Consider the following 144,179-nt stretch of genomic DNA (forward strand, 5'->3'; position numbering starts at 1 on the left):
TGGGGCACTACGTCTTTTACCAACATTAATCGTTTGCACCTTCTTCAAAAAAAAGCTGTTCGTAGCATTGTGAATGCTCCGCGACTAGAGCATAGTGGCCCGATATTTCAGGCACTCGGCATCACCCCCCTTCCCCAGTTGTATGAAACGTTGCTCTTAAGACGGTATGAAACAAGTGTTGTTAAAAACAATTGCTTTATGTTACAGCTGTCTGGACTGAAATACAAAGAGTCTAAATACTCTACTCGAATAGTTTTGAATTGGTTTGTACCTAAGACCCGCACAAATTACGGGTATCAAATGTTGAACTTCACTCTCCCACATTTATTAAATAAGAAATCCTTATAAATATATAGCTAAATAATGCCAAAAACTGTTATATGTCCTGTATGTTTTCTGAAAGTGCCCTCGTATTGTTTCTTTCGTTTGTTTTATTAACGTGAACAAGTATATCACTGCCAAGCTTCTGTAGGGTGCGCCGGCCTCGTCAAGCCTTGCCACTGGCTTTTTGCCGGTGCACCCAACATCGCCATGATGTTAAATAAATATATTCTGATTCTGATTCTGATCCCCTTAAAAATTTTTAATGGCATTTCTTATCCACTGGAACTGCCGTGAAATTTTAAAAAAACTATGGTGATGCAACAGATCTCTTACATACACTGTCTCCTGCGGCACTGTGCCTTCAGGAGACCAATTAAGGGACCTTCACACAAAAAATATTTTTAAAAAGTATAAACTCTTTCGCCATGACCGTGATCAGGCGAATCGGCTCTCTGGAGGTGTTGCTGTCGTTGTTCAGAGCGGTGTTGCAACGCATGAAACCAAGCTCCAGACGAATTATGAAGCCGTTGCAGTCACTGTCATTAGCTTTAAAACAATTACCATATGCACAGTGTATCTTCAACCACACATCACAGTAACACTCCTTGACCTAGAAGCACTTTTTAATCAGTTACCGGAGCCATATCTGGTAGATATTTTAATGTGCACTCCCCATTTTGGGGAAGTGAACAGACAGACACTAGAGGTCAGGTTTTAGAAGATTTTATTCTGTGCAACAACGTCTGCTTGCTCAATACAGGCAAATCGACATATTGCTCTTCCTCCTCAGGTAAAATGAGTTGCATAGACTTGTCTTTTAGCACTCCATTCATTTTTACCAATTTTAAGTGGGATATTCTTGATAACCTGTACGGAAGTGATCACTTTCCAGTGATAATTAACTTTTCATCAACACCACCAATAATTCCAACTAAACCACGCCGTTGGAGACTGCACTTAGCAGACTGGCCACTATTTCAAGAAAAGGCCTGTCTGCAGAAAATATTTTCAGATGATCTTAGCATTGACGAAATAAATGAAATTTTTACATGTATAATTTCGGCTGCACGTCTAGCTATTCCGCAGTCGTCAGGAGTAGTACGCCGGAACCACAAGGTTTGGTATAACCAAGATTGCAGAGAAGCAAAAAAGAATCAAAACAAAGCCTGGAGAACTTTCCAAAGATACCCAACACACGACAACCTCATAAATTTTAAAAAGGCGAGAGCAAAAGCACGACATATTTTTGCAATGGCGACAAAACCTGGTGGCAAAACTACGTATCGTCAATAAATAGTTCAGTTACATCAAAAAAATGTGGGAACAAGTCCACAAACTAAATGGCAGCTTTTCTCCCTCCACAATTCCTTTCCTAACATCTCCGGATAGACAAACAAGCATTAGCGAACAGGCCGACAAACTAGGGGAACACTTCGCCACAGTTTAAAGCTCCTCACACTACACACAATCAGCTTTAAGATTCAAGAACACAACTGAAAAACAACGACTGCCGACCAGTGGCAGTGCAAATGAGCATTACAATAAATTAATTACACTAGAAGAAATCCGTACAGTACTTCCGGCCGGCAAACAGAGAGCACCAGGCCCAGATGAATTCCAGTATGAAATACTTGCACACCTCTCTGAAGATGCTGTAGAAACTCTTCTGAAATTTTTCAATAAAATATGGAAGTCTGGAAAAATGCCAGAGGCATGGAAAAACGCCGTGGTTGTGCCATTCCTGAAATCGGGAAAACCGCCATCCTCGGCTGGAAGTTACAGGCCAATAGCATTTACGAGTTGTCTTGCTAAATGATTTGAAAGTGTGTTAAATATTAGGTTAATGTTCACCCTAGAATCGCGAAAACTTCTTGATATACACCAATGTGGATTTAGAAAAGCATGCTGTACAATCGACCATCTTGTCCGCCTTCAAAACACAGTCCGTGAAGCATTCATACACAAACAGCATTGTCTGGCAATATTTTTTGACTTGGAAAAAGCTTATGATACCACCTGAAGGTTTGGGATTCTTCGTGACCTCGCGGATCTAGGTATCCGTGGCAGGATGTTAAACTGTCTGAAGGACTTCCTCTCTGACCGTTCCTTTCGTGTACGTCTGGGCTGCACGCTTTCGAAAAAATTCATCCAGGAAAACGGCGTACTGCAGGGGTGTATTCTAAGTACCACACTCTTTATTGTAAAAATGAACTCAATATCGCGAATAATTCCAAAGACCATCAAGTATTCCGTATATGTTGACGACCTTCAAATTTCATGCACATCTTCCAGTTTATCAACATGCGAAAGACAGATACAGCTTACACTGAACAAACTAGAGACTTGGGCAGACCAAATTGGATTTAAGTTCTCTCCACAAAAAAAAACAGTTGCCGTCCTTTTCTAACTGAAAAGAGGCGTGCAGATTGATCCCACCCTGTACATGAACGAAACTGTTCTACAAGTAAAACAAGAACATAAATTTCTAGGCATAACTTTTGATAGAAAGCTCACATTCCTACCTCACATAAACACCCTTAAAAAGAAAGCTTCCCGATCGCTAAATATACTGAAGATACTCTCACGGAAACATCGGGGGTCAGATAGGTTGTGCCTTTTACAGATCTACCGCTCCGTAGTACGGTCCACTTTGGACTATGGATGCATTGTGTATGGGTCTGGAAGACCATCATACCTCAAAAAACGATCATATACAAAACCTGGGTCTCCGTTTATCAACTGGTGCATACAGAACATCCCCAATAAAGTCTATATGTAGAAACAAATGAACAATATCTTGCAAACAGAAGAGCAATGCTTACCTGTGCGTATATACTAAAAATAAGATCCGTACCAAAACACCTTTGTTACCCCATAGTTACCGAGTGCACATCTAGAAGACTGTTCAATAATAAACCACAATCAATCAGACCTTTGCTATTACGCTTTGAAGACGCATGTCATGAACTGGGAATACTAGATGCTGTACCTAAAATTGCCCAGAGACACGATCCATTGCCACCATGGCACTGCCCTCACACTGCATGTGACTTCACGCTTGCACAGTTTTGTAAAAAGCAAATACCACATAAACACCTACTACAAGAATACTTGGCTTTGAAAGAGAAATATTCAAGCTACATGGAGTTTTACACAGATGGCTCTAAAACAGCGATGCATTTTGGAAGTGCCGTAGTACAGGGGAAATGGGAGAAAATAGTAAGATTGCCAAGTTATGTATCAATCTTTACTGCCGAATGTTATGCAGTGTGTATGGCTGTGGACAAAATAATACATGAGAACATCAAAAACAGCATAATATACACCGATTCTCTGAGCCTACTCATAGTGCTGCAGTAAAGAAATGCAATTGAACCCTTAGTGGACAGCATCATACACAAAATAGAAAATTTCACAACACAAGGACACACGATAAGATTCTGCTGGGTCCTGAGCCACGTCGGCATAGAGGGCAACGAGAGAGTAGACGCAGCAGCCGTACGAGCTGAAAATGGTGAAATAAAAAATGTGGACATACCTTTATAGACTGCATGAAGTTGATACATAACACATTAAAGAACAAATGGCAGAAAGAGTGGGATAATGAACTCAACCACAAACTACACTTCAAAAAGCCACTCTTGGGGGAATGGAAGTCATGCAGACACCAGGACCGTTTCACTGAAGTAATCTTATGTCGTCTTCGCATAGAATACACACACCTGACACACAACTACTTACAAAAGAAGACAAACCCGTTTGTGAAGGATGCGGAGACGAGCTCGCACTAAACCATATTTTATTCGTGTGTTCAAAGCTAGAAAAACTAAGGAAAAAGTATTTTAGTCAGTTTTATAATCAATGCATTCCATTTCACCCAGCACTACTCTTGAGTGATAATGCAACTGTTGACATTTCTTATGTTTTTAACTTTTTACGAGAGGTTGGTTGTCTTAAGGAACTTTAAATGCCCCACCTTTATGTGATACGCTTCAGCCACTTTCTCATACGTGAGAAGATGCTGAGGTGTGCATTTCATTGGTTGGGGGCCTCGACATCCTTCCTCTGCAAAGTATGGCCGCTGAGGTTACCTGACCTTTTAAAAGCTTTTACCATTGGCCGTTTCTAAAAATTCTGCCTTTTACCTTCACTAGATGGTTAGAAATAACATTTTAGGCCCTTTACACCACCGCTTCATTTCTGTCATATAAAATCCGGCACAAGACAATTTTCTATACCTTGCGTTTGGCGCATGATGGCCTTAGCCGCCTATGTGCCATAAAACCCAACACAACACAACACGCATACGAACTGCGCCCTCGTCTGCTCCTAGAGCGAGAGGCACTGGGCCTCTAGTTGGGCCTCCCTAAATACGCGGCAACGTAGATGAGTTCTACAGTATTAACGAGAGAGTAGCAGGTATTGTAATTATGCTCCATGGGAGGTACAACTTGAAAGTGGTGCAGGCCTTCGCGTCTACGTTCAGCCGTGATGACCAGACCGTTGAAAGCTTCTATGAAGACGTGGAATCGGCAATGAATAAAGTGAAACCACACTACACTGTTCTGATGGGAGACTTCAATCCAGAGGTAGACAAAAAGCAGGCTGGTGACCACGCGGTAGGCGACTATGGGATAGGTTCTAAATTTAGCAGGGAAGAGTTATTAGTCAAATTCGCAGGTAGAAATAATTTACGGATCATGAATACCTTCTTCCGCAAACGAGAGAACAGGAAGTGGACCTGGAAGAGCCCCAATGGTGAGACTAAAAATGAAATCGGCTTCATAGTATGCGTTCAACCTGGAATCGTTCAGGATGCAGCTGTCCTCGGAAAGGTGCGCTGTAGCAACGACAGAATGGTAAGGTCTCGAATTAGCTTAGACTTGAAGAGGGAACGGAAGAAGCTAGTGACGAGGAAGTCCATTAACAAGTTAGCGGTAAGAGGGAAAGGACAGGATTTCAGGATATCGCTGCACAACAGATATTCGGATTTAACTGAGGAGGACGATCTTGATGTTCATACATTGAATGACAATCGGACAGCTACAATTACGGAGTAGTGCGCAGTAGAAGTAGGCGGTAGGGCGGTTTGACAGGATACCAGCAAGCGATCTCAGGAGACAAAATATCTGATTCAGAAACGCCAAATCATGAGGGCGCCTAGCCCTACCGACAAAATAGAACCGTCAGAGCTATCGAAGTTAATAAATAAGCACAAATAGGGGGGGGGGGGGGTAGAAGCAATAAGGAAGTTTAATATGGAGAGAATGGATCATGCTATAAAGAACGGAGATAGCCTAAAAGCAGTGAATAGGAAACTGGGCATAAAAAAACCCAGATGTATGCGTTAAGAGGCAAGGAGGGCAATATGTGTAAGATAGTTAAAGTGGCCGAAGAGTTCTACACAAATCTGTATAGTAGCCAATGTAAACAGAACGTTAATGAGAGATACAGTAGTGCACAGCAATGCTCCATCCCACAATTAACGAAAGAGGAAGTAAAGAAAGCCTGAGGAGCAATGGAAAGGCGAAAAGCATATGGGGAGGATCAGTAACAGCAGATCTGTTGAAGGGCGGAGGGGAGATCGTGCTAGAAAAACTAGACACCCTGTATATGCAATGCCTTATGACCTCGACCATAACAGAAGCTTGCGAGAATGCAAACATCTTAATTCATAATAAAGGAGATACCAAGGACCTGAAAAATTACAGACCGATCAGCTTACTCTCCGTTGCCTACAAGGTATTTACTAAGGTAATCGCTGATAGAGTCGGGGCAACCTTAGACTTTAATCAACCAATTGATCAGACAGGCTTTCGTAAAGGATATTGCACAATAGATCATATTCGCACTATAAATCAGGTGATAAAGAAATGTGCAGAATGTAACCAACCTCTACATATAGCCTTCCTTGATTACGAGAAAGCATTCGACTGAGTGGAAACCTCAGCAGTCATACAGGCATTGCGGAATCATGGTGTAGATAATCCATATGTCAAAATAACGGAATATATATATATATATATATATATATATATATATATATATATATATATATATATATATATATATATATATAGCAACTGTACAGTTACCATAGTCCTCCATAAAGTCAGCAATAAAATTCCAATAAGGAAGGACGTCACGCAAGGAGACACGATCTCGCCAATGCAACTCACAGCCTGTTTACAGGAGGTATTCTGAGGCCTGAATTGGGAACAGCTGGGGATAAGCGTTAATGGAAAATTCCTAAATAATCTGCGATTCACTGATGACATTGCCTTGTTAAGTAACTCAGGAGATGAACTGCAAATCATGATGAATGTGTTAGACAGACAGAGCAGTACGGTGGGTCTAAATATTAACATGCAGAAAACCAATGTAATGTTCAACAGTCTAGCAAGGGAACAGCAGTTCACAATTGGCAGCGAGGGGGTGGAAGTGGTAAAGAAATACAGCTACTTAGGGCAGGTAGTGCCAGCTGATACGGATCATGAGAGGGAAATAACTGGAAGGACAAGAATGGGGTAGAGCGCAGATGGCAGGTTCTCTCAGATCATGAATGGCAGTTTACCAATATCCGTGAAGAGAAAAGTGTACAATAGCCGTATCTTACTGGTAATCACCAACGGGGCAGAAACGTGGAGGCTAACGAAAAGGGCTCGGCTTAAGTTAAGGGCAATGCAGCGAGCCATGGAAAAGAAAATGTTAGGTGTAATGTTAAGAGACCGGAAGCGGGCAGAGTGGGTCAGGGAACAAACGTGGGTTAATGACATCCTAGTCGAAATCAAGAGGAATGGGTTGGGCAGGACATTTAATGCGAAGGCAAGATAACCGCTGGTCCTTAAGGGTAATGAAGTGGATTCCAAGAGAAGGGAAGCGTATCAGGGGGCGGCAGAAGGTATTGGGGGCGCATGAGGTTAAGAAGTTGCAGGCAAAGGGTTAATGCAGCTGCAAAAGGACAGGGTTAATTAGACATTGGAGAGGCCTTTGCCCTGCAGTGGGTGTAGTCAGGCTGATGATGATGAAATACGTGGCCAACAATGTTTTGTATCTTGAAACGCTGGTGACATCTCTTACTGAAAGGTTTGGCCTGCTGGCGATACAAACGTTCTTAAAATGAAATTTTGATCAGCATGTGTCCCAGTTGATTCTTCTTGTCAGCCAACGTAGTTCTTGCGTGCTGGATGGTCTCGTTTTCAAACTCACTAAATTTGTTTGAATCCTTGCTTGGGGCCACTTAATGTAGGAATACCTGAAATTATTCCAGTGCGGCCTCTCACCTCATTTGTAGGCATCATCTTCGATTACATTTATCCAGGTAATGCCATATCAATGCCTTTCCTCTTGTTAAATAGTATGCAGCAAGGCTGCTTGATGGCATTGCGCTTACATGTCGCAATTGCGACTAATGCCTCGGTGTGAAGAAAACGCAGGTGTAAGCATTTTCTCCCAATCCCTTGAATGGCCGTTTTCTCGGTCTTTAAGATTTGACGCCTACTCATTTGGCCGAGTTTGTAGCGGTGGTTCTCTCTCTGCGCAAGATACCGAACTCTTTTTCCGCGGTAATAATAGTTACAGACTCATTATCCTTATGCACTTCCCTGTCCGCGTCTACTGAATCGCAGCCATTTAGAATGCTCAAATTTTTTATCCCTCCACATGTCCAATCCGATTTCTTTGGGTTCCTGGGCACGGGTGTCTTCTATTAAATGAATCAACTGATGTTTTAGCGAAGGCAGCCCTGAGTGGTCCGATCGCTGACCCCCTTTCAACCTGTTCGTTCATTACGGCGGCACGGCTTAGTGTGTAAACTTAATGAGAGAATTTGGCGTGTCAGCGCTTACATCCTTGGACGATTTTCAGCACCTCCTGTTCGCTTGGAGAACTAAAGCTTGTGGATCTCGCAAACTTGAAATTTCCTTCACGCTACTACGTTGCAGTGTGCCGCAATTGAACTTTTACCTCTACAAGCCTGGTCTTGCAATTTCCCCATTGTGTCCGTATTGTGGTGAGCCGGAAGCAGTAGAGCGCTTTCTTCTCTATTGCCGTCGCTACTCATCGCTCAGGAGGCGACTGTTAGAAGTTCCCTTACAGAAACTCAGTTTACGTCTGTCTTCTGTGGTTGTTCTATCTCTTGGCGCTTCTATGCTTGGACACACCAGTGGGAATGTTTGCTCTGCCGTTCAAAATTTTCTTCTAGAATTAAAACGCCTACCATCGTAACCTCTCGTAATGCCCCTCTTACCGATTATTTTGGCATTTCCTTTTTGCTATTCTTTTGTTTCTTTCTTTTACTCTTAACCTCTCATTAATTTAAGCTTAGTAGGCCCCCTTACCACCCTCAATCACCTCTGTTACGGAAACTGAGTTGCCCAAATTTTTGAGTTCATCCCATCGCACGGCACCCGTGTGCTGTGCGATGTCAGTGCACGTTAAAGATCCCCAGGTGGTAGAAATTATTCCGGAGCCCTCCACTACGGCACCTATTCCTTTCTTCTTTCACTCCCTCCTTTATTCCTTCCCTTACGGCGCGGTTCAGGTGTCCACCGATATATGAGACAGATACTGCGCCATTTCCTTTCCCCAAAAAAACCAATTATTATTATTATCCCATGTTTGCTGCATGCAATTTTAAATACAGGTGGTCACTGACCGCCTGGTTAGGTGGTCAGCGGCTGACTAGTTATGGCCAGTCCCCCTTGTGGGTATGTGCAATTTTATGAGGCCAACAACAACTGTCATGGCCCGCGTGTTTCCGAGGAAGCATTCTAAGTAGCGTTTGTTGGACTGAGAACCCTCTGGTCCCACGCCCTTTCTTCTAAAAGGCGAGAACCTGCATGTCTGCGATCGCAACTCTACATGCGGGTGCCGCCTGGCGAAGCACTCTTGGTGTCGAGGACTGCGTAGCGAGCGAGCATGGCGACTGATAAATATAGGCCGCACTTGCGTTCTGCGCCATTCTCGACGGGAGTGCATCGGCCTTTACTTCCTTGTCCTACACTTTCGCACTTTCAGGAACTCCACAGTCATCATACTTTCCTTGGGCATGTGTGAGCGCTCGCCGTAGCCGCCGCCGCGCCTTTTTTCTTTTTTTTGGGAGGGGGGGGATCAAAAAACTGCTCTGGCGCAGAGTCACGTGGGAGACGCGAAGGCCCGCCCACACTGGTTTGCTGGAGTCCGGCCCTCTTTCTCTTCAAATTGTAGTGAACTACCTATAATGCACTAGAAATAATTCACTACAGTTCAAACAGCCGTGCTCCGATGCCCTTTTGTTTTTTTGCCGCCGCTGATGCAGTGACGGAGCAGATACCGCCTGTGAGAATGAGCCCTAGGATACCGTCGACGTCGCCACTACTTACCTATTGCGCGCAGAAATCCCGGCACCTCGCCCTGCTACACATCGAAGACCAGCAATGTACGGACGCCAGACACAATCCCCGACGCCATAACGATCGGCATCGTGTGTGGTGTGGGCACCTATGTCGAGCCGTCCGCTATTTTTTGACATTTGTATATTGTCAGTTTTACAAAGCCTTGTCTTGAAAGCTTGACGTCAAATTGAGCCTATTTCAAACGGCCATTGCTAATCAGGCATCCGTCAAGCGCATTTGCTGTTTCTGCCACAGTTATGTTGTTTTCAGTTGCGTAAGCCCAGATTCGCCCAATAAATCGTTTGATATCATTGCTAGCATGATAAAATGCTTGTCGTGGCAGCCACGTGACAGTATCTATCGCTCGACAAGAAATATAGAAGACTCTTAGGAAATTCTATAAAGCCTGCAGATATCACTACCAGACCCGTGGAAACCCCTATCACTATTGTAGCGATAGCTGAATTACGGTAGCAGTTCGAGCCTTCAGCGTGGCGGCGGCTTCGCCGTCACGTAGCGCAGTGCGGCGCCGTGGCTGATCACGTGACCAAACCACGTGACGGTGAAGCCACGGCATGGCGCCGCCGCCACGCTGAAGGCGCCGTGGCTGATCACGTGACCAGTCACGTGGTGCGGAGCAGCTGCTGCTGGCGGTGCGCCGGCGAAACCGAGCTGCAACAGCTGTGCGCATGCGCCGTGTCTATTGGGACGATGATGAAGGAACGCCCGGCGAAACGCAGCGGCGAAAGACTGACTTTGCAGTTCAACTGAGCAAGTTCCACCGGGCCAGCTGTAGCTATCGCGTCACTCCAGGTTTAACCAGAGCTAAACAAAGCCGCGCATTAAGGTCAAAATTTTCAGGTGCAAAGTAAAGCGTGACCTGCGGCGGACATTGACGGCAACCTTCCTATAAAAGGCATGATGAAGCAAGCAGCCGAAGGAAGTAAAATTAAGCATATGGGCTGTGAAAAACCGACTGAATTTTCAGGCGGATTAGCTGGCTGAAAAGCCTGGAGGCGTGACGCAACATGCGTATCCATGATCCGATATGTCAGAGTACCGAGATATCGAATCAGCATCCATGACTACACCAGGATATTGATATCAATCTCAAGAATGTCTATGTATGATTAAAAAGGCTACGCACCAGTACGCCTCCACGTCACCACGCTGCTGTTGCGATTTCGACGTGTAAGTAGACATAATCCCTCAATTCTAAGCCATACAGTACTTACGCGGCGAAGAAAGACGTGCCAGAATTTTTTGGTGTGACTTTGCCTGCTGGCAGACATTTAATTTCGAATAGAACGTAACCCAAAAGAAATAAATTTCGGGACAAATTCGCGGCGCCTAGATGCGAAAGTCGATATATGTTTCTTGCGGAGGAAACATTTTTTCCAGCGGTGGCTTGCACCCGAACGCCGCTGCGTAAGACCGCAGCCGCATCGCGGGACCGTCGCACATATTGCGCGCTGTGTGCCCGATGTCCTCAGTGTCGCAAACTGCGTAGCACGACGCCATGAAGAACAGTTCGTCCACGGCAGTAGTGTTCGGGAGTGCAGCAGCGCGTCCGTCAGGCGTCTCGGGGCTCTCATGCAGTGCGCGTAAGGCCGCAGCGACTGCCTTTTCTTCGATCTCCTGGGCCGAGACATTGGCAGGGGAAAGGCTGAGCAAGGCCCGCGCCAGAAGCCTCCCGGCGCCCGCGAAGTTCACGGCCGGATGCAGTTGGGTGTGGAAGAACGGGTAGGAGAATATCAGCGGCTCCACCGTCCAGTTCTGCCCCCGTTGCCAGGATCGATCTTCCACTCGATCGATCCTCAGGATGTCGTAGATGCCAGACGACTCCAGGTCACGCTTCGCCTCTCTGTACGCGACCCAATTGGCAAAGAATGACGGCTGGAAAGGCGGCAGTACGTCGGCGGGCACCGAAGCACCATATGGGCCACCAATGTTGCCTGCTGAAGCATTGATGAACTGCACCAAGGTCAGCACGTCACGTTGCGGCCGTTCTCTGGGCAGCGCGGGAAACAGGCTGTACCAGGCGCGGCCCGCCATCTTTTCCACCGCACGCAGGCAACGAGTCTCCAAGTTCTCAGGGCTAAGCTGAAATGGACGCATAGTGGAGTTGCGCTCGTCGACCATCCAGCCAATTTCTACAAAGGTGCGGTAGGCAATGTGTTCCGCCAGGTGTTCTTGCCTGTTCTTCCCGAATTCAAAAAGGCTGTTAAGCGCGCGAAGGACCCTTGAACTTTTTACGTGCACAAAGGTCTCCTCTGAGATGTTCGCCAGTGAAGACACGACTGCGCGGAGCGCACCGAGCCATGCAGTCGCGGGAACTGCGGGGGTCAGAGTCGCTGCAATTTGTCCGATATTCAGTGCGAGTGGCCCACTGTCGGGCGCTCGCCTGGCACTTCTGAGGACTGCACTGACAAGCGTATTCATTATTGAAGCGCGATGCAACGCTGCAGTCAGATGCTCATTTCGCAGACCCAGAAGCCGGAAGGTGTTTTCGAGGTTCCTTTTGTATTTTTCAGTTCTTCCCATTTTCTTGAACACCTTGATCCATTCCTCAAACGCTGCGCTGGTGCGAATGTGCACAATGGGCGTCGCGGTGTCTTGCACGGCAATGCTTAAGTCAAACCATACATGGATGTCCCAGTTTACAGACAAGTCTACAAGGTTTTTCAGTACGCCGTAGGGGCCACGCCACTTGTACGGCAGGATGCCGCGCCTACTAAGAAAACCCACTAGTTCAGATGGGTCTCCTCTTGCGTGCAAACAGGAGCGCACCAGTCCCGTAACCGTCTCTGAAACGACGTCTGGTGCTCTGTCCGAGCTGTTCGCGGTGACCACAGAAAGCATTGCTTGTGTGAGCAGCCTGTTTTCAGCGGACTCGCGGACTGATGGGGCGGTGGCTGCCCGACGCCAGCGACCGCACACGAAGTCGTACAGGCTGTGACAGGGGTTCCGAGACACGTCAAGAGAAGCCTGCAGTTCCCAAGAGTACCTCTGGCAGACGTGGCTATCGCATACAGCGCGGAGCGTCGACAGCAGCTGACTGTCGCGCACGAAGACGTGGGTGTGGCGAGAGGCGAGGGTTTCGTCAGCAAACGTCATGAACTTGATCAACATGGCGGCGCCGAGGAGTATGGCGACGAAGGTGGCTGCCTTGCGAACGCCAATGAGCAGCGAAGTTCTGGGCATCATTAATCGGTCCAGCTGCTGCACACGTGACTGCGAGCCAAGAGGGAAACGAAGAACGTTTAGAGTACGGCAATACCGCGCGGCAGTCTGCTTGTACGATACTCCATAGCCAGTAAGTTTTCCTCATTTACTGTAATTACATAGGGGCAGTCTGCATGCTTTAGGCACGAGCTGGAAAATCTGTCGCATTACAAAAGCCATGGACGAGGCAAGTCGCTCTGCCATCTTTTCTAAACGTGGAAATTAGACCACAACTACAAAACACTTGTCTACTGGGACGAAATAGCTGTGCAGAGCTGCCAAGTTCGACCAAGGCATGCGATAGAAAGCGTTCCTTCTTTAACTGCCTTCGCAAGGTTAACGTATTTCAATTGCCTTTCCTCTCCATCGTGTTTTGTGCCGGAGCTTCGTGGCCCTGCCATCCGTTTCAACCCAGCTGCAGGAACTTGCCATGAGTGAAGCTCAAGCGGGACTCACCGGTGCCTGTCCCGCCGGGACGCGTTCCCTGTTCTGCATGCGGCGCTGCGAGGCAGGCACGAACACCCGCGGCGGCTGGCGGTCGCCGTCGCCCCGGCCTCGGTCGGTGAGTGCATCCGTCGACATGGCGTCACGACGCAATTTGTGCCACTTCCTCTTTCTCCCAACAAACCGGTGCGTCCAGCGACGCACGTCGGGAGCAGTGGTCAAGAAAGCACCCACGTATTAGTAATGTTACAAGTTGCAGGCTTTCTTTCACACGTAGACAGCCGATCCATTCCTTGCAAAGCCAATTGTGCTTTCCACAAAAACTGACGCAGGTTCTTCGCAACTCTCCCTAACCTTAATGCAGAGCGAAAGCTGCTTTTCTGCAATTCTTTTACATATTTCGTTCTGGAATTCTTTCTGCATTTAACTTTTATTTGGATTTGGGGCGTATCCCTTTATAACGGGCGGATCTTACACCAAAGTCTTATCCAACTTTGAAACGCTTCGGCGGAGTCTGTCCCGCCGTGTCGTCACCACCGCCTATCATTTGGTGGTGGTGGTAGTGGTTTTATTAAAAATAATAGTAAAAAGGAAGAAAAAGATGGTTTGCTAGCCCCAGCATCTGCCATCGATACTGAAGCACCTGAGCTGGGGCAGCGGAAATAAATGATAGCAGGCAGAATGGAGAAATGAAATGAAAGAGGTGAGGGGACAGGAAGAGAGGATAGGGGGAGAAGTAATATGTACAAACTATTTACACAATAAGAAATGTGTCCAGGCTGTGCGCGTGATTAGTTCATTTTAGAGGAATTAAATCACACACGCCCACAGCACTGTGTTGGTCCTATCATTTGAGCCCATTCCAATTTTGAAGGCGGTGTTTGGTCGTTTCGACCGCCCTGGTCTTGGAAATGGTTTCTTGCTCGTTCACCTCGCTGTCGGTCGCACTGCCCTCTGTCGGCTGACTTGAATCGAAACCCAGCGCTTGCGGAAGGGTACATCCACTCGGTTGGCAGGGGTGGAGTGATCGACATATCAGAACAACATGTTCGATCGTATCCTCTTCCAGCCCACACATTGTGCACATGATGTCTGCATAGCCCTGGCCGACAACCCAGGCTTGCCACTTCTTCGTGCGCAGCACCCCCGCTCGAGCCCCGAAGAGTAGGGCACTGCCAAGGGAGTTGTAGAAACGTTCGTGCACAATCTCTCGCTTGAGCGTGGTGTACAGTCCGAGAGCTAGCTTGGCCTTCGCGCTGGTCTTCCACAGCTAGCTCTGTCTCCGTCGCCACCACACGCTGCCTCACCTTCCCTTTTCTCCAGTAGGTGCCTTCGATGTACGTGATCGTAGGCAGTGGCACACCGTATTTGCGCCCCAACGCTCGCACTCTCCTCTTCCAGCGCGTACATATACCAGAGCATAGCAGACAACGCTGTACTTTATGGGCCCAGCGTTCTTCCCCAAGAGTCCACGAGCGCATCTCGAAATGCAGCTTCTACGTTGCCTCCCATGCGTCGAAGGAGGACCACCCCTCGTCTCCCTGCACAGCCTCGTTCGGAGTAGTACGGTGGGCACCAGAGCCCGCCGTCCCATCTTTTTTTGTTGACGCTCCAAAAATTCACGGGTCCCCGACGAGACACACAGCACAGCGTTCGCTTAGGTGAGCCCCGGCACCATTACCGCCTTCCAAATGGTACGCAGTATTTCCAACCTGTAGAACGCCCATAGCGCCTTAGCTTTCAGGACCCAATGGTTTCGTAGCGCCTTCGTACGGAGGCCACTTTCGTAGACTTCCAGGTATGGCCGCTGTGTCGTGAGCTCTATTCTAAAGTACCTGTAGCTGTGCGCCCGCGGTAGTTCACGTCCCTGTAGCAGCAGTTTCGGCTCCACGTCCGTCGGGGCACGGGACCAGCACAACACTGCGCTCTTCTGTGCGCTGAGTCGCAGACCCAACTGCTCTGCATGCGCGGCGCAAACATCCAGAAGCTTTTGGAGTTCTGGCTCCGAGCCCACCACAAGTACGATGTCGTTAGTGTGCAACAGGCCTGGGAGGACCTGTCGCACCCACCGTCCATGTATGTTAGGTCGAACCCTGAACCGCACCGCTCCAGTTCGCCTTCCAGGTCGCTCAGCAGCAGCATGAACAGCAATGGGGAGAGTGGGCATCTTTGACGAAGACCCCGCTGCACCTCGATCGGACGAGACCGGAGGCCCTGCCACCCGACAATTATTGTGTCCGTGTAGAGCACCCGAAGCCGGGCGACTACCTTTTCGGACATCCCTTGAGGTGTAGCCGATTCCACAGGACTCGATGGTCTACGCAGTCATAGGCCTTCTCCAAAGGCCGCCCACAACTCTTTGCCCTGACCTGTCGCGAGCTCAATGCACTGGGTCCGGATGAACAGGTTGTCCTCCGAAAGCCCTGCTGCAACTCGCCCAGCACCCTTTCCCGCTCCGCCCATGCTTGTATCCGTCTGCGCAGTACTTGAGCGAACAGCCTGTACTGAACCGGATTCACCGTGATTGGTTTATAGGGCGCATATAGCTGCTGCGGTCGCAGGAGCATTTCTACAAGAACATCATTCTTCCAACTTTCCAGCCAGCAGGTATTTCCCCTGACTCCAGATAGGTACTGAGGATCTCTTTCAATGCCTGTCGCTGTACCGTGCCTAACTTCTTGAGAAGTGACGCTGGGACGTCATCCGTGCCGGGTGCGAAATCGGTCGAAAGTCGCCCGATAACAATTTTCAGCTCCTGATCCCCGACTTGTCCCAACCATTCTCGTACGCCTGGCCTCGGTCCAATTTCCGGATCCGGCCCCTCCTCGGTATTCCACTGCTGCTGCTGAACTTCGCTCTGACCTGCGCTGCCACCACTTCTACGCTGTCCTCGGGTGAGAGCAGTTGAAGTGGTTGGGGGTCACGTAACTGCTGTTTCGGTGTTGTGCGGCCGTACAACTTTCTCACATGCCGCCGGAACGTACGAGGCGCGTTCCACCCGCTTTTCCTTAATTCCTCCAAAAACTTCGTGTCCGATGTGCGCATCTTCTGCTGCATTAGACAAGCCGCTTTCCCCTTCTATGTTAAGATTCATTTACAAGTTTATAAGTGATCGCGCGGTTCGTGTACAGTTAGAGAGTACGTTAAGCACCGAAAGGGTCCTATCACGAGGTGTGCCTCAAGGGAGTGTTCTTTCCCCCGCGCTCTTTAACGTCGTAATGGCTGGCCTTCCCGATTCATTGAAAAAAAGTTGCAAGCAAATGCGTATGTCAATATATGCTGACGACATCTGTATTTCGATTACTGGCTACCAACACAAGCGATTAGCCCTGATAGCTCGACAGGCTCTACTTTCGGCACAAGCTTACCTTTAAGGCGTGGGATTGTCTCTGTCAGTGGACAAATCCGGCTTTATTCTGTTTCCAGGTGTAGGAAGACGTCAAGCGCGGTTGAAGATAGACCTCGGTCACTCTTGCATCCATCAATTCAACCACACGCGTTTCCTGGGCGTCATTATTGACTCCCGTCTACAGTGGCGAAAAGCTGTAGACGCGATTGTTTCATCTATATCTTCGCGTCTCAATGTGATCCGTAGAATTGCACGTGAGCAATGGGAAACCATCCTTTTTCAATGGTCAAACTTCATGAAGCGCTGGTGGTCAGTCGCATAATGTATCAATTACGTTTAATTTTACTCTAGGCATCACAACTTGAACTTCTCGAAGTTGTCCGCAGAAAGGGCCTAAGAAGAGCCATTGGAGTTCCTCTGGCGGCTGCGAATAAGGCAGTACTTCATGAGTCTCCATCGAAACCTCTTAGCCATGTCGCTTCTCAGAGACTACTAATGCATCTTGGCCGCCTAGGAGAGACGGCAGCTGGGCAACCCCTTCTCCAGCGGCTCTGCAAGAGATATGAGTCGAAGGCTTACTTGGCACTCAGTACTCTTTGTTCCTTAGGCCTTAATGTCCGAAGGCAAAGAAAACGGTTGAAACCCTCCTGGTATTTTCCGACCCTCTACTGTAAGGTCATAATTCCCTATGTGAGCGCAAAGCGCAGCTCTCCTTTGGCAGCAACGCGTTCGCTTGTATTTGAACATTTGGAAACAGAGTATGCCCGCCATCTTCAAATTTTCACGGATTGTTCTGTGGACAAGGTCAAACAAGCTAGCGCAGCGGCTTTTTACATTCCTTCTTTGGACTGTAAGTGGTCCGTACGCTTTACTGCTGTCGTATCCTCCACAACGGCTGAGACTGTTGCTATTGAGGCGGCTTTACGGAAACTAGGGTCTTGTCTGGCTCAACCGGTTGTCATCCTGATTCAAAATCTGCCCTTCAGAGGTTAGAGCGCGGATTCCCGAATGATGCCTTGTCTATAAGTTATCTGCGCTTGGTGCATAATTTGCACAGCAGAGGCTTTGCTTTATATTTTCAATGGGTGCCCTCTCACATAGGAGTCAACGGTAATGAGGTGGCAGACAATCTCGCCCATAAAACTCTCTCAAGGGTTCCATCAAAAAACGTATCTCAAGATGGGAAAAGTCTCTACCGGAAAACTGTGCTCGATCATTTCAGTACCCTGTGGAGTGCGCCCCACGAGCTATGTGTGACGAAGGGACTGAGAAGATCCCAGACGACTCTACTACATCGAATTCACATGGCCTCTGCTCGCACTCCTGCCTGGATGCATAAGACGGGCATAGCATCGTCTCTGCTCTGCTATTTATGTGGTGTGTGCGGGGATATCGAACATTATATTATATACTGTCCAGAGTACAACGCGGAAAGGCATCTTATGTCCGCTTCCTTCAAGAAGACAGGAACCCGTCACAGTACAGTTCAGGACGTTGTCTACCCGAGTGGAAACCAGACATGCATAAGGGAGGCTGCCCGCCTTATTTTAACATTTATGCAGGACACGGATCTTGTTTCTAAATGATGACAGCAGGAACGGACTATGGCCTACTGTGATTGAATGTGTGCGTAGATGGTGTCTTCCGGAGTGGACTACGTTATACTGTGAGTGAATGTGTGTATGGATCGTGGCACTGCAATTGACTATGTTCTACTGTGACTGAATATATGCATAGATGGGGACTTCTGGAGTGGGCTGTGATGTGAACTGTGTGGATTGATTGTGTGCATAGATGGTGAGTGCGGGAGAGAATATGTGCTATTACAAGAGACTGTGCGCATAGCTGGGTAGGTGCGGCAGGCTTTAGGACATTATTAACATAGAAGGGACGCTATGGTGGAGCAATTGCCGGCAGATAAAGCAAGGCTAACCCCACCTGTGGCATTCAACACCTCAACTCAACTCGTCCACGAAATACCACTGACTTGTGGGGAAACGTACGTAGGCCAGACTGGACGCTACGTGAACGTTCGTGCACGGAAACATGGATTATCGTTAACAAAGGGGCATCACTCTAATTTGGTAAGCATTGCTTGTCGTCCAATGATTTGTCGGCCATGGCAGAATGAGATTAGAATTCTGGGCAAGAGTCGCAATTCAATAGCACGTGAAGTGATGGAAGCCTATTTTATAAAGAAGTGAGGACATGCCTGTATCAGTGATTCTTCGGTTGTACTGTACAATAGTGAGGTAGTCTTCCTTGATAAAATGATATAAGTTCCAGCCTTTATCTTCTACAGTTCGTCTCATGCTGTACCTTTTCGCTGCGCATGCTCGAAATGTATTCTCTTCCCTCAACTATGTGCTGTGTTCGTTGAATACAATCAATTGTCAATTTGCGTTCGTCCCGTACCCTGTCGTGTGTGTGTGTGTGTGTGTGTGTGTGTATTTCGTGCAACTACCATGTCTGAAGTCCGAGTTAGGTGACAGCTAACAGGAGAATGGTATGCTCCGGCAGCTAAAAAGTGTTCTGTAATAAGAACACAGCACAGTAATAAGAGCACAACACAGTAATAAGCACAGCGTCACGAAGAACCAGCTGTACCGTCTAGGCACAGATCAGAGACCGCGTTCCATCCAGAGCACGCACGTACGAGCGACCGAGCGTTCGGCGCTCGAGCTTCGGAGTGTTCGGCGCTCGAGCTTCGCAGTGTTCGGCACTTCTCGTCTTCTTCATTGAGCGCCAGCCTCTGAAGATTCTAAAGCCCGTGGCCAGTCTTACAATTCCCCCGGGCGAAAGGGCGCCATTCTGGCGGCCTAGGGCGATGTGACGACGGCGGGGTCGTAGTAAGGTTTGAGGCGGGTCGTGTGGACAATTTTGCGGCCTCGGCGGCGATGATCAGGGGATGGCGTAAGGGTTTCGATGAGATAATTGACGGGGGATGTCTGCTCAAGAATACGGTAGGGTTCCTGGTACTTGCTAACAAGTTTGGAGGAAAGGCCGGGACCTGAGGAGGGTACCCAGAGCCAGACCAAAGAGTCAGGAAGGTAAGCAGGAGGAAGTGCAGGGGGTAACGGGTGCTTTTCTGCTGCTGCTGCTGGGCGTGAGAAGTGAAGGACCGGGCAAGCTGTCGGCATTCTTCGGCATAGTTGCGGCTTGAGAAAGAGTTGTAAATTCGGGAGCATCAGGGCGGTAAGTTAGAATAGTGTCCATTGTGCAAGAAGGCTCATGACCGTATAGGAAAAAGTACGGAGAGAATCCGGTGGTGGCTTGAGCAGCGGAGTTATAAGCGTATGTGACAAAAGGGAGAACGTGGTCCCAGTTACAATGGTCGGAAGCAACATACATGGCCAGCATGTCACCGACGGTGCGATTAAAACACTCAACCATGCCATTTGTCTGGGGATGGTAGGCGGAGCTGGTGCGGTGAACAACGTTGCATGCTTGAAGGAGAGCTTCTACAACTTCTGAGAGGAAGGCCGGACCTCTATCACTGAGCAGCTGTTTGGGCGCACCATGGCGAAGAATGAATGATGCGATAGAGAATGAAGGATAGAATGTCGTGAGCTGTAGCGGATGGTAAAGGCGATGTTTCAGCGTAACGTGCAAGGTGGTCGATGGCAACGATGATCCAGCGGTTCCCGGTTGATGTGCTGGGAAGAGGGCCGTAGAGGCCGATGCCAGCACGCTCGAAGGGCTGTACTTGGCAAGGCAGCGGCTGCATAGGAGAGGCGGGTCGGCAAGGTGGATGTTTTCGTCGCTGGCATGTGGTGCAGGACTGAACGAACTGGCGGACGTAACGGGCCATCCCACGCCAATAGTACCGCTGTCGTAGACGGGTGAAAGTCTTCAAGAATCCGGCATGGGCACACTGAGGATCATCGTGGTAGGAAGAGCAAATGAAAAAGCGCAGATGTGTCGGAATGACGAGAAGCCACTTGCCACCATCCGGGAGATAGTTGCGGCGGTAAAGAAGCTCGTCTCGGATGGCGAAATGGTGGGACTGACGACTGAGAGCACGGGAAGGAGGTCGAGACGATTGGCCAGTTAGGAAATCAAAAAGGCAAGTTATCCACGGGTCTTTGCATTGCTCGGAAGCCATATCAGCGAACTCAAACTTCAAAGAAGGCAGGGCGGATATACAAGGCGCTGCCTCAGATGGTACAGGGGAACGTGAGAGGGCATCAGCATCGGCATGTTTGCGGCCGGAACGATAGATAATGCGAATGTCGTACTCTTGGAGTCGCAGAGCCCATCGCGCCAGTCGACCAGAGGGATCTTTCAAAGAGGACAGCCAGCAGAGGGCGTGGTGATCGGTGACAACGTCAAAAGGGCGCCCATACAGGTAGGGGCGAAATTTGACGATCGCCCAAAGGATAGCTAAACACTCCTTCTCGGTGACAGAGTAGTTGGCTTCAGCTTTTGTGAATGCCGGCTAGCGTAAGCGACAACGTATTCGTCAAAGCCTCGCTTGCGTTGAGCGAGTACTGCACCGAGGCCGACGCCGCTGGCATCGGTGTGGAGTTCCGTCGGAGAACGAGGGTCGAAGTGACGTAGAATTGGTGGAGTGGTGAGGAGGCGACGGAGTGTCGTAAACGCTTCATCACAGGCTGGCGACCAGGCCGAACGGTCGTGGCTGGAAAGGAACTTATTCAGGGGGTCGACGATAGTGGAAAAATTGCGGACAAAGCGGCGGAAGTAGGAGCAGAGGCCGACGAAGCTGCGGAGGTCTTTTACAGAAGTGGGCTTTGGAAATTCTGCCACAGCTCGCAACTTGGCCGGGTCCAGGAGAACGCCATCCTTCGACACATGTCCGAGAATGGTGAGCTGCCGAGCTCCGAAGCGGCACTTTTTCAAATTAAGTTGGAGGCCAGCGTCGGCCAGGCAGCGAAGAACAGTCTCGAGGAGCTGGAGGTGAGACGGAAAGTCCGGAGAAAAGATTACAACGTCGTCTAGGTATTAGACGCAAGTGTGCCATTTGAGCCCCCAGAGTATGTTGTCCATCATGCGCTCGAATGTGGCGGGTGTATTGCAGAGGCCGATGGGCATGACATTAAATTCATAGAGCCCGTCGGGTGTGACGAATGCAGGTTTTGGGCGATCGGCCTCCGCCATCGGCACCGGCCAGTAACCAGAGCGCAAGTCCAATGAAAAAAAGAACTCAGAGCCCTGCAGGCAGTCAAGCGCATCGTCGATACGGGGGAGAGGGTAAACGTCCTTGCGTGTAATTTTATTCAGACGGCGGTAGTAGTCCATGCAGAAACGGATGGAACCGTCTTTTTTCTTGACCAGAACCATTGGCGACGCCCACGGGCTGTGCGACGGCTGTATCACGTGACGCTGAATCATGTCGGTTACCTGGGCGTCAATGATGACACTAATACAGCGCACACAGCACAGTAATAAGAGCACAACACAGTAATAAGCACAGCGTCACGAAGAACCAGCGGTACCGTCTAGGCACAGATCAGAGACCGCGTTCCATCCAGAGCACGCACGAGCGACCGAGCGTTCGGCGCTCGAGCTTCGGAGTGTTGTTGTTGTTGTTAGCCTATCAAAAGATGGCACATACCCACACTGGGGAATCGGCCAAGAATCGGGTGGCTATTCACCTGAACGCAGTTAACAAAAAGGAAAAGCACGTGGGAGCATAACGCCGGTGAATTTTTCGTCATTAACAGAAAAGGGATGAGTGTTTTGATTTTAAAATTTTAAGAATAATAATAAAGAGAGTGAATAAATATTATAGATTTAGTCAAAATGTAATAATTGATAGAAAAGAAAAGGTTGAAACACTTAGCAAGGCAGTCGGTGAGATTCTATCAGGAAATTTTGAACAGCGGTGCAAACAGATCTGTGGCTGAACCGAAATGTGGTGGCTCCAAATGATAGCAAGAGCGGGCTGCTCAAACTAAGGCCAAGATGCTGCAAGGGCTCCTCCAGCAACCTTTTTCTCAGTGAGTTGAATCGGCGACAATACAGCCAAAAATGTTCAATAGATTCTGGCTCACGGCAAAATGCACAAAGGGGAGAGAGCGCCAAACCCGACTTCTGTAAATAGAAATTTAGAGGGGGGATGCGGCAGCGTAGCCTCGTCAGTGATACTTCAAGCTGCCGAGAGCAACAAATTTTCCTGTTCCAATAATATTTAAGGTGCTCATAATCCGCCGATGTTAAAAGTGATGTGTCTTGCGTGCTTAAAAACCCACGTCGCCGAAATCTAGATGCTGTAATGTAGGCTGTAGCCGGGATGATTGGCAACACGGGGCCGCTGAGGGAAGCCTTTGCGAGATTATCAGCAATCTCATTTACTGTCACACTGCTGTGGCCGGGAACCCATACTAAATGAACAAGGCTCAAATGCGGAGGAAGTAGGGATAAGAAAGTTGATAAAATGGGACCGCCAACCTGTGCAGCGAGGGACGAACACAAAGATAAAGAATCAGTAATTACTGCAACTGCTGTAATAGAGGGGTCTAGCTTGCGTAGAGCAAGTACAACTGCTAGAAACTCTGCTTGAAAAATAGGGGTGAAATCTGGAAGGCGCAGAGAAAAGGACCAGTCTAAATGGGAGCAAAATATTCCCACACCTGCTTTTTCATTGCATTGCAATGCATCAGTGGCTATTGCTATATCGGTTGGTAGGGTCCTCAGATGATCTTCTAGAAGGCCATTTAGAATACTCGGTGGCAAAAGTTTTGCATTTTTTGGGAATATGTCGTCGAAAACAATGTGTATAGTGGGCCCATTCCGAAGCGCAATAAGGATATCATAAATGTTTACATCTAAAGGCTGAAGTAATCTTTGCACAAACACTACCTGAGGGGAATTGAAACGAGACCAGGGGACACCAAAAAAGGAGGTCGGCTGAGAACAGAAAATGCTTTGGGAACGGTGGAAATGGGATTCATAGATCCTGAGGTAAGTTTGCACAGTTAAAAATTGAAGTCGTGATAAGAGAGACGGAATGCGGGCTTCAAGGTACAGCACATTGATAGCCACAAATTTTGGAAGGCCGAGGCACATGCGAAGTGCTTCCCTCTCTAAAAGGACGAGAGGGCGAAGTTTATATGTAGCCGAGCCTGAAAACAATACTGATCCAAATTCTATAATTGGCCTGACATACATTATGTAGATCATTAATAGCGCATCTCTGCGCATGCCGTACCGGTGATGACATAATCTCCGTAACATGCCCACGGCACGAGCCCCTTTCGCCGCGACATGGTCAATGTGAGGTCGCCAGGTGAGTTTGTTGTCATAAAGGACCCATAGGTATTTTAGGGATTGAACCTGCGGTATTATTTTTAACTGGCAAGTGAGAGAGACCACTACAGGAGTGAATAGAGGGAAAACAAGAGTAGCGCACTTGCCAACATTTAACTTCAGGTGTAATGAGCTCAACCAGTGCTCAAGTGTATTCAGATATGACTGCAACAGACCATACAGAGAATGTATATCCGGCGCAGCAGCAAAAAACGCAATGTCGTCCGCATAGACGTAAGTGCGTACATGGCGGTGGAGAGGAATTGAGCTTAACAGAAAATTAAAGAGCACAGGAGAAAGAACAGCTCCTTGCGGTACACCTCGCGTTTGTCTATACCTCTCTGAATGAACACCATTATGGACGCAAAAGAATTCCCTGTTATGAAGAAATGCAGATATCCATGCAACTATATAATGTGGAAATTGAAGAGACTGTAGCCTATGTATCAGGATGGAGTGTTCTACACTGTCGTAAGCTTTGGCGACATCTAACGTAACCAAAGCCACGACCAGGCGTTGACGACGAGCAAGGAGAATTCTGCTCTCAAGATCAGCATGTACATTCCATATCGAACACCGTGGCCGGAAACCGAGTTGGCACGGGCTGAGTATACTTTTGCGGTCCACAATGGCTGACACCTGAATTAGTAACAACCTTTCTATCAACTTTACCACGTTTGATGTTAAAGAAATTGGCCTAATACTATCCAATTCATAGCCTCCACCCTGATTTTTAAGTAAAGGGATCACCTTGGACAGCTTCCACTCAGAAGGTATCCAAGCGTGTTTGAGAGAGTAGTTTATTAGGTGCAATAAGGAGTTGGGAGACTCTTCAAATAGAATCTTGAGCATCTTTGTGGTAACACCATCAGGGCCAGGAGCAGCAGCTGGCAATCTCTGGACAACTTGTGAAAGCTCTGATAGATTTACTTGTGAGGCATTATCATTTGGTACGACTGGTGCAAACAACAATGGTCGCATAGGTAGTAAAGACGAGAACCGCTTTTGCAGGCCTGTGGCTATTAATTCAACCGCCTGGATAGCTTCTACAGGTGACATAACTAATGACTGAAAATTATGAGAGGACATGAGCTGTTTCCTAGACCGTGGAAAACCGAATAGTGCACGTCGGTTGCCCGCCTTTGAAAGATAATCAAAGTGTTCTGAGTCATATTTTTCCTTTGCGCGAGAAACTGTGCGTTTAAAGGTGGCTGCAATAAATTTATAATCACTCCAGTTATTCGGACATTGGTTATGAAGAAGCTTTTTCCATGCTGCCTTCCTCCGCCTGTAATCTCTTGTACAGTCCGCATTCCACCAGTTGAAGAATTCCCTTTTATTGGCCTCACCAGGAACTCCGACTTTTTACGGCTTTCCTCAATAGCCAGACATATGCTTGCTGACTGGTGGACCTCGGCGATGTTAGACACTGGAGCAAGGGCAGAGCGCAACGCCGTCTGAAATCTGTCATAATTTACATGTGACCGCAACTGAGAAGACGCCGGAGTAACACGACATATGATATCAAAATGAATAGGTATATGATCACTTGAAGTGCCGCTATCAACTGTCGACCAATTCGTTACGCCAATTCCAGGACTAATGAACGTGAGATCTAAGACAGATTGAGTGTGTGAGCGAAGATAAGTGGCCGATCCTGAATTTAAGCACATCAGGTTGTGATCAGAAACCCAGTCCCAAAGGCGCTTGCCGCATGAATTAGTCCTAAAACCCCAAGACACATGGTGAGAATTGAAGTCCCCAGCCACGAGAACTGGGTTTTTACAGTTTACGAGTAAAAAATCCAGAGGTCTAACATCCTGGACTCTATTGGGGAAATAACAATTTGCTATTGAAAATGGAGAGCACCCAGGAAGTACAAAGTCTATTGCCAAAATCTCACAGTCAGGAGACATTTGCTGAAAAGATACCACAGCCCTGTGGCAAAATTTTGAAGAGACTAAAGTTAGTAAACCCCCGCCTCTTGACTGGCGGTCTAGGCGAAATGACCGATAATTTTTGATATGAAAATGTTTGTCGGTTGAAAGCCACGTTTCTTGCAGAATTATGACATCCGGATTAAGCTGAGTAGAAAGGCAGTGTAAATCTGTGGAAGCGGAAAGAATAGAGCGACAGTTCCACTGCAGAACTCGCAACGACGCTATGGTTGCGAAAGTCTAGCAGCAGCAACTGCCTGCTCCAAAATGGTATCCTTGGGTTTAGTGCCAAGCTGCTTCTTCTTTGATTTGGGCTGGGTGCCCTGAGAAGACAACGAATGAGACATGGGGGACCCACTGCGCTTAAGAAGCCACGCATCAGGCTCCACCATCTCGGAATCATACATTATATCAACATCCCTCGAAGTACCCGAGGTAGGTACAGCGGAAGTGACAGAAGTTTGTTCCTGGGGTTGTGATGCTACTGGAATTTGAGACCGGATAAGAGGAGAGGGAATTGTTGTCGAAAGAGGTGCCAAACTAGCCTGCACGGCATGTGTAATCTGAGTCGCTAGAACATTTGTAAAGCACTCCGACACACTTGCGACAATCTTTTCCACCATTTTAGACATCGAAGCCTCCACAGCAGCCGCAATTGCCTGGGACAGCGTTGAGTCTAGCATCACACCTTGCCGAGCGGTCACACCGGCATAACCGTGGGCACGTTCTTTGACCTCTGAAATAGCGTCACGGCGCGAACAGCGTTTCCTGTCAATTATTTCCAGAATTTGAATTTCCTGAGCTTGAGAGGGACAATTTGAGTAGTTTGCAGAGTGCGCACCACCGCAAAGGCAACACTTCTCATTCTTCTCAGTACAGGTGCTTGTTGCATGACCATCCGCACAGTTGCAACACCTCAAGTTGGATTTGCAACCGCCAGCGCTATGTCCATAACGCCAGCAGTTGTTACACTGCAGAGGCCGAGATGATAATGGGTCTACCCGAAAAATTAGAGGCCATGCCTTGATTTCAGAGGGGCAGGAAGTGCCGGCAAAGGTAGCAATCACTGATTCGGAGTGTTCGGCGTTCGAGCTTCGCAGTGTTCGGCACGTCTTGTCTTCTTCGTTGAGCGCCAGCCTCTGAAGATTCTAAAGCCCGTGGCCAGTCTTACAGTTCATTTAATATATTGGCTAGGGGGACTCCGGCATAATTCACCCTATTGATATTTAGCTCTGACGGAAGATCATTTCTCCTTCTCCCTACGGTAGCGTTAATACCTTGCTACAGTAATTTAGGGTTGTGTAGTGGAGACGAAAATTTATTAACACAAAAAAGAGATTTTGCCTTCATTATATCTGCGTTTAATTTCTTATGAAACTTCATAAACTTTAATAATTCTTCCAGGCATCGCGTCTCCAAAAAACGAGATAACATTTTATTCTATTGTTTAATTTGTTTCAAAAGCGCTCCTGTCACCCATTCTTTTCTTGCCTGAGTTTTTTTATATAGTTTCGGTTGAGAACGCAACGTCGTAACATTCAAGCAGTTTCTTAATAAATACATCATAGGCACGGGCGAGTCATCTTCACCGTATAGATCCACCCAATTAATTGTAGACATCAAGTAACAAAATCCGGATATGCTCTTTTCATCATAAATTCTCCGCGCGCGTGAGGGAGTATTCGATTTTGTCGTCTCTGGGAACAGTGAAAAAAAAAGGCGAGTGGTTACTAATCCCAGAAAAAAAAGACTTATATACAGCTATCGGGTGGTTAAACACAAACCAATCAATCTTTCTGAGTGCAGTGATTTAAGAGTAGGCAAATCAATAACATTGTCACAACCATTACACAACATTATTTCATTTAAACTGATCTTCAAAGGGTTGTCCTCCAAGAAGTTAATATTGTGAACCAAAAAAGTTAATATTAATAATAATTGGTTTTTGGTGAAAGGAAATGGCGCAGTATCTGTCTCATATATCGTTGGACACATGAACCGCGCCGTAAGGGAAGGGATAAAGGAGGGAGTGAAAGAAGAAAGGAAGAAGAGGTGCTGTAGTGGAGGGCTCTGAATTACTTTGAGGAGGGGGCATACACAACCATTACAGTGACTATGAGAAGCAATGCAGACAGTTTCAAAATCAGTAAAAACAGGTGAATAATTCGGCAAGATCTCAAAGAACAAACGATTTTGGACATAAATGTACACCACCACCATGCCTTCCATCTCGGAATACTGAAATGGGTTCGTAACCAGCAAACTCTAACATATGCTTTTGCTAAACCATGTTTCAGTGAAAGGAATAAGGTCGAAATTAAAATTAAGTTCAAGTAGCTCTGCTTCTCCTTCTTCCGATTTATTTTTTAGGCTCTGACAGTTCAAGTGGTTAAGAGGCAGTGTGTTTCGATGATTATAAGCACACATTTTAATATGTCAGTAAATTGTTCGAAAGTAAACTACGCCATTATTGAGCAGGTGTACTGCGCAGCCTCGCAGCTACAGCACTTAAACAATCTTATCAATGTCCTCATCGCTAGAGATTCTGATGGCTCGTGCCCCTGGTTGCTTTCGCGCATAAATCTTTTCTTTCTTAGACCAGACGAAGGCGCATTTCATTTCCTTAACCTTCATTTTAGCGAGCCACAGTAAATTCTTGCCGGAAGTAGTCAAGTTACAACCTTTGTCCATAAAGTTTCGAGACTGGCTTATTTTCTTGTCTAGAAATGATTACCCAAAACAAATGTTGGTGCGTAGATGTGTAGCGCCATCGTTTCGGACTAAACTGAGATATTTATGTTAATTGCTTTGGCAGGCGCTAGATGGCACTACATGTAGATAAATACGTTGTCAATTGTCGTCTGCGCATTATACTGTGAGTGAATGTGGAGAGATGAACGTCCACCTCGAGCGGCGTGTAAACATAAAATCGTAAGTGAAGCTTGGCAACACAGCCGCACAGACGTATGAGCTCCTTCGTGACGCTGACGGCAACCATACATTATCGCGGGCGCGAGTTTTCGAGTGGCGCATGAGGTTCGTTTAGGGGAGAATGTCGGTGGAAGACGACACAAGGCAGGGGGGCCCTTCAACCTCACGGAATGAAAATAACGTGGCTGGGATCAGGGAACACGTACAGCAAGACCGCGCTATTACAATCTGCATGCTACGAGATGCTTTCGACATTAGTAAGACAACATGCCACCAAATTTTGGGTAAGAACTTTGGGAAACGAAAGCTGAATGCCAGACTTGTGCCGCACTCCCTCACACAGGACCAGAAAGACACGCGGGCATCAGTGAGCACTGATTTGCTCACCGAGGCAGAGGATGCTGCATTCGTCGACAGCATCATTGCTGAAAACGAAATCTCGTGTTTTCAATACGATCCTCAAACAAAGAGGCAGAGCGCCAAATGGCGGTCCACAAGCTCTCCGGCGTCGAGAAAGGTGCTGCGACAGAATACCAAAACAAAGACGATGCTGATAGTTTTTTTCTTCGATGCCAGAGGTGTCATACACCACGAGTTCGTCCCACAAGGGCAGATGGTGAATCAGGAGTTTTATATCCGCGTGCTCCAACTCATGCGTGATGCACTGCGACGCCGTCGCCCTGACTTAAGGGCATCTGGACATCGGAGCCTTCTCCACGATAACGCAAGGCCGCACACTGCTCTCAGCGTGACAAATTTCTCGCCAAGCACAGCATTACTGTACTTCCCCATCCGCCGTACTCGCCTGATCTCTCCACATGCGATTTTTTCCTTTTTCCTCGTGTGAAGAGAGCCCTAAAAGGTCGCTGGATGGGGGGCGTGGAGGCCATTCAAAACGCGACGACAAAGGAGCTGACAGTCCTGCCAAAAGATGCGTTGTCCAACTGTTTCCAAGACCTCAAGAAGTTGTGGAAGCTATGTATAGACTCCAATAAAGAGTATTTCGAAGAGGTGCTGCATAAGTGATTTAAATGTTAAACGCATTTTTAATGGTCTGTCTCAGAACTTTACGGACAAGGGTTGTATCAAAGAATCGAATGTCATCTTTGCCGAATTTATGGCGCAAAAAGACGAGGACACAAGAACAGTGAACAGGACACAGCATTCATTCCGCTTTGAAGTTCAGTCTGCTTTTGCGGATCGGTTGGCAAAACGGATCAAGACCAAAGACACCTTGTCGGTTTCAGAACAAAGGCGGTGTAAACCTTCAATGACCCTTAAGCTTAAGCTTCAAGTTAAGCTTCATCGCAAGGCTGTTCACTTCGTTCAGCAAATTCTCGCCATCAGTCACAGGCATTCCATGAATTTCCATGTTTAGCTATCTACTGTACTGGCTTAGTTCTTTTAATTCCTGACGCAACTTTCGAATTGGTTGCCCGTCTTGATTTTTGCAATTTCAATACTCACTCACGTAGGAGCTCAATTTCCTTGTCATTGCTATTGGATACTTCTAGCAATTTGTCGTACGTGTCAAACATACGCTGAACGGACACTTCAATATTTGAAGCAGTGTCTTTCAAAGATGACAGATCATCAATTCTGGCTTTGACGTTTGCTAAAGATTTACTAATCACAGCAAGCTCTTTGCATAAGGCGGTAGAAGTCACAATACCGCTGCTATCATGATTGCGAGATGTATAAGACCGGCATGGCATGCATTTCAGGGCTCTTCTTAATCAGCAGTTTTTGCTTTCAAACTCCGCTCCTCGACTCCTGCAAACTTCCCAGTATGAATCCGCACAGGTAAAAAATTCTTCCCCATCTACACCGTCTTCATGGCATGCAACGTCTTCATGGAATTTTCAGACGACATTTCAAAAAAGACAGTCGATCATGGGCAGCAGTGGCAGCGACGGGCTAACAACAATAAGAAAAATACACACTAACCTGCTACGCTTGGCTTCTCTTGGAATCCGCTCCGTTACCCTTAAGGACCAGCGGTTATTTAGCCTTCGCAGTACATGCCCTGCCCAAGCCCATTTCTTCCTCTTGACTTCGACTAGCATTTTATTAACACACATTTGTTCCCACCCCCACTCTTCCGGCTTCCGGTCTCTTAACGCTACACCTATCATTTTTCTTTCTATAACTCGCTGCGTTGTCCTTAACTTAAGCTGTGCCCTTTTTGTTAGCCTCCACGTTTCTGCCCCGTACGTAAGTACCGGCAAAATACAGCTGTTTTACACTTTTCTCTTTATGGGTATTGCTAAACTGGCACTCATGAAGTGAGAGAGCCTGCCATATGCGCTCTACTCCTTTCTTATCCTTCTAGTTATTTCCCTCTCATGATCCGCATCAGCTGTCACTACCTGCCCTAAGTAGACATTTTTTTGCCACTTCCAGGCCCTTGCTGTCAATTGTGAACTGCTGTTCCCTTGCTAGACTGTTGATTATTACCTTGGTTTTTTGCATGCTAATTTTTAGACCCAGCGTTCTGCTCTCTCTCTGCCTGTCTAACTCATTCACCATGCTTTGCAGTTCATCTCCTGAGTGACTCAGCAAGGCAATGTCCTCCGCGAATCGTAGATTATTTAAGTATTCTCCATTAACTCTTATCGCAAACTGTTCCCAATTCAGGCCTCGGAATACCTCCTGCAAACAGGCGGTGAATAACATTGACGACATCGTGTCTCCTTGCCTGACGCCCTTCCTTATTGGAATTTTATTGCTGACTTTATGGAGGACTATAGTAGCTCTGCAGTTGCTATATATATCTTCTAGGATTTTGACATAAGGTTCTCCTACACCCTGATTACGCAATGCCTGTATGACTGCATGCTGAGGTTTGCACTGAGTCGAATGCTTTCTCGTAATCAATGAAGGCTATATGTAGGGGTTGGTTATATTCTGCGTATTTCTCTATCACCTGATTGATAGTGTTAATATGATGTATTGTGGAATATCCTTTAAGAAAGCCTGCCTTATAATTTGGTTGATTAAAGTCTAAGGTTGCCCTGACTCTATTAGCGATTACCCTAGCGAATACCTTGTAGGCAACGGACAGTAAGCTGATAGGTCTGTAATTTTTCAAGCCTTTGGTGTCTCCTTATGAATTCTGATAATTTTTGCGTTCTTCCAAGCTTCTGGTACGGTCGAGGTCATACGGCATTGCATATACAGGGTGGCTAATTTTTCTAGCACAATCTCCCCTCCGTCCTTCAACAGATCTGCTTTTACCTGGTCCTCAAACGATTAATACGCCGTAAATGCACCATCAACCGGCATGAACGAATTGAAGGAATTGGCGCTACCCTCTGTTATCCTTGGCGTCTGGGAGGTATATACGGAGTTTTACCCCCTTAGAAAAAAAACATTTATTATCAATTCAAAATAAAAACTAAGTCTTCTGCTGCTGGTGGTGTCCCTATTTCAGGGCTCCACTGGCCATGGCTGTTTCTCTTGCCTGGTTACGCTAGATCGTCAAGCCAGAGCTGGACAGAGGGCCTCCCATTTCTCGTTTGTGTAGTGTGTTTGTAGGCTTTCTGGCTTTCTGCCCCCACAGCCCCACGTGACGTAGTATGCTGTGGGTCTCTCGTCGCACCACGGGCATCCATGTGCATTTGCTTGCAGAGTTGATTTTCAGTCGTCTAGGCGCAAGTTCACTCAAGAAATGGTTTGAGTTCATCGCCAACCCGACTGTCGTCTACGGCTGTGTCTGTCATCACACTCACGTTACACTGTGTTACAGCCTTGAACAAAAAAAAACGCGTCAAGATTACTGCCCCATTCTCAGAGCGTGCTGATTGATTTTGCATAAAATAGAAAAAGATCTCAGTGCCCTTTCACTGCGCTGAAAAGAGGAAGATGATCCTTGCGCTCACGATACTTTTTTTTCGCACATTATTTTCCTTTTTCGTTCTATTCTCTTACGTTCTCTATTTTTTCATTGTGAAAGACCAATTTTGTCGGCTTTTAATGATGTTTCCCATGTAAACCTGTGCTGCAGGTTCACCCAGGGTGAAGCCGATTGGGTGGCTTAGTGGTTATGGTGTCCGCTGCTGACCCGAAAGATGCGGGTTCGATCGCGACCGCGGCGGTCGTATTTGATGGAGGCGAATGCGGGAGTCCCGTGTAATGTTCTAAGTCAGTGCACATTAATAACCCCAGATGGTCGAAATTTTCCGGAGCCTTAGACTACGGCGTCTCTCATAGCCTTAGTCGTCGCTTTGGGGCGTTAAACTAAAATAAAATGACTCATCCAGCGTGCATGCGACGAGGATTGCCAGTACAGGGACATGCGCTTTCAAAATCACACCGTGTGACTTTCACAGGAACGTCCGTGCACAAGAAGGAACCATGACTCAAGATTTGGGAGTGAGCTGGAGAAGTTGGACCCTGAGAATCACACAAACGGATTTCCCCTAGGGCTTAGCGATGGCTTCATTTATGCACAACAAGCTCTGTAACATTTCGCATTTGATGCTTCATAGGGTGACAACGTTAAAAATAGGAATTTCTTTAGGCAGTTTTAATCAGGTACACAGCGCATAATTCCGGAAAAACAATTGGCCCTTTCGTTTTATAGCATGACGCTTTGCGAAAGACAGCACGACATACGGTGATCTTCTGCATCACTTATTTCTTTCTGCTGCCAACATTCAGCATTGAGAACAAGCACAGGATAACGCCAATGGCATACTTACCGTTCGGAGCAGTCCCCACTGAGCTAAGGGTGGCGCAATACACATCTCCAGGCTTAACTTAGCACTCAGCCAAAGGTTGCAAGCGCTCGCTCGCTTGTGCACCAATTTAATGACTTTTTCTCCGGTTCACCTGCTCGCTGATTAGCCCGCTTGCGCTAGGAGTGTCTGCGGAGAGTTTAATAGGTAGGATGGGCGCTATCAGTTGATCGGCTTCGCACCTCCTGGCCTAGGCTCTTCCACTGCAGCAAGAAGCCGGGTCCCTCTCACCCTTTAGGTGCGCAGCAGGCGGCGTGCCTACTTCTACGATTGACATTCAGGAGTTGCCTTACGGGTAAAGGTACACCCCGCTGCAGGTTGCGGGAATTTTGATCGCAAAACATTTATTTCGTCAGGAGGCAAAATGCAGATAATCCGTGCTAGGTGGCTATCAGTCCACGTCTGACAGCGACCCAAGTAGCCCATTCAATGGCCCGGGTTTGAACGCCAATTTCTGAGCGGACCGACACGGCCTCCCATTGCTCCAGAGTAGGAATTCAGTGCTAGCTGTCTCGCCACATACTGTACATTGCGGCATGTAATCATCGGGATAGAATTTTAATTAATAGTGAGGAAGGAGTCATGAAAGATCGCGTCTGGAGTCGCCTTCAGGTGGTCTCCTGCATCTTATCTCTCTGGAGGGGGAAAAATCCTCCTTTCTAGTCTAAAATTATTAGTAATGTCGTGATATGATGCCAGGCCGTTCTTCAAGAAACTCTCAGTAATTATCACGTCCCCTGCCTGGCTGACCAATACTTCACCTTTGATGCGTGCCGCTTCGTTACTAGGGTTCCTCCGGTGAGCCGGGACCCATGCCAACTCAATAGTTCTAGGTTTTTTGTTTTACCCAACATGTTCATTGCTGCCTGAGAAATTCTGCCCCACGCATATCTGCGTATGGCGAATTTAGAGTCGCTTAGTTAATATCAGCTTTGGTATTAATGATGGTAAGCGCGATAGCCGTCTCTTCTGCCGTTTCTGAGCATGTAGCTTTAGTAGTGCCAGAGACTATCAGTCTGCCTTGCGTGTTTACCGCCGCTAGTGCGAACGCTTGTTTCTGTAGGTATTCTGCGGTATCTACCGCAGATGCATCTGCGGCATACACATATACCGCTTGTTCATGTCGGCTGTACATGTTATGTAGTGCTTTTGCCGTAGCTTTCCTTCTCTCCTGATGTTGAGCAAGATGCATGTTCTTAGTGGCGTGACCAGTGCTGCCTCAGCGATGCATTTAGGTATTTGTGTCTTGGTATCTAGTGGTGGCAGCTCGACGCTTAGTCCTAGGCGATCAGGTATGGCCGTTCTTGCTTTGGTGCGGGAAAGCCGGCAGCGTTACGTGTCCTTCCTTAAGCTCGTCTAGGGGGTTGTGTACTCCTAGGCCCAGGATTCTTTCGGTAGAGATACAATTCGGCAGCCCTAATGCAACCTTTAATGCGTGTCAAATTTTAGCTTCTACTGTGGCTTTTGAACTGCTCTCTAATTTAAGGTACGGGAGTGCGGAGACAAGCCTGCTACGACGATTTACATTTTTGGAAAGTCGCGCCTAAACCATTTTTAAGGGTATGTGCTGCCCTCTGGCGCCACTAGTGCTAACACATCGAGGCATGTGCACGAGCCAGCGCAATGAGGTGGGGCTTTTGACATTTTATGGTCGCGGTTTGGGGGAGTGTTTGCAGCAGTTGCCGGTCGCCTGACCGCCTCAACGCGGACGCTTTTATCCGTGGTTGTTGCTTCTTCTTCAGCAGTTTGTGGCCTGAAGATGAAATCCGAAGAAGTGAAACTTTCTGGCGGCAAGCCCAGTGGCGTCGTACTGGCGGACATACAGGCAGTGAACGCGCTGAGTGCCGACCAGTTCTCCGAGTTGGTCGACGTAGTTTTCCGCTCATCGACGAGGTCGGCTCCGTCATCGAGCGGCGACGTGAGTCGTTTGGCGTGAACATTCACGAGTGCGGTCCTTTCTGGCATGCTTTAGAAAGCTTGCTAGGTGGCCTAAATGTAGCATTCTTGCCTTTCTTCGCAGCGAAATGCTGAAGCTTGCGTTGAGCGGAGAGGATGTGTGGTGCACTCAATGAGGTTTTGGTTGGACTATAGCAAAATGGGAACGACGCTTTTTTGGCGCTGGGTTTACGCAATTGATTGCACTGCCTGTCATAAGAATCTTGCGTGGTGTCATTGGATGTCTTGTCCTGAAAGTGTTACGAATGCGTCGTGTTAGCGCGGTACTGTTGAGATAGCAGCGTATTTTCTCCCTGTGTGCTTGGCTGTGTCATGCTTGGTTGGTTACGTTTCGAGGAACGTTTTTTACGGTCCAGATTTCACTTTTTTAATAACCAGATGCGTGTTCGAAACACCTCGCATGGCTAGGGACAGTGTGAAAATTCAGCTGTGGCGTCTTTTCTCATGAATGAATGCTACTGACGCCAATTCAGTGCTGCGTTTGCGGATTGTAATATTTCAACATTGCAGCGGGAGTTGGTTTTCGATTGCACCGAAACCCGTCTTTCAGAAGTAAAGCTGTTAATTCCTAAGAAAAAATGACGCTACAGCAGAAGTTACAGACCATGATCTCTAACCATACGAATTGTCTAAACAGTTGAAATTGAAAATTAGTAGTTGGGGAAAGGAAATGGCGCAGTATCTGTGGCGCATCTCGGCGGACACATGAACCGCGCCGTAAGGGAAGGGATAAAGGAGGAATAGTTTCAGACAGAATCCGGTTAGCAAAGTGCAATCTGGGCCACAAAAAAAATAACATGAATGAAACTACTAAAGTCCTCAGCAGATTTGGTAAAGAAGCAGTGGTTACAGTAGGCCATGCAATTTTAGAAGTGTAGTGGATGAATTCATTTGTCTTACAGATTCATATCACGAATTGGATGCTAGTAGCAATAGGCTAGAGTATATTTGGCTGTCATGTCCCGATTATACATAACAGCTGGTCCAGGTGCATCAAGAGGGCAGCAAGTAACAATCGTATCCTGCAAGCACTTGCCTATGGGGTAAAAACTTGGAGGGCAATGGTAGGTGTTAGTAAGGGTAAGAAAATCAGCAAGGATTGGAGAACGAACTCAGGTTAAAGATATTGTAGCTCAGATTATGCTAAACGTACATTGCTGGGGTCTACAAGGACCACAACTAGTAGCTGGCATATTAGTGTTATGGAGTGGATATCACATCAAGGAAAACATTGTGTTGCTGGTGACATTCATTAACTGCATGAGGAATTGGTGATGCCTCATGCATTGTTACATTGCTCTAACAAATAGTTGACGCGATCTTGTTTTTCTGTGGCTGCCAAATGTGGCGTGCTTAGCTACTGCCGTCTTATGCATGAGCGTGCGTGTACTGTTGCATTCTTATTTCCTTGGTTGCTTCACTTCCTTGTTAAAGCATGATGAGTGAATTCAGACTTAGTACTACACTGGTTTTTCTATCGTGCCCTCTAAACACTGTTTACACCAATCCCATTCAGGTTTGCCACAGTGGCTTTCGCATTTACCTTGTGAGCCCACTGTCACAGGATTGCACCCCTCCCATGGCAGTCACGATGTGATACATTTAAAACGCATAAGACGCCCGTGCGCTACGCGATGTCAATACGTTGAAGAACCCCATGTGGGCATATTTAATCGAGACCTCCCTCGCAACGTCTGATTTCCAGCTTCAATACATTACTCCCTACATACTGCCCATCCCATCCAGTCTGGATTATATTCAACAACTTTCCCCAGCCCCAGTCTCATCATTGCCTCTGTGTTTGTTTGCCACCATGTTATGGTGATTTGTTCACTTGACATTCCCAGCACAAGGCCTGAATAGCACTAGAGCCTTTGCTGTAGGTGTTCTGTATGTTGTAGTTTTCATGTATAATGCGGTGTCGAGGGTTCACCTTTGTGGGTCATGTACGGAAGTGGCAAGAACGGTGCTTGCAGGCCAGCGGTGGACACTGCAGCGAAACGCTTGTCCTCTTGCTGTCTGAGGCCTCACGACGTGGCCTGGATGGCGTGCAGCTGCGCCAGAGCCTGCTGAGCATGGGCCTGGAGGGCGCAAGGGCAGCTACACTGGCGGAACGGTGGTCAGCATCCTCTGCTGCGACGCCACAGGTGAGCCTTCTGTTGGACACCAGGAAGCACCACTGCTTTTGTAGTTGCGCAGAGTAATTTTGCAGTTTGGAAATTTTATCGCGGTGTTGTATAAAATGGTATCCTCATGCATGACGTAGTCTTTTCTAGAATGCTGTGATCCTGTTGTCTTCCGTTCTTTAATGCAGATATAAAGCACTTGGTTGAAGTGGAAACATTTTGATTGAGATGAAATTCAAAAATGTTCGTGTACTGAGATTTCGCTGCTCTTTAAATAGCTCAAGAGGTCGAAATTGATCTGGTGCCCTATGCTAGGGGATGCCACATGGTCCTAAATTCTGGTTTGGTGCCACTGCCCTTAAGACGGGATTGGTTGTGTCCAAGTAGAGCTCACAGTGTTTTATGATAAAATGCCTAAAAAAAATTCACAACTTGCAGTTCTACTGGTTGCAGTCTAGTTTTTTTATCCCGCAAAACGGACAGAGGCAATGTAGTGTTTACTCTTCAGTTCAAGGTGCCTTAATTTGAACAACCATTCGTTCATGTTGGTGCCTTGGTCAACAACAAGGGTATTAAAATGGTTCCTGGAAATTTGAATTTTCAATTCCTGTTCAAATTATCAAGAATCGGCTGCACTTGTTTAATAAGTGTATTTGTTCAAGATTGTTACACCTAATAACAGCCTAGTATGTTTTGTCATGTTGACATTGTGATGTTCCTTTTTTTTGGTAAAGAAGGAATCAAATTGCCTTGCAATAACCTTTTTCTGCCTCACGCAAGCTTTCTCATCTTATTCGTGAAGAACTCTTGTCCTGTCAGGTGAATCTTAAAATGGACACTACGGACGATTTAATTTTTCGACCTGACTAAAAATCGATTCTGTGGCCATTTGTGGTTATCTTAACCATGTAACCCTGTTAATTCGAGGGATTGGGATAAGCTGTTGTTGTGCATTTGACAGTTTTTCTTGTTGAGGTAGTCCACAAGACCACGTGGGTCGTTACAGATTGGTGACAAAAAAAAGCAGCTGCAAAACAACACTTCCACCCGCCTTTTTTTCCGTTAAAATACATGTCTTGTGGAGGATAGCACTGCTGGATCCAAGCGAGGTGTCGAATATGTGCCACAGCAACTGAATCCACCACTGACTGACTTAACACTGGGATTGAATGCACGTGCACATACCTTTGTGCACAAATATTGATGCTCTATCATCGTTGTGGCCAGGGATTTTCTATTTATTTATTTCCGTTTCAAGAAACCCCTAAAGGCCCTCGTTAGGAGGGTATTATATTGGGGGGTGGTAAAAATTCGAACCTGAAGATACAAGAAAGAACATCTAACAAGAGGAACTGGAAAAAAAAACAAAACAAGAAAAGTGCAATAACAGATAGCAAGTATCAAAATGTGGTGGAGCAACAAAATGCGAAATCAACATTATGAAAAAAATAATAATGAACAGAACGCAAAAAAAAAAAACTCTCACACTACGGTGAACAGAACTAGAAGAAAACTACACATTGCTTTCATTTTTTAAAAGTTCATGAAATTATGTCTTATGCGTTTCAGTTTCGATTGCGAAAGGCAGCCGGTTCCAATCAATAATGATTTTGGGTATGAATGATTTGGCAAAAGGTAGGTGAAGTGTGACATGTGATGCATTTGATCTTGAAAGGACGGTCACGGCGTGGAAACGCTGCTAAGGGTGAGTGAAAGAAATCGTCATGAAGCAATGGATGATGGTAAATTTTGTGTAAAAGAGTTAAGCGAGCGAATTTGTGACGATTGGAATAGTTGTCAAGTCCACCAGGAGCTTTTATCGCCGTGATGCTTGTAAAACGTGAGTAGTCAGAATAAATGAAATGAGAAGCACGGTTTTGCAGGGATTCAATGTTATCTTTGATGTAGGCTTGATCTGGGTACCATGTGGCTGAAGCTTACTCAATTTTAAATCGAAATAATGTAATATAGGCAAGCTTACGCACGTGCACCAGCTTATGTCGAAGGCTATGTCTTAAGAGACCAAGAGAGCGGTTAGCAGCTGCTGGAATAAAGCTAATACGGTAAAATCTCGTTAATACGACACTGATGGGACCATGAAAAATTGTTGAATTATCCGAATGTCGAAATATCTAATGAACAACAAAAAACATGAAATTTGCCCCAGCATGACATACTTTTATTTGGCAAAGAATTTTGTTATTGTCGTCTGCTTTTTCTGGCAGATTTGAGTGGCCACAATAGCTCTAACAGCTGCCAGATGCTCTGCGGCACATGAACCATCAGGAATTGTTCACAGAAGCCCTCCAGCACGAACAAGGCTTCTGCGGCTTCTTTCACCGTGCGCTTCGCGTTTGGGGCATGTGCTCACAATCGTCATCCTCCGACAAATCGTCGTTGTTGGTGCCTGTCATTTCGTGAATGATTTCGTCGTCGTTCAGCTGACCGGCAGTGGCGACACCATGATCGATGCACACGTAATCGGCGAGCCGCACGGCAGAAGGCAAGGCTCTGTCGAAACAGCTGTCATCTTCTATGGTTGCGGTTGCGTCAGCTGCTTCGGTTGGCAGTTCCCCTACACAGCAGTTTGGTTGCACAAAACTGCTGTGCCTGAAGCAGTTGGCAATAACTGCTGTAGGTGTGTTGGCCCATTCGTGCGCCAGAATGTTCAAAGCGCTGAGGAGCCTAAGATCATATTTCTTTCCAGCTTCTATACACAGCAGCATGCGCTGCAATACATGCTTTCTGTACTTGCATTTTATATGTTGGATTATGTCCTGGATCATGGGCTGAAGGGCTGCGGTTGTATTCGGCGGGAGGAACACAAGCTTGATCCATTCCAGGCTCGACGCCTTGCAGTGAGCACTGCAATTGTCTACAACCATGAGGACCTTTGGTTCTTTTACCTGCTGTGCAGGGGTCACCTTTAAAGGTGAGGTGATCATCTTATCTGGGAGTGCTTTAAAGAAAAGCACTGTTTCATCGGTGTTAATTATATTCCGAGTGTCGTAAGCAGCTAGGTGTTCACGAAGCCCGATGATCCGCCACTCCTCAATTCCATGTTCATCCTCGGGAGCTCTTTCGCCACACACACTTTTAAAAGTAAGATTGTGACAGCTTCTGAAGCGAGCAAGCCCACCTTCAGAAGCTTTGAACTCTTTAATGTTCATTTTCGTGGCGAACCTTTCAGCCTGGGCACAAATTAGTGGCCCACTCCCAGGGAGGTAGGCCTCACGTGCGTTTCTGATCCATCGCATAACGGCTTCTTCGAGTTCCGGGTGGGCCGCCGTCCACAGTCGTTTTCTTTTGGCAACTGTAGCCCTCACTGTCAAACACCTCCATAATGCCGTTTTCATTTATTTATTTCAGAATACTGCAGGCCACTGCTTGGCCCAAGCAGGCCACGTACGTGGCCAAGGTTGCTCTTTTAACATCATACTTGTTCACCGCATCAGAGTGTGAAACACCATCCTTCAGCGCCTTCAATATTTCCACTTTTGTGGCTAGGTCCTTTGCCTGGTAGTACCTCGGCCGCTTTGCCGGTGTCGCAATCGGAGCAAGACGCGATGGCGAGGCGCGCAGGCGCGGCGTGCTACGCACTCGAAAGCAGCACAGTAAACACGCTAGCAAAGCACGCAATAACCAGAAAAGGCGCATTAGGGTTAAATAACCGAAACCGTAGCAGCAAGAAACACGTGGCAACGGCGACACACGCCAAAACAAGACTTGCTGCAGATAGGGTTAGCACAATGACTGAAACATGACTGCAAAAGGCAACGAAGCACAAAGACACCGGGCGCTTCGGTCGCTGCTAACCTTGCTTCCCTCGCCCCCTCTCGCACTGCTGATGACGACCTTACGGATGGCCTGCGCTGCATTCTTTTTTCAGCTTTACAGTAGCGCCGCCCTTGGCGGGCCTTAGAACTAGGTCGAATTAACCGATGCGTGGTAAAATTTTTCCAAATTAATGAGAGTTTTGCCCCATAGACTCTTATATATAATTGTAGGGACCACGTTTGCAGATCGAATTATCCAATTTTCCAAATTAACGGGGGTCGAATTAACAAGCTTTCACTGTATGATAGTTCCAGGTTTAGTCGGACTGAAGGTAAACTCCTAGATACTTGTAAGTGGAAGTGGACTCAAATGTTATGTCATTAAGAGAGTATGTATTTGGGATGTGATAAGAATTTCTAGTAAAGGAGATGAGCTTTGTCTTAGAAGGGTTTAGGGTCATAAGCCACAACTGGCACCAAGTGTTAATAGTATCGAGGTCAGTTTGGAAAATTTTTATCACTTTTTTGCATTTTTCCCATGTGTTTAATAGGTTGTTAGCTGCCGCCTGCCTATAAAAACGTTTTTCTTATTATTAGCTCTTCACAGCCTCCCATTGAACCAGGGCGCAGTTTTGCTGCACTTAATTGGGATAACCCGTATGTATTTTCTAATGAGGTTGATTAGGGTAGTTTTAAACAGTGTACAGTTCTGTTCAGTAGAATAGAATGAAGATTCAGCTAAGAACCACCCACAGAAAGGGGTTAATTCATGATTCATTTGGTCAAAATTAGCTCTGCTATAACACCTGATCAGCTTGGTGGTAGTTTTTTTTCCAATAAGTCTGCAATTGATGCATTCAGTAATGTCATGGTCAGAAAGACCATTAAAGTGAAATATTTTAGTACAAGCATCGGGATTATTGGTTAGAATCAAGTCGAGAATGTTTAGAGTGGAACCGATGATTGCGTGGGCTTTGTAATCAGCTAAGTTAGGTGAAAATCTAGACAAGTCTGTAGGAAAGCGTGCACATCCTTATCACCCGGAGCAACAGATAGTGTTTCCCAATTTATACGTGGGAAAGTCACCGAAGATAATTAGGACAGAATTTGGAAAATGCATATACAGATCGGTGAATAAGCAACAAAATTTATCTGCAAAGCCTTCATACAGGTCCGGTGGACGATACAACATGCTGGCAATAATGTTTGTAGTAGTACATTTCAAGGAGACGAATACACACTTGAGAAAAGAAGCAACAATTGGTATAGAAATCAGCTCTTGCTTAATCGCGATAAGCACACCACCTCCTCTTCTGTTCTTTCTGTCGCGCCGAAAAAATTTAAAACATGATTTGCATTAAAGGATGTCATTGTCTAAGATATAATCGGTTAACCACGTTTCCGTTAATGCTATTAACGAGGTTCCAGAGGAGTAAATAAGTGAGGAGAGGGCATCACTTTTTGCTCTAACGCTTCTGATGTAATTATATACGAAGCAAATGTTATCTAAACACTTCGTTCCCGGCAAGCATTATTCAGGAGGAAAACAAATATAAAAGCGACCTAAAAAAATGGCCAAGTCAGCAATCACATGAGGCAGTCAACACAAAGAACAAACTCAAAAACTGAAAAGGTAGCGCGGGGCACCCTTTTTTTCATGACCCATGGCAAATCAGGTATTGTCCGAGAACCGTATCCCCGCATGTGATAGAGGGTTGGCTGATGCACGCGCTAGTTTTCTTCTTTATGAAAACCTCTTCCATAATCTCTCTGGTACGCTGGTCCCGGTGCCGGTACAGTACCTTGGTCTGCTCAAATATTGCCTTGCAGTTCTTTTTATCTTCGCACTGAGTGCAATGCTTAGATACATCTGACGATGCTTGTTCATGTTCTTTTAGGCGGATATTTAAGCAGCGGCCGGTTTGTCCGATATACACCTTTTGGCAAGTGAAAGGAATCTGGTACACCATCGAACACACACAATCCACAAATCTTGATCTGTGCCGCACCGAACACGTAAAGGGGTGCATTTTTTTTTTTTGGACATCTGTCCCAGTCATCATAACAGGCGTTGAAGCTTTAGGGGTGATGAACAGACCACGTTAACACTAAAACGACGAGCAACATTCCTCAGATTGTGCGCCATGCGATGCACGTAGGGAATGGCCACTGCTTTCTTTTTGGCTCCCTTTTTTTCACCTCCGTTTTTCACCTCCAATTAGTTTTTCGCATGTACGTGTTATAATGGAGAGCGGGAAACCTGCCGCGGTCAGTTGTTGCGCCTGCAAGGAAACGCCATAGGGAGGAGAGGGCTATGTCATTTTTTACCAGTTTCGTGTGCCCTGAACAAAATTTCAGTCTGTTTTTTGGACCCTGGTTTATTGACCTAACAGGTGTGGCCCTCCTTGAACATCAGTCTTAGATCTAGGAACTGAAGTTCATCTTTTTCCGGCATTTCAGATATGAAATTTAGACCCATGGCATTCTCTTTAAACACTTTCAACATATCAACTGCACGTCTTGCGTGCCCTCTCTTATTTACTAGTACCAGAAAGTCATCTACATATCTCCAGATCTTAAAAGCAAGACCGTCAAGATTTTCACTGATCGCTACGTCTACTTTTGCTAGAAAAATACTACTGATTATCGGGGCTACACGAGAACTGATACACACACCCTGTTTTTGCAAGAAAATTGTCCCCCGCCATTCCACAAAAGCTGAACAGAAGTTAAAGGAAAGCAGTTCTAAAAAGGCTTCCACTGTGATACCGCCGCGACCAGTAAATGCTACTTCATCGTTCTTTAGTGTGATACATTCCTTCACGGTGGTCAAGAGCTTGTCATGAGGTAGGGCATAATACAAATCTTCAACATCAATGCTAAATTCAAAACAGGTTCCTGGGTTATTATCTTGGAGGTACTGGACGACCACCTGTGAGTCAGGAACTGCTTAGGGGTCAACTACTGCTAAGGTACTGAGGTTCTTTTGTAAATAACCGGAAACTGTGTGTTCAGCATCGTCAGATGTATCTAAACATTGAGCTCAGTGCAAAGATAAAAAGAACTGTAAGGCGATATTTGAGAAAACCAAGGTACTGTACCGGCACTGGGACCAGCTTACCAGAGAGATTATGGATGCGTTTTTCATAAAGAAGAAAACTAGCACGTGCATCAGCCAACCCTCTGTCACATTATTTGATGCGGAGATGCGGTCCTTGGACAATACCTGATTTGCCATGGGTCATTAAAAAAGGGCGCTCCGCGCTATCTTTTCAGTTTTTCAGTTTGTTCCTTGTGTTGATTGCCTCATGTGATTGCTGACTTCGCCGTTTTTTCGGTCGTTTTTGTATGTGTTTTCCTCTTGAATAAAATTTTTAGTTGTGAGACAGCGCTTGGGTTGTGCAGCTCTTCATCCGTCGTCTCTGTTCGCACTGTATTTTTCCTGTAAAATGAGTAATATTTTAATTTTGCATTCCAGTTCATTAACTCCTTTAGTCAACTGTTCCAGGTTGTTCTTAAGGGTGACGTGGAGGTTCACGACTTGATTTATCGATTCAAGAAGGCTTGTGTTGCTCGCCTCAAGACGCTGAATGGCTAAAGCTACAGCGTCAGGCTTGTCTACTTGCGCTTTAGTCATAGGGCCTGGGTTTACCTCCACGTCACCTCCAATAACCAAAAGGCTCCAAATGTATGATGCAGCACGAACATACTTCACATAATCCACTACACCAGGTGGCCAGGACACAGCAAAGGGGCAGGCATTATTGTCACGGTAACACTTAGTTTCAAGATAACTAGCCTGTACAAGCGGCATGTGTGAGTACGTAGGCATAGCAGCAGTGTCGTTGCCTACGGTGTCAGCAGGCATGACGCCCTTTTCAAGCAAACGGATGGGTGACGTGGCCCCATGTAGCTCGACAAACTGCGAAGTGGCTTCCAGAGTTAGTGGTGAAGGGTAATGCGGCCAATCCGTATGGAGGCAGTAGGTATCAAACGGCTCTGTGAAGTAGGTTGCAGCGCCGCTCTCCCAGACGTTCATTTTGGGCCCATCCAGGCAATAGGGTCTACTCGGTAGCTAGCCTAGGATAAGCAGCAGCAGCACCTGTACAAGCCTCATTCGTGAGTACGGATGCGTAGCAGGAGTGTTGTGGCAGCTTTTGAGAAAATTCAGGAAATATCCCTGTAATAGCTGTCTTGTGGGGTGCTTTGTTTAGTCGGAGTTGCTGCTGCTGCCCGCTGAGGTATTTCAGCCCCTATTCAAATTGATCAGAGTGAGTATAGCTACTCGATCTGGCAACACCCTATAAGCAGTAATTTAAACAAACCCCTAAGGTTTATCCGGCGGTTTTTCAAGCTACGCTGTAAACAGCAAACTTGGCTTGGCCAGTCTGGAAGTGGTGGCATCACATTCTTAGATGTTCCGGCAAAATCTGCCTCTGCTCAATGACATGAACTCCCGAAGATAAATTCCTCATACAGAAAACTGTGCAGAGTTAAACCAATGGGAGCATGTTACAGGGATTCAGCTTAAATAAGCAATTTACTGCAGAAAACTTTAATATTGCAATAAATTGTATATAATTCTCTGTACAGAGCAGATAACATCCTTTCTGCAGATCACAAAGGAATTCTGGCCGTCCGTAGCTTCCGCACGGCCTCATTACTGTGCTTTTTTGGAAGCTTGAAAGAAGCAGGTAACCAAAGGTGCAAATGCGAAGATGTATTAAAAACAGTGTCTAGATGAAGAAGTTGATTTGATGACCAAAAAAATGTTGCATGCAGCTTTTTTGATGTGCAGGGTTTAGTGGCTTGTGTAACAAAACAGAAGCTACTTATGACCTAACATATGTGACAAACACTGTTAAAGAGAAAGCATTAAACGTTCTCAGCATCAGTGTTGAGCTGGAAAAAAAGACTAAGCTGAGCTTTCATGAAAGCTGCCACTGCAGAGCAACTTAGTTTGTGCCGTCTCATTGGTAGAAGTGCCTTCTGCAATAATAGTTGCATTTGTGGTGTATAGAAAATATTTTTTGATAAGCACTATATTTGTTGATTCTTGATAAAATATATTGGTGAGTCTTTGGAAGTCCTTGAGACCTCTTGAATTTCGGAGTTCGGAACCAGTGTAGTAGGTGGAAGTTAACGATTCTTTGAGAGAGGTTGCTCAGGAAAAGCAACCTGGGTCTCACAATCCCCACTAGTGGCTGTGTTTTAAACAGCCACCTGCAGGAGCAGTGGCACATTGCACCGCTGTACGAGGAGTGGTGTCACGACTCCCAGCGATTTATGAGTAGAGAATGACGAATTCCTCATTCAGCGGAACCCTGGTTATGTGTCCCTCATCCTGCGACGACCTGCACTTTGCGACGAATTGGCGCTGGTCGAATGAATCTTCCATATGGATAATGTATTAAAAGCCTTGATTATAAGACCGAAAAATATGCACGCCCCACTTCATACAAAGTCTGGTGGGAATCGTCCGGAATGAGAGATGCTGGTGGAGTACTGTATTGGGAAACATGGCGCTAACTTTCTGGTTTCAGAGTTGAATCAAGGTGGAGACATATGCGTGCAGTGATGCGCTTTAACGTGCGGCCTGTAATGACTGTGCTGCGAATGGCTAGGACTCGGACTCTGCGCGTGCGACCTGCGGCCGTTGGTGCGAGGTGGCTCGCCTGGGCCGTTTTACTGCATGCGTCACTGATGAAGTCGTTAGGGAAATCAGCTATGTGTTCACACCAGCATGAAGTTATAGTTAAAGGAGCCATGACATGGTCGCTCTTCATATTGCAGTTTTGTGCTTCAGTAACTAATACAAGAGCTTATGATTCACTTACCGAAATTTGGCTACCCTGGACACACTGTATTTTCCAAAAAATACGATCGAAATTGAGACCGGGAGACTCCTCCCACCGGCAGCGGCCGCCATATTGAAAGCTCTCGTGAAGTCACTATGGCATGCACGGAGCAATGTTGTCTGCTCTCGTTGCTGCAATATGCGCAGCAAGATATCCATTCCCCCCTGCACTTTCCTGGGCGATCGAGTAGCAGTTGTCCCCCATATATGAATGACTGCTGCCGCAAAAGCGATAAGAGTAACGCAGTTTTTCTTCGGTATAGGTAGGGTCCCGTCACATTATAGGCCAATAGGACGGCGATCAATGGTCGGTGGGCTGGTCGGTACCCAAATGCCGTCATTGACGCACTGGTCTGTCACGCTAGGCCGATGACCACGACGCCAGCATGATCAATGATAGCGTAGCGTCAGCTTAGTGGGAGCCAGAAGAGTGTGGTAGGGGGCTAGTTGGCATGACATTCTATAACCACGGCGACATACTCGATGTGCGTGCACCAGCGAAGATGTGCTTTCATTCGGTGCCTGCACATAGAACTGATCGGCGAGGCAAGCGACACGGGCAGAAAACGCCGCACGACGGTGCCGCTCGCCGCCGTTGCCTTGGCTTGTGCGGCCGAGTGAAAGCTTCACGCCCGGTGAGGCGATGGCTGGAAAAACTCCACTTGTGTACCTTATCCATATTGAAAAAAGCGGAACAAGCAGCTACATATCATATCTTCACACTTTCTTACTAATAAGTGAGGAATTTCTGATTAATTCTTGAATTTCGGTTGACGGTGGACCGCCGGCCTCTTTCGGGACGAGGCCTAACGAGCACGCAGGATTCGTGTGTGCGATTTTGGCGATTGTGGAGAGCGAATTCGCAGTTTTAGCGCCTGCAAATAGCTGTCAAGCGTAGTTTTGGCCATATTGCTCTCAAAGGGTGACGACTGCCTACATCGCAGGACGCGAGTACAATAAGGGGAAGTGCCGATATATGTGACCCGGTCTGCATAGCATGTGCAGGAGGCAGCTGGCAGCAGCCGTCGGCGTAGACTGTGGACAACAAATCTGGTTATTTTCATTAATTCAAGTAATGTCCGAACGTATTTTTAGCTTAACTGATCTAAAATTAAATTTTGTAACATAAGAGAAAGCAGATACCATTAGCAAAAAGTGTCGGTATACTACGCGAAGCGTTTCCCAAGCAGGCGATATAGCATCATCGGCGCTTATTGCAGTGTTATCATGGTGTGTAAGTGAGTAAAAGTGCAATTTGTGAGCAAGAGTACGTAATATTTAAGATAAGGAGAACCCACCTTGCATTTTAGCCATGCAAACGAGCAGTACTGTTTGCGCACAGCCATGTAAACAACCTTAGCGTGGAGCTGCAGTTGTCATAATCGTCGCACTCCTGGGGCACAATGTGCACGCACTGCAAAATGCTGTACTATTATTTTGAAGCACTCATTTGGACGGCGGCGACTATTCATCAATGCGGGTGGTGAAAGCATTCGAGTCGCGTAGGGTTTTGCAAGCGCCTTGGCTCCTGCAAAAAGGTTCTATGAGCCGAAGGAAATGTATGTTCGACTTATAGACGCGTACATGCAGCACGCAATTCGTTGCACTCGGCCCTTTTCTCTGCTCCTTTCGTGCGTCAAGGTTACTGTAGTGCACCTGTTGATAATTTGTTTAATTATCGAGCCAATGAATAGCGAACAAGAACTTGGTAGCTAGCTACTAAATGCCACGGCTTTCACGGCACACATCGGCGAAGGCATGCACGGCACGTGCCGCTTTTCACATACGGGAGCACTTAACTGCTCAAAAGAGACCACACTCATAACATACGAACAACATGCTTCTAAGCGTAAATAATAAAGCAGGGGTCCATCGATCTCTGTTTCCTCAACAATCGTAAAACGGTCGCCACGAGCAAGTCCGCTTTCCCGTGGATCACTCAGCTCGCGTACTAATTTGAAGGCTTCCCAAAAGAGAACACGGAAAATGCATTTTATTTTGCTAAGCTAAAAGGAAGAACTGTTCGAGCGACCGCTGTCTACGGTGTGCATGCAAGCACCTCAACAGCTCGCAGCAGGTGACGCGGGGCGTGTATGCCCTCCTGACATCAGTGATCAGAGGTTGCCATACCAGCAAGCAGTTCGTGAAAGAAACGAAAAAAGTTCGTTTTAAAAATATTTATGCAGAAAATCAACTGAAAATTGGGGGACTTGTAATTTAACCTGTTGGGAATTAAAGGTGATAAGCAGGGTATGCGTCAAAATAGGCTGTGATGGCCCCTTTAACAATACGCTTATTTTATGGCTCCCCTTTCACAACAGAATGATCGCCCCCAAAAAAGAGTGCGGACTGGTGTGACTTCACAGTACCTCCAGAAATCCAAAGAAACATTGCCAAAATTCCATGTTGTGCACAGCGAAGGGACAGAAATAGCTGCCAGAACAAATACCCCCTTTGTCGCAAAGCGTTGGGCATGGGTCACAAGATAAAGAAAATGCCCAGTGGTGACCTTCTACTGGAGCTTAAAGGGACTGTGCAATAAATTAATTGGGATAAAGTAAAGCAGACGAGAGATAGGCATTCGATCACTCGTCACCCCAGTGCTAGAATTTTTGAGCTAGCATCAACAACAGCGAAGATATAGACGATTAAAAATCATGCTCCTCCTCTCCCCCCCGCCAAATTGTATACGAGAAGCACCAGAAAAAATAAAGAAAACAGCTCTGGGACTGGGCCCCGCCCATGAATACGTCATCCACTGACGTTTACAGTAGAACCCCGCTGTTACGTTCCTCACTGCTGCGTTTTCCCGGCTGTTACGTCGTTTTCGTCCGGTCCCGGCATAGCTCCCATAGGATCCAATGTATTGGGTACCCCGCTGTTACGTTGTAGCTGTGAAAACGTTCCCGCATGATACGTCGCAGCCTGGCACCCCGAACCTGGCCGGGCAACGCGCGCCAACCGCCATTTTGACGAGTCTTGGCCAGGCTTGGCTATGGAATTGGCTACAAAACCATGGCCTCCGAGATCACCTCCTTGCACGCGTGTGGGTAATCTCGGACGGCGGAGAGGAAACTGCCACGGAAACTGAAGAGACGGAAGCAGCCTCTCATGATCAAGAGCTGAGTGGAGCTTTGAATGCGCTGGGTGCCACGGGAGTCACGTATGACGACTACTTGGCCGTGGATGCTGCTGTCGTGACGTCCGAGTGTCAGAGTATCGCCGAGATCGTTGCAGACTCGGTCGCGAGTGAAGCCTCAGACTGTGGTGACGACGAGGAGCAAGAGCCGCATGATTCCGGGGAGTTGGCGGACCCGAGCTTTGGAGAAGCCGTCGCAGCTCTGGACCTCCTCCGCAGGCACGTCGCACCTCAAAGCGACGCTGAGAGCAATGCGGCTTTCCAGGCCTTCGAGAAACGCGTGGTGTTTTCCAGCGAGCGGAAAAAAATGGCAATCGACCATTCTCGATTTTTTTTAAGACCTAAGCTTACTTGATGTCGAAATAAATTGTTTCAAGGCAAAGCTGCACTGTTCTCATTCATTTTCGGACGTTTCCTCACTGTTGCGTTTTCCCGGCTGTTACGTTTTTTTTTCGCGGTCCGGTGAAAAACGTTTGAACGGGGTTCCACTGTATTTTGCAACTTGCGGTTATCGCTCCTAGCCCCCCAGCAGCAGCGTCGGCGGCATGGCAGCATCTCTCCGGTCTCTTTGCCTTCCTGGATTGTGGCGCGCGTCGGGTTTGTTTGCTTGTCATCTGTGGTAATTAGCAGTAATAAACACAGACCTCGAGGTGCGACTGCTCGCTTTTACGGACACGATGGGCATTGAGAACCCTATGCGTGCGCACGAAGAGCCGTGCGAGTGGCTCCGGAACTCCCGACAGAAGGAGGCGGCAGAGGAAAATTGAAACCATATGCACGAAGGCAATGCCCTGGCTCGCGCTTGCCCGAGAGGGTCGCGCGACGGCATGAGCGGACAATTTTCACGGCTACCGGATGTGTGCCCGTGACGTCGTGGCTGCCGTGGCTCCAGCGAATGAAAGCGTGTGGTGGCCTGGCGACATCATGGGTAGTGTGACGTCTTTCTTCCACGATTTTAGTTCCAAAATCGGTCACTACGAGCACACCAATCGGCCCGCGAATTAAAAAAAAACGGTTTTTAGAAGTTCATAATAAATTGCCGGCTCAATTTTGAAGACTCATACTTGGTGTGAATGCTTCTTAGCATCATTTCTAAGCATTGAAAACATTTACAAGTGACTTTTTATTCATTGCATAGTCGCTTTAAAGACTACCCAACATTCAAAACTATCCACCGTTACGCAGTTGTCGAAACCCATGTCAATAACTGCACACAGGACCCTAAACACCATCCGGAGTGTAATCTCTGAGGCCGAGTTCCTCACACTGATCGAACAAGAAATGCTGGAGGGTCTCAAGGACCAAAATGTCATCAACGTCTACCACATCACAATCGGGAAAGAAAACAAAGAAATACCAACTGAGCACCTTGTCTTCACTTTCAATTCAAGTACACTGCCCAAAGCAATAGAGTTGGCTATTTGAAAATAAATGTCCGCCACTACATCCCGAACCCAAGACAGTGTTACAAGTTCCAGAGATACGGCCATGGCTCACAAAGTTGCCGTGGTCGCAAAACATGCGCGAAATGCGCCTCATTCGCGCCTGTTTCAGAGAACTGTGAAGCAGCACTGTGCTACGCAAACTGTGAAGGAGATCACGCCGCTTATTCAAGGTCTTGCCCAAAATAGAAAACCGGAAAAGAAGTAATTACTCTACAAACAAAGGAAAACATTTCATTCAGAGAAGCACGACAGCGACTTTCACATACCGTTTGCACGTTCTCCTTCACTGCAAAAACAAAATTTGCTGATGTGGTGTGCGACGGCGTGGGGCACCACGCCAGGCTTCGGCACCTGCCCAGGTCACACACAGTGATCCTGCGGCAGGGCCATCTGCGCCCCCAGCAGACGCGGCGAAAGCCGCCCTGCCATTTCTAGAAAAGGGCTTGCCAGCCCTGTAGTCTGCAGTCCAAATGACTTCCCCCCATCGAGGGAAGTCTGTATCTCGCACACCCGTGGCTTTTTCGCGGCACTCCAGTGCCTCCGGTGTTGCGTTGCAACTCGTGAGAACTTAAAACTAGATACGAAGCTTTTGCAGTCACTGTTCTACATTTAAAAACAATCACAATATGTTCTATATACCTCGAACCACATTTAACAGTCACACTACACGATCTAGAAGCACTTATTAAACAACTACCAGAGCCATATCTAGTTGTTGGGGATTTTAATGCCCACTCCGGTTTTTGGGGAAGTGAACAAGCAGACAATATAGAGGTCCTATTTTAGAGGATTTTATTCTGTCCTATGATATTTGCCTGCTCAATACAGGAAAACCCACACATTGCTCTCCAAGCTCTGGAAAAATGAGCTGCATAGACCTATCTTTTAGTCCTCCGTCGGTTTTTATCGATTTTAAATGGAACATTCTGAATAGCCCTTTGGAAGCGATCACCTTCTTGTGGTAATAAACTTGTCATTACCACATCTATCATTCAAAGTAAACCGCGTCATTGGAAGCTTCATGTAGCTGACTGGGAGCTATTCTGGGAAAAGGTCTCTCTTAAAAAATTATTTACAGATCATCTCATTATTGATCAGTTGAATGAAATGTTTACATCTTGTATCATTGCTGCGGCACATCTAGCTATCCCTCAGTCCTCCGGAGCGGTTCGACAGAACAAGGTGTGGTACAACAAAGAATGTAGAGAGGCGAAAAAAGTGCAAAATAAGGCTTGGGGAATTTTTCGAGGTACTCGATGCACGAGAACCTGATAAAATTTAAAAAGGCGAGAGCCAGTGCATGGCGCATCCGTCGCAATACCGAGAAAGCTTCCTGGAAAATTTATGTACCTTCTATAAACAGTTCAATCGGATCCAAAAAATGTGGGAGGAAGTTCGTAAATTAAATGGGAATTTCTCCCTTTTCACAGTTCCTTTTCCTAAAGTCCCCGATACGCAAACAAATATAGAGGAACAAGCAGACATCCCAGGTGAACATTGCTCAAGTGATTCCAGCTCTTCACTCTACACAGAACAATTTTTAAAACACAAAAACATTGTGGAGAAATAAACTTCCTACAAGCACCTGCACAAACAAAGCATACAATAGTTTAATCACAGTTCATGAAATAAACAGTTTTATCTGCCGGCAAACAGACTGTGCCCGGCCCTGATCAAATTCTTTATGAAATGCTGGCACATCTTTCTCAGCCATCTCTGGAAGCACTTTTGAGATTTTTTAACAAAATATAGATGTCAGGAAAAATACCCCAAGCCTGGAAAAAAGCCGTTATTGCACCGTTCTTGGAACCTAGAAAACCATCAACCTCCCCTAGTAGTTACATACCAATAGCCCTTACTAGCTGTCTTGCTAAATCATTTCAAAGTGTTATGAACATTAGGCTGATGTTTTTTTTTAGATCTCGTGAACTTCTTCATATCCACCAGTGTAGATTTAAAAAATCTTGTTCAACAGCTGACCATCTCGTCCACCTTGCAAATATAGTCAAAGAAGCATTCATACATAGACAACATTGCCTAGCAGTATTCTTTGATATGGAGAAGGCTTATGATACCACATGGAGTTTTGGGATTCTCCGCGACCTAGCAGACCTATGTATCCGTGGAAGGATGCGAATTGTCTAAAAGATTTTCTTTCTAACCATTCATTCCATGTACGCCTAGGTTCCACCCTTTCCAAAAAATTTGTTCAGGAGAATGGGGTACGGCAGGGGTGTATTTTAAGTACTACCCTGTTTGTTGTGAAAATGAATTGAATGGCTAAAATAGTTCCAAAGTCCATTATGGATTCCCTGTATGTCCATGGCATGCACATCCTCTGGCCTGCCAACCAGTGAATGACAGATACAACTGACATTAAACAGACTCGCGGTTTGGGCCGACAAAAATGGGTTTAAGTTCTCCACACAAAAAGCAGTTGCTGTTCTGTTCTCACTTAAAAGAGGTTTGCAGATTGATCCCACCCTGCACTTAAATGAAATTATACTTCCAGTATAAAATTCCAGTATAGTATTAGTAGTATTGTATATTTCGGTATAACATTTAATAGGAAACTCACATTCCTGCCATACATAACCATCATCAAAAAGAAAGCCTCCTAATTCCTGAATATACTAAAAGTACTGTCATGAAAACGCTGGGGACCTGATAGAACTTTTCTTTTACAAATCTATCGGTCTGTAGTATGCTCTACCCTAGACTATGGATGTGCTGTGTATGGGTCCGCGAGGCCATCATATCTAGGCCGACTGTACCCAGTGCATAACCTTGGTTTTAAGTCTTTCAACTGGCCTATACAGAACATCCCCCATAAATAGTCTCTATGTTGAAATCAATGGGCCCTTCCTTACAGACAGAAGAACTATGCTCACATGCACATATGTCCTGTAAATCTGTTCACTCCCGAATCATCTCTGTTATCCCTACCAAGTGAACCTGCAGGACACTGTTCAACAACAAACCGCATTTAATCAGACCTTTGCTTCTCCGCTTCGAGGATACTTGCCAAAGCTTGGAAATACTAGATTCCCTTCCTGATGTCTCCTGAAGACACGACCCACTGCCCCCATGGTACAGCCTTCCCACTGTATGTGACTTTACATTAACACACTTTCGGAAAACACAAACACCACACGAGCACATATTACAGGAGTACCGGGCACTACAAGAAAAATATGTGAACATAGAGTTTGCACGGATAGCTCAAGAACAGCAGAATATGTTGGAAACGCGGTTGTACAAGGAAACTGGCAAAAAATAGTAAGGTTTTCTAACTGTGCATCCATTTTTACTGCCGAATGTTATGCAATCTCTGTAGCTCTAGAGAGAATATTAAAAAACAGCGTAATCTACACAGATTCACCTAGCGCGAACGTGGCACTACACTACAAAAATGCAGTCGAACCCTTAATAGAAAACATATTACACAACATAGAAAAAGTCAGAACACAGGGACATATAACATTCTGCTGGGTGCCGAGCCATGTTGGAATAGGTGAAAATGAAAGAGCTGACCTGTGTGCTGCACAAGCTCCAGTCATGAAATCAAAAAAGTCAGCATACCCCATAGAGATTGCATGAAATTAATACATAATAATCTGAAGGCTAAATGGCAGACAACTTGGAATAATGAAATAAACAAGCTGCATTTTGTAAAGCCTGCCATCGAAGAATGGAAGACTTGTACAACCATAAACGGTTTATAAAAGTAATTTTATATTGTCTCATAAGACACACACTTTGTATTGTCGCATAGGACCCATATTTATATTGTCGCATAGGACACACACTTTACACATAGCTTCCTACTAACGAATCAAGACAAACCTCTTTGTGAAAGATGTGGAGATGAGCTCACTATAAATCATATTTTACTATCATGCTCAAAACTCGAAAAACTACGAAAAAAGTATTTTACTCAATTTTATAATGAACACATTCCTTTTCATCCATTTCTGCTCTTATAAGATCAAGCAATTGTTGACATACCTCGTGTTTTTAGCTTTTTAAGAGAAGCTGGATTTTTTTTATAAATCATAAATTATAGACCTCGCTTGTCTTGATACACTTCAGCTGTTTTCTCAATCCTGAGAAATGAGCTGAGGTGTCTATTTCATTGGTTAAGAGCCTCGACATCCTTGCCCCGCCAAGGATGGCCGCTGAGGTTACCTGACCTTTTTAAAGATCTTGCCTTTCGTCATTAAAATTGCCCTTTACCCACATAGTGGTACAAAATAACTTTTAGGTCCCCTTCACACCACCGTTGTTTTACAGTTTTTTACATAATCCTGCAAAAAGATTTTTCTATACCTTGTGTTTGGCACATGATAGCCTTAGATGCTTATGCACCACTAAACCCAACACAACAATACAGAACACAAATCTACTCCACCTTGGAGGATTCCCCTAAACATTTGACCTCGGCTGGTATGTACTTTTCTTTTTAGGGATACATGCTGGTTGTCGGAAGGCAAATAATAGGAAACGTTATGTATGAGGTAAACTTGCTATCCTGCGGGCCAGTTTTGCACCATTGTCTAACATCCTTGTCTTGTGTCGCGCTCGTCTCTCATCACATGGTTGACTTTGCCAATTGTTCTTCACTTGTCAGGTGCGGCCCTGGCAGCTGCGGGACGTGGAGTGGCGCTTTGGAGTGACAGTGGCCAGCTCGTCCCAGGAGCCCCGCGGCAGCTTCGTCCAGCTGCGCTTAGCATTGGCCAGTGGGCAGGACGTGCATGTGGAGATGAACCTGGCCCAGTTCTACTCACTCTGCCACGAGATGGAGCAGGCCAAGCTTACACTGGAGGCCCTGCGCTGAACATTCCACCACGGCACCATCTCTAATTGGTGTCAGACCTGTGCAGAATACTTGAGTGGTGCAGTGCTTTGCAAGAAAGAGATGCTTTTCTGCAGCTACTGGCCCCTAGAAGCCAGAATTAACCTTTCTTTAAAAGATGTGATGCCCTCAGGAGTGCATGGGAATCTGCTACACAGGGAAACTTGTTGAATGGAAGCACTCTTAGGCAGTACGAGCATAGTCTGCTTTAGTGAGGTGCTGACTGTGCATGTGAAGCAGCAGGTGCGTACTTGCAGCTGTTGCCAACACAAACTGCACATGTTTGTTTTGTTTGGTTTGTTTTTGTTTATTTAAGGAAGACAGGTATAATAAAAAAACGTACACATGTGGTACAGGCTAGCAGTTCATTTTCAACTAGTGGAGCTCTGTAGGGAGCAAAGGAGAGGCGCACATGCGTACAGACGGGTTGTGTGGAAAAGGCGGATTGTGCAAAAGTAGTCACACAGTCAAGGTGGCTGAGCACATTACCTCAACATCATCAGCTGTTGTCTAATCTTGGTTTTTGTTGTCTGTTGTGCACTAATTGAATTCCTTGCACAGGTCTGATGCCAGCTGTACATTTGGTAACCATTGCAACATAAACTTGCTCTCACACCCAATCCCCCTTCTCCTATTTCTCATATGCACCTTTCAGCCACACAAACTCATTGTGGAATAGGCTCAGTGCTTAGCTTCTCTTCAGGACACAGAATTTTCTTGTGTAATTAAATGCTTGATATGTAGATGTGTTTTGGAGTGTATAACTATTCTCTGCTTTATCACGAAGGAGACTTTTCTACCTAAAGTGCCGGCTCACAGCACACCAATTTCGAAGCTGCTTGTGATGTCTTCTGCAGTATATAAACGTGGGCGGGCTACGCTGCAGGCACTGTCAATTCTCTGGCTTATGGTGGTTTGGTGCATTACAACACCACAAACACGGACATATATGGCCATCCATGGACTATGCGGGTGTAGTCATGCATGGCTCCTGGCCTTGCATGGTGAAAAGGGGACCCTGGTAGCTGAGCTGACACCAAGTACTTTGACCTCTTAGCAGAGGAAAAGTTAGGAGGACACTTAATTACCATGACGTGTGACGATCGACAGCACAGAGCGTCGTTGTGCAACCTTGTGTACTGCAACATGCCTTTCATTCTTCAAAGACACTACACACGTCATGATTCTGTCTTTATTCACCTTTGCAGAATTTGCTTTGATATTACGTACAAAGTTCTTCGAAGTTGTACTGAGGCTGTATGGGCAAACATCCATCATGTAGTAAGTCTCGTGTGGCAGATCGAGCTAGTTGGTGCAAGCGTGACAGCTTTTAAAGCACTAAAACAACACGGAAGAAGGAAGAACAGACAAGGACGAGTGCTACTTCCAACTGGTTTATTTTGTGAAACCGCAAGTGCTTTATACATGTCAAAACTCCCATGTCAGTGACGCTGCATGTGCGCGATTACAGTGCGTAGCTGCTGAGAAGAGAAGCAGTGACCATGTGCACAATTATGTTTACCCAGGAATGCTATTCTTTTTTTTCAGAGATGGTGGATTGAAAAGCTAAGAGGGGCTTACTGCCGCAAGGTAGCTCCAGCAAACGTGGTTGTTGGCGAGTGAAAGGTTAATGTCAATCGAGCGGTTTTCCTCATCAGACCGTAGTTCATGGGTTAGTTTTAGTGGGCTAAAATTATTTTCGAAGGCTGCTAAAATTTGGCTAACTTCCTGTTGAAGAGAGTTCCGATTGCAGTCAGTAAACACTAAAAAATCAACAAATATAAAATCGTTAAAAGCATTTGACCCCTCAAAGTGATGCAGGAGGGCTCTGTCGTGGTAGCTTAAAAAGAGATCGCTAAGCATCTTTTCTCGGTGATCTGTTATTAAGGGATGCTCATGTCTGGTGTCATGTTGAGGCAATAGGCAGTGACCGGATGTTCACACAGGCGACAACTACAGTGGCATCCTTCATTATGGTGTTCCACTTAGTGATAGGGTTGAGGTGATGCAACTTCAACTCCTTTAACTCATCCGCAACTGCTCAATTTAGATTTTCGTTAGAATGGTAGAATTTATGGTCCCCAGTTGGTGCGATAGCATTTGAAGCTGTTGATACCTTTGCCGGAAGTGACTGCTGGGGCCTTTGAGAGCCAGGTTGCTCTTCAATAAAAGCTCCATCTGAGCTGACTGTCGTTGGCTCACCTAGCTATATCGCTTAGGGCAGATCACAGTGCACGCTTTCCATGTTTCGGAACAATGTGCCGACACACTTTCAAGATTATGCTTAGAGCGGTGCTTCGAGACGGTGAGCACGCACGCTTTGTTCATTGGGAACCTAAGTGCTTCGATGGGCCAGCGCTGCTTTCAGGACAAAGACATCGCTCTCAGCGGGGACATGTTGAGCCCCACTCTCCAGTTCAGCTGCATTGAGTGCAATGCGGTGACGTGCCGTTTCGAAGAGAAAAGTGCAGCTGACACGTGTAATTCAGGAAATTTGGTGTTCTACCGAGACATAGTGGTACCAGAGATTGTTTAAACAGTGAATCAGAGGTAGTTACTCTAAAGTATACTATCTCTGCGCTAATCTGCCGAGAAAGTCGGCGCCTTATGAACAGTCGGCACGCTCATGTGCGTTGGGTCTCTTCTGTAGCGTTCATTTAGCGCTGTGTTTGTTCTTAATAGCATTCTTGTAACTTGCGTAGCATATTCCAGTGCAACCTCCTGACCCGGATACTCTACATTTCAATTACGTTTCCAACAATTAAAGAAAACGGATTGCGGTCACTGACCAAATCATGAAATTCAAGACGTTTCGGAACCTCGTACGGGTTCCTTCATCACTGAGTGGGACAAGAAATCGTTGCGACTTATATGCGTAACTCGTGGCGTAAAGAGCGTGCGTAGATGAGTGGCATGGTTCCTTGCACCCGGTTCATGGTAGCTGGTGTCGATTGGATGATCAGAGATTCCATCAGCCGCCGAGATGACACGTCCCTTCCCCATTGCGATGACAGTGGCGTGGTCCCAGTCAGTCATGTGAGCATGCTCTTGCACATGCTGGGCAATGGCGTTCGTCGTGTGATTATTATTTCTTACGTCACGTTTGTCGTCGTTAAGCCTTCTGGGAAATTTTCCTGTTTCGCCAACGTATACCTGGGGGCAATCAGCACATGGGATCTGGTAGATGGCGCCTGGAAATGCTTCAATTGGCAGTTTGTCTTTCACGTTCACGAGCTAGTTACGGAGCTTGCTGGTCGGGATGTGGGCAATGCGCATGTCATATTTTGAAAACATGCGCGATAGCGCCTCAGTGATCCCCTGCACGTAAGAAATTGCAGCACGTGCCTGGAATATTTTGTTGCTTTGTGTTTCCGGCTTTAATATCCGCTTCTGAATATTGTAGACAAAATGACTAGGTTAGCCGTTATTAGTCGGCTCTCGGTGAATCATCCTGAGCTCGTTTTTCAATAAATTTTCATCTGAGCAGACGCGTACGGCACATCTTATTAAGGACGATGCCACCGACGTCTTGTGGCCAGCAAAGAGCCGTATTTCTCAAGTTCAAGGGTGAACTGTATATGCGTATTCTGGGCGTTTAGGCTGTCCAGGAAGCGTGAGACGTCTTGTTTCTTCAAAATGCAGAAGCAGTCGTCTACGTAGCGGTAGAAGACTTTTGGTGCAGGATTGAAGGTGGCTAGTACCTTTTATTCCAGGGCTTCCATTACTAAATCGGCCGTTGTAGCTGATATTGACGCCCCCATTGCCATGTCTTTTGTCTGCTGATAGAAACTGCCACTATGGGAAAAATAAGTGTTGCCAAGGCAACATCTCAGCAGCTCGCCAAGTTTCGGAATGTCGAAGGGTATGCAGCCAGGGAGACCAGTGTTAGCTTCCAGGGCTTTTTTACACATAACTGCTGCTAAATCCACTGGTACGCTAGCAAAAAGCGATGTCACGTCCAACGAAACCATAATGTCGTCTTCACTCAGCGAGATCCATGCAACTTAGATGCAAACGTGGACGAATTTCCCACATGCCGTAGTGCCTTACCGGCTAGAGGACTCAACACCTGGTGCAGATAGGCTGATAGTCGATAAAGTGGCTATCTGGTGAAGTCGACAATAGGGTCGAAGTGGTGCCCCAGGCTTGTGGACTTTAGGCAGGCCGTAAATTGCAGGAGCTGAACCCTTTGTGCAGAGCAGCCGGTAATAAAGGCTCGTTTGGTGTGAAGGGACCGAACTGAACAGTCTGGCCAGCATTTGTTGCAGCTTGGTTTGTAGTCTGCTTGTTTGGTAACGGGCTAGAGGAGCGTAAGTCCGATTGTCTCCGAGAAGGGCCAACATTTTCTTGTTGTAGTCGCTCCTGTCAAGCAAGACAGTGGTGTTGCCTTTGTTGGAAGAAAGGATGGCGATGCTACTTTTACTCCGCAGGCTGCGAATGGCTTGCTTTTCTCCTACCGACGACCGCGTTCTTGCATTGTGTTTCCGCACACCGGAGAGCACACCAATGGCACGGATGCGTCAGTGAGGATTACTTATTTCGAGCTGCAGTTGCATTTTATGGCTGCTAATTTAACTTAATTATGAGGCTGCAAAGATAAGTTGTGCATTATTCCTCTGTTCCCAGCAGGTATTGTTCTGGAATCTGATCACAAAGGCGTTTCCCAATAAGACAGCCATATTATTTAGGAGCTCTTGCGGGTAAGCGAGTATGCAAATCTCTCGTTGCAGCGTTTTGTTCAGCTTATTATTTGTTTTATCTTAATGCCACAAAGGCATTATAATCGTTCCCCTCTCTCTTCTCTTTCGCGCCAGCTCAGTACGAATATCCTGGCGCCAAACCTATCTTCTGTGCGTCAGAAGCCGTGGCTGCATGCGTGACGAGAACGATAGGCGGCTTTTCTCCCCAGTAATGGTTTATTTCCCTTCCTTTTAGTATCGCTTTCAAAGAAACCACAACTGGGGGGAAAAGGCTCTTTTCATTGCCGTCACGCAGCCAAGTCCGTAAAATTCATCACGTGTTTCTGGGCAACCATATCCTATAGATTACTTTAGAAATTATTCCAGAGACCTCCATTACGGCACCTCTTTTTCTCTTTTTTCTTTTGCTCCCACCTTCCTCCCTTCACTTATGGCATGGTTCCGGAATAATTTCGACCACCTGAGGAATATTTGAACAGGACGCTCGGCTTCTGATCCGGAGTTCTTGAATTCGAGCCCAACCGGGGTGGCTGCGTTTCACACAAAAGGCACCCGTGTGTTGTGCGATGTCAATGCACGTTAAAGATCCCCAAGTGGTCGAAATTACTCCAGCCGTCGCGGTGGCTGAGTGGTTATGGCGCTCGGCTGCTGGCCTGAAAGACGCAGGTTCGATCCCGACCGCGGCGGTCGAATTTCAATGGAGGCAAAATTCTATAGGCCCGTGTACTGTGTAATGTCAGTGCACGTTAAAGAACCCCAGGTGGACGAAATTTCTGGCGTCCTTCACTACGGCATCCGTCATATGTTAGACAGTGCGCCATTTCCTTTCCTCAAAAAGCAATTCTCAATTTTTCTTGTGTTGCTCCGGCTCCTTTTTTTTTTTACCCTGGCAGCGACAATGGGATTGAACTGATTTTGTGAGGTCTCTTTGTGGATCAGTCTGTTTTGATGATTTTTCTTCATGTTTTCAAAAGGAGAAAAAATTGTTGAGCAAAATTTGTCCTCGAATAAAGTGACTTAGTCACTATGAATTAGGATGAGGTCATCGCATCAGATCATCAGTCTATGTAAACTCTAATAGTTAAAAGCTAAATTATTAAAAATTAGTTACCCAACTTACTGCACTGGTTTTGTGGTGTCTTTTAATTAACACTAGTAATAGCATGCCGCAAAAGCCATATTTTTTACCCAGAAAGCCTATTCCGTGTCTTCCCTGTAACATCTGGTATAAGGATGAGAAAGCTCAGCAATCAAGACCGCAATGGAGTAAGCCGAGCAACTTGAGAAAGCTCGCCTGACTCGCTTTGGGACTTATGTTAAACCCCCTAAAAACAAAACAAACAAAAAATCGCCGTCAGACGTGAGAGTAAAGTGTAGTGGTGTTAGCAGAGGGGTGCTTTCACTTGAAACAGCTGTGTGCATACACATGGTTAACGTCAAGCCACTTGTAAAGTTGTACGCCACACTTAATTACCAGCAGTTAACATCTTTTATAGGTGGAATATAAGAGTGGAATTTCAGGTTAACTCAGTGCAGACAACTCATGGCTTTACGTGAATCCGTGGCAGTACACCAAAATAGCGACTGCCAGCTAGATGGCCGTTTTGCCTTTTTTCAATTACTTCAGCATTTGCACGTTTTATTAGTGTGTTCTTGAATGATATGTCTCAAAGAAGTTAACGTGTTGCAAAAGACGTCTCTGAGACGTTTTGGTTTAGCTCAAGCTCAGTAGAGATGTGTCCAGCCATTTAGAGACGTTTTTAAGAGGCACTGTGCGAGGAGAGTGCTGAGCTTACCTATAGCTGCCAGACGCCTCGCCCTTCTTGCTCAAGGAAAGACTGTGGTTGAGGCTGCCTGGCTTCGTCTTTCATATATAACTCCTCTTAAAACAAGTTTTAGGCTCTATACATCAATTTAAGGCATTCCACCAGATATTTATGTACGCTCTTCACACTCTATAATCATGCACATATCACTACTGTTAGGCCCTGTACACCTGGTGTTGATTTTATCATCTGTACATATTGTAACGAAGACAGGACCGGCACAGATCACAGTCTCAGCGAAGTCCAGCGCACAGCAGGGAACTCACAAGATGGCTGTCCGAACCACACTTCGTCTTCGTCCACCGGCACACGCACACTTCGTCTTCATCGTCGGCGCTCTCCCATGAGCACGCGCCATTACCCCCCTCCATCAAGGCGGCGGCCCGACGCCGGAAACGAACACGGACAACAAAGGTAATGTTCGGTATAGATGGCGGACGGCAGAGAATACAGAGAGCTGTTAAGCTGGTAAAGCGGCGGGTTGCAGCCTGTCATGGTAGGGCTTCATGCGCACCACGTGGAGAGTCTCGGTCGGATGGCGCCGACGTGGTGAGGAGGTCGTGTCCCGCGGAAAAACTTCGTATGTGACATCACTTATACGACGAACCACCTCGTACGGAACGAAGTAGCGTCGGAGGAGCTTTTCGGAGAGTCCGCGGCGGCGCACAGGTGTCCATACCCATACAGAGTCGCCGGGCTCGTACCGAACGCATCGGTGTCGGAGGTTGTAGCGACCAGCGTCGAGTTGTTGATGTCGAATCCGGCACCTTGCGAGTTGGCGGGCTTCTTCAGCCCGCTGGACGAATGTGTCAACGTCAGCGTAGGGGCCGATGTCTCCGTCGTTGTGAGCAGCGGGTAGCATAGCATCCAGCATGGTAGTGACACACCGTCCGTAGACCAGCTGGAAAGGTGTAAGACGGGTAGTCTCCTGTTCTGCCGTATTGTAGGCGAAGGTTGCATAAGGAAGAACTTCGTCCCACGTACGATGCTCAACGTCGACATACATAGCAAGCATATCTGCAAGCGTCCGGTTGAGGCGTTCAGTCAAGCCGTTTGTTTGGGGATGATAGGCTGTTGTCTTCCGGTGACTGGTGTGGGTGAGTTCGAAGAGAGATTGCATTAATGCCGCCGTAAAGGCGGTTCCACGGTCCGTGATGACGACTGATGGCGCACCGTGACGCAAGACGATTGATGTCATAAAAAACTGAGCCACTTCTGCAGCACTAGCGTGGGGGAGCGCCTGTGTCTCGGCGTACCGCGTTAAGTAATCCGTCACCACAACAATCCATTTGTTCCCAGAGGAAGACAATGGGAATGGGCCCAGCAAGTCCATGCCCACCTGTTGGAAAGGTGTTGTAGGCGGTGAGATGGGCTGGAGAAGCCCTGCGGGTTTAACTGGTGGTGTCTTTCGTCGCTGGCAGCCACGGCAGGTCCTCACATATTGCTGGACTGAGGAGAGCAACTTTGGCCAGTAATACTTCGCACGAATGCGGGCATACGTCCGCGTAACACCCAAATGGCCAGCCGATGGCTCGTCGTGGCAGGCGTGCAAGATTTCTGGACGGAGTTCGGATGGCACAACCAGAAGAAAGGTTTCCGTGTTATGGGCGAAGTTCCTCTTGTAAAGGACGCCATCTCGGAGACTGCAGGAACCCAAACCTCGAACGAAAAGCCGCGGAACAGCGACGTTAAGGCCCTCCAGATGCTCGATGAGCGGACGCAACTCTGAGTCAGCCCGTTGACGCCGGGCCATATCGGACGACGTGACGAGAGCAAAAAACGAGAAGTCGTCCTCCGTTTCGGCCGGAGCAACGTCGGCAGGTGCACGTGACAAACAATCGGCGTCATTGTGCTTACAGCCGGACTTGTACACTACCGTGATGTCGTATTCCTGGAGGCGAAGGCTCCATCTCGCAAGCCGTCCCGAAGGGTCTTTGAGATTGGCTAGCCAGCATAACGAATGATGGTCACTGACAGCTCGAAACGGGCGACCATAGAGATATGGTTGGAACTTGCTAATCGCCCACACTACCGCAAGGCATTCCTTCTCTGTGGTAGAGTAGTTTGCCTCTGCTTTCGAGAGGGAGCGGCTGGCGTACGCTATGACTTTCTCGTTGCCATCCTGCCACTGAACGAGAATAGCGCCGAGACCAACATTGCTGGCGTCAGTATGAATTTCAGTGGCAGCTCGTTCATCAAAATGGGCGAGTATTGGGACAGTTTGTAGGCGGCTGCGTAGCTCGTTGAAGGCAGATTCCTGATCATCATGCCACACAAAAGATACATTGTCTCTAGTAAGCATTGTAAGGGGCTCGGCAATTGTGGAAAAGTTTTCAACGAAACGTCTGTAATAGGCACAGAGGCCCAGACACCTACGAACGGACTTTTTGTCGGTTGGGCGCGGGAACTGTGCCACAGCGGCAGTCTTCTCCGGATCAGGACGGACTCCGTCAGCGCTTATCACGTGACCAAGAAAACTGAGCTCTTCGAAACCAAAGTGACACTTTTGTGGCTTTATCGTCAACTGTGCCGAACGGAGCGCCTGTAACACCATTCGCAGCCGGTTGAGGTGTTCCTCGAAGCTAGGAGCAAAAATGACAACATCATCAAGGTACACTAGGCATGTCTGCCATTTCAGCCCAGAAAGAACGGTGTCCATCATGCGTTGGAAGGTTGCTGGCGCAGAACAGAGTCCAAAGGGTAGCACTTTGAATTCATAAAGGCCGTCAGGTGTCACGAACGCTGTCTTCTCTCTGTCCCTTTCGTCCACTTCGATCTGCCAGTAGCCATTCTTAAGGTCGAGTGAAGAAAAATATTTAGCGTCACGCAGTCGATCCAAGGCGTCGTCGATACGTGGAAGGGGGTAAACGTCACGTTTCGTGACACGATTCAACTTCCGATAATCGACGCAGAATCGCAAGGTGTTATCTTTTTTCTTCACCAATACCACAGGCGAAGCCCAGGGGCTCGTGGACGGCTGGACTACGTCGTCTGCAAGCATTTCTTGCACTTGGGATCGTATAGCCTCCCGTTCCACCGGCGACACTCTGTACGGGTGTTGGGATATGGGGCTAGTCTCCTCGTTGACGATGATGCGGTGTTTGGCTACCGGGGTGCGCCCTACCTTTGATGTCGTGGCGAAGCACTCTGCGAAATCGTGAAGGAGCTCTAACAAGCGCTGCTTCTGACCCACCGACAAGCCGGGATTAATGTCCACGGTAGACAGAACGGTTGCTGCATCGCGTCCGTCCGGCGACGGTAGCTCCAGAGCACATATTTCTGCGGGCTCAACGAAGTCGGTAACGTATGCGACGGCCGTTCCTTTCGCAATAGGCTGGAACTCTGTTCCGAAGTTGGTGATCAAGAGTGTCGCAGAGCGATCCCGTAAGCGAACAAGCCCTCTTGCAGCGCAGATTCCTTTCTCGAGTAGAAGGCTGACGTTTCTCTCTGCCATGACGTCTCGATCACCGGGCGAGTCACTTTGCACGGGGACCATCATGCTGCACCGCGGAGGCACCGTCACGTCATCAGCAGCAATACGCAGGGCGGGTATCCTGGAGTCGTCTGGGTCGGCTATTTCAATTGCTTGCGTCGGCGAAAATGTCACGCGCGGCTCTTGTAAATTGATAACGGCGCCGTTAGCTTGTAAAAAGTCCAGGCCGAGAATGACATCGCGCGAACAGTGAGGTAGGACAACAAAGACACAAACGTAAATAAATCCGTCGATTGTAACTCTCCCCGTACACCGGCCAACAGGGGTAATTAGGTGCCCACCAGCTGTGCGAATCTGAGGCCCAGTCCACGCGGTTAAAACTTTCCTCAGTTCTTTTGCTAGCTCGTTGCTCATAACCGAATAGTCCGTTCCCGTATCAACCAATGCCGTAACCGCTAAATCGTCGATATCGACCGGTAAGTTCGAAGCTGCACATCCTTTGTGATCGTCACGTGTCCTCGTTTGATAGCCGTCGTCTGGTCGGGAACGCGATGGAGGATGTTCGGCTGTTCGCTCGTCAGCGGCCTTACCTCCGCAGGCCGCTGGGTCTAGTTTCCCCGGCGAGGACTCGGTGAGCGGCTGAAACGGCTTGTCGAAGGACGGGGACTCGGCGAACGATAGCGGGTAGAGGTTGGTGGGCGGTAGTCAGGGCGAGGGAAATCAGTGTGAATGTGATCCCGGCGCGTTGACAGGTGCTCCTCAATTTCGCGGGACCGTTCGCCATTGGGCGGACAGGGGACTCGCGGATGAAATCCGCGAATTCCAGCTCGACGATAAGGGCACCACCGCAAGGTGTGGCCAGCCTCACCGCAGTGGTAGCAAAGGGGCCGCTGGTCAGGTGCCCGCCACACGTCCGTCTTCCGCAGCCTGGCTTCGGGCAACACAGGAACAGGCGGGGGCCGCGGCTGGAAAGCAGATGCAGATGGGCTGGTGCTCCAAGGGGCGAGGTCGCAGTTCTGTCGGAGTACCGACGCGTACGTCTGGCGCGGGGGCGTCGGTGTAAGGGCAGCAGGGGCAACAGGTTCAGGAACCACCTGCTGCACTTCCTCTCGGATAATTTGTGCTAACGATGGACACTGCGGCTGCGACTGGGCAGAGAGGCGCATTTTGTGCAGCTCTTCTTTGACGATAGATCGAACCAGCTCCCGAAGGGTGTCAGCGGAGTCGCTGGAGGCTGGCGCAAAGTCGGCAGTTGATACGGTGTTCACGGCGCGATTGTAATAGCGGGCGCGTTGTTGCAGGGTCTTTTCGACGGTAGTGGCCTCCGATAGAAACTCCGAAGTGGTGTTAGGTGGGTTTCGCACAAACCCAGCAAACAGTTCTTCTTTTATCCCGCGCATCAGGTGGCGCACTTTCTTGTCCTTGGCCATGTTTGGATCCGCCCTTCTGAACAGTCGTGTCATGTCCTCATAATACATTGCGACGCTCTCATTGGGTCGCTGGTTCTTTGACTGCAGCGCCGACTCAGCTCGTTCCCGACGGTCGGTGTTGACGTAGGTCGCCAGCAACTGGCTACGGAACCGTTCCTAAGAAGGAAACGTTGTCTCGTGGTTCTCGTACCACGTCCGCGCCGAGTCGTCAAGAGCGAAGTAAACATTGTGCAGCTTCCGCTCCGCATCCCAGCCGTTGTACCTGGCAACGCGCTCGAACTGGTCAAGCCAGTCCTCCGCGTCCTCAAACACTTCGCCATGGAAGGTCGGCGGCGTTCGCGGCTGGAGGACCAGGAAATGAGCAGCTGAGTTCCCGTTGTCAGCCATAGCTGCCGCGTCTCCGTTGCTAGCCATAGGTGCCGCGTCAGTCCTGCGCGTCGCAGCGGATAACGGACCGTACTCTGGTTACTGACCTTGGATTCGGCGGCTCGTACTGCGATGAATCGGAGTCAAATTCGTGTTCATAGAGAGCCTTCGGGGCACGTAGATGTTGGAAAGAACCCAGCACCTCCACCAAAAATGTAACGAAGACAGGACCGGCACAGATCACAGTCTCAGCGAAGTCCAGCGCACAGCAGGGAACTCACAAGATGGCTGTCCGAACCACACCCACACTTCGTCTTTGTCCACCGGCACACGCACACTTCGTCTTCATCGTCGGCGCGCTCCCATGAGCACGCGCCAATATTTTAGCCTGAGTCGACCAAAAACATCGTGTTTGGTGCTCTTTGGCCTTAGGTGCTCTTGCGCCATAAAAACCTAGCATCATCATCAAGAGGCACTGTGTTTTGCGTGATGCCCTCCTTTTTGAAGCTAGATCAGGGTATCTTAGAACGCGCAGCTACAAAAATTAAATTTAAACAAGAATATGGCACATGTGCTGTGTGTATGGTAAATCTGTAGAAACACTTGAAACATCTTATGCTCGAATGCGATGGTATCCATTCGGATGTCGATGCACACACAGTCACTCTCCCAGAGGCCCTTGGTTCTGGAGCTAATGGTCATGTGAATGAATCAGCGGTTTAATAAAGTTAGCAAAAAACCGGTAGAAAAACTGGTCTTCCAAAACCGGAGAGGTGACATAAGGATAGTAGTGTAGGATTGAAAATGTGTTTTGAAGAAAATGGCGAGTTTATAGACAAATCTATAAAAAAAGCCGAGTATGATGGCAACTGCTACCACTCCGTTCGTATATGACCCGGAAACTGAGCAAGCATCAAGCCAGGGTATGACTCGCAACTCACCCAGACCAAAAAAGCGAGAGAGGTGAAGTGGAATGTGAAGGCAATGATCTTTGTCTTTTTGATGTTCGTGGAATTTTGCATTGGGAATTTCCTACTGGCAAGACTATACTCTCATTACTTTATTTTAGCACCTTTATTTGGTAGTTTTAAAATGTCTGCGAGAGGATGTGCGGAGGAAATGCCCGGAACTTTGGCGATCAGGGGACTGATTCTTTCATCACGACAACGCCTCCGCACACACGGCCTTACGAGTGACCCACTATTTGGCCTCTCGGGGACAGCCCTGTCGTTCCCCAACCTCCGTATTTTTCGGTTTCCGGCAGTGAAGAAAAATCTAAAAAGGAAGCGTTTGGTGATATGGAGGCGGTAAAGACAGCTTCGCAAAGGACACTGGGCGGTATCAAATTTGAAGACTTCCAGAGATACTTAGACGGAGGAAAAAAAGACTTGACAAGTGCATCGCATCTTATGGAAAGTACTTCGAAGGTGACTAAAGAAATTTTGTAAATAACTTGATAAAGTTTTTCTACAAAAAAAAACGTTTTTTTTTTACCCTCCTCGTACATACGACCACCTCGTTCCGAATGCAGCACACATGTTCCCATCACAGTCACTGAATGCTAAGCGTATTGCAACGGCCACGCAGTTAGGACGACCGTTTCAAACAGTACTTACTCGTATGTTCGTACTTGGCTCGCAGTTCTTCCTGTGCACTGCAGAAATCCATATTTAACGCAGGTCGGCACATTTAACGTTGGACGGGAAACGATGCAGGCTGAATGCTCTGCAGCCGCAGAGCTCGACTCTCGTCGTGCACATCACACACAGCGCACACAAAACCAGCTGTTCTTCTTTTTGTTTTACTACATCCACAGACAAAGCAGTAGTGCCCAGATGACTTGTAATTACAGGAGGATGACACGGACATGTTTAAGCATTCACAGAGGTTACATAGTCCGCCTGTTGTGCATGGCGCAAAGCCACTTCGCTGTGTTTTGACATTTTTTGGCAAGCCTCGCAAAGATTGCGCCCGATTCGAGAGCACGCGCTAGCCGGTCTCGGTGCGAGAGTATTGTATTCTGGTCTGTAATCATATGCAACCTGGAGGCCCTCCAGCCAATGGTGTCGACCGATTGACATGCCATCTTGGTTAATCTTCTTGCACCCACTTGCCTGACATCGCCGGGAGCTGGCTGATACAGTCGTCCACGTACCTGTCTCGAGCGCTCGAACGCCGTGCTCCGGAGCGCGCGAGCGGCGTCTAGCAAGGCGCCTGGTTCGAGATAGCGCATGATGCTCAGACCGTGCTCAGCGATGCACTGCCTTGAGCCAGGAGCTCCCGCTAGACGTCGTTCGTGCGCTCCGGAGAACGGCTTTCAAGCGCTCGAGACAGGTATGTGAAAGACCGCACAAAGGGCTTTACGACCGATTAACAGGAATAATCGCGACGTCATGACAGTCGGTCCTCGCCAGTGTATGGAGGGCCTACATTGAGAATTCTTTGCCTCGTTCTTGAGTTCTGCCCGACTGTAGTCGTATGCAGCTCACACCACTTAATATCTTGCTAGTATGAGAGGTCAAGTTTATTGTGTCCACTGCCCTTCGGCACGTTGACATACGTTTGTACCGCCCCTTAGGCTGGGGTTAGATGACCATCGTGCCATTGCAGACCACAACTGGACAGCAGTCCGGAAACTTGCCGCTCCAAGTTTCAATTCTACACTTCTTGAAGTCGTTGATTTTCGGGTCAGGGCAGCTGTGGAGTGGAAAACAATAAACCAGATTTGGAGCTACTAGCACGTATTAGGTTGCTCTGATCCCTAACCTAAAAGAACGCTAGCGTCATGTGAAAGTTGGTCTGTATCGAAAGAGGGCTGCTTTCTAATGGCAAAGAGGCTACTTATATTGTTGAGAATCTGCCTCTTATGCGCGAGCGGTGTGAAGAGCACCTCGCGTCTTCGTGCGCTCGTCTGGTGACATGTTGTCGGCTCAGGCGGTTAACTTCGAAATTAACAAAAACTGGTTTATTAAACACGGGGCAAGATACAACGCAGTTTATGAAAAGGCGGTTTAAAAGCGCTGAGATCGAGGCCCGGTGTGCTCCCTTTACTTCTTTGTTTACGACTGTGGAGATTTACTATTTGTGTTCTCACCCAATTTTCTTCAGTCACAATTTAATGGAAAGGTATATTTGAGTGGGCGGGAATTAAGGCTCGCTGACTGAAACTGACTGAAACTTTGTTATCTAAAAAATTTCAACCAGTGAAATTTTTCGATGCCAGAAACAATTCATTGTATGTCACTGTGAGGGAACTCAAAGAGCAGGTGGTGGTGGTGTGTTCCTTGAATATATCAGGCAATTTAGAGATAGTGTGGTGCTTTTTCACTTGTTAACGCCCGCCTCACTCCAAAACCTCTTTTTGCGAGGATCTTCATGACTGCCTAAATGAAGTGCTGGTCCGACCACCCGGTGCATGTTTTCCTTCTTGCTGATATTAAGTTCCCATCAATCGAATGGTCTCATACTAGTCCGCTACCAAAAGCGGCTTGTGCCGAAACTACTATCTTTCTTAACACTTGCTTAGACTTCAATCCATCACAACTAGTCCAACTTGCTACACGTGTTACTCGTACTTCTACCACATCTTCCCTGCTTAATTTGTTACTAACGTCATCACCTGATATTTTATCACCAATAACTCACTTGCTTGGGCTCAGTGATCATGACAGGGTACATTTTTTTTATTTCCGTATCAGCTTCTAAAAGAAAAGCCCCTGAAACTCATCAGGGATTATAAAAAGTATAAATTTGCCGCTGTCAATGCCGATCTTCTTTTCTCGACAGCTTTTTATTATATACTGATGCATCAGTCGAAGAACTGTGGGCATAATTCAGAGTTAAAGCGATGCATCTAATAAAAACGTACATCTCTTTAAGGAAGGTCTATCAATCATCTAATGCGCCACGGTACACTAGACACCTTAACCGATTATAAAACATCAAAGGCAGGCGTTTCCGTACTGCGAAAAAATCGGCCACTCCTAATGAGTGGTCCGTTTATGCCATCGCAGCAAAAGAGTACCCCAGTGCTCTAAAGGAAGCGAAATTTAATTTCTTTAACACTACTGTTTCATCGCTGGTTAGAATTAACGTAAACCGCTTTTGGAATGTCGTGAAGAGCCGCGATAGTCATGCTATAACTCTTACTAATGAATTAGTATATGTAATACCAAACAGCCATTGCGCTTCTGTACTTAACCTCGCTTTCACCCATTCATTTTGCTCCACATCTTCTAGAAGCTTTCCACCGATCACTTTGTTTACCTTCCTTCCAATGGACCCAATCTTGATTGATTCATCTGGTATCCACTTCATTGTTAACAACCTCGAAAGATCCTCCTTGTGCGGTATCGATGACATTATGTCCAATTTCTTTCAAGGTACTATATGCCGCAGACGAAAAATCTGATTAAGAAACGCTGAAGCATTAGGGCGTCTAGCCCTAGAGACAAAATATAACTAGCAGAGCTAGCGAACTTAATAAAAAAGCTAAGGGGGGGGGGGGGTGTTAGCCCACATAAGGAAGTTTAATATGAAGAGGATCGAGCACGCTCTAAAGAACTGAAGTAGCCTAAAAGCGGCGAAGAGGAAACTAGGCATAGGTAAAAACCAGATGTATGCGTTAAGAGACGGAGGGGGGGGGGGGGGGGGGGGGGGCAATGTCATAGCAATATGAATAAGATAGTCAGTCTCCGAAGAGTTCTACACATATCTATACAGTAGCCAGTGTAATCAGAATGTAGATTAGAGAGGCAGTAACGGACAGTAATGCGTCATCCCGTCAGTAACGAAAGAGGAAATAAAGAAAGCCTTGGGAGCAATGGAAACTGGGAAAGCAGCCGGGGAGGATCCGGTAACAGCAGATCAGTTGAAGGACAGAGGGGAGATTGTTCTATAAATATAGACACCCTATATACGGAATGCCCTATGACCTGGACCGTACCAGAAGTTTGGAAGAACGCTAACATTATCTTAATACGTAAGAAAGGAGACAAGGACTTGAAAAATTATAGACCGATAGGCTTACTGTCCGTTGCCTACAAGGTATTCACTAAGGTAATCGCTAATAAAGTCAGGGCAACTTTAGACTTTAATCAACCAAATGATCAGGCAGGCTTTCGTAAAGGATATTCCATAATAGATCATAATCACACTATCAATCAGATGATAGAGAAATGCGCAGAATATAACCAACCGCTATATATAGCCTTTATTGACTACGAGAAAGCATTTGACTCAGTGTAAACCTCGGCAGTCATTCAGGCATTGCGGAATCAGAGTGTAGAGGAGCCTTATGTGAAAATGCTGGAAGATACCTATAGCAAATGCACAGTTGCCGTAGTCCTCCATAAAGGCTGCAATAAAACTCCAATAAGGAAGGGCGTCAGGCAGGGAGACACGATCTCGCCAAAGCTATTCACCGCCTGTTTACAGGAGGTATTCCGAGGCCTGAATTGGGAACAGTTAGGGATAAGAGTTAATGGAGAATACGTAAATAATTTGCGATTCGCTGATGTCATTGCCTTGCTGAGTCACTCAGGAGATGAATTGTAGAGCATGATCAATGAGTTAGACAGGCAGAATAGAATGGTGGGTCGAAAAATTAACACGCAGTAAACCAAAGTAATCTTGTACAGTCTAGCATGGGAACAACAGTTTACAATTAGTAGCGAGGTGCTGGAAGTAGTAAAAGATTGTCTACTTAGGTCAGGTAGTGACTGCTGACCCGGATCACGAGAGGGAATTAACTAGTATAAGAATGGAGTGGAGCTCATATTGCAGGTTCTCTCAGATCATGAATAGCAGTTTACAAATATCACTCAAGGGAAAAGTGTACAACAGCTGTATCTTACCAGTACTCACCTACGGGGCAGAAACGTGGAGGCTAACGACGAGGGTTCAGCTTAAGTTAAGGGCAATGCAGCGAGCTATGGGAAGAAACATGTTAGGTGCAATGTTAAGAGACAAGAAGTCACACTGGGTGAGGGAACAAACGCGGGTTATTGGCATCCTAGTTGAAATCAGTAGGAAGAAATGGGCTTGGGCAGGGCAGCGCATGTACTGCGAAGGCAAGATAACAGCTGGTCTTTAAGGGTAACCGAGTGGATTCCAAGAGAAAGCAAGCGTAGCAGGGGGCGGCAGAAAGTTAGGTGGGCGGATGAGATTAAGAAGTTTGCGGGGATACGGTGGCCGCAGATGGCAAAGGACAGGGTTAATTGGAGAGAGGCCTTTGGCCTGCAGTGGGCCTAGTCTGGCTGATGATGACATCATTAGTTCCGTTATCTTAAGCATAATTAAAAAAATCACTGAACAATAGATTCTTATCGAAAACGAGAACAAGCAAGGTGGTTCCACTTCATAAGCCCGGCGACAAGCATAACCCCTTCTCTATAAACCCATTTCCTTGTAAAATGTAAAATATTTGAACACATCATTCTCTCCCATTTTTTAGCTTCTTGGAGAAAAAGTTTTTTTTTTCATAGCAGTGAACACGCATTCCGAAAGTACTTTTCATTGAAAGGCAATTAACATTTTGTAATGACCTCCACGCTTTTCTGGACACCGGGTTTACGCCCAAATTGCCGCCGTAAAAAAACAAATCTCGATGAATGTCAACGCCATCTCCAAATTGCAAGAAACAATCCCCGCTATGATTACCCAACAAACTGCGCATTCCTCGCGCCTCTCGCGCAAGCCCGGCGGTCGCCACAAGGACGTATCCGGCCGCCCTCTCAAGTCTTCTAGACGCGGCCCTTAGGTAGACGATGGCGACAGCTGGTCGGTCTTCGGTATGGAGGACGCTCGCGAGTGCTGACTCCGGAGCAGCGTCACTGCAATCCCTCCTTAACTTAAATGACCGTGACGAGCAACCCTAAGATCAGGCGCTTCCCGAGAACTAATTCGGCCACCCCCGTCCAAATTGTCCAGTGGCACTGTCGGGGCTTCCGCTCCCGCGCAAAGCGTGCGGATCTCCGACTTTTCCTTTCAACTCTCGACTCGCTTCCGACGGTGGTTGGTTGCCATCCAGGAGCCAGGGAGCGGCGCCACCCTTACATATTACATCACCTTCCAACAGGACCCCTCTTCATGCATCTGTGTGCATACAAATTATACGGCTAATCTAGTCGACTTGGAACTTTGCACTAAATATTCGTATGTGAATACGCACTTCTCAAGAAACAATATGCACCACTTCACATACTCAACGTCAAATATTCTCTTAGACTCAAAAATGTAACGTTGGCAGAACTCTTTAGCCGCAGTCTAAAGGCTGCGGGCAGGGACCCCCTTTTGATTGTTTGAGATTTAAATGCCCACACTATGCTTTGGGGTAAGTGCGTGAGAAGTGGGGACGTAAGCTAGCGGAACTTGCGTACCACTGGGCCTGACTCTCCACACCTACCCTGCATATCCAACGCGGGTGGGTAACTCCGTGACCCGGGATACGTGCTCGTACCTGACCTTTACCAAAAAGGTTAGACACGCAGAGTGGGCCAACACCAAGGAAACCCTCGGTAGTGACCACTGCCTTGTCAACACCACCGTAAGGATTAAACTATTGGCAAGACCGCGCCCACAAGCTCGGCTCCCCGACTGGAACAAATTCCGGCAAAGCTACATCATTTTGGCCTTTATCCGCGAGCAAGAATACCACGCGTGGACAGAAGGATTGGTTACACGTCTTAGTTTGATGGAAACACAAATACAACTCTCGGAGGCAACGCAGGAGGTGGACAACCACCTTCTGCTCCTCTGGGAAGCGCGGCACAGCCTCGCCCGCAGATGGCACCGCTAAAAACATAATAAAAAGCTCAAAATTCGTATCACCGAGCTGAGCCAGCCAGCGGCTTTATTTTAGCCTGGGCGAGGACATGCGATTGCTGTTTCTTTTGTTGATAAGATTCCCATTTTTTGGCCTATTTCATCCTCAGATAACTGCGCCCTCTTTGCTTCTCTCTGTTCCCGTGATGCCAACCGTCGTTGTTCGATGTCCTCCCTAATTTCCTTATTCCACCATCGTGGCTTCCGCTTTCCTCTCCAACGGTTTACTGCTTTCACTTCTTTTATTTTTGTACTAATGAGTAGTTCTGATTATAATCCCTCTTTTCCATGGGATGTTTCTGTATTTCTTCTATTCCGGCCGCTATTAGCGCTGTTTGTTTGTCATTTGATATTGCGTACTCTTTTTGATTTCCCTGCATCCCTCTTTCGAGCAGGGATCCAAGCTGTAGCCTAATACGCTTATTATCACTTCCGAGGCTGTGCTTCCCCTCTTTGTCTATTTCCATTGCGAGCTTGCAATACATCCCCTGCGACATTAAGCAGCAGTCAATGGTCGCTTGCCTGTTACGGGATTCCCACGTGATTTGTCCGTCACATTTATTTTCTCTATTTACAATAACTAGGTTGTGTCGCTCACAGAAGTGTAGCATCAACTTGCCGTTACAATCTGTGTATCCATCCAGATCCTCGATGTGGCAATTCATGTTACCCAGCAGAATAATATCGGCACCTTCTCCTAACTGCTTTATATCGTCATTGAGACACTTGACTATATCCTTGCTTTCTTGTCTGCATTTGTCCCCGGTCCCTAAATAAACTACTCCTAGCCAAGTCCCTTTACCGGCAATTGTATCTTATACCCAGACATGTTCTTTGCAAGTTGACTTTATTCTTTGCCAAATTGTTACTTGATGTATCAGGATACCTACTCCTGCTCTCTTCCTCTCCGTTGTTCTGTTGCTCCCTTCCCAGCCGTAGCCATCAATAAACGGTGGATCTTCTAGATCCCTTAGATGTGTCTAGCATAGCGTGCATACACCTACTTCTTCGCCCTTTAGCTGCTGTTAGATCTATTTCTAGCCACTTCGCTTTCTTTCTACCGCCTTGCATGTTTATGTACCCGATCCTGGTGTTATATTTCTTTTTTAGTTTTCTTCCTGGACCTCCTAGTGGCCAGATACGCCGTGCACGTGCGCCGTTTTCCGGCCAACATGACACGTGACAACAGTGTCAGGCACCCTGTGCAGATGGGGCCACTGACCCGCCACTAGGGCAACAAACACGGAATATTCTACGTGGACGCCTCCGGCCCTAACCATGGGGGTGGTACACGGCCGCAGTCGTCCAACAAAACGTCGCGTTGAACGGCCTAACGTTCCGAGCTGAAGGCATAACACATGCGGAGGAGTTCGCCATTGCGCTAGCCGCGGCAGACCAGGACTCGAGAGTCATCATCACCGACTCGAGAGGGGCCTGCCGAAATATTGAACAGTGGTACATTCCGCTCTTTTCGTACCGAATCCTTCAAAACAGCTACTACCTCGGGGCTCCTGCGTCTCGAACGATCGTATGTGCTCCTGCTCACATGGGCCTCGAAGGCAATGAAACGGCAGACGCCGCCGCCCGCGCGCTCGCTCTCCGGGCAACGCCTTCAGGCGCTTCCAAAACAGATCCCGAACCCAATCCGGACCCCACTTTTCGAGAAATACTCAATTATACCAATTCGGCCTCGCCATCTATCCTAAGCCCTATAAGGGCCTTACAAAGGCGGAGGAACGCACACTCCTCCGTCTTTACATCAAAACTCTGCTTTGCCCGGCAGTATTAAAGCACTTTGATACTGCATGTACAGGAAAGTGCCCGCACTGTGCGGAGTAGCCTTCGGACACCTTCCACATGTTGTGGGCATGCCAATCAACCCCTAACTTTGCCCAAAAACCCAACCCCACCCGGGAGGACTGGAAGGCACCCTTTCCCGGCTGCTTCGACGTGGCGAGCCAGAAGGCCCTTGAGCCCGAGCCGCGGCGGTCGCCAATGGACTCCTGTAATGAAGAGCCCACTTTGTGATTCTGAGAGGTGGTCCCTTCGGGCCACCTCAAACTTCGTCCCTTTAATGAACCTTTAATAAAGTTTTTCAGACAGACAGGCTTTACAACAGACCATAATTTTGGATTATGCGAAAGCATTTGAACGAGTTAGCCACCACTTACGCCTATTAAATCTCGGCTAGCGAAACATTGATCCTTTCTTTTTAAACTGGATTCGAGAGATTCTTTCTAACCGTACACAAAATGCCAGCGCTAACGATAATTACTGTTCTGCAGTGCCGATTGGTTCAGGGGTGCCTCAATGTTCCGATTTAGCTCCGTTACTTATCTTAATTTACATGAATAACCTTCCTAAGCAAATCGCAAGCTCGGTCTGCGTGTTTGCTGACGACGGTGTCATATACCGCACGATTTAAAGTAGCAACGATGTACTAGCACTCCAGCATGATCTCAACAACATTGCAGCCTGGAGCGCGTTTTGGGAAATAGAACTAAACAGTTCTAAATGTAAAACGACCAGAATTTCCCGTAATCAAACAGATTGCCCCGCTTACTTAATAATAATCCCCTTGGCCAGATGTTGTTTCGTACAAATATCTAGGTGTGCATATTACTGACAATCTCTCATGCAATCCACACATAGATTACATTACGTCGAAAGCTAACCGCTTGCTTGACTTTCTCAAACGTAACTTTTCCTTCTCCGGCACCTCTAAAAAACAACTTTACATCACTTATGTCAGGCCTAACCGCGAATACGCCTGCTCGATATGGGACCCTGAGCATGCTACTCTAATAAAAATTATTGAAAGTGTACAAAATCGTCCGTCCGTTTAATTCTTAACAATTATCATCCTACTGCTAGCATCACTAAATAAAAACCGCACTTGACCTACCGCCTCTTACTTTCCGGAGAAAACTATGCCGTCTTTTGCTGTTTCACAAAATCTACTATCATAACCACACACACTCAAGTCTCGGTACATTACACAGCGTTTTACATCTCCCGAGTGTTGATCATCGCTTCAAAGTCCATGTACCTTCGCAGCGTACAGTAACCTTGTCATATTCATTCTCACCAAGAACAAGTCGCGAGTGGAGCCACCTATGTTCGACATTAGTAGTTATAACAGACACTGATCATTTTCGCAAAACACTAACAAAGGTATTAGAAAGCGACTTCATCCCTGTATAAAAGCTGTGCCACTTCGGCGTTGCTTCTTATTTTGCTGTAATTTTAAGCGTATTTGTTCTGTTAGTATTGTACTCATTACCTGTGATTTTGTTGTTTATATTTTCTGTTACAATTATGTTCCTCAGCTTTGTCTTTTTTGATATATTTATGTGCTAAAGATCCTCACCTCTATAATTATTCCCGTAAGCAATATACAGCCAAACCCAGAGCCAGACCCTGTGGTCCCCGAACCTCCAGAAACACGCAGGGCACGTGGTTTCGCGTACACGGCTCTGTGTGTGTTAACACACAGAGCCGTGTGTTAACGCTGTGTGTTAACAAAAAGAAATTTTAAGCTCATTTTCCTTCAACAGCAGGAAAGTTCGAACGTGTTCACTATCCCGAAGCGCTAACTTTTGGGGACTGAATAGCGCTTCCATGTCTCATCTGGATCTCCCTTCCCTTTTGTCTTGCGTAGTATTGTGATAGCGATCTGGATTAATTTTGCTTTCATTTACTGGTGCATAGTAGTTTCTCCTTTAGTTTGGCCTGCTGCGGCCACCCGCTAGCTGTACGAGCGTTGAGACGGTGCGCGTTAGTGTTCAGATGTCTGCCATACTTGCACGTAATACCCGGCAGAAATAATCGGGATGTTCACCAACAGTCGCAGCAGCCCTGGCGGCGAGCATTCTCACCAAGTTGCTGCGCGTAATCCGAGACGTGTGCGGCGGTCGTGCGTTTCGACTTTCCGTGCGTAGGGTCCACCCTACGCCCTGTAAACGACAAAACGGAAAAGTTTACTAGCAACAACACTGATCGAAGCGAGCAGTCGTCGTAGGCAAACGAGATCTGAAGAATCCACAAAGCCGTTTCACAAACAACTCTGGGACAACCGACTTCGTCCTCGGTGTGTCGTCGCCTGTGGTTTCCCAGTGACATCACAATATTACCATCGGCTTCCCACACCCTGCTGACCTCTGCTGACGTTTTCCTCTGCTGACCTCACATTCCACTTGTGCTACAGCTATCGCCGATTTTAGCGCTCATTTTGTATTAGTACCTTTAGGTTTTTCTGTATGCATCCACGCTGTGCATCTGACCTTGAGTGAAAAAAAGAAAGAAAAATACCCGACCTAGCACGGAAGCACTGGCACTCTCAGGCGAACAGTCCATTTAAAAGGCAAATGCGGGCTAGTTGGTGGTTAACAGGGGAGTGCATATTGCAACCGCGCAAAACGACGAGGGACGAAGAGAAGAATGCACACGACACCACGCGGAACTTCAAGTGAGGTTTACTACAAGAAAACTCACATATATATACAAGATTCGTAATCACACCTGATAGACAGCAGATGCCATCACGTGACACTGCTAACTGTGGCACGCGCTTCCGCATGCCAGTGTCACGTGATGATGTCTGCTGTCTATCAGGTGTGATTACGAATCTTGTATACATGTGGTTTTCCTTGTAGTAAACCTCAGTTGAAGTTCCGCGTTGTGTCTTGTGCAGTCTTCTCTTCGTCCCTCGTCGTTTTGCGCGGCTGCAATATGCCCTCCCCTGAACAGTTCATTCACAAATGCCTCCTCTGGAAACTTCCAGGTTATGCAACCGAGGCGATGGGCTAAAACTACTAAATAATTGTGAGATGCTTAGCCGCACCATGAACGTGATATGAGCAGCGAATTGTACTCACTGCTGTTTTTTTTGGAAGAGGCTAAGAAGTTCAGTGAACCGCCAGTCGTACGCCAGACCAAAGGCTCTTGACGATGGCCGCATTCTGATATTTATTTATTTATTTGAGTACGTACAAATCGCCCCACTGGGCATTAGTGTACGGGGGTACGCAAAGTGAAAGGCAAAAATGCTGTGAACAGATGTAAATTCATTCAAAAGACCCACCAGCAATGCAGCTAGAAACAGTAACAAACACTTGGGAAATGCTGTACAAGTCATGAGAAGGCTAAGATATATATAAAGCGAAGTAGTAGCATGCAAAAACTCTCAGTGATAACGAGAACAGTCAATAGCTTATAGTGCATGGTACAATGATGTATCAGTTAGTCAAAAAAAGAAAGCCTCCCAGTCTTTGAACATACTTAAAGTACTTTCCCGGAAACACTGGGGTTCTGATAGGATGTGCCTTTTACAAATTTATCGGTCTGTTCGTTCCACCCTAGACTACGGAAGTATAGTTTACGGGTCAGCGAGACTTTCGTATTTTAAACGACCAGATCCAATACATAATTTAGGTTTGCGTCTTTCTTCTGGTGCTTACAGGACGTCGCCGATAAATAGTCTTTATGTAGAAATCAACGAGCCGCCACTTACAGATAGAAGAACCTTGCTCACCTGCTCATATATTTCAAAAATCCGTTCACTGCCCAAACACCTATGTTACCCAACGGTCACAAAGTGCCCATCTAGAACTTTGTTTAACAATAAACCGCTCGCTATCAGGCCACTCCTCCTGCGTTTTGAAGAGATGTGCCAAAACCTCGGCGTACTAGATACACTACCTGACATTGCTTGGAGACGAGATCCACTACCTCCTTGGTACAATTTTCCTGCAATCTGTGATCTCTCTTACTCAGTTCCATGAAAAACAAACTCCGCAACAACATATACAACAATTCCTTGCACTCGAAGAAAAATACAGTAGTTTTACGCAGTTTTATACAGATGGTTCAAAAACAGACGTTTACGTAGGAAGCGCAGTGGTCCGAGGGAAGTCGGAGAAAACAGTACGACTTCCACAGTGCTCATCCATCTTCACTGCAGAATGTTATGCAGTCTGTGTGGCCGTAGAAAAAATAGAAAACAAAAACCTCACCAACAGTATTATTTACACAGATTCCCTCAGTATACTTACAGCTTGCACTATAGAAATGCAGCCACTCCGATTCTCGGTGACATCGTATACAAAATAGTAACAGTGACAGCTCGAGGACAAAACATAAAACTCTGCTGGGTTCCCAGTCATGTCGGGATAAGAGGCAACGAGAGGGCGGATTTCTGCGCTGCTGGAGCTCGTGGCAAGGAAATAAAAATATAACTATACCTTTTGGGGATTGCATGAACTTAGTGCAGCGTAAATGAAGAGAAAAATGCCAGTCCGCATGGAACGGCGAAGTGAATAATAAACTACACTTGGTAAAACCGGTTTTAGGTGAATTTAAATCATGTGTTCGCCAGGAACGTTTTAGGGAAGTGATTTTATACCGTCTCCGGATAGGCCACACGCACCTTACGCACAACTTCATGCTAACAAAGCAAGAGAAACCTGTTTGCGAATGCGGAGATGATCTTACTGTTAGTCACATTTTATTTTCATGTGTGCAACTGGAACCATTAAGAAAAAAGTTTTTTACTCAATTTTATAATGAATACATTCCTTTTCATCCAGCACTGCTCTTGGATGATGATGCCATTGTTAACATACCTTCCGTTTTTAGCTTTTTAAAAGAAGCAGGGGTACTTCAAAAACTGTAAATTTCGAGCCACTGGTTCGCTTTATTGCATGGTGCACCTCAGCCACTTTCTCATTCCTGAGAAGGCTGAGGCTTTTTATTTGATCACTTGGGAGACTCAAGATCCTTGCTCAGCCAAGGATAGCCGTTGAGGCTACCTTACCTTCTCCGTGGCTTTTACCATTAGCTATTTCCAGATTTCTTCTCTGTTTTTACCAGGCAGTTCAATATTTCAGGCCATCTGCACCACCGACGATTTTTAATATTCCTAAACAATGTACAGAATACCATTTCCATACCTTGAGCTTGGCGCATGATGGCCTTAGCTGCCTATGTGCCATAAAACCCAACACAACACAGCACACACATCAGTTAGCCCCCTTAAATGTGTTTTAAGAGCGGCTGGAAAGCTGCTGTCATCTAATGAAACTATTGCGTTTGGGAGGCTATTCCATTCTCTTATTGTGCGTGGGTAAAAAAGGTGATTTAAATAAATATATGTCCGACAAGCAATTTCACGTGCTTTACGGCTATGATCTCTTCTATGGGAAATGTATGTGGGAAGTGCAAGGTAAGCGTCACAGTCAGTGCCAATTTTTTGTTCATAATGTCGTTTAAGAAGACTAATCTGAAGAATGTACGACGGTGCTGTAGGGAATCCCATCCTAAATGGTTTTTTTTTTAACGCGTGGGCACTGCTGCGGCGATCATAAGAGTTTAAAATGAAACGTGCTGCATGATTCTGTATCGCTTCAAGTTTCTCGATAAGGATTTTAGTAGCTGGATCCCACAGTACCCTTTGCGTATTCTAAAATTGAGCGCACATTTGAGATATACAGAACTTCTTTTACGTCACTTGGTACATTACGAAAATGTCTTTTAATGAATTTAAATACGCGACCAGCCTTCATTGCTATGTAATCATCATGCTTGCTCCAGGTTAAATTATGGAAAAAATAAACGCCTAGGTACTTAACATCCTGATATGTGGCTAATTTGATGACTATTTAAAAATAACTATTTGAGATGTTTACATTTTTCCGCAAAAAAAACTATGGGAGCATTTTTAGGACTTATAGTCCATTCCATTTACAGCACGATGCTATGATCCGGTTAAGGTCTGTTCGTAGAGCGTCTGTACCTTCTTCATTTTCTATACTTCGATATAGTACGCAATCACCGGCAGATAGTCTAATTTTCGAAATTGTACTTTAACCGATATTATTTATAAAAATTAAGAAAAGAAGTGGTCCTGGCACGGACCCCTGCTGTACGCCAGATGTAACCGGTACACAGTGTGACTCTACGCCATTGATGACTACTTTTTCACTTACCCAGTGTAAGATGTAGTAAGGCAAACCTAGTCAAAAAAACTTAAACAGCAATAAATAATGGGAAACCGTGTTTAGATCCTTCTAAAAGTCCAGCAGTACGCAGTCAACCTGTTTACCACAATGAAAACAGGAAAAGATGCCATGTGAAAATTCAACAAGTTGGATCGCACATGACAATCCAGCTCTGAAGCCATGTTAAAAATTGTCAAAAAGTGGTGATGCTGCAAATAACGAGATATAGAATAATAAAGAATGTGCTCTAAAGACTTGCAACACATACTTATTAGCGATATTGGCATGTAGTTTTTAACTTGGCATCGATGACAATTTTTCTGAACAGGCACAATGTTCACTGTTTTCCATTCATCAGCCAGAGCACTTGAATATAGGGACACACTAAACAGAATAACAAGAAATTTGGTTATAACGGGGGCACACATTTTAATCGCATGAGATGGAATGTTGACAGGACCAGTGGCTTATTTATCTTTTAATTCTTGTGTGAGTTTTCTGACACCTTCGTAAGAAATAATTATGTCTGACATACTCTCAAGGCAATACGGGATCGGCCCGGCTGTGATGTAATCGGTAGGTGCAGAAAACATGGATATAAAGTAATTATTCAAGTGACTAGCTTTTTCTGTATCGTCAGAAATTAGACCTCCAGGAGACGAGGTCGATGGAATGGAGTTGTCTTCTTTGCCAGTGGATTTTACATATTTCTATATTTCTTTTGAATTACGTTTCAGCTTGTGACTTAACAAGGAATTGAAGGAGCCGCCGCGGTGGCTGAGTGGTTATGGCGCTCGGCTGCTGGCCCGAAGACGCGGGTTCGATCCCAGCCGCGGCGGTCGAATTTCGATGGAGGCGAAATTCTAGAGGCCCGTGCGCAGTGCGATATCAGTGCACGTTAAAGAACCCCAGGTGGTCGAAATTTCCGGAGCCCTTCACTACGGCGTCCCTTATAGCCTTAGTCGCTTTGGGACGTTAAACCCCCATAAACCAAGGAATTGAAAGTATCCTTGGCGTGTTTTATCTTTGATTTGATCGTTCTTCCCAACTTGACTAATTGACTGTATGTTTCGTCATCCATTGTGCTAATGTACCGTCGGAAAAGGCGGCCTCTTTGATTCAGCAGGTGCTTTATTTCAGGAGTGCACCATGGTTTGTTATGTCTTTGTCTACACGATAAGAATTTGGATGGCACATGTTTGCCGATTAGAGAAATTAGTTCGTTTCTAAACCGTACCCATAGCTCATTAATATCAGAAGCATTAGAGTAGTCTAGAAACTCTTTGTAGAAAACTTCAAGGCAGGGCGTAATTGAACCATAATTACCTCTCTCAAAAAAGAACACTTTAAGCAGGAAATTTGTGCTAATACAGAATCATGGTCACTAATACCGGGCACGGGTAAGACGAATCCCACCAGCCTATCAGAGTTTGATAATATCAGGCCAAGTGTGGAAACGCTGTCACCACATCGTCTTGTGCGGAAGTTTACAAACTGATAAAGGCCATTGGCAGTGATCATATTATCACTAAAATCATTTGAGAGGGCGCAGTGAGAGGACAGAACGGGGGACCTGTGCACCCAACGCACGGAAGGCATATTGAAATCACCGCCAAGCACAAAATCTGTCGTCTGACTAAAGGGCACGAGAGAGGGAAATAAAACTATCTGGACTGCTACAGCTAGGACTACGATAGAATGCGCCAAATGCAATATGTGTGGCATCATGCAGACTCACTCGACACCACACAGTTTCAATGCCAATATTTGAGCTGTGTATTGGAACACTTGGGAGGCATTTATAAACTAAAAGGAAAACGCCACTACCATGCCTGTCTCGATCTCGCCTGTAAACCGTAAAATCCGGGGGAAAAACTTCACCTTTTTTTACTGTTTCGTCAAGCCATGATTCAGTGCTGATTACAATGTGAGGCTTAAAATAAAGTATGAGGCAGGCGAGTGCACCATATTTGTTTCCGATGCTGCGACAGTTAATCAGTAGAACGTTTAGGTAAGTGTGCCGAGGGGTGGAGTGATAAGCGGCACAACGTGTGGTTTCATCTCTTCGGACTATCTTGCCACCATATTGTTATCTTTTAGCTTCAGGGACATTGTCTTTGTAAGCGTCGTAGACACAACATCGCTCATCCATTATGAGCTTGTCGAAGCGTACTTTGAATGACAAATTTTGTTGTCTTGCAAATTCCTCAAGTTTCCTACGTGCATAACGTACCGCGACCGAAAAGTCTTCCCGGACGCCGTACTCATCCGCTTTCAGGTTAGATCGCGCCGAAAGAACACTCTCCTTGTCCTTAAATCGCAGGAACTTAACTATGATAGGGCTTTCATTATCAGCTTCGAAGCGACCAATTCTATGCGCTCGTTGTATGTTAGCCCCATCTATTTCCACGCCCATAGTTTCAGTACAAAAGGAAACAACAGCCTCTTCTATCTGTGTTCGGGTTTCCAGTCTGGAAATAAGGTAGCCCAAAGAACAAAACATTATTTCTTCGTAACCTGTTTTCCGCGTCATCAGCGGCAGCTCTGAGCGTAGCGATGTCTTTAGAAATAACAGTCGTGCTAATCCTTCGATTCCGCGCTTGAGCAGGAGATAAATCAGGCAAAGGAGATTGATTTTCCCCGAGGCAGGTGATTTTTTCTTCCAGGCTTTTAGTTGAGAATCAACGTGTATTTGCCACTGCTGTAGCTGCTCAAATTTAGACAGTATCTGAATTTGGTCTTCTTCTATGCGCTTTATCGTTTCGAGCAGAGAAGAGTATTCGCAAGGCTTGTTGCTAGGACCTGGATTACATTCTATGTCACCAGACAACAGTAAGAGGGCGCGCATGAAACAAGCACGGCAAGCAACAAGCAGTAATTTTACAAATAATTTGTGCGCAATGTCGCTTGTGTCAAAGGGGCACGACACCGCCAACAAGCATCGCAAACTGGTTTGCACGGAAACTGTTTTGCGCTTTCGTTTTCCTCCAAATGGACCTTCTCTTCGTTGCGCGACATTGATAGTACGTATCTCCAGCCTTATATTGCGATAGAGCGGTGTCATCCAATACAGCCATAGCCTGACTGATAACTTGTTTCTTTTCATCCCATGGAGCAGGCTAGAAACCTCCAGTAAAGCATACACTGTGTGTCTAAATTATGTTTTTATTTTAAGAAACTATTCAGTAAGCTTTAACCCCTGTCCGTACTGCACGCTGCGCCTAATGCTATTAATGCAATGAACCTGCCGCTGTGAATCAATAAGTTTAGCCTTCGACTGCTGTTTCAAAGGTAGGTGGTTCCATGCCGGCTGCGGTGGCCGTATTTCGATGCTGGTGATATGCAAAAGTGTCCATGCGCAGTGCGATGTCAGCGCACAGGCGGTTTTAAATATTCCGCTGCCCTCCACTAAGGCGCTCCTTGTAGCTCCTCTGTCGCTTCGGGATGATAAACCCCACAATTTAAAATTTATTAAGCTAGCACTGTGTATATCAAACGCATACCAACGCCTATACTTTACATTCGCAAAGGTTATTTCATCGCGGAACGGCAGCTTTCTGCACCGCGATCGACAGTGGCGCATCTCCTGGTTGACCTAGTCCTTTTATGAAACTTCGTGGGAAATATAGGAAATCCGTCAAAGGACGCTGGATATCAGCTCGACATAGTATTCAGGTGGGCGTGGAAGAAGACAGAAACGAAGAATCGGATATTTGGGCGGAATTAGTGTGCGTAATAGCCGGGCTTCGCACTTAGACGCGCGCCAGCTAGAATTCTCAAATGTTAGCATTTCTGCGACCAACATTGCTACTTTGTCGCGCGGGTACATGCATGTGTGCAATCACCAACATACCAAGTAAAACTTGTTAAATGGCAATGCAGGCTCATTGAGCGCCACCAGCAGCTGACCTGAAACGTGGGACCGTATAACGAGAGAGTATAGATGCTGCTAATTTCGAGTTTAAGGAACAAAATACGTTTAAAATGTCTAGTTTGGGAGAAAAAGTCGGCGGAAATCACTGATGTCTCCGGTATCTTTATCGTAGCGCAAATTCCCTATGCCAGAGAATTTTTTGTCATTGCTCACTCTTGCTAAACGATAATACACATACATTTAAATGCATCACCAACGTGTGGACCTGCCTGCTAAGGTGCTTATATCCACAGTCCTGCTTTGAGAATTTTTTAAATCATTTGCTTCCACAAAGTAAACCTGAGAACTGTTCGATGCGTGTCTTTGTTTAAAAAAAATTTAATGTTATTTTAAAAAGATATGCATGAAGATGTGCACGTATCTAGAGAAGAAAACAATATGCCGAAATAAAAGAGAAAGATCTGGATGACCGGTCCGTGACTACCACTAGTATTACGGGGTAGAAAATATCGTGGAAATCTCTGGACCTTGATCTCCAGCCGTAGCTGACAAGCTGGCCTTGGACGCCGAGGCTCGTCACCACCACGATTCTTCCGCTATCCGAACGTTGACTCCCAGGGCAACACTAAGCTGCACTTATTTTTTCTCCTCACACAAGAACATGATCACAGTTTTGTGGGTATGTGTCATGTCGCATAGGAAACAACAACAGGAAAGGTAAACAAGCATGAGCTCTCCCAGAAAATGGCGATGGTGGGTCGTAAGATATGGATGCTTGACTGGGGGGCAAACGCCTCTTCTTCAAGCTGCTCATGGCAACAAAATTGCTGCTCTTGATTTTAGAGCGAAAGGAGATGAACGAAAGGTATTAGCAGTACTAAACAACTTTAATGACCAAATTAGCACGTGAGCGTCCTCAACCAAGGCTGGCGGCGTCCTTAGTTCTGGAAGCCGTGGGCCCTGGACGTTCACCGGGCTCTGTCCACCAGCATGGGCTGGACCTCATGGTCGGGCCAGAAATCAAGATAATCAGATGACGATTAGCTTGCGAAGTTGCAACACAAACTTGCAGCGTTAAGGGGCGTTTTCTGTGTTACACATCATCGCTGAGCGTAACATCCTAAATCTTGTGCGAAACATTTGAGGGAGGTCAGAGCTCGGAACTGGGCATTATATTTATTCGCGGGGAATATTCCAGAGAAGATGGGATAGAGGAAACTCAAAAGGAACACTGCAGACTGAACGACACCTCTTTGTTTTGAGTGTTACTTTGTTTCTCTTTCTCCACCCCCCCCCCCCCCCCCAATCTAGGGCTACGTGAGTAAGATTGATTGAGAAAAATTACTTTGTAAAACCTAAGCGAATATGCGTAGAATAATAATAAAACTTCCCAATTCCTCACGTATGAACCATCTACATACCTCTAATGACAGTGAATAAAATGGTCGGAGTAGCGAATGAAATAGAGCATACAGTACTCAGCGATTTCTCTCATCACCTCGAAGGTATTCTGTTAGAAGTAGAGCCGTTTTATGAGATTTCTTGACGAAGAATACATCATTACTCCTTTTGGTCTATGTGCCCGAAAACTCTTCGGATGGTATTATTTAAATAATCTTCAAAAAGAGCCCAAAGTTTGAATATCTTAAATGTAAACTACACATTTGTACACCGTTTCGCACAAATGAATATTTGAATTGACGTTTTAAAATTTCAAATATTTGTAATCTAGCGTGGTGGCATCCAAGACCTATATTTCATAGCGCATAAAATGGCTTGAACTTTGTTTTGGTCTCCTTTTTTGAGTGCAGCGGCCGAGGGAGGACCGCTGTCGGAAAGGGAGACAAAATAAAGGAAGGAAGGAAGGAAGGAAGGAAGGAAGGAAGGAAGGAAGGAAGGAAGGAAGGAAGGAAGGAAGAAAGGAAGGAAGGAAGGAAGGAAGGAAGGAAGGAAGGAAGGAAGGAAGGAAGGAAGGAAGGAAGGAAGGAAGGAAGGAAGGAAGGAAGGAAGGAAGGAAGGAAGGAAGGAAGGAAGGAAGGAACAAAATGAAGCATTGATTGTAGGAGGGTGTACTGAACACGTTGCTCGATTACAGCCTGTCCTCTTTCGTGGTGACGGTGAACTGGACTGCTTTTCGCCGCGAAAAGAATCCCTAGAATCATCTGTCCGACGATGTCTCGTGTTTACAGTTCATTCACGATGCAAACATCCGAGATATGAGAGCATAGTGTGAATGTCGAAAAGTGTCACGGTATGACTGCGGCCCAGTTAGTAACATATAAGAGACATGAAGAACCGCAACAGCTCAGGACTACTGAAGGAGACGCAGCAGTGCGGTATTTTTGCGCCCCTGTCGTTATGGCTCCTTTTTCTCTCATGCATTCTTGAGGTTATTCAGATTGAAAACTATTATTGTTCTGATCTCTGGAGCGAGGCAGCCAAACGCGTGACACTTCTTCCTCGGTGCTTTATGCATGAAAATCGCTTATGTAGTGTGCAGGGTTCCCGAGCTCGCAATAATTTCTCTAATGAAATGAATGCAGCAGATTTTCAGACAATTTTTACTTATCGCTTCGTACCTCGTTCAGTGCTTGTGCTTGCTTTCACATTCGTAAACGCGCAGCAGATACGTTCCACATTGCTTCAGGTCACGCTGTAATAGTGGGAACTACGAGAAATTTGTACACTTGCGAAGTTTTCAATATGTAAATTTAAAAGCTCTATATATTTTGCTGTTGTTATTGCACTTAACCTCTCGCCAGGTTCTTATTCAATACTTTTTGGTCCTTATTTAAGGAATTTCTTTCGTGTATGATAACCTTGGTTGCTTGTGTGCCAGAAACCCCGGCGCAGCAGAACGCTTAATCGGTAGCAATCCTTGAGGTGCACTTGCCATAATTGCGTGGAACTTTCTTCTTTCCTTTAGTACAATATAAGTTCTGGATAAATCACTGTGCGAGGCGTTAAGTGATTTTATGACCACTCTTGCTGGGGTGTTTTTTTTTGGAAATGATGGCCACCGCTTCAACAATTTTTATTTGCAAGAAAAAGCCAAGCGTGACATCGAGGTTACACCATACCGTCGAGTCAGTACTGCACCGAAATGATAGGAAATTTATTCGAACAAAAGTTCCTGCTGCGCAGAAGCACCATGATTTTGGAGACCCACTTGAAACACCTACGTGGAGACAAAAGGCTGTAGACAAGTCTCTGTGTCCTGCGTCATACTCGGACCTCCTGCTGCGGCATTTGTTTATTTTTTTCATTCGCAATGTCCCCCAGGTATCCTAAAATCGTGTCGTCCAACCTGCTGCCAGCACTCAGTTGCAAAGCCGTGGAATGCAGCATTCGTTTATCGCAGAAGCGCAACCACGGCGCCTCTTCAAGCGGGATGCTCGCAGCCGCATTGACGATCAGCGCTGTTTCGCAACCCTCGCAGTTACCAAGCAGGCAGTGGAGAGGGAACTGACTTCCGACTTCCGGAATTGGCTAACTGCGAAGGCCTGCCATAGAGAAACACTCTTACGTCAGTAGGTTTCTCGATGGGTCTGCGACCGGCGGTTGCTTAGGACTCGGCAAGGTCGCGCTTTTCGTGCCTCTTCCTCATTGCGTCCAAAGCAGGCCGACGAGTCGCCTCGACTGGACACACAATGCCGGACCTGAAAGGAAAAGTGGCCATCATCACCGGTGCGTATCGTCATAACACCGGGCCTCCTGTTCGCGTCTGGTGGAAGCATTTTCTCGATTTTCGGACGTCGTTCAGCTTAAGCACAGAGGACGGCTTACTGCCGAGGTTCTACTACTGAAGTTTCTTTCTAGCAAGGACGGTTGCATAGATATTGTTGTCGGGCAAATTAGTTCATGCAATAGTTCAGCATTTTACTGCGTTAAGTCGCGTTCACCGGATCGCAGCTTGAAGTTGCTAAAGTGTACTTGTGTTTACGGTTTTCTTTATAGTTTAGGCGTTCCATTAAAACGAAGAGAAAAGACTGGAGCACCTGTCATGACTTATTTGTTCCTTTGGTTTATCCTCGCGTTATCTGTACTGCGATTTTCTGCACCATGAATCGCGACCAACTGGCTCAAACCACACTATTATTGTACTCAGAAAGGAACCGCTTTGAGCTCTTACTGGTTCTTACTCACAGTGTAAGTGGTTCATGGCTGGTCTTTTTGAATTATTTATGCCTGTAATTAAGGTAATACGCACATCGGGCATAAATGCGAGCCCACTGCTTTTTATCTAGGTGGGTAGTTATTTATCCAAATGATTCCTCGTGCCTTCAGCAAGGCCCCCTTTTTTTACTTAGAATGTGGAACCTGGCGCAACAGTAATACTGTTGCCATATCGTTTCATAAAGCGTCGGTCTTCCACGTCGGCAGGGGGCCTGTGATAGGGCACGTTTCCGCCTGAGGACACATGGGCGTCGGTGCTTGGGACACTACCGCCAGAGGATTAAGGAATGGCCCGTGCTAGCACGGCCGTGGTAACATACTGGTCTGGAGCTCTATGCTATTCGGTGCTAGCTTTGGCTTTGACCTTGGCTAGCTTTGAAAGCTTTGGATGGCAAGCGCAGTAGGGGTGGCAGAAACTTAAGTGGGCGGTGGCGATAAAGAGGTTTTTGGGGATAGGGTGGCCGCAGCTGGCAGACGGGAGAGAGACATGGGAGACGCTTTTGCCCTGCAGTGGGCGTAGTCAGGCTGTTGCTGTTGCTGCTGATGATGATGACGATGATGATGATGAAAGCTGTGATCACAGGGCCACGTTCAAGGTGAAGGCGTATTTTGGAGTAAGAGATCAATTACGGGCACGGAGAGTGTAAACAGCGTTTATAAATATTTCCCTTGTATGAGACATCGTCCCCTGTGTGCATGCTTAAGTGAACGACGTGTTTGTGAAAGGGTGAAAAATTCCGCCTTTGAGTAAAAACGTTGCTAAGGTCTGAACTCAATTGTCGTGAATGGCCTATCTGGCTGCACCCTGGACGACGAGGCAGAATATCGGTGCACCTATCCACTGCCAGAAGTGAGTTCGTGTAAACGCGGCGGCCCAGCTATTGGACCGATCCGCTGGAGTCGCTTTATTACGGCCAAGAGTCCTGTTGTGCTTTGGTGGTGATCTGTGAACAGTTTGATGCGCGTACGGGTCCACATTGCGGATTGAAATGCAGCAACTGGAAGTAAAAAAATCAAAATATCCTGAACTGCATTTACCAACACTGCCGCGATTTCAAACACGAGCTGAGCAAAGCGCATTCAAAGCCAAGTACATGTGCTGGGCCGCGATGGCATACTATGTGGCTCAAGGAATTTTTCCCTGTTCGTGACTGGCTGGAGCAGCGCCACGCACCACACGTTCGTTCTTCCTTATTGGCACAGAGAAAGCGAGGACATGACGTCGCTTCAGCCAATGACAAAAGGCGGGACACTAAAAAAAAAAGAAAAGAGGGAAAGAAACTAAACCCATATTGGGCTTGTATTTAAACAAGGCTTTCGATAACGTCACCCACGATGCTATCTTAACGAATCTCTCGGATATTGACCCAGGAAAAAGTACTTTCAATTGCATTAAGTGGTTTTTGAATAACAGAACGGCACAGCTAGCAGCGGGAGAGATCAATTCACATCCTATGTCACTAAGAGGTAAAGGAACGCGGCTGTCGCCCTTGCCATCATTAACGCCAACGCTGATACTATACAGAGCCACTCTAAATTCGCCATACGCAATTATGCGAGAGGCAGCATCTGTCGGACAGCAGTGAATGCATTGGGTCAAACAAGAAACTTAGATTAAGTACTGAGTTTATATGATTCCCGGCTCACTCGGGAACCCTGCTAACGAAGCGGCGCACATCAAAGCTCGAGTATTCGTCAGCCGAGCAAGGGACGCGGTAGTTACAGAGAGTTTCTGGAAGGACGCCACAGCATCGCATCACGACACTGGTAATAATTTTAGTCTGGAAAAGAGGATCTTCCCTCCTCCAGACAAAACCTTAGATAAGGAGCAGGAGACCACCTGGAGGCGACTCAAGACGCGATATTTAACAACTTCTTACTTACTATCGAAATTTTATCCAAGTGATTATGACCCGGAATGTACACTATGTGGCGAAATAGCAACTTACGATCACATATTGATGGAACTGTAAAGAGGAACCGTCACAGGAATCTCTAATACAAGTGCCTACTCTCGAGCAATGGGAGGCTATGTTGGTCAGCTCTGACCTGGGCGTTCAAACCCGGACCATTGAAAGGGCTACTCAGGTCACAGTCAGCCGTGGGCTGATAGCCACTTAGCACGGATCATCTTCAATGCGTTTTCTGACAAATATATGTTTTGCAATCCAAACACCGTATACAGAGCAATGGACGATGCAATGCAAGCAATGGAAAGAGGCTTAGTGTCGTGAAAAGCTTTTTCTTGGTTACTTTCACGGCCTATGTTTCTGTATAATGACTATGATCAAAGTAATATTGTTGCCGTCCTTGTCAGAAGCTCTCGAAAGGGCGGGAGTACGATGCGAGCTCGTTTTACGAGCGGGGAGGGGGGGACGGCAAAAAAAAGCACATACACGTGCATTACTGCACTAGTGTCATGTCCGTTATCCGAACGGAGGGAACGAAGAAGCGCAGGCGGCAGCTTGCCCTGCACTACCATTATCAGCATTTCTATCTCTCCTCTAGAACCGACGCTGGCTGCTTGAAGTATAACATTCTTCCATGAGCTTCCATCTGCGCCTGTTTGTTTCCTCCGCCCGGGTACAGGACATCCCAGAAGGGCTACCAGGATGGCATACAACAAAGAGTTAAAACCTCTTTTAATCGCTTGATAAATAGCGCTCGTAACAGTGCGATAAAAACACATAAGAAAACCTTTGAGCGAAGGGGGAACACTAATTTACCGCTGTGTTTGAGAAATGTCATATTTTTTCAAACTGCTGAATGTTCGAAAATCAGCCTGAGGATATTTCAATCACGCTTTGGAACCTGAACCTGAATTGCAATGTCCTAGAAGTGTGCAAAAAACCGACAACACAGTTTGCATTGCAGGTTGAAGGGGCCCATTATATCGGCTCGGGTCTACGTTTTGCGCGTCCTGCCGTAGGTGACAGAAGTATAGCTTCACTTGTTCACGGTAGTGTTTTCGTAAAACTTAAAGCGGCGCTTGTTTGTTCGTAGTTGTTAACACTGTCTTTGCAGCGCAACAGGACGACACAGAGAGAGGATGCAATGGACAACAGGCGTCCGGTAGCAGCCGGCAGTTTTGCCTTGCTCCGATAACTACTGTCGCGGCCTTCTGCTAATGCGGAAGATGCGCGAGATGTCACGCAAAAGCACCTTATCATTGCGGCTCACTGTCGCAGACGACGTGGTCAAGCTGCTTAACTCGTCTTCGTCCTGGTCGCAAAAGAAGGTTCCAGCGCAAGACGTCTACTCGTTTCTCGCGAAAGAATGCGTCATCTGCTTCGCTCCAGAGAAAATCATTTGTGCTCGACGAGGTTTCGTATTTCGTGTGGAGTGATTTACAACAGTACACAACTGGCGAATGCCCCAGCGACTCGCCCAGATTGCCGTTCACGGCCGATGCGCCACGGCGACCAAGTGACGCAACAAGCAGGCACGCGCAGGAGACCGTTTCGCGACCTTCACGCGACGGCCAGTGCTCAGTACAACCACGAGGCGTGTTGCCGTGGTGTCCCGCAGCCCCATTCACTGCGCACTTCCACTACGCCGTGCTTTTTTTGTTGGGAAACCGTGCACGGTAACGTTTCTAAGTTAATGGCTTTTGAGGAACGGAAATGGCGCAGTAACGGTCTCACATATCTCGGTGGACACCTCAACGGTACCGTAAGGGAAGGGATGAAGGTGGGAGTGAAGGAAACAGACGCCGTATTGGAGGGCTCCGGAATAATTTCGGCCACCTGAGGATATTCAACGTGCACTGATATCGCAAAGGTTCTAAACGGCGAAGAAATTGGACGCCAGGGCTCAGTGGGCTACAGCTCATCAGGAGCGCGCTTTCTGACACTTGCCATTGCAAGAGTAGCGTTCACAGATTGGCATCTTCAGGCGAATCCAGACTGTGTCCTTGACCAGTCCTCTTTCTCTCGTTATCGGGCTCTTAAATTCTGACTCCGACGACGCAGAGGGACAGGTTTTCCGAGCCCTTGCTGCCACACAACGTTATTTTGTGAACTCTGGAGATTTGCTTTACCTGTTATCAAAATACGGCTGCATGCTTAGATGGTACATTTTGCAAGAACTAAGAGCTATACCGGTTGTGCGATCAGTCCGAAACCGTTGCTCACTGCTTTGCTATTGCGATTCATCTTCTTCTGGGACGCCCTCTTGCGAGCAGCTCAAGGCGTCCCGTTATGTTCCGCTTGCGGCGTGACAACGAGGTAAAGGGGTCTCGCGATCGTCGCTGTGAACGAGATACTGCGTCCTTGACCAGTCCTTGCGCGGCAAGTTTTTCACTTTCGACATTACGCCTTCCTGGAGGCCCGGATTTATGGCGTTTGGCCAGTGTCGCAGCTTGCACGAATTTTTTTTTTGTCGCAACCCTTACCAAGGCATACCTACTCTCACGTAAGAAGAATGTGTTTTCGCTCCAATCGGGAGAAAACACTTCCAGTTACTTTTGAATATACTGCCAGAAGCTAGGAAAAATATATCCCAAGGCACTTCAGTACGCATGTGTTATAGCCCGCTTTTCTCGAGTTGTGCTCTTGGGAATCGAACCTCTGGATCGGCGCGCGCGGGTCAACGGAGGACGATGTCGTTGCTTTGGAATCCCTCCTTCTTTGATCAACTAGCACGACTGTGTGGTGTGTGTGTGTGTGTGTGTGTGTGTGTGTGTGTGTGTGTGTGTGTGTGTGTGTGTGTGTGTGTGTGTGTGTGTGTGTGTGTGTGTGTGTGTGTGTGTGTGCGTGTGTGTGCGGGGGGGGGGTCAAAGGTACACTGGGGCAAAGCCCCTGCAGCGGTACCCGCAGTGAAATTCCGTCTGTCTCCACAATTCGCGACGTGGATGCCTCGCTGCGTGCACCTGGCGACTGTCTACTGCAGGAAGTACGTGAGTCCGCCAGCAGCTACGCTACGCGTTCGCTGCCAGCCAACCAGGAAAAGTGTTCCTTTCGTTGCGCGGCGTTTCCAGGAGCGATTGTTTGTTGTCCCTTAATAATAGATGCGCACGCGAGTGCGCGCGCAACTGGGGACGGAAAAAGCAAGGCGCAGCGATTCACCGGAGCGTGCACATTGTTCGGGACTGTTCGCGGGGCGGAGAAATGCAAACTCGTGCGAAGTTATCTCGCAGAGATGCGCATAAGCGAAAAAAAAAGTTTCTCTTCAAGAAGACACAGAGTGCTTCGCGGATAACAAGAACAAATGCGGCGTGCAGTTATCGAATGTCCCGCTAGCTTATCTTGTGAAGAGCGCAGTCAAAAAACTCCGCAACAAACACCGCACTTTGCGGTTCGTTGATCATGATTGCTTCTTTCTCCTCGTGTACGATTCCTTTTTACCCAGTGTATACTCATACGCTTAAAGTCGCGATGAAAAAAAGATAAGCACTGTGACGTGCCACAGGAGTGGCAGATAGCAATGTTCGGCGCTGCGTTTACGAACATGCAGATAACTAAAGTGCCTGGCGTGTTCGCGAACCACGGCGCTGCGCCAGCCGCAAGTTGGGATTTTCTTTGCTCCGGTGACGTCATTGTGGTAACCTTTTTTTCGTTGCGACTGTACGCTCAGCGACCGATTGGCGAAAGATATTAATACGGAACTACTGAACGTCTTTTCAGCAAAAGCGCCTGTGTATATGAATCACAAAGCAGAATTCGCCCACCAAGGGGAAAAAATGGAGACCACTGCAGTCTGCTGCATTGGACAAATGCGATAACATTTGCGTTTGAACGTCAACTTATTTTCCCAAGACACCGGTGTCACGTGACATTTATCACGTGACCCTTAATTGGAGGACGTCAGCAACTTTTTTTTGCAAGTCAGCGTTTCTAACATCAGTACACATCTCGAACGCTCTTTACCGTCCTGCACGCCACAACGCGTTGACTTCGTGCCCCTCTAACACGCCTGAACCAACGACCTTTCATGACGTGGCGTAACAGAAGATTGAGTGCTCATTTGCCTATTCAGTTTGCGCCCATCGGTCGTAGGAATGAGAGGCCTTTGTGGGGTTTTCTTAAAGTCGCGTACACATTCCATTTACTCACTGTACAGTTTTCCTTGGAATTCCTGTACAGTGTATCCAGAAGACAGATTACAAGTTCTTATTGAAACGTTCTTTCCTGTACCGATGTACCGGCAGCCTTACCTCTTCTTTTCAGACAACAGTGTATTTAAACGGGTGAAACGGATGTGTGTTAAACCGGTTCCAAAAACTTTCTTTTTTAAATTTCACACCTCAACCTTAACTGTCAAAACGCAGCTTCGGGAAAAAGGGACTTTTGTGCCATGCATCTAAGAACGGTGGCTTGTGTCAGTAGCTAGATACTATTGATCACTGCCTTTTGTTTTGTTGTGATGGCGAGTTTTTTGGGACCTTCTGCAACGGACTCCCAAAAAGGTCTCTAAGATTACGCCCTACACTGTAAGATTTTTGCCTACAGTGGAAGGTTCTAAGGTTCCATCTGATCTTTTAGTGCTTATGGGACTGTTTACCCTGTGGAAGAGCCGCATGACAGATCGTCACGCAGAGTCGCCATGTTCATCGAAGTCTCTGTTCAAAGAGCAGTGTGCTATGGTGGGGGGGGAGGGTTATATGTTGCGCAGGACCGACCTCCGGCCTGGGCGCCTTTACTCGATGCATGCGTGTGTCTCCAGGAATTTTGACGTGCAGGCAAAGCGTGAGCAGGATGCTGGTGTGATTTTGTATGACGGGTTTCGGGATGCGACCTCGTTAGGTCGGGCTTGAAGCCTGTCAGGCTTCCATGTACTTCCATGTAATAAAAATAAAAAAAGACCCTTCTTGGCGTGCGCGTTGCGTGCCCGCCTGGCACACAAAGGGCGTGGGTGCGAACCGCTACGGCGGCGCATTTCTTTTCATGCGCTCTGCCAACAGGTTTGTCCACGTCACTCATGTGACAATAAATGCTTTCGCATTAAAAACTTGGTTGGTACTTGACGCAGCCTTTTGACGTATGCTGGCTGAAGTGGTCTGGGGAATTAAAGCAATAAAGCGGTGGTTGTATCGCAGTTTTTTAATCCTTCACGCTACATATGCTGAAGTTTGACGTTACAGCTAACGCTCGGCTATTGGAACCGAAAGGAAAATAGCATGATAGGAGAAATTCAGTAACAAGTTACTGTTGGCGGCGAATATTACGCAGTAATCTATTTATGCTTAGGTCTTTGTATCATATCAGATGAAAGCACGCAAGCTATCTCTGTAGGCTTCCTTACCACGTGCTTATCCCTCGCCCTCTGTCTTCACTAACCCCTTTCCACCTTCGGTTATAAGTATCAGCGCTGAATAAACAAGCACGTTCTTTGTTATCCAGACACACTGGCTGTCCATTCCTGTCGTCCCGCTCGAGGACGATACAGTCTTACGCTCTGTTTTACAAAGAAAACATTCAGTTTCGTGTCTATGCTCGTTTGAGCACGAAACAAACAAGAGGTGAAGCTAAAAGTTTTCTGTCTTCACCTCTCCCTCTTTTGCCCTTCAGAACAGTTTTCTTTCTTATCAGGTGCTCAGACAGAAGAGGAATTTGTTGGCTTTAAATAAAGAGTACAAAGTTATGCTTGAGGGCATTACCATGAACTTTTATGATTGCAAGGTTAGTACCGATAATAGAAGAAAATGGAGTCAAGAGGCTAATGCATGATTAATGGGGAAACCTTGACGTGCGACGTGGCAGAATGAGGAAACCCGACGAAGTCGCGGTCGATAGGACTGAGGTAAGGGCACAAATAAGTATTAGTAACATTTTGGAACGCAGTTTATCCTATTTAAGAAAAAAAGACGAGACGTGTAGTACTTGCACATGAGTTGCCACTTTTACTTCGAAATCTTTAATAGCAGGTGGCTTTCAGCACGTCAGAACGTATCCATATACGCTGCTCACGTTCTGAAAGGAATTTGAGATTTTTGAAAGCGCATGTTGGAATGTTTACGCTACAGTTCCTTCACTGGAGGTTTTTTCTTGTGCCAATCATAGTAGTGAATGCGTTGTGTGCGTTTAAGTTAATCAGGACACATTGACATACGAATGACAATACGTACCCTTCGCCTTGACAGGTGCTTCGTCGGGCATCGGCGAAGGTACTGCCTTGCACTTCGCCTCCCTTGGCTGCTGGCTTGCTCTGACTGCCAGGAACAAGACAGCCCTGGACAGTGTGGCCCAGGCCTGCTGCGCAAAGGGACTGCCATGTGGGAAGGTACTCATTTATTAATCTGCCACTGTTCTCACCTAGTTATTTGCAGGTCTGGAAAGTTAAGTCCTGTGGGAGCTTTTGAAGCCTGACGTAAAGTCCAAGTATTTGTTGATATTTTACACATCCTCATGGCGAATGTGATTAACGGGTTGTTACGAAAGGGAGCCGGCTTCGAGAAGAGGGCTGCGTTTTTTCCCAAGCAGACTTGGCGTGGATTTCTTCTAGTTTTCCGGTCAACCTGTTGCCCCAATAATCCAGGTTAACCTCCTTATGTTTCTCGTGTAAAAAAGCCACAGGGCTGCATTCAGTGCGGAATAAGTACTATGCTTGTCCCAAGGGTCACAGCAACAGCGCCGGCCGAAGGCCAAAATCACCGATAGTGGTAAGAGGCAGCGCCACCGGTTTATGCTTTCGTATTTGCACGGGGCCACCGCTTCTTTCCGTCGTCGCTTGAATTATTTCAGGTTAGCTCGTCAATGACCGCACTCTTTCCGTTTTCTGGGCGGCGCCAGCATTGGACAACGCACAGTCAGCGTCACACTTAGAACATGGCAATGCGTGACCGCCACGCTTCGCGAAGTGCTGCCGCGGAGAGCTGGCGAGGATGGGCGGGAGCGCCTCGCGAAGCTCTGCGGCCACACGTTGCCATGTTCCCTCCAAGTATGTTACATACTTTCACACATTTTAAAAGCAAAACTGTCACGTGAAATGTGCGTTGCTGATTTTTAATTTTAGCGTGTGTGTGGGGTATTTGTCTCAGAAAAGATTGGCTCTTGGTTCTGCAAGGACCTGTAACCAATTTTTATTCTTGATCACGAATAGCTCCCTGGAGGTAAAGGGCGTACGTTCAAGGAGTAGAAACTGGTGAAGCATCTCAGGAAACCAAACTACGCCATGGGATATGATGGAGGGGGTTTTGCACTTGGCCTGGTTTTCGCCTCCGTCCTGTCCCGTAGCGAAATTTCATGCCTTGAAACGACTTGGAGACTGCAGAGCACTGTTCAAAGCACTCGGCCTTGAAAGATCCTTCCTTAAACAGTATGGAACCCTACAAAAAAAATTTGGCATATCTAAACTTTGCAGTTTTCCTCAGCACGAATTTCGCCCTGCATTTGTCGTCGACCTGCGCTCCGAGTAGCATCGATCCATCAACCAAAGCCGTGGGCAGTGCAGTCGGCCACCCGATTGTCACAGTATTGAACGTGGTGGTGACAATGCCGGGCACAACGTACGAGCGGCCGAGACGGACTGTTAATCTAGCTGACTTGCGCCCACAAAGAGCTGAACAGCTCGGTGGCGGTGATAGCAGCAAGTGTGCTCGGCTGCCGTCGAGGAGCGGAACCACCACCGGTCTCGGCCGCGCTCAATTTAAAGCTGATGAACGTTCGAGACAAGGCACGGCAATCAACTTCTGGTCTCGAATAATTCAGAAACTTTTGCACAGCTACAAACATTCCAGATAACTCTCGTCGCATTTCTCGTAACAAACAAAGTGATTAAGCCGTGTGCGTTTATGAATTTTAGCACATACAAACTGTAGGACTGGCCTTCGACTCCTGAATCTTCAGAGGCTGGCGCATAAAGAAGAAGACAATGAGAAGCGCCGAACGCTCCGACCCTCGTGCGTGCTCTGGACTGACCGCTGCCTCTAGTCTGTACCTGGACTGTACCGCTGGCTGTTCGTGACGCAGCGCCTTGCAAGACGTTCCTTATTACAAAACAAACATCACAAAGCTTTGGGGCAGTGTATCCTGAGAGGCGAAATAGGCCACAGCGCGAGCTCACTCTGTCACCACTTCCTCGGGTACAGTTTTACGCCATGGAGGCGTTGTAGAAGAGCGTTAGAAAGGAAGGACACCGGGTTACTGCGCTCTTCGAAGCACCCGGCAATTTGGCAGAGATGGCCACCACGGTGCAGTCTATCTTCACACAGTTACAACCGCGCAAAAGACGACTGCCAGCCTCTGTATGACAAAAGCAGAATTGTTGATAGACACAAAGATCAGCTGACTAGAGAACTTATCGAAGCGTCTGAGATCTTGAAGATGGGTCAGAGGTGCGTAAGCACCCCTTCTGTCGCTATCTTGCAGAAAGAACATGAATATTTGCACACGTGTTAGCCTTGTGTTATCATATGCGTGCCTGGTTGGAGGGATATCTGTCACGGTTCTGTGTGTGTTTTTTTTTCTGTTTTTTTTTCTGTTTTTCTGTTTTTTCAGTGTCCCTAGCGCCTTTATAAGCATGGCTCACTGAATAAAACATTCTGTTGTTAGTCAGCGCTGTGTATCGTCCTTTCTTGTCCTCTGGCCTTGTGCCGTTGCGCTGTTTCACTGGAAAACAGAACGCGGTGCTGTGTTGCATTGCTCTTTCTCCATTGTCCGTCGTCTTTCGCGCTGTTGTAACCCTGTCAACTAGCAATAAACTTCCTCAACTTTCCCTCCTTAAGTGGTCTATTTGCTGAATGCGCCAACGACTTGCTAAGCTGAAGGGACGGTTCGAGCCTCTACGGCCTGCGTGAAACGCGAAGTGACGTAGAAATTTATGCTCAGAAAACAGAAGGCCGCCCCCTGAAAATACAGCGTGTATGCTGCTTACCTTTCGTACTTGTGATAATTACCATTGTTCTGAGGACCTGCATACCTGCAGACAGTGGGACAAATTAAGTATACTCGATGGTGAAGGCTTCGATTACATAAGGTGAAATTATGTATTTTTTATTCATCCTCAGGTACTCGTAGTTCCCGGCGACGTGTCGGTGGAAGAGGACGTTGCAGCTGTAGTGGACAAGACGGCGAAGCACTTTGGAAAAATTGACATCCTCGTGAGTGAAGCCTTTAACTCTGTTACTATTATTTTAATCGTTTTTGTCTTTCCTAGCAAACGTAGTAAATAATATATCTTAAAACAGTGATAACAATGCACATGAAGGAGGGGGAGGGGGAGTTTTAGTTGGTCATTCCTAATATTGGAGCAAAAAAATGCAGCTTTAAGACATCACACAAGATTAATTCCTGTGCAAGGGTAGCGTCCATCCGTTCTCCCCTTTTCTACGTAGTGTTCTAAAATACTTTAGTGCTTTTAAAACAGCGAAATGGGCACCACTAGGCGTGAAGACTGATTTTTAGAAAATTTCATCCTGTGCTTCGGGCGCGGACACCTGCTACCAAAAAAAATTTAGTTGCGTATATCCTTCTCAGGGAGCCTGTATCTTTAAAGTGAGAAGCATGTTACAACTTCGCGACCAACGTGGGTATTTTGCGGAATTGTGCCCACAGCAATAAAACGTTAACAGTAGGGCGAGTCAGTAACGATCGATCATGAAAAACAGCGTGTTTTCTTTTAAAAAAAAATTAATTGACCTGATTTTTACCTACATTAGCTGTTTTTTGCGCAAAAAGTTTTGTTTGAAGATAGAAAGCGGTATTTTAAAAGCGTTGACCCTAACTCAGCGACCGATATGTTTCACCAATATTTGAGAGGAGTTGCGACTTTTCTGGCGCTCATTCCTCTGTTCGCCCTTTCATATCACCGCTCATGGTGGGACACAGGAGCCTCTTTTATATTTTCTCTAACAAGACCATCGGCTACGTGCAAAACGACGCTCTGAAAATAAAAACCAGCGTACTGCAGACTTCTTATTTCCAAACTGAAGCTATTAACCGGTTGCGTACAACCAGAACTTCTACAGTGCATTTATAAATTCTGACACAGATATACTGAGTTTTGTTAATGCGGACTGCACAAAGCTTCAACAGTGTTTGATCACTACTTCAGAAGTGTGTTCTTATCCCAGCACCGAAGTCCAGATAAAACGGTGCACTTCAAATCAAACGTGTCTCTCGTTTGTGCTGGGAAAGCTGGGTCGATTCTCCTGCCTGTCTTTAAGGGCTTCTTTGGGCGCAGTTAGGGATCCTGAGAGGTCCGTTGCAGCGGTGACCCACTAGTAAGTTACGGCAATCAGATGGGTTGTCTACTTTGTTGTTCGAAGCGTTTAGCCCAACATTCGGCTCTGCACACTTCTTGGTCACTCTTCGGGCGGCACATGTGATGTGAAAGCTCTTGATCATAGTGATGATTATGATGATTTTTTATGGGGCAAGGGCATAGCAGCGTCACGGCACAAGGCGCTTCTATTCAAATCAAGGTGGTGTCAAAGACCCATTTTCCAAGCATTTTATACTAAGCAAGCCGAGCGAGGTGAGGAAAAAACTTGTATCCATTGTATCACCGGCGGGTACATAGCGGCATTGCATATTGAACGCCGCACGTAGCGCAGGCGAAGTGGATGCTGAAACGAGTAGGCCACCGCTGCAGTACCGACTCAAAAGCTCTTGAAAACCCTTATACTCTAACTGCGTACTTTGAGGAAACTACTCCTGAAAACTGCAGGGGCTATTGCGCACGTTCTCAAGTGTGCAGAGGATGTGCCTGACCCTGCCATTGGATTCGTGGCTTTGAAAGCAATGGTTGCACTCAGCCGTGCATCATATATCAGTCCTCTATTCTGAAACTATCGCCCACGCTACAAACTCGCACTTGGTAGCTTTCGCGAATGGTGAAAGTGATGCATTTAGAGTGAACAGCTTATAGTTTTCGCCCACAAAGTCACAAAGGGAGAGGGCTTTGGGAAACAAGATGGTTGCAGCAGATGTTGGCAGCTCAGAAGGTTGCGTGTTCAAATCACATCCGGGTCACCACGCTGTAGGTAGACCTAGACCGGGTCCCCTACATGCTAAACGTGGCGCGAAGCGCACGAGGGGAACAGACTGAGTACTAGGTCAACTAATTAGTACCGATTTTTTTTCCCTGGCGCGTGTCGCGAGCAAAAGTGGCGCAGCGCCGACGATGGTGAGAGTGCCACTACATGGTAACAAAATGGTTTGAGTAGCAAGGCCAGTGTTGAAACAGCATGTGTGCGTTTAGAAGTAGGGGAATAAATACCGTAATGTACGCACACGTGCCTCTCAAACCGAGCTTCTGTAAACGCACAGTGGTTGACTTTTCTTCGACGCAAGCAAAAATCCTTGTCAACTGACTTTTACGAGTATGCATAGTGAAGTCGTGTAAGGGAATTTGAAGAACGGGCACCCACAGGGAAGCATGCAGTGCTCCTCTTGTCCCGATTTCCGAAACGCCGCTCATACAGGGAGGGGGATGTCAACGGTTTACCTTTCAGTTGCACATACGCTCCAATAAAGTCTACACAAATACAGCTTACGTGCCCTTGTAACGCGAATACGCTGCTGAAATATCGCGGCCGTGTGAACTTGCTTACTTTGTTCAGGTGAACAACGCTGGAATGAACATGGAAGGAACCACAGAGAGCGCATCCATGCAAGATTTCGACAGGGTGTGGGCAACCAACCTTCGCGGTCCGATTTGCATGATCAAGAACGTTCTGCCCTACCTGCGTAAAAGCAAAGGTAGGCCTCAGCGTCACAGACTCCCAGGTAATCTCGGTATGAGTAAGAGGTGGTAGTCGTGACATCAGCTTGCGGGAACACGATACAGGAAAAAACGATTGGACCAACATCCTTGTGTACGGGGCAGAACACGTCGTGGTATGATTTACAGCACTCGGAAACGCATTGCCTTTTTGTGCCGTCTTTCTGTGCGCATAAAAGAAGTCTGAATAGCTATCAATTTTCTTTCCATACTTCGCTGCGTTTTCTTTTACTTAAGCTGAACCCTTTTCGTTAGTTTCCACGTTTCTACCCCATAGGTGAGTACCGTAAGATACAGTTGTTGTATACTTTTCTCGTGAGGAATATTGGTAAACTGCCTTTCATGATCTCAGAAAACCAGCCAACTGCGCTTCACTCCATTCCTATTCTTCTAGTTATTTCGTTCTCGTGATCCGGAGCTGCGGTCAGTACCTGCCGTAAGTAGGCGCGTTCCTTTAAAACTTCTAGTGCTTCGCTACCAATCGCAAACTGATATTCTCTTCCGAGACTGTGGAACATTACTTGCGTTTTGTGGGCACTAGTTTCTAGACCAATCGTTCTGCTCTGCCTGCCCAATCATCGATCATGCTTTGCAGTTAATTGCATGAGTTACATATGACCGCAGCGGTGACCAAGTGGTTGAGCATCCGCCTCGCATGCGGAAGGTGCGGGGCTCGTTCTTCAGTGCCCCCTGGTACCCACCGGTGATACAATGGGCGCAAGCTTTCCCCTGGTGTGGTGCTCGGCTTATTTAGGGTGAAATGCTTGGGAAATGGTTCTTTGACCCTACCTTTTGTAGACGAAAGTACCTTGTGCCATGGCGCCCTTTGGCCATAGATGCCCTTGCACCATAAAAATTCATAATCATCATCATCATCAACCTGAGTGACATATAGCAAGCCACTCCCTAACCAAGTCAGAAGTCGACGCCATTGCAAGAGCCCGTTATCCTCGAGCGTGCGCACTGCGAGGATCAAACGCCCGGTGTGTGTCCACGAGGGAGGGAGGCGCCCGCAGTCTGCACCACTGACAAAGACTGCTATCGTCGCATGCTCGCCGACTAAAGAGCGAGTCTGGTTCGGCGGCAGTGGTACTACGACTTCCGATTTATTCAGTTACATGCAGAATGTGAGAATGCCTCTCTATTACCCAGATGAGTGCGCGTCCGGGTCATTATAGAAAAGATTTTAAATAATCTGTGGTCGGCACCAGCCAAGCCGGTAATGCAGTATTTGTTGATTACACGTAATGGTTGCTAGTAAGACAGTGTGTTTATTGTCCCTGACAGACATGACGCTAGCCTTTGGACTTGCATTGTACGCACGATGGCGTGTCTAGAGTTGTTCCTGGTTGCGCATATTTGCAGGTAGCATCGTGAACATTTCCAGTGTCGCATCGATGACAGTGGTGAGTACATGCTGCACTCATATTTTCTGGGTGTGAAAATTTCGTGATCCCCAGAGACGCAAGCAGGATATAAGCTCTTCTGCTCATGAGTGTGATCGTAATGACACGTGTAAGTGTGATCTATATAACGTAGTGACAAAAGATATGGAAGGGTTAGAATAGCCGAGTTGAACAACCTGAAAAGCTGAGTTGAACAATCAGGAAGTTCCGAAGAAAACAACTTGCACACTCTATGTTCAATGAAAACAACCCCTATCAAATAGAAGTCAGAATTATTTTCGGCAGTTTCTTTTCCGGCAATGAATTGTGCTGCATGTTTTGTAAATTTGTTCTGACAGTGACTTTTGAGGCACATTCTGAATGGTTTGTGGATGCTGCCCAGTTCCCATTAGTGATGTCGAAGCAAGCGCTGATTGATATCTTAGCAGACAGCGCGACACCTGTTTTCTTTGAGAAGGGAGCTGGACTTAGGGAAAGATCAATGACTAGTGCGCACCGACTGCGCTGAAACAGAGAATACAGTCCATCGAAGCCAGTGCAATTTGAGGATCGTGTTCTAGCTGAGTAGAAAGAGCACTTTTTATTGGTATTTGCTGACTACTCAGAAAGGAGGAGACGAACTGGGAAAGGAGGCTTATGTCTGAGTTTTTTTTCACCTCTGGTCAAATGGGAATCTTTCATTCCAAACTGTCGCTAAGTCATCACCTCGGCTTTTCTAAAGCTGCACTATGAAGAAATTGCAATTGGGCAGGTTGTTTGCAGCTATTATAAAACGGCGCAAAAAAGACAAGGACAACGCATGAAGTATTAGCAGAGAATCGCATCTGCTGATAGAAAGTTAGACAGTACATAGCAGCGCTTGCAACAAAAGCGACAAGCGAACGCAGGGGGCAGAGCAGCAGGTGGTAGCAGCTTAAGGCGTGAACAAGATGGCCGATTGTAAAAAAGGTGTATTTCAAGCGGCTGTATCTAATCTGCGCCTGCTCACGTGAAGCAAATAAGACTATTTGGTTCTGAGCCCCGGTCATCTTCGCAGTCTAGACCCTGCGCTGATTTGAAGACAGGAAATGCGCATAAATGGCTCATTTTGTATGTGGATACCGTCACCACCTCAAAACGCGATGGAAATGTCCACCGAGAAAGGAAGCTGTTATGTGCGTTTTCTATTTTCAAAACCGCCGGAGGGTTTATACTGCTAAAAGACTTGACTCGGAACTAGACAGCTTTGTTTGCCTCGTTGTTTAGCAACAACGTGACTGCATATAATATAGTTTTGATTGTTGTAATATAAATGTAAGTGCACCTAGTGGTTCCAGCTAACGTCGACAATTCACAGGCGTATAGATCGGAATGAAGGGAGCTGGTTGAAGCTTGTCACATAGGTAAGGATGGTTCTGCCTGCCGGAGCACACCGCTGCTTTCTCTGTACAACGGTAAACTGTGTCCTAGGGCTATGTTTAGAGCAGTGGAGATTTTTTAAAACAAAATACAGAGGCGGGTTGGCTTGTCTTCCTTTTATTGCTGTTGATTTTTGCAGTGTCTTTCTGTGGGCAGCAGGGAGAAATGCTGAGCTGGAGTTCTCTCCGCATTGACTTCTGACTGGGCACAGAAAACAGCGTCACATTTTGACATGAAAACAATGACTGATATATGGTACTGTCACTACGGTCCTTTGCAGAAGGAAACGCTCCGGATTTTCCTTTCAGTAAAACAATGTTAGGAATTTTCATCAAGAGAAACTTCATTGGTGTTTCGATTGTGAGCGACTGCAAGCAAGGATGCATATAGGCGATCTTTTTGATATATTCTTGATGTGAACCAGATAGCACCCAGCTTTCTGTTTACCATGCGTGAAAACAGGTCGATCAAATCGCACCGACAAATTTTAGAGCAAAAACCATACTGAGGTTAAATGTTAATAGTAATAAATCGGAAAAGACTGAACGAGAATGAGGTACCGCACAATCGGTGGGTTCAGCTAGCGGGCTCGAAACTTGGAAGCACCCTCGTCTGGCTTCCGTAACACTACGGAGCTCGCTGAACTTGTACCGTAGTTTGTTGAAACTGCCTTTAATTATTTTAATCTGGTTTCGGCTCCATCAAGCCGTGTGGATTTAGATCTTTGAAGTTTTGGTCTTCGAAGGTCGCAGTAGACGAGAGGAGCCACAAAATTAAGACGAGAGTTGCTCTCAAGCGGCAATATAGTTTTGCTAACTATTGGCTACCTACCGGTCATCCCGGCCCATTTTCCGACTGCGGCCAAAATGAGCCGTGCCGGGAGAATCTGGGCTGTGAAAAAAGGTACAACTCTGTTCTCACGTCTCCTTAAGTAGGCTATCGGAGGCGAGTGCCTGAAGAATTTCGGCCCTGTGATTCAATCGGGTGCGGTGCAATAGACATTTCCCTTTTTGCGAAGTAGGCATAAATAACGGTGCCAATAAAACGGCTTATAGCGTGGTAGTGTATATATTTTGTCTTTTATTCTCGCCTTTTCTGTGCGGTTTTTAATAAAATATGAAAATGTAAGGTTATGGTAAACGCGCGTGTTTAAAATCGTTGCACGAACTGATTATACTGACACCCATCTTGGCAAAAATATTTTATCTATAAATGCCTCTCTGATTTGTCCTAACAGGTGACTAACGTGACGCCTTACAGCATATTCAAAGGGGCTCTGGATAACCTCACACGATGTGCGGCATACGGTGGGTGTCCAATTACAACATCTGAAAAAAGACGTTTCCGAGAGAAATTGGCCGCCCTGTTTTGGATGTCTGGGGTGCTCTTGTGACTTGTACGGGAGCAGAGGTGCCACCTCCTCTTGCTGAGCTTTCTCATTCGAACCCTGACGTTTGTTTCCGAAAGCAGCATACAAAATAAAAAGCGATTAGGTGGATTTCTTGATCGCTATTTTGGTGGGCAGCGATTCCAGCGACTAAAACATTTTTCTCTCGTTCTAGAAAATGCCCCACACGGAGTGCGGGTGAATGCCGTCAAGTAAGCGAATTTTCTTCATTGTATTTTCGTTCTTATTGCTGCGCAGTCTACAACGTGTTCTGCTACGTGCGTGATAGACAGGCTGGTTATGCTTAATGGTGCGCATGGTGGCGCTAACGTGAAGAACTTCTACCGCACTTGACAGAAATCAAAGGCGTGCTTGCTAATTTAACGTCCCAAAATACATTTAGTCATAGTATTTAAGATCTGGATAACACAGGCTGCGGCCAATTAGTTTCAAAGACTTGAGACTCTCCCACCTTTATGAAGTGCCAAAAGTTTGGTAAACGCATGGGCGTCGCAACTGTATTCTCGGCGCCTAAGCTGTAGTTCCGTCTCTACAAAAGAGTGAATGCGGAAAACAGATTCTAATAAATGCGCACGGGGGGGGGGGGGGGTAATCTACGTAACTGTTTTGCTCAGTGGCAGGAGGAAGTCGTACGTTTTGCTCTACTGCAGTGTGGCAATATGATTGTTTCAAATAAAGGCGTATTTCGAACGGCGAACTGCGGCAAATGCGTGACCTCGTGAAGTATGAAGTGCAAAGACTGGATCTCCGCACCGTTGTATGAAAAGTGCATTGTGATAAGAAAGAGTCGCGACAATCTCATATGGGAGATAATAGAACCTGATAGGGTAGATAAATTGTAGGGTCACTAGAATTGCCCGCTATCTTTAGTGTTGTTGCCAGGAGCGTTTCTGGAAATAACTGATGGAATTATAGCGACAAAACATACCACTGCAGTTCGATAGCTTATTAAAACAATAGTGCTGACTACCCAGCCAATGAAGATTCACTTTGAGTCAGTCTTGCATTATGACCTCTGTTTTGCTAACATGTACTACTTTTGTGCTGTGCAGCTATAGCTTTCCAGCTCAGTTCGTCCAAGAAGCGCCTTTGCCCCTTTTTTTCTGTCAGTATCGCGCTTGTTCGCGGAAATTTCAGTAAATACGATGCATTAATGTATCGTTCACATTTAAAATACTATTGCCACGAGAAAAAGCTAATGAACTGCTAATTATAATTTTCTTCCTAGCCCCGCTGTTATCAAGACTGGCCTAGCCAAACAGCCTGGAATGAACATGGAGCAACACCTGGAGGTTTGTGCGGAAATTGCTGATTCACGGGTTCGAAGCGCAAAATTAGAAACGCCTGCATGAAATGCGAAAAGAATCATTCTGTAATTTGGACGCCTTTAAAAAAACGTTTAAGCATCCAATCCATTTGTTTGTTTTAGCAATGATAGCGACTTTTCCTTCTTTAACCTGACAAGGCACCGACTGCTCTTCCTCATGGCTTGGTTGAGGGCTTCTTTCTGAAACTGCTGGCCAACTTGAATAACCACACTTATATAAAGAGACGTCTTGGCTGCTTCCGTTTTGCAAAGCAAAATTAATAACCTCTGAGAAACTATCGGCTCTATTCTGTTCTGTGCGAATTTTTTCACGGGCATGGAGTGCAAATATCATTTCAGTCCGCAGGAGACGCAGAACACTCCCTGCTGCGATATGGCAGTGGCAGTGCTGATGCTTTTATTGAAATGACACGAAATATTCATCACAACAAAAATTGTTGCGTATTCATTTAGCGCTAACCTGGTAATGCTTACACGACACCGATGGTATTACGCTTTCCGAAGTTGTGACATTTTACGATTTAGCTTACATGCAGCATAGGAAATAGGGAGGGGCCTTCTCTTTCAAGTTTTGGTTCTTCCGGAATTTTTGATTGGGTGGCGGGGGGGAGGGGATTTAAATCGGTGATACAGAATATAAGCGCAAATTCTGGTGCTCGTCGAAATATCCAGCATCACTTTTCCATAATTCAGGTTCTTGTTTTTTCTAGTAACCTATATTTAGCATTAGTGGTCGTGTTTGTGCAGGAAGTTATGTGCTCTGTTGTTTCTCATTTTTAATAAACAATAATGAAATACTTTTTTGCAGAAAGAAATCGATTTATCGAATTTGTTTTTGTTCTAGTTTAATTTATTATAATGATTTATTTCTGTATATTACCGGAACTAGCGCAATACATTGTGCCGGTCTTCCCTTTGTCCTACCTGTCTTAGCTCGTACACTGCGAAAACATTGATTCATTGTCACAGCGACTATTAAACGCTTAGGAGACTTGTAGCCGGATGTCGTTAGTGTGGGTAGCGCCTTACATAATTATGCGAATAATGAAGGCTCAATTACCCTGTGTTTGTCTCTTGTTTCGGTACTGTGCTTTTCGATTTTTCTTCTAAAATAAAGCCTCGTAGTGAAAGTAAGCGCTAAAAGTGCTTGCACATCATCAGATAACTGAAAACATCCGTCTGGAATAAGTGCGAGATATCCGATAGTTTTCGTGCGGTGTCACCAGCTATTTGTGTTGGAGATCTCTAGCACACTATTTTCAGAGGGAAGTCAGGTTTAACGTGATTTTTAAGTAATTTGTTCTGAGTGCAAGAACCGACTGAAAACGAAGGGCTTTATAAAATATAGCTGGAAACAACCACACGGAAATGCTTGAAAGTTGCTTTCAGGTAGCATATAAAAATTAGGGTATAAAAATTGGAGCTCTTTGGAATTTTGCTACGAGAAAGCATTGTGTTAAAAGGAAATTGGTGCAGCTCCAGCATGGTGCTTGTGGCAAGCTTACTCTGCTGTGGCATGATCCCCCGAAAACAGTATCTAAGGGGTATTTCCGTGAGCTGTGCGATGTTAGTGCACGTTAAAGATCCCCAGGTGGTCCAAATTATTCCGGAGACCTCCGCTACGACACCTCTTTATTCCTTTCTTCTTTCACTCCCTCTTTTATCTCTTCCCTTACGACGCGGTTCATGTGTCCGCCGAGATGTGAGACATATACTGCGCCAATTCCTTTCCCCAAAAACCAATTTTCCATTTTCGAAGCATTTATAATATATAGGTAATCAATGGCTGAGTCAGCTGCGTTACAAAGTGTTTCATTTCTTCTGTCCCGTGTGGCTGAACGCACCCGTGAAGACCCTGGAGAAGTACACCGCCGGCGCTCACGCCATGGGTCGAGTGGGGACTCCGGAGGAAGTGGCCCGTTGCATCGCATTCCTGGCCTCAGATGACGCCTCATTCGTGACGGGCATCACGATGCCTGTGGACGGGGGCTTGCTGCTCGTGTCCAGTCTCTCCGCCAATTGGGAGAAGATGCAGAAGGCAGCCTGAGAAGGAGATGCCAGAGATGGCTGTGCCGGTTTTACCACCGCATCAGCCAATAATAAGTTAGACGGCGAAATAAAATTCATCCCGTTGTTTGACTGTGAGTGCGATTCCTTGTATAGAAATGCCTGCTGCTTTTTCAGAGACCAATTATATAATGTTTTAGTCAATGTCTAAAGAGCCGCGTATGCAGAATGCTCTAGGCTGAAAGGTGACACTCTACACGGATGCGGACTAAATTGGTAAAGGAGAACGAGTATTGTCGTCGCCAAATTAACCGCGGACACGGTTAATTTAAACGCGAAGATAAGAAGAGTAAAACAACAGCTCCTAGAAGGAAAATACTGGAAGCACTTCTACGCAACGGTGCTCGTGTGTCCTCGTTCACAGTGCTCGAAGCAGTGCTTAGATGTCACTCCCACCCCATTTTCCTCAATGCTACACAAGTCTGCATGCTCTACTTTTTCCTACTCTTACACATCAGTCCTGTTCACAGCAGCCTTTTGCTCTGAACCATCAGCTTCTGGCACCGTTCTCTCGAATTTCTCAGCATCGATAATTTTCTCCCTTTCCTCGGCCGGTAGAACCTCATCGCTACCCTAACGTTCTCAGTTTCCGGTTTTACACTTGCAGCGCTCTTCTTGGCAACGGCTTCGTCGGAGCGTTCACGCTGTGTACCGCTTGAGCGATTTTCTCGCAGTCATCACTGGAACTCTCAAAATGCAGCGCTCCGACTTATTGCTAGAGCTCAAACTTCCACTTTCATCTTCAGGCGTTTTGCGGAAGGCACACTCCTAAAGAACCGTTGCTTTGCATTATCTCCAGTGTATACAACTTCAGAAGCAGCTGAATTGTCCCTTTCCTGTCAAAGTGTAATTGCGGTCCGACCTTCACTTTCTGTAATAGCAGTTGCCGGAAGGGGTTGTTCCATAACTAAACACTAACCTGCGCAGCTATAGCTACATTTCATCTGCGCTTTGCACGGAAACACTATTTTCACTCTTCCACTCGGTATGTGCAGGTATAACCTGAATAAGCTCACTGGTATTCCTGAAACACTGAAATTCTGCAATCTTCCTCAGAAGCGTTGCGTTCTCTCTTTCAAATACTCTTTCTCGCTCCAATGCAAGTTTTTCGCTTTTTCTCGTCTCCACGGCCATTCTTTCTTCCCCTCCCCTCTGCCGTTCTCTCTCTGCCTCTTCCCGCTGCCACTGTATTTCTTTCTCGATTTCCTGTCGAGTACTCTCTCGTTCTCTCCGCATCTTCTTGAACCTCGTTATACTTTTCGTCCACCCATTGCATAAGTTCAGCTTTCACGCCATTCTGAAGGCCTATCTGCCTGATAGTCATCTCGAGAGTGAACTCTAAAGGCGACACATACTTCTGCTCAGTGACCCTTACTTAACCGCTCCAGCGCGGCACCTCACGATATCCTTCTGCTGCTAACACTCTTTTACGACCGTTTGGCAAGCATCTTCCGACGATTTGACCGTTCTCTGCGCTTATTATACAACAAACGCCTTTTTGCGCACACCAGAAATGTCACAAGCGCACTGGTTTTGAGCGCTCCAAGACACCTTTAGAGCGTGTAGCGTTAGCTTTTCAGCCTCTCAGGAGATGCCCTCGACACAGCGTGGCAAACTGAGCCAGAAACCAGTCACCAGGTGACAAAGGGGGGTGGTCGTTTAATGCCCCGCTCTCGTCAGTCGCAAGCCAGATAATGTGTCGGAGCCAAAGGTTCACGACGAGAAACATATGCGGAAGCGCTTGTTGCTAGGGTTGTTAGTGCAGATTTTGGAAGGACATAGGAACACAAAAAAATACGGACATAGTGAGGGAATCGGACGAGCAAACAAGCTTTATGTAGAAAGACGATACAGAGGAATTATATTCACTTATAGTCGCGCATACAAAGTGCTCTACCTACAAAACAATGCAACAGGTACAAAATAATGCTGGAAAGATGCTACAGTAGAGAAAGCATTTGCAACAGCAGAGCACCAACGCAATGAAAAGTCAACCAAAAGAAAAGAATTTGTTCAGCGAGCACTGCGGTAGTACGATGATCGGAAACATAGTTCCTGGATGTTAATCCTGGTATTTATGAAGGCCAGGAGGGAAAAACAGCCGTACCTTAATATGCGAGCCCTCTTCTGGTTGTATGTTACGAGAAAGGTTACTGTTTTACGGTAGTGTTTAGAGTTCCGCTTTATCGCCCTCTCAGAATTGGTGTTAGATGCTGAAGGCAGACTCCATGAACTGCTGGAACTCGCACTGAGTGGAAAACAGCAGACTTATGACGCAGGCACACGAATTGATACAGATAATTAACGCAGGTCGCGATCGGCAACGCGTACCTTTATGAATTCATAGGGAGACTGTAGCTTACAGGGGCTAGAACACACGAACAAGAAAAGGGCAACACGAGCGCTAACACGAGTCAGCGCTCGCGTTGTCCGTTTCATGTTCGTGTGTCCTCGACTCTACTCCTCCTCCCTTGCGGCGCTATAGTCTCGCTATGATCATGCACCAACAAGCCTAAAAAGCAACGCTGTTAAACTACATATCTGAATTGAGCGTAATTTTGATCGGTTAGCAACAAAAAGAGTTGACACGAAGCCATTTTATACAGCGCCTCACGTTCGCGCGTGCTAAAATGAGAATGTGGCGATCCAAACATGAGATACTGCACATTATCCGTAGCAAGAAGTGCTCCAGGTGGCTATGAGACATATGAATATTGGACTAGCGCATCAGCGGTACTCTCTGGGCCGTGTGCGGTTGCTGGCAACTTGACAGAGATGGGACAATAATTGGTCGGATCCATGCATGGTGACAGTATACTACTCACTGCCAGAGAGTTTCTACCTACAGGTCAGTGGCACAGAAAAGAAATGGAGGCGCGGACCCCATTGTCTGAGCCAGCTGCATAGACTAGATACCGGACGACTTAATCAGTAGGATCGTCTTGAATGCACTCCAATACAAAACCGCAGCAGCATTACCGGATACGTAAGAGACGCCGCTGACGTTGGCTGACGGCATTTAAATGAACAAGGACATCTTGAAGGTTACCTAGCTTCTTTTAGCGCGATTGCACCACCCTACTAGCAATGCTGAAAAATCCGAGGTTTTTGTGAAGCCCCAACCTTTGACAGAGTGCCAGCGGCGACGGCCTTGCGTAGCTGCTCTGGCAATGCGCAGGCGATGAAGAGGAATTCAGGTGAGCGCGAGCGAAAAAAAAAACAGGTCAGACGCCCAGCTGGAACAGCGGTCACGTTCTTCAACTCCTTGGTGCATGGCTGACCGGCTTCGTCCGCGGCACGGCCACAGCAACAATAAATGCGCCGACACCATATCTCGTGCCATTGTGAGCCGTAGGGCTGGTGACTTAGGACAGCCCGAGCGCCCTCACAACCGACGCACCACAGCAGCATTTTGGAGTTCTTGCCTCGTCATGGACCTATCGCAAGATGAGTGACGCTTGATCGTGCCCCAGTACCCGTCCAGTATACAGCTATGGCTAGTGCGCCCGCACAGTCCCACTGCGTGGTTCGCGCAAGGGGATGCCCAGCTATATGTCAACGGTGGTGAACGGTGACCGTTCCAGATTTGGCTGTTCCCCCTCGTCAAGTGGAAGCTGCCCGCCAACATTTTTCACCAGCTCGACCTTCCACTGCTGGACGACCACCTGTTCGATGGCTTGAAGGAAGCGCTTTTCCGGCGCTCCACTCCATCACCCCGCTGCCAGCACTGCGCCACACAGCGCAAGTAGGACTGCAAGCACCTTTCCGACAGAGGTCCTTCCCAGACTTTCCCAGACTTTGTACACTGCTGTGAGTGCCTCCGCGATAAGTGCCCTGCCTCTTCGACTGGTTCTTCGACCTGTGGACCCCCATCACCCTTCATGCAGATTGTCGGAACCTACGTCCACGTCTCCGGAGCGGCCCATTCTGCTTGCTGCCGTCAGTTACGCGCACTCATGTCTGTGTAGTCGCGCCGGACTATCGGCTTGAATAGCGCCACGCTACTTGTACAACTGACGTGGTAAGCGATACCTATGTCAACGTAACAACCAAGACAACCACGGCAGCCCCTATTTTACGAGACAACCACGGCAGCCCCTCTTTTCCGCGAAGCATCAAGACGCTACCGTGCATCCCATTCTCCGCAGTCGGTGACGTCTGCATCCTCCCTCAAAGCCGATTGTGGCCACGCAGCTCCGACTTGTCTTTTGCCTCCACTGTCTAAGTTGTGGTTAGCTTAGTGTCCGCTTTCATCACTGCGGGCGGCACTCTTAAGTTGCTTACTCCGGCTCCGTCTCCACTGCTTGCGACAGTTTAGTCCCTAACATCCCGTGAGAGTAGCACCAAACAGCAAGCCCAGCGACATACGACGTTGTTTTTGCGTCGCCGGCACCGCAGCCAGCTCATATGTTCGCACACCGCTGCCGGCTGCGTCGCAGGTGACGTCGCTGCTGTATACCAAGTACTTCAGCGCATGAAAGCCGCACTTTTCCCTGCAGGCTTACAGCCTTCTCCGCCTACGGGACTACCTCGATGTCATCGCCCGACCAATCTGGGTCAACCAAAGCAGTAGAGTTTCATCTGTAGACAGAAATCTATACAACGTGCACGGCAATAAATATACAGATTGTATCTAGACTGCACATAGGAACGAAAGAATAGAGATTTATTGAATCAGGAAAAAATTAATTGCAGCGAGTTGGATGGGGTCCTCAGTAAAACGCACCAGTGGCCCTGGCTGACTCAGTGGCGATAGTGATGAGCGCCTCCTGGGTCTCTAAGGCGGCTCTGATTAGACGTATATCCCACTGCTATAAGGCCGCATTGGGTGGCTTTAAGTGTTGTTTTGCAGGGACATGTCCAAGTAATGCATGTTAAAGCAGGCATGTTTCCGCACCATAAGCACGTGTCAGAATATTAGGTAGGTTGGGTACGGAGTGAGTGCCGGAGATGTAGAAATTAACGTTAGAGTCCGTAAGCAGCGGAGTTGATGGACTGCTGCAGAAAATAGGTGTTTGTGAGGTGGGGGACCTAAGCGGCGATTGAGGCGGAGAGTATCCAGACGCATCGAATAGTGTTGCAAGCGGTATTGGTGAAAGCTAGAGAGCCCAACTTGTTGGGCGTAGTCGGGAGCTAGGGGTCAGCTTTGTTACCTCGGGTCCAGGTGAGAATATGGTCTTGTGTGAGAGCGGGTGCCAGGACGCGTTCAGCATGGCCTGGTACCCTACCCGTTGTGTATATACAGCTGGCAGCTTGAGAGTTTGTCCGTTTGAAGTTTTTGTATGGGAGGCCGTATTAAATATAGCTAATAAGAGCGTTGACCAAGCGCAGGGTATCCTTTTCTCGCATGCCCTGACAGTGGCCGCGGATTGTGTCTATTAGACTTTCAGTAGACTTTTGTCTATAGGAAAAATTGTAGTTTCAGTGTATGAACATAAATCAACGGATTGTCTGAAGACTAGTCTGTGCATTTTGTCTGTAGAAATTTTAAGGACTTCAATGGCAAAAGGCTGTGCACAGTCTAGGGACTATCTGAAAATAAAATTGTACGGATAGAGCTGTCTAGCGACAGTTGAAAAATCTTCGTTGTGTGATTGCACGGCAAGCGCAAGCATTGTTTGAGCACTCAGTGTTGATGAAATCTCATGTTCGGGACTTTGGCAAGATTGATATTTTAAAAACCTGAATTAGGGACGCCGAGGGATCAATTGTCGTGGTGACGTGAAGGTATTTCCTTGGTGTGGTATAATTATAAAACGAACAGCTTAACGCCAGGAAATGGCCAGCAAAACTTTTATATACGGTAATTGCACAAAATATGTAGGGTAGGGGGCTGCGGGATTAATGTTGTAATATTATAATTGTTCATGTTGTAAAGAAATAATACGGATGTAGGTGAACTGTACGAAGGGTCCCGGTGGCTTGCGTGTTCTAGGCTTTTGTGCTCTTTGCCTTGTGCGGGTTCTGTGCTCCCGGGCTCTGCGCTGTGGTCTCGGCCTGTCGCTCTTGCGTAGTCCTTGCCTTCGACGACATAACGATATTCTTGTTGTTTAAAGAACGAAAAGACTACATTTCTTGAGTTCGGAAAGAAGAAATTTTAAGAAGTTTAAGTGCTGCTAGATATGCGGGAAAATGCTTTTTTGGACGTTGCTCAACGCTAGTCCGAAGATGATACTCACAAGATGTGGAAATAGCGTTTTCTTCTCTCTCAGGTGATCGTTAGACGTGAGTGTTGTACCAATGCGATTGTGACTTAGACATAATAGTGTGCACCGAAGTCCCTTAAACTATCCACAAAATAACAAAGATATGTTAATCGAGCTGTTTCTTCCGATCTTTATCTGCTTTATTCTGTACGGGCAAAAAATATTTCCGGTACAGTTTGTGTTACTTAACCACTGCGATTCCTGCGGCTTGAAGAATTCCGAGTTTTTTACGAGATTGGTTGTCAAGTTTTAGCAGGGAGCCATCAACAAATGCCGATAATTCGTTATATGGCGGCATATTTATCGTGTTTGTCGCTTTCTAATACTTCTCTTATTTTATTATAACTCTAAGATGTGGCGTGTGTCCAGCGAAGATGGTTTTTTCGCCGTCACCGCCCGTGATCGTATGAGAGGCAAAAAATCTTCTTCGTTTGTTCATGTTTGGCACCACGTTATATACTTCCTTCGGGACTAGGAAAGGCTTAACCTAGCCTACTAGCTAGCTATCTCCTCGTTTCGCTTGCAAACAGGGCGCTTAAATAAGAATTGCCAAGACAGTTCTATCAGTCGTGTGGCCTATTCCCGCCGCGGGATGGCACCAACAGTTCCCAACCAATGGTCTTTCTTGCCCTGTGAGTTGGCTGCAGATCGTAGTCACCCCGCTCCCTCACTGAACACACTCTGCATCGAGCACTTAGGAGTCAGGCAGGCGTTCTTCGGTGAGCCGCACTAGTTAACATAGCCACTCCCGCTCCCACGTTGCTGCCACTGCGCAACCGGGTGGGATGCCTCCGCTTTTTCTGACGGCTAAGCTTGTGCCGAATGATTAATCTGAAGCGCCGCCTTTGCTGGTTTCGTCGCCTCCGTCGGTGCAGCGGCCATAAATTCCTGCGGCGTTAACGGCTGCCGCCGACACCGGAGAGTGAACTGTGTTTCGCGGCACTGCGCCTGCCATCTTCGGTGGAGTATAGGACATCGCCAAGCGTCCCCAAGTCCCATTCTGTAAATAAATCTGCATGCACCTGCGACGAGTGCGCCACTAAGCTGCGCTAGGCAAGAGTTGCTAAAGGGTTCGAGGCCCGGAAGAGGTATAATTTTTCTTAAACTGTCATGTTTATTAGGCAGAGGTATGTCCATCATTTGTAGCGATAGCAATGCTCCGGTGGATGCTAGCAGGTCACAATTTGGATGATATACATTTGCGTCGCGTTTCGTTATATTGTTTGCTTAATTAGTCAACATGGCTTTTTTTCACAGTTCTTAATGCTTTTGTCTTGCAATATCTATTGAAACTGATGCGTTGACATTATAGAGTTTTTTTTTTCGCACCGCAAATACAGGCTATTGGTCACGAGCTAAAACATGGCTTCGGCATGAAAGGCATCGAGTAGGACGAAAATTACTCACCAGTTCCCTGGGAAATTGCGAGAAAAAAACCATACATGGGCGAAGTACTCTGCCTTCAGACGCACGACTAAATATGTGTCTCGGCAATTGCGCAGACGCGCGGTCAGTCCTTTCGGTAGCCGAAGGGACCGAAAGACTGCCCGGTTGTGTGTAATGCGGCCATGAATGACCGCCAGCGCCCGCAGATGGCTGGCGAGTGGGTATAACGCATTATCGCCTGAAAACCTACCACAGATTAACGGATTGTGCGGATTAAGGTTTTTGGCAGACATTGGACAATACCTAAAATTAATTTCCACCAAAACTGCGTCACGAACATTCTGCACTCAACCTTTGCATTAGTGAAGACCTGCTGCCATTTGGAACCGCTCGTCAGGCGGGCTTTCGTGGCGGATACTGTTAGGTGCTGTGTTGACAAGACAATAGTGACATCCGGCATTGTGTTTCGCAATCTTAGAAAAGAGAGCAGAGGCCACCTCGGTAGCAAAGAGCAGCGAGCACGTGGATTTATATGCGAGAAGATTCATGTGCAGTTGACATTCATCCAGAACACTTGTTCACAAATTATAGCGCTTGGATACAAGTAACACTTAGGAGAGCAGAAAGTTGGGCGAGTTGGTTGAAATGCATACTGAAGAAGTTGGCGCGAAAAAACGAGGACAAGCGAGACAAACAAAGACGAGCGCTACTCACAACTGAAGGTTTATTCCAGACAATGCTCGAATAAATAGTGAAACCAACAAGAACAACAAGAACAACAACCAAATCATTGGGATTCACGGGATAACTTGTGGTGTTCATGACGTTTGTTTGTTTTTGTTCTTGTTGGTTTCACTATTTATTCGAGCATTGTCTGGAATAAACCTTCAGTTGTGAGTAGCGCTCGTCTTTGTTTGTCTCGCTTGTCCTCGTTTTTCCGCGCCAACTTCTTCACTATTAATACAAGTAACACAGCTGAAATTCTGCGAGCTCACGAAGTGTTTTGCAAAGTTTAATTACTGGAGAAAAGATGTTAAGGTAACAGGTGCATCTTAGAGGCGATGCATTAAGCATTCCGTAATTCCCGAAAGTGCCTTCCGCAATATACAGAGCAAGTGGGACTTGGTCAAATTGCACTATACCTAATGTCTGCGCAGTGGAGCGGCACATGTAACTTCGCTAGACATTACTGCGTAAAATGTGGAGCCCGAAAGTCAGTGCGACAAGGTAGCAAAGAGCATGCAATTGAATGCATTTCTTAGAAGCACTGCTTGCTGCATTTATTACTTATCTATTTCGTCTAACTTCAACATTTCGAAGCGAAATGCATGCTAACCACCCACCATACAGCCATCGCCTTCAGCCGGCTTTACGCTGGTATGCTTGCTTCTCTTGGAATCCACTCCGTTACCCTTAAGGACCAGCGGTTATCTTGCCTTCGCATTACATGCCCTGCCTCAAGCGCATTTCTTCCTCTTGATTTCGACTAGAATATCCTTAACACATGTCTCTTCCCTCACCCAATCTGCCCGCTTCCGGTCTCTAACGTTACACCTATAATTTTTTTTCCATAGCTTGCCGCGTTGTCCTTTAATTAAGCTGAACTCTTTTCTTTAGACTCCATGTTTCTGCCCCATAGGCGAGTACCGGTAAGATACAAGTGTTGAATACTTTTCTCATCATGGATATTGGTAAACTGCAATTCATGATCTTAAAGAACCTGCCCTACGTAGAGGTATTCTCTTACCACTTACAACACCTCGCTACAAGTTGCGAACTACTTCTGAGCGGATAACATTATATACGACCGGACCATAGAGAATATGTGCCAGAATAACATCTTTACGTTTAGGATTAAGGTCGCGGTTGACGAAACCATAAAAGGTGCCATGTAAATTATAAAACAGCAGTTAGAGACTGACATGCATATTTCGCCAAAACGCTTCGTGAAATAACTATGATGCTTTTCTGAGCAGCAGTCTCTATCCCTGTATGCTGCACACAAACAGAAGGAAGCTAGAGTAAAACTTTAAAAAATTGTGTCCATGTACGGAAAATAATTAGAAGCACCTGCCTTGCGGCAGCGCCCTCGTTGAGGGAGGCAGCTTCAAGGCCACAACATTCCCAAAGACGATGGGCTAAATGATATATTTTTGTGCTAAAACACGAAATGACGTTCGTGCTGCTTTCCTCACATATGGCTCCGAACGCAGACCTGTCTATAGAATTAAAGAAAGAAAAAGAACAAGACATGGTGCACAGCTCATACACAAAACGAGATCTCATTCGAGACACACCCGTGTACGGCTACTTGATTGTCTGCTCTTGTCCAGAATGATGCGATTGAATAGGTGCAGTGACAGCGTGCCACTCTCAAAGTTATCGAATAGCAGAAAACGGTGTCTAGCATAATGGGACTGGCTAAAGTCGACCGCTGCCCAGCCTACTGACCGTTGTTGTACATGAGGAAGCAGAGAAAGGTGCAGTCGCGGAAAGAATAATATGACCCATGCTTTCGTGTTCATACTTTTCTATTGCGTAACGGCCGTAGAAATGTTTACCGCCTTTAGAACAAGCGCAAAACTTAATATTATGCGAACATGCGTCAAACATCCATTAAGTTTGTCTAGGTAACGTGACAGAGGACTTTAAGCGCCAACGCACGGTTCATATTCTTCTGTGCGCGTCTTTACATACGACGCACAGTACAAGCGGGTTCTCAAAGGAAATAATGCATTTCAAGTAAGGCGCTAATATGCAGCTGTAAGCTTGCATGCCGGAGAAGTCGCAATAGTATAGATTCTATACATGTTATATTTAAATAAATAAATAGAGCAGTTTTATTTCAGGCTTACAAATAATCAGGCACATGGTCAGGAACTTCGTGACTGGTGACCGCTATTGTCTGCTGTCTGCGGTACACCCCCGAATTTCGGTTTTTGCCTTGTACATGCAGAAAATGGGCGTGTTAGAGTGACCATTGAGTGAATGACGTGGGGTGAGGTATATATGCGCAGTTGAAACGCACAATAAAGAGGCGGCGTTTAACATGTAGAATGGAATCCAGCCTATATTCTCCCTCCGCATTTTTCGAATTTCATCCTCAGCTCTCCAAGTTTATCGGTGCGTGGCAAGCTGAAGAAGATGTCAAATACTTTCAATTGTCCCCTTAATGGTGGCCCAACAATTTCTGTTCTGTAAACAGATCTCCGGAGACCTGCAAACGTTGAGCACTGACATCTTTGGGGTGTGCCACAGAGAGATTATTGCCTTTAACGCGCAGACGCAAATGGAAGCCGGGCCGGAGGCGCGGCAGGCCATGCTGTACTACGCCACCGACTCTCAGAACATCGCTTACATGGGTGGCATCTTAATGCTTTACGGAGCATTCGAATCGCTGCTTCCAAATCGCGAGACTCCTATCAGCCGCATGTGGCCATCGACGCGCGGCAGCTCTTCTTCGTATTTCAGTGCGGCAAGTGTTGCCAGCAGAGAGACTCCAGGGGCATGCACCACGCCACCGAAACGTTTTGGTGATCTGTGATGGCTGTGAAAATGTGCCACTTCTCCGATGCCTTCAGGGGCCAGCGCGGATCGCGCATTAATCCGTACATGAAGTGCGCTCTCCGGCGACGCCCATTGTCGGTGCGGTTGTTTTTGCCCCTGAGACCAAGGCAGATACCCACGGTGGGGAATTGGCCAGAGTTTGGTGCGCATCCAAATAGGAGAAACATTCATCCAGAATTATCTCAAACCATTCATCAATAAAAATAGAGTAATCTGAGAAAGGGAATAAGGAATTTGGTTTTGAAGAGATAGGAATGAAAATCGATGAAACAACAAGGTGAGGGTAAAGATTAATCATTTGTAAAATACTGATGACAAATAAATAAATTTCAGGGAAAGGAAAAGAAGTGGTAATAGAAAAATCTGGTCTCGATAATACGCCTGCGAAGAATCTCACTCATTATCTTAAGGGTGCATGCCCTTTGACGATTTCACTGGCGAAGAGGAATAGTAAACGGCAGACTTAACCGAGCGAAGGGAATCTGAAAATACTTAAGGTGGGCAGCAGAGTAGTTGTAATAAAGTTGCGGCTATAAGATTTGCAAGGAATGTTACAAATAGACGCAACTTGCTTTAGAGAGGAAAACTAGTTTAAATTTTGTTTGGTATTTTTTACTATTGTTTTTATTGTTCTACTGATGTACCTTTTTATTAAAATCTACTGTGTTGCACTTTTGTAGGAAACTCGCAACCACCGCTTGCATAATCATCATCATCAGCTTCACTTCACCCACTGCAGGGTAAAAGCCTCTCCCATGTCTCTCCAATTAACCCGGTCCTTTGCAAGCTGCGGCCACTTTATGCCCACAATTTCTTAATCTCATCAGCCCAACTTGCCGCCCCCAGCAATGCTTGCCTTCTATTGGAATCCACTACTTTACTTAAGAACCATTGGTAATCTTGCCCTCGCATCACATGCCCTGCCCAAGCCCTTTCTTCCTCTTGATTTTGATTAGGGTATCATTAACCCGCGCTTGTTGCCTCACCCACTCTGCCCACTTCCGGTCTCTTAGTGTTATACCCATAATTTTTCTTTCCATCGCTCGCTGCATGGTTTAAAACTTAAGCTGAATCCTTTTCGTTAGCCTCAACGTTTCTGCTCCGTAGGTGAGTACCGGTAAGACAGCTTTTGTATACTTTCCTCTTGAGGGATATTGGTAAACTTCCATTCATGATCTCAGAGAACATGCCATATGCGCTCCACCCCATCCTTATTCTTCTAGTTATTTCTCTCTCATGATCTGGGTCAGCGGCTTCTACCTCTCCTACGTAGACGTATTTCCTTACCACTTCCACCACCTCTCTACCAATTTTGAACGGCTGTTTCGTTGCGATGCAGTTGAGCATTACTTTGGTTTTGTGCATGTTAATTTTGTCTCTTTGTTCACCCTCTGTCCGTATAACTAATTTATCATGCGTTGCAGCTAATCTCCTGAGTGACATAGCAACACCATGCCATCAGCGAATCACAAATTAATTAGGTATTTTTCACTGTTATCCCCAACTGTTCCCAATCCAGGTCTCGGAACCCCTGTAAACAGGCGGTGAATAGCTTTGGCGAGATAGTGTCTCCCTGCCTGACACCTTCCTTATTGGAATGTTGTTGCTGACTTTATAAAGGACTATGGTAGGTGGGCTGTAGTTATAGACATCTTCCACTATTTTCACCTAAGACTCTTCTACATCCTGATTCTGCAATGCCTGCATGGCTGCTGAGATTTCCACTAAGTGAAATGATTTCTCGTAAGCAATGAACTCTACATATGGGGGTCTGGTATATTCTGCGCATTTCTCTATCATCTGATTGATAGTGTGGTTATGGTCTACTGCCGGGTATCCTTTTCAAACGCCTGCCTGCTTATTTGGTTGATTGAAGTCTAAGGTTTTTCTGATTCTATTTGCGATTATCTTCGTGAATACCTTGTAGGCAACGGTCAGTAAGCCGATCGGTCTATAATTTTTCAAGTCCTTGACGTCTCCTTTCTTATGAATTAAGATAATGTTAGCGTCCTTCCAAGCTTCTGGTATGCTCGAGGTCATAAGGCTTTGCGTATACAGAGTGGCTAGACCCTCCGTCCTTCAAGAGATCTGCTGTTGCCTGATCCTCGCCAGCTGCAATCCCCCTCTGCATTGATCCTAAGGCTTTCTTTACTGCCTCTTTCGTTACTGGTGGGATGTCCCATTGCTGTGCTCTAGAAGCAAAGTAGCAAGTATTATAGAGAGAGGCTGGCTAGTTGGTGACTTTTAGTAGAATGCATTTTGAGACAGCGCAAAAAGACAATAAGGGACGAAGAAGAAACCAACAGGACAGAGCGCAGAACTTCAACTGGTTTATTGCAACGGTGCGTCACATTTATACAATCATCGCAATCACACAGTAACCTGACAAACGATCATCATGCAACACTGGTGACGTTTACAGGACATCATGCTATCCTGATATGAAAACTCTTTATATGGAAACTCTTTAGATATGAAAACGTGTAAAAAAAAAACTCGGTAAACTTGTCTGATAAAGAGTTTTCATATCTAGACAGCATGATGTCCCGTAGATGCCTGCGCCCCAGTGTTACATGATGATCGTTTGTCAGGTTAGAGTGTGATTGGGATTATTGTATAACTGACGCACCGTTCTAATGAAGGAGTTGAAGTTCCACGCTCTGTCCTGCTGGTTTGTTCCTCGTCCCTTGTCTTTTTGCGCGGTTTGCAGATGCATTCTAAAAACAAAGTAGATTCACCGCGGATGCAGTTTAAGCTTTTCATCCTTGCAACTGAATATCCTACGGCAAGTTCACTCTGTCGGTAGACCAACGCTTGTTTGACGGGCTGCCATTTCCGTGCCCCTTGATTTCTGGCTTCTTATTTAGGCGATTCTATAATATAACCTTGAAGGCACCGAACATAAAAATTAATTCCTCTGCATCGTCATCCTCATCATCATCATCATACAGTATACGCCCACTGCATTAGAAAAGCAGGTCCCATATCTCTCCAAGTAACAGCCTTGTTCTGTGCCAGCCGCGGCCACCTTATCCCAGCAAACTTCTTAATCTCGAATAATGGTATACGTTAGTTTCAAATTCTGTCAAAGCGCTACGTCTGTGTCTGAGCCTTCATGCTCTGTGTGTAACCCGCTCTTGTTAGGTGTAGTGGAAGATAAGAAGGTAAGTGGACAGTAGGTGTAGTGGAAGGTAAGGCCATCTGCGGGTCGCTACGGAGCAGTCGCGTGATATTTCTCCGGACTGGAGTTGCCGTAGAAGACGGCGGTGACCTGGTTTTGGTCCGGATATGATGGCGCGTGCTGCTTCTCCGCAGCCGGTTCGTTCTAGGTCTTTTACGAAGGAAACATCCCCGCTAGCACTAGGTGTTACTTTTAGTGAGGTTCTCAAAGCTGCACCTTTGGTTACAACTTGTTTCTAAGAAAACAAATTAATGATTGCTAGTAATAAATTAGAAAAAAAGTGTTTGAATTACCTGGAAGGTTATCGTTTGCGAAAAGGAACTGATAAATTACAAAACAACAAGAAAATGTAATTGAATACAAATAACGAATTATCTGTAACGCGTACCAGAAGCTTGGAAGGACGCTAACATAATTTTAATGTATAAGGAAGAAGCCGTCAGGACATTAAATATTACATACTGATCAACTTACTGCGCGTTGCCTACAAAGTGTTCGTCCGTTAGCATTACTTGCCTCATGCGTGGCATCTACAGGCGCAAAGTAACTCCATTAAGCTCGGGCAAGTTACAAGGACCACCGCGCAAGCTGCAGCCAATGGGAGGAAGCTGGGGTAGGGTTTCGAGGAGCGTCGCGCCAGCTGTAAGAGAAGTTGGTGGGGAAGAGCAACATGAGTTGCATAATCCCTACGGGTGGCCCTGACAGAAATGACCACCTGCCAGTGGAGTGGCGCACTGCTTGACCGCTGAGCCACTGCACTGGTAGTGGTGCGAGTACTCGCCGTCATCTACGAATGCTTAAGTAAAGAATGACCAATTCTGTATATGTGGGCATTAACCCACAGAGCTCCGCATGGTGTGCGGTTTGGCTTTACGCGAACACTCAGAATAGAAGTTACACAAACGCACAGAATAGAAACTACACAAACTCACAGAATACTACAGGCAATCAACCACAAACGCACCAACGAAAAAAAAGCATAGGACACAATGCTTTCGCATTCATAGCACGCAAGGAGACTTAAGTGTCCCCGCTAGTTTTTCACTAAAGTAATCGCTAATACAATTCGCAGCTTGTAGCGGGGTGCGGTAAGGGGTAAGAGAATCCGCCTACAATGGCAATGGCAATAGGTCCAAAATCACGAGAGTGAAATTAATAGCAGTTGGCGGCATTTCTGAACTGCCACTGACGTCGTTTTCCTGCTGCAGTTTGTTCACAATCAAGCATCGTTCCTGGCCCTGCTACACTTTACCCGGGCTGTCTGCGTTGGACTACGAAGCACAGAGCAGCAAGAAGCTACGTGTAGCAGCTATAGTGTCATTGATTGCTTCTCAGAAATCGCTCTCATTTTTGGAAACGACACCAGGCGGCCCCTGCTCCGAATGGAACAGTGTTTCTTCTTTTGTCATCGAACAAAAAATGTCCGATAATTTTTTTGCTGGCTGCCGCTTTGCAGCGCATCACTTGTCTCTAGATGAGGAATCAGATTCCTCTGTCATTGTACTTAATTATTGGCACAAGCTCGACTCACTGTTAAGGAATTAGAACTGGGAACATTTAATGAGTACTCTACTAAAATTAAAACTCTACGATTCGTTTATCGAAATTCTTAATAGTTTTATTGAATCCTTAAAGAAAACAGTTCCGCCCAAAAAGCGAAAACCTGGCTGCCTATGGATTACTAGTGCCACTCTCGTTGCTATAGAAGAAACGGAGTTGGCTTGGGCTAGGTGTCGCCGATGGCCAAAACAAAAAAAAAACAACAACAAATATTTGTGAGATGAATGTAAGGCTGCTCGTAACCGCTCAAAAGCAATAAAATTAACGGAAAACATAAGTACTTTCAACGGAGATTTCAGGAATCGCGTCCTAACCCATGTAGGACTTGGTCACTTATAAATGAGTTAAGAGTTTGTACTTCCAAGAGGCTAATAGATGTTATCCATAAGGACTTCTGCACCATCAATCGCTTTACATATTGAATTTAATTCATTTTTTTCTACAGCAAGAGACAGTGCTCCTGTTGCGGCATGCGTTTCAACCAGTGACTCCTCCGTCCTCAGTTCAGCTGCTTTGCATGAATGTAACGAAGATGATCGTCGATCTGTTTTGTTTAGCTTTAAAAGATGCAAATCTCTAGGACTGGATGGGGTGTCTGTTGAAATGCTCTGTAGAAACATTGATTCTTTAAAAGGTGTTTTGTTATGCATAATAAATGCAATCATTGTTACCCAGGTAGTCCCTGAGCAATCTAAAAAAAGCACTCGTTATTCCATTGTGTGAAATTGACGTTAAAAGCAAACTAGAAAACTACGTGGTATATCGATAATTTCAGCTTATCTTAGAAAAAGGTGTTTACACTTTGAAGTATACCCTTCTGGAGGTTAATGATGCTTTCTCTAACCATCAATTTGGCTTTATTCGAGAGAGAGGAACTCAGCTCGCTTTAGACGAAGTTCGGATGTAATAAATACTACATTGCAAAACAATGAATTTTCATGCGCTTTGTTTTTAGTTGTCTCCAAAGCGTTCTACAGTATTAACCACAGTTTAATGAGTCACAAGTTGTACGATTATGGTTTTCGCTGTCCATTCCTGTCTCTTTCCTTGAATTATCTTACAAATCATTGACAGATCGTAGCGTTAGGGGACATCCGATCAAAGTGATCCGATCGTCCTCACAAAAGGAGTTCCCCAGGGTTTTATTTTACCACCTTTGTTAGTTAACTTTTATCTTAGCGATATCACACACCGCAGTACGGTTTTTCCAAGAAGCAGGTGATATCCTGCTAATTACTCACCATGAAAACTATCATTTCGGATTCTCGAATCTCCAACATGACATACAGCAAGTCATGAGATGGTTCCATGAAAATTTAGTTAAGGCTAATAGCTCGAAAACTCAGCTTGTCTGTTTTCATAGCCCTTATAAACAAATACCTTTTAATACAGCTGTTTTTGTGCAATTACCAACGTGTGACAACTTCACATGCGAGCCTATTGAATATGTATCATCTATCGAATACCTTGGATATCATCTCGATGCTGATATGCCTTGGAGCACACATTTTGCTCATGTATGCACCGAGCTGCGCGAGGTAGCGTGTTTATTGTATTCTATTAAATTTCTGTACCCTTTGGTTATGCGTAAACACATTGTCAGTGCTCTTGCTTACAGTGTACTGCGATATAGTGTAACTTGCCTTTTTTCACTGCTCAGGTTTTGACGTGATAAAATTAATATTGATCTGAAAAGTTTTCTTAAATCTGTCTGCTATAGTATTACTTTGCCTTAGAATACGGATGTCTTCGCACACCTCTACTTTCCTAATTTTGATCTTCTGTATAAATAACCGGCTGTATTGAAATATATTTGGAATAAAGAATTTTGTCATTTGTATACTCCAGTGCGAGAACTTCGCCCGAGAGAACGTTTTCTTTTGCCCCGCACTCGGGCCAGGTACGGAGAACGTCTACGAACATACTATGTACCTTTGGTAATATGCAGCTTGCCTGACAGTGCCTTTTTTTAACAAGCCGGAAACTTCTAAAACAAACTTTTCTTGAGCAATAGCCCATGATCTGTCCGTTTCTCCCTGCTGTGTTCGTTTTGTCTTATTTTCTTCTCTAAATATTATGTTCATATGCATGTTTTTTCATCGCCAAATGTCGGGCACTGCGCCTCAAACCATCATTAGATTAGGCTGGCCTGAATCTGTATTATTTTCTTTCGAATTAATCAAACTATTGCTATTAAAAAAGGAAGGCCATGGAGGCCGTTTAGCAGCTTCACTCAGATCGTGTATGGCAGTTTGACACTATCCCTCAAGAGAAAATATATAACAGATGTGTCTGACGGATACTCACCTATGAGGGAGAAACGTGGAGGGTAATGAAAAGGATTAGACTTCAGTTAAGGACAAGGCGGCGAGCTATAGAAAGGAACATGATAGGTGCAGCGCTAAGAGGCAGGATGAGGGCAGAGTGGGTGAGGGAAGAGACATGAGTTAAAAATATTCTAGTCGAAATCAAGAGGTAGAAATGGGCTTGATTTGGGCATGCAATGGGAAGGCAAGATAACCTAAGGTCCTTTAGAGTAACGGAGCGAATTCCAAGAGAAGGAAAGTGCGGCAGAGAGTTTGGCAGGCAGATCTGATTAAGAATGAAGAGGTCTGCATCGATAGGGTGGTTACAGCTGGCACAGAACTTTGGTAATTGGAGAGATATGGAAGAGGTGTTTGTCCTTCAGGGGGCAGAGTGATGCTGATGATGATGATGATGTAACGCATCGCGTACAACTGTTGTTATAGTTTGTCACATAGACAGGCACGATAGCAGTACTTTATATAGTATGCGGGCACCTTTATCGCACCATGAAGGATGGATATAAAGGACCAGAAGGACAGATAATAAAGAGAAATGCTGGCAATGTTTACGCTTGCTCTCGCCTAGTTTCGAAAGTTACGCACCATAGAGTAAGCGCCCTATGTTATGAAAATTGATTTTGCAGGAAAGAAAATGGCGCAGTAACTGTCTCACATATCTCGGTGGATACCGTGCGGTGCTTTGTCTGCTCCTGTGGCCCTTTGCTTAAAACCTTCCTTCACGGTTATCCTTGATTGAGTTTGCTGACAACCTTGCGCAAAAAATTTCCGCACTGCATTTCTCCACCAGTGCGCTTCAGCGAACTGAGGAAGGCCTGCTGACTTTTTCTGACGACAAAATTCGGGCCAGCTTCGGCAAATCTAAGCATGCAACAACCTGACGCCTTTCGTGCTAAACCGCTCTCAGCGAGGCAGCACGAGGCCATCCGAGCCTGCCTCCTGCTGCAAGTGCCACTGAAGCGGTGATGATCTGGACCACCTGCTTTGGCGGTGTCCCGTATACATCGCATACATAGGCTTCGTCCCCCCCCCCCCCCCACCAACATTTAGCAGCAACCCTGGCCTTCACCTCTCTTCTGCTGTGTGCGCCCGGATCCCGTCTCTCCGAAGGGTGTCACCACGTTCTGCCGGCACTGTCTTGTTCTTCAACTCGGTGACTCCGCTCGTAGCCGTCGACTCTGCGACCGCAAAGAAACGCACGGGACCCACACTTAGGTGCTTAGAGGACGTCCGCTCAATATAAGCGCATCAGTGCTCTCCCTTTTACATATAACATATAACCAATATAACCAATGCCCCCAGCGCATTGAAATGCGGAGGAGGAGGAAAACCTCTATAAGTTCAAAAAAACGAAAAGAAAACAAACTCGAGGGGGACGCCCGGTGATCGGGAGGCATTGCTTTGTGATGACCTCTGTGGTTGCTCTAGCGCTCGGCGATAGACCGCCAGACCGAGCTGAGCAGCCCTGCCTCTCACTGCCGAAAATGCGGAATAAATGTGTGGCCATTAATTCATGCCAGAACATAGAATTTGACAAATATACATTTATTCGTTATGATATCCATCACACAAACGCATTGTATCAGCAGTGTAATTGCGTACCCATAGGATAGCACCTCCGTATTGACTTAAAAATTATCTTCAGATTAGATTAAAATGTGCTCCGTGCATTATTTTTAAAAGCGGCCGCGGTTAAGGTAAGCTTCTGTTCGGCGGTGTGGTGGAATTGGTCGGTAGAGACATCAGGGTGGTCATGTTAGGAGTCTCGACTTTCGTTTCCAAGGACTCGGACAGTGTGGACTCGACATCAGAAGGCACCATCGTAGTCGTCAAAGCGGCAGACGCTGCGGCCTTCTGTCTCGTGGATTCTTTCGGTGCGCCGATGGACCACCAGTCCAGGCCGGGCGGAACGACATCTTCTGCGCCTCTGGTCACTGTTGTCGTCTGAGCTCCGCCGTGTCGGGACCTCTTCGGATGCGAGCCGCTCAGCTTGAGATAGGCCTGTTCCCTGAAAAAGACCGTGCAAGCTCAAGCTTCGGTGTAATAACGAGACATGAATGTAACCGCAATATTATTGCAAAAGCGGCAAGGACCCCGTGTCGCAGAAAAGTGGGCCTCGTCGTCGGCTTCGTTGGCCGTGTGCGTAAAATTCCCTATGATTCTTGAAAAATTAATCAAGGGGCAAGTGGGCCACATGCCCAGAGAATGATGAGTAAATTGCCCACCGTGGAACTCAAATAATATAAAACAGCGCTTGGTGTCCAGGTCAACGCAGACACAGAGCGACTACTACTCAAAGGCATTCACATTACTGTCCACAAAATGATTAAAGGCCATTCGATATCGCAGATGATGCGGCTATCAGGAAGCAGGACAAGAAGGGACGTATTCCATAGACTAGGGCTCCCATGCATTTGGTCCACAGAGGAGAGAGAGGAGTTCAAAGGCCAGCTTAGAGGCAAGATTGAGGCGTGGGCCATTCCGAGAAATATGCGCCCCGAATATCATAAGACAAGAAGACAGGCTAGGGCGAGCGCCAACAGGAGAACATGGGGCGCGATAGAAGAGGAAATTTGCGCATATGCGGCAGGACCGGCCAACGGGATATCAACCATAGCATGCATAGATGCGCAAGGAAAATTAGTTAATTGCGCATCGATTCGATGTTTTGGTCATGGATTCTCGGAAGGTCTCTGTAATTACGGATTCCCAGGCTGCATGTCGTAATTACACCAAAGGAAGGGTTTGGGAACTCAAAAATAGAATATCCGAACTAAAGAAGATAGACTTTAAATCCACTGTCATATGGACTCAAGGACATTTTTGCGGATGTTGCAATCGAAGGAACTCACGCCGCTACCCGCGGGCTATTACCGCGGGTCCCCCAACATTTGCAGGAACAAAATTATTCAGAACCGCTATTAAGCTACAGGGATTTAATACAACATTTGAGATTAACGAGGAAAGGATACGCCCAACCGCACAAGAATTTAAACACGGAGCAAGGAGTCTTCCTGAGGAAATTAGAATAGAATACTTATATAAATGCCAACAAATTCCGCTATATGGTCCCAAATTCTCGCGATCCACATTGTGCCGTTTTCGGTGAAGTGGATAGCTTATGACATCCGGTATGGGCATGCCACAGAAAACACACCTATAGTTTGAATAAATTAACGAATACCTGAGGACTTGGAGGCGGCTGTGTCGAGCTCACATTCGGAACGCTAGCTTTCGCTGGTGAACCGGGAAAGAGCAGCGGCAAGACCCAATGGGCTCCTGGAGTGAGGGACCACCCAACTATAATATGCATTAAACGATTTTCTCTCTCTCTCTCTCGTGGCAGGAGCAGTAAAATACTGAATGGTTGCGAGAGTCTGCTAGGGAAAAGCAACCTAGGTCTTACTCACAAGCCATACAGGCTGCAGCACCTCAGCCCCAGGTTTGAAATAAGGACTCACAGGGATATATGAATGTAAAGTAGGGAATGACCGATTACGCATATATGGACATAAGCCATTAACTTTATCACGTCATGCCCTTAACGAGGAGCTTAAATGCCCCGTTCTGTTTTCGTGTCCGTTCTGTCGATACATGTCTAACATTCTCGGACAAAAAACTTTAAGATTGGAAGATTGGAAGATACTATCACAGAAATAATGAATGCAATGGTCTATCCTCCTGATAGGTAGCAAAATATTTCTTTTAAGGTGTTTCCATTGCTCGAATAGAGCGTTTGATACTGCCATAGCAAACCAATGGCGAACGCGTTTGACGATAGGTGAATAGAAATAAATATGGAACACTGCAATGAAGTGATATTCGGATATATTGATTGTTATAGTGAAATCTTACAATATATGAAAAAGTACGTGCATAAACGGTTTCCCGCTTAAAAAATGCTTTTGCGCAGAATTTTTGTATATGCGGAATGGAAGGGTAAATAATTTTTAGCCTTAAAGTTTAGAGCCTACACATCGCATTAGAGCGCCAGATCTACTCAGCTTTCGATAATGCTAAGGCTGTTGGCATTCGCTTCGCGTTAATTTGTAGCCAAGATCTGTCTGGTTAAGCTGTAGCGAACAGAAAAGGTTGCTCAGGAGAGCATGCACGATAAGGTACATAGAGCGAGGAGCAAAGTTGTTGGGACTGTGCTGCGACCGGTCATAATGTGCGAGGATAACAATGGGCAGATGAATTTATCAGGAGTCTGGGGCTGTGAGGTCCGATAAGACGCATATAATAATTATTCGGTAATAGAATTAGACATGAAAAGTTCAAAGGGGATCATTTACCTGCAGTCTATGGCTAAATTACCAATTAATCTGATATCTAACTGAGGTACAGAGTTGGTCAAAAGTTCCCAGGCCATATATGGTGTGCTCCTCGGCATTGTAGCGGGGCATTAATGATAACCCTGCAGCTAAAAACCCCTGAGTGGAGAGAAAAAGACTCTTCCTCCCTCCATAGGGTCTTCGCAGTCTCATAGGTGCGGTAAGTGCGCGATTATACCACTCTAAAGCAAACCATTTGGTATTTGAACTTTTGACTAACCCTGTACATGCTCGACGAATGGGTGATTGATTCGCTAAAGGCTGCCTTGTTAACTCCTGTCTGCTTTTGACTAACGCTGATTGCACGTTTCGCTATGTGAGACTAGACTTCGGCTTTTCCGAAGCCTAGACTTATAATTCTTTGCCTCAGACATGGTTGACTTAGCGGCCTTCGGCTCTTTGGACATTATTTTGTGTAACCATAAAATCCTAGCCATTCACGACATGTCCGTGAAGGGTATCATAGCGGCATGCCTCGCACAAGGGCGATGCACAAAATGATCTTATTCCTCCTTCGATGACTTTTACCTCTCTGTATCTTCTCCAAAGAATAAATTTTCACTCATAGCGACCGCCTGGTCATGAGAGAATTAAACTGGGAACCTCACTTTAACAATACCAGCAAGTGCATTTCCATATCATTCCGGTTGGGAACGCGGTTGTTCTTACAATGACCTATAAGAGATAGTTGTCAATCCACTCGCCTGACCACGAGCACAATGGCTAGGCACAGGAGGAACGCGGCGGTCCCTCCAACCACCAAGGAGATGTAGGGTCCAGCGCCGCTGCTCTGTGGCGGTTCCCCCCAACTGGTGGGTGCCTCTCTGGACTCGGCGTCGGCCACGGACGCCGGGTTTTCGTCGGGACCGACAATGTTGCTTTTATTCTGGGCGTGAACTGGAGATGGTACCTGTGAAGTGTCGCCCGGCGTACCCAAAGGTTCCCAGCCAGACTCCAAGCGCTCTTCGGTAATGTGGCGACGCTCACGGCGCGCCATTTCTTCTTCATCCCTTTCAATTCGGGTGAAGCGACGCGTGTTCGATACTTATTTCGTCGTCCTCTGAGGTATGAATGGGTGTGATTCCAGATACTTAGATCTGAAATGTAAGCAAGCAGCACCGAACACGTGAACATAGCGCAGCTTTCTACTTCAAAGCGGCATTCTAAAATTAAACCAGCGAAATGCCATGTGCACCGCGATCTCTGATCGCTGCCAACTTGGCGATGGTGGCCATTGAAGAAAAAGCACTGCAGTCATTTCAAGAAAAACCAAATTTTTTTCATTCGCTATGCTTCTGGGTCTTAAAGATATCAGGGGTGGAAACGCTCTTTGCACGTCGGTACTCGGTTGAGCCGCCTATCCAATTCAAAATGTAATGAGAAAAGAAAGTCTTGCCATTCCTTGACGTCCTTATAGGAAGAAAAGGGGGAGGTCTAAATTTTGTGTGTAAAGGAAGCCGACTCATACCGGTCGCTACTTAATCTTTAATTCCAGTCACCCCGTTAGCCAACAGAATCCGTCGTCACCTATATTCTGAGGACAGCAAAGTACATCTGGCCTACGAAACCGAGAGAAAAGAGAAAGAAGCCAGCGTGTTCGCCGATCTGCAGAAGAATGGCAGCACACGTGACTTTATTCAGTGCGTTTCCCGCTGTCAGGCACGGAGGATAGAGAGGCATAGTTAATACGAAAAAAAAATGGCGATGGTTTAATTAGCTCTGTTTAAACCTGGAGTGAAGCGGTGGCTACAGCTGGCCGAGTGGAACTTGCTCAGTTAAATTGCAAAGTCAGTCTTTCGCCGCTCCGTTTCGCTGGGCGTTCCTTCTTCATCTTCGTCCCACTTGACACGGCGCATGCGCAAAGCTGTGGCAGCTCGGATTCGCCGGCGCGCCGCCGGCAACAGCAGCTGTTCCGCACCACGTGGCTCGTCACGTGACCAACCACGTGACGAACCATGTGATCAGCCACTGCGCCGCGCTGCCGGCAGCTGCTCCGCACCACGTGACCAACCACGTGACAGCATGGCGGCGCCGCCTCGCTGAAGGCTCGAAATGCTACCGTAATGTAGCTATCGCTACAAAATGAAAAGCGCTTGCACTGTGCTTCAATATGTTAAGGGAGCAAGCGAGGTGCTGTACCGCGTTCTATGAAGACATCACATCTGTGTGTCGCACAAACTCGTTTCAACAATCAGCCGCTTTCTACCGCGACCCAAAGACCGTGTCAACGGAGAAAATCAACCGTGTGTCTTTAACAAAATCAGTGCTCCAAGTGCCTGTCCTCATTGATCGGCGAGGAAAAAAACCTGGACCACCGAATCAGTGAACGCAAGAATGACGTCTGGTCAATCAATTCGGAAGGCATCACCCTCGCCGAACATTGCAAGCGCGCCAACCACACAAATTTCTTCGAATAAGTGAGCGTTCTGGCCGTGGAGATTTGGTTCACAATGTCGACGGTCATTAGGATTCCGGGAACCTCCCCTTCGTGCAAGTTAATGGACTTCGCCATGTGTTAACAAAGGGTAAACGGAGGCCCGCTCCGTGCTGCTGCTGGCTCGCATTTCATGTTGAATTCCAATTGCAGATCCGGATCAAGTTTTACTGCACTGTTGTGAGCAATCGTAGACGAATGGCAGCATGGGAGGGAGAGTTGTCTGTTTCTATGGCAAATCGGGGTCAGTGTCGACCCCGCATCGCTCCGTGGAGCAGCGATATTCGCTCCGCCGAAATCGGCCGATTTGACCGGAACCCCGTGTGACGTTCTTCTTTCCCCCGCCATCCGATAATAATTGGTTTAATAATTGGTTTTGCGGCGAAAGAAAATGGCGCAGTATCTGTCTCATATATCGTTGGACACCTGAACCGCGCCGTAAGGGAAGGGATAAAGGAGGGAGTGAAAGAAGAAAGGAAGAGAGAGGTGCCGTAGTGGAGGGCTCCGGAATAATTTCGACCACCTGGGGATCTTTAACGTGCACTGACATCGCACAGCACACGGGTGCCTTACCGTTTTTCCTCCATAAAAACGCAGCCGCCGCGGTCGGGTTCGAACCCGGGAACTTCGGTTCAGTACCCGCCATCCGATGAAATGAGATATTTCTTCTGACACATAAACTTGAAACTAGAAAACTAACCAGAGGGCGAAGGCATGCAGACCAAATGCACGAGACGCAACAAAGTGGAGGGAGAAGCAAACTGTAGAACGTTTATCAGATGAGTTAGTGGGCGTAGGGAGTTATGATCATAGCAATAGTAGATCATAGATACCTTCCGATTGTGGCAAAATACAATCCATGGTTTCCTTCACAGCGAACGGTCTGCATGTCTTTGCAGAGTTTAGTTTTACACGCCTTTACACCACCTTCGTTTTGGTGTTGTCGTGCGGAGTTTGACTATAAAATATCACTTAACGGTAAAACTAAGCTGCAAGTGCGCGTCATCCTGCGGTCGCTTTGGTTCACTGTTCCGAATGTTGTATTATGAGTAGTGGACATGGTTGTTTCCTTACTGGTTTCATGCTTACTGATTGGTATGGTTCTTCCGTTTTAGTTAGATTGAGTGAAATAATTTTTTTTCGGACCGCAACGACATCGGCTATTTCTCTCGCTTACAACATCGAACTTCATGGCAGAGAGAGGACAGGTAGATGGGTTTCCTCACAACACCAGGTGGACAACGGAGGGGAAGCCTCTGGGTGCTTGGCAGCGTTTCGACAAGAGAACTTGTCTTCATCTGGGGAAGCTGACCATTCATCGTCATTACTTATTGACCCTTAGTTAAAGACCCCTCGGAGGTATAATACATAAAGACTAGGGAAGGGGGGCAGATCATCGGAACAACTTAATAAGCCCCAATCAGCATCACAGTCGCAGTCAGGCAGGCTACGAAAATAAAAGAATACATCAACCCTGTAGACAGGTGCGCACAAGCACAGAACGGCAAACAAAAGATAAAACGAAAGAATATCTCCCATATGGTTTTCCAGCATGCTGTCAGCAATTACCGTAATTTACATGGATTGCGTTCGATAACAATGTAGTCAGGTAATGAATTCTACTATTCTGTGGCAGCAGGCAAAAATTTTGTGCTAAATCCATTAGACGACAAGCTAAGTCGTGGAATGCTGATGGAGTTAAAGAGGCGGCACTTTTAACTTTCGATGGAGTTTAAAATATAGATTTGTGCATACGAGGCATCTGAAAAAAGAACAATTTATTAGCTTTTTTACCCAGAACAGGGCTTCGTGAACAAGGTGACAAAGCAAAACTGGCGCACCAAGCCTTCCTCTTCCCTCAAGTGACTAAGACGGCGACAATGCCCTTCAGTCTCCACGAAGCGCCGGGGTTCGAAGTTGGTGGCCTTGCTAGGCGCAGCACTTCCATTTAACCCTGATCAAATACCGGTGTAAAGCGGGCCTGTTATCCATGATACTGACTTTGTCTTCGGCACCACGGGAAAAGCTGGGAGACGGCGACAGGACTGACATCACCATCGAAAGTGTGGGACGCATCTGCTGAGCAGCCACGCTGTGCAGACGCGGCGCCCGGGGTTAGAAAAAGCTCGTTGAAGACACAGAGATGCGTGACAGAGATGCCTGTTTCTTATTTACTTTTCAGGCGAAAGCACGGTGTGGGCGAAAGCCTTACTAGCTCCACTACGAGAAAGCCGGCGGCATGTGGTGGTGTGCATGCATTAGCAGAAGGTACGGGAATTCCCAGCGCTGGAATGAAAAATAGGACGTCGTCGTCAAGCGGCCATAGGATGCTCACAGCAAGCCGAGCACCGCAGTTTAAGACAGCCACACAAATTTGATTTGTCTTATATATCCGTCACTGGCTGACCTTAACGTTGTGACGGTATTCCTGACTACATTCGTACTGAAACGGGGGGAAACCGTTTTTCATGCAGCGCTCCGAGTGGTGTCGCACGATTTTTTGTTGGATATACCTTACATGTGGTAGTCAAGTTAGAGGCTATTTTACGACACGGATGCAAACCGACGACTTGTGAACCTTCAATTCTGTGCCTTCCCATACCTCAACCTTTAAGGCGCGGTTCATGTGTACACCGACATTTACTCCACAATTCCCTTTCCTCAATAACCAGTTTTTGTATTAATAGGGTGATGCAATTGTTGGTGGCACACCGTTGTGTGTTGTCATACAGTTAAGCATAAGCAGACACTGAGGCTTTTAGATTTTTAGATCTAGGGCTCCATAACAATCTTGACGGTAATATTGAAAGAAGTCAGGGCCTCGCACTATGTAGGGCTCACTGGAAGTTCTAGAGGCTGGAAAATCCTACCTAGGTTACCCATTAACTATGAAGGGAAGCAAGGAATCAAAGTTGGCCTACCGCGGAACATGTGGAACCAACTCTTACTCCCGCCACTACCTAAAAGCATATCATCCCATCCATCACAAGAAACTCAGAAAGAAACGGGCCGAGGTTCTTGACACATGTTTAAAAAACTTGCAAGACGTGGTCTATGTTGATGCCCCAGACAATGACAAAGGTTGAATGGCCCTAGCTGTAGCCAGCGTTGAAACTCAACTTATAGCCAAAGGCACAGTTCGAACGGTTTGCTTTGAGATCGCAGAAGAATCTGCCTGAGCACTTGCACCCGCAAGTACGTCAGCGAAAATGAGTAATAAGGTTTCGGTTACGAACTCTAAGGTTTCGGTTATGAACTTCACCGGAGGGGGAATTTCTCCTAAAGCGAAGAGAATCCTGTAGATCAGCAAGGATAAGAGATAAATTAAAATATTGTGGACACCTGTGCACGCATTCTTCGCTAGGAGCTAGGAGGCCCACGAATTGGCTCGAGGACTTTCCGTGCTGGTGGGCTCGCGAGGGCTTCACGCGGAGCAACCGCTTAGTGTCTTACATAGATATCACAGAGCACTATAGACAAGGGCGGGCTAAATATCCGCTAGCTGCTACATCCTTAAACGAGAGCGAGGCCGCCACTTGGCGTTGTTTGCAAACCGACTCGTTTCCGAACCCGGTGTTGTGCAGCCTCTACTACCCGGGTCAGTACTCCAGCCAGTGTAAGCTATCTAAAGCCAGAACTCATCTCAATCACATAATCTGGGAATGCCCTCAAGCTCGCATTCAGAAGGAAGAAGCCTAAATTCTTTAGACCAATGGAAGACCTTACTTCTTAGCTCCGATACGGAGATTCAACTTAAAATCATCCAACTGGCCGAAACTACCACTAGGAACCAAGAACTCCTGGCTGTCGTCTAGACGGGAAGGCCTAAACCTTCTTTACAGCTGTTAGACAAATAAAGTTTTACAATCCGTTCCAAAAAATTCTATATGCAATTGCAAACCTCTTGGTCAGGTTGGGGCTAGCTCGAGACAGGTATTCGAACCTACTGTCCGAATATTGCGCTCGGGCCTTTGTCGAAATAACGTTCGGGGACGCGCTTTGGTTTCTTTTCTCAGCGTGCAAATTGCGTCGAGGTCGAATGCTCACAATGATACACCAAAGGTTAGGGCGCTCCGCTACTGATCCGGAGTACCCGGGTTCGACCCCGACCGCGGCGGCCGCATTTCGACGGAGGCGAAACGCAAAGGCACCCGTGTGCTGTGCGATGTGAGTGCACGTTGAAACCCGAGGTGATCGAAATTATTCCGGAGCCTTCCACAACGGCACCTCTTCCTTTCTTCTCTCAGTCCCTCCTTTACCCTTTACTTACGGCGCGTTTCAGGTGTCCGCCGAGACTTGAGACAGATATTGCGCCATTTCCTTCCCCCAACAAAATCCAACGACCAATTCTACACACTAATGCTTTTGCCGTCAAAGCGTGTAAGCAGTGTTAAGTGGCCTCTGAATATTTGAAGCTACCGACAGTGAGAGGAAAGGGCTGTGCTACTGTCACCATGTGCTTCACCGGCGACTGCCTCAACGAACACGGCAATAATATTGGCAGGCAGAGAAAAAGAGCTTGAGTGTGTGATGGCAGCGCAGATTTTGCACCCAAATTAAGGCTGTTAGTTACCTGTTTAGTGGGCCGGTCGGCGCCATACCATCCCGACTGGTCGGGAAAGAGGGCAAGGAAACAGAGAGAGGAAGGAGGGACGGTAATAACCAAGAGAAGGGGATTCCGGATGAGGCTCGTGTGCCGACGGCGGAAGGTCGGTGTAATATGGTAGGCCGGCTCACGTACACCCCCCGTCAAAAATATACAGCCCAAGGGGTTTGCGTGTGAGGTCTGTAGCATGCCTCGTCTTCCATCCTGAGCAACCGTAATCTCTCGAAAGAGGAATGGGTTTGTGTCCTCAGTGCTGCCAACGTTTCGTCGGGTTGATGTGCTAGGGAGGAACAGAAGCAGGACCTTAATGGAAAAGGAGAGGTGTGCCTGGTTGTCAGCCTGTCATGCTACTCCAGGATGTGCTAGGGAGCCACGTTAAACAGCTTAAAAGCCTTTGGGCTGTACACTTTTGAGAGAGCTGTACATAATCGCAGGGACGCGATCCGCGACTGCGGCGCCACTGGGCAACGTTGCCAAAACGTCTACAGGCAACACAAATAGCATAGTTTTTCTGCCTGCGCCAAGGGTTCGCAGGCTGTGGCCGGGGCTGGGAAACCAGACGGGCAGGCAGAGGCCAGGACGACGACACGTCTGCCGCTCAGGCAGAGCACGTGACAGAAACCCCTGCCGATCCAGAGCCTGCAGCCCCATCGCAGGAGGAGCCGGATAACACGGCGGACATGGCCTCTACCGACTCCCAGATTTTTGCGGTCCCCGCCTATTTCCCGCCAACCTTCCTGACGAGTTCGTCATACTCGTTCTCCTCCTGTGACTCTTGACTCTCCCGGATCGGCGGACGAGAGCGGTAGAGCGCTCTCACGTGGCGCGACGCTCCGTCTCACCGGAGATGTCCCCCCTTGAACAGCCCGAAGCGACCGACTTGCTGTGCGCCGCCGGCCCGTCTCGATGTCCACGGCGCCGACCACCACCAGAGGCCGATG

General features: G+C 46.7%; 3 protein-coding genes across 3 annotated transcripts; 2 read left to right on the forward strand and 1 right to left on the reverse strand.

The window, feature by feature from the left end:
* Window positions 1-10,998: 10,998 nt before the first annotated feature.
* Window positions 10,999-13,505, reverse strand: LOC144120236 (uncharacterized). Its single transcript, XM_077652637.1, has 2 exons — window positions 13,380-13,505; window positions 10,999-12,932 (listed from the first exon to the last, which is right to left on the reverse strand). The coding sequence occupies exons 1-2, from the start codon at window positions 13,503-13,505 to the stop codon at window positions 11,049-11,051; spliced, it is 2,010 nt and encodes a 669-aa protein (XP_077508763.1). The 3' UTR covers window positions 10,999-11,048.
* A 21,717-nt stretch (window positions 13,506-35,222) lies between these two features.
* LOC144122000 (COMM domain-containing protein 7-like) lies at window positions 35,223-57,099 on the forward strand. Its single transcript, XM_077655495.1, has 3 exons — window positions 35,223-35,510; window positions 37,525-37,695; window positions 56,522-57,099. The coding sequence occupies exons 1-3, from the start codon at window positions 35,352-35,354 to the stop codon at window positions 56,726-56,728; spliced, it is 537 nt and encodes a 178-aa protein (XP_077511621.1). The 5' UTR covers window positions 35,223-35,351; the 3' UTR covers window positions 56,729-57,099.
* Window positions 57,100-91,632: 34,533 nt separating this feature from the next.
* LOC144119275 (meso-2,3-butanediol dehydrogenase-like) lies at window positions 91,633-113,690 on the forward strand. The gene is made up of 9 exons (XM_077651943.1): window positions 91,633-91,883; window positions 100,453-100,592; window positions 103,318-103,410; window positions 105,874-106,012; window positions 107,400-107,440; window positions 110,076-110,145; window positions 110,401-110,437; window positions 111,475-111,538; window positions 113,426-113,690. Exons 1-9 carry the CDS (start codon window positions 91,847-91,849, stop codon window positions 113,618-113,620), a joined length of 816 nt encoding a protein of 271 aa, XP_077508069.1. The 5' UTR covers window positions 91,633-91,846; the 3' UTR covers window positions 113,621-113,690.
* The last annotated feature ends 30,489 nt before the right edge of the window (window positions 113,691-144,179 follow it).

The sequence above is a fragment of the Amblyomma americanum genome, chromosome 2 (genome assembly GCF_052857255.1).
Source record: "Amblyomma americanum isolate KBUSLIRL-KWMA chromosome 2, ASM5285725v1, whole genome shotgun sequence".
Taxonomy (NCBI): Eukaryota; Metazoa; Arthropoda; class Arachnida; order Ixodida; family Ixodidae; genus Amblyomma; species Amblyomma americanum.

What these genes read in the sequence shown, in the direction of transcription:
- LOC144120236 (XM_077652637.1), bottom strand. Translation starts at nt 13,505, where the DNA reads ATGTCGACGGATGCACTCACCGACCGAGGCCGGGGCGACGGCGACCGC. An exon ending in TCCCGGCGGGACAGGCACCG is followed by an intron (nt 12,933 to 13,379) that starts GTGAGTCCCGCT and finishes CTTGGCTCGCAG; the next exon opens with TCACGTGTGCAGCAGCTGGA.
- LOC144122000 (XM_077655495.1), top strand. Translation starts at nt 35,352, where the DNA reads ATGAAATCCGAAGAAGTGAAACTTTCTGGCGGCAAGCCCAGTGGCGTC. An exon ending in CTCCGTCATCGAGCGGCGAC is followed by an intron (nt 35,511 to 37,524) that starts GTGAGTCGTTTG and finishes CGGTGCTTGCAG; the next exon opens with GCCAGCGGTGGACACTGCAG. An exon ending in CCTCTGCTGCGACGCCACAG is followed by an intron (nt 37,696 to 56,521) that starts GTGAGCCTTCTG and finishes TTCACTTGTCAG; the next exon opens with GTGCGGCCCTGGCAGCTGCG.
- LOC144119275 (XM_077651943.1), top strand. Translation starts at nt 91,847, where the DNA reads ATGCCGGACCTGAAAGGAAAAGTGGCCATCATCACCG. An exon ending in AGGGACTGCCATGTGGGAAG is followed by an intron (nt 100,593 to 103,317) that starts GTACTCATTTAT and finishes ATTCATCCTCAG; the next exon opens with GTACTCGTAGTTCCCGGCGA. An exon ending in CACACGATGTGCGGCATACG is followed by an intron (nt 110,146 to 110,400) that starts GTGGGTGTCCAA and finishes CTCTCGTTCTAG; the next exon opens with AAAATGCCCCACACGGAGTG.